Below are 144179 nucleotides of genomic sequence, written 5' to 3' on the forward strand. Positions count from 1 at the left end.
AGAATACTTATCATAACTCGAGGGATCACTCACACTACAAGTTCCCTAGGTTCATCTCAGCCCTCCTTGAATCAAGTACGAATCCTCTGCTTTCAGTAGTACGGGCCCATACTACCTTCCACATCTATCCACACTTTCCTCAAGAATCATCTTGACTCCACCAAGTCCCTTTCACTACTACTGCTTTTTGCGCTAATCTCATCCTAGGCTTGCCCAAGAGTAATCTTCGACCCACTCTCTGCCATCAGCTACATAAGAAGTACCTGTTGCCTTTCCTTAACTAGCTCGCAAAAACCATTATATATTACTAAGACCAGATAATTCTTCGAATGAGATGTCTCTCCCTACAACGGTTAGACTCAGAATAGAGTTGCGCAATAAGGGTAATCCAAACCTTCTGAAATTATTTAGTCCTAGCCGCCCCTGGAATAAGAAAACTAGTGCTAAGTTTCAGATCAGTGAATAAACTGAAATGAAAGAAGAGACCTTTCTCACCGTAATATGTAACTTAGCATATTCGTTTACTAGTTAGGTAAAGATGACTAGAACTCCTAAAAGCACAAAGCAAGTAGCATTCGAGCATTGAGTAACCAAAACAAGCATATCCTAATCAGGCCATCATATCACTGACTAATTAGTACTATCATGCAGTTCAATAAGCTCATACAATAGGCATACTAGGCATCCTGCCATCCTTCCTAGATCTTAGCCATGATCTAGCATGCAGTTCACATTTTCACAATTCATATCATAACATAAACGTGTATGGGTAATCTAGGAGGACTTACGTGAGCTTGGATGATTGCATGCACCACACCCTTTTCTCTTTTAAAAATCTTTTTTTTATAAAAATGATTTTGTTTTGAAAACTTCCATACCAAGTCCTTAGTTTGAGTTCAGACACACCCGAGAGTATGGCCGAATCCCTCTAACCAAGGATCTAATACCAACTTGAAACATCCCGAAATTCATGACTAAAAATTTCATTTTTAAATCATAAATAAACTATAGTAATTAAAATCATCTCATCAAAACATAAGTCATAGTATCTTAAAACATCGTCAACAATATATCCATATCAAAACATATGTCAAATATATCAGAATAAACTGTTGGATTAGGTGTCTATGCTCATAACTATACTTGGTATGTACTTGACCCAATAGTAGCATGGTCCTTTTGGGTTGCATTCACCAGAGCAATTTGATAGAATGGATATTTGAGAAAAAGGTTATTTGTGATTTATTAATATATTATAAGAATAATATATTAATTGAGAAATCATAGTATTTAATTGTTATTGGTCAATAATTAATTTAGTGATCAAAAGAGACTGATTAAATTAACGGGGACTGATTAAGTAAATCAGTAATACATATAGTTTGGGGCTAATGATCCATGTTGATTAGGATGGACTAATATTATGTGGGAGTCCATGAAGAGTTAGTCCAAAGGACTTATCATATGGATTATTTTACTAAAGGCCCAAGGAAGTGAATTAGGGTTTACAAGTGAAACCCTAGGAATTCCACACTATAAATGTAACCCCTAGCATCACCAAAAAGTACCCAAAGAGTTCCTAGATGAACCTTAGCCATTTTGGTGCTTCCTAGCCTCACTATCATTATTCTCCATTTGTTTTTGGTGTCTTGTGACTCCATTAGAGGCATCACATTTGAGGTGCTAAGCTCTTGAAAGGTTAAGCTCTATAAGCTACAACAAAGAGGTAATCATCTTACTTGTTTTTATGTTTCAAATATCAATGTTGTATGCTAGTTAGGCTTCATGTTTTGGAAAATGAAAATTGCATGTATAACTAGAGAAAACTTAGATCCAAATCATTAGGATTGTATGTGCACCATAAGGATGTTATAGTGCTCAAAACCCTTCATAAACATCCCAGGCTAACATCATGGTGTGTGCATTACAGTCATCCCGAGCTCTTCCCTTTGCTACTAGAAGTACCTGAAACCAAAACTAAAAACTGTAAGCACGTAGCTTAGTGGATTTCCCCCCAAACTACCACATACCATACACATAACATGCAACTAGGTTATATGGACCCCACCCACACTCAAGGAGATTCGGGCCCCACCCACACTCGGATGACGGGCCCTGCCCACACTTAGTGAGATACGGGCCCCAACCACACTCAACTAACTAGGAGATACGGGGCCCGCCCACACTCGGTTAACTAGGAGATACGAGCCTTGCCCACACCCATCTAATAGTAAGATTTGGGCCCCGCCCATGCACAACTAACTAAGAGCCACATACAAGTATCACACAGACAACAAGTATAATCAAAACCTACCATTCCATATCCATACTCAAATATTGCTAAGATACGGACCTTGCCCACACTTAGCTACTAATCAATACACATACTATACACGGACCAACATTGGTGCCTTCGACCCATTCAATCCAAGAGGAAACTCTCCTCAAATGTCGGATGATATTTGAAATGTCTCTGCCCCGAAATCAACTCTACTTACTCACTGAACCAAAACAATCCCTTAGCTGCCATTTCATACTCATAACTCTTTATGGTCAACCATGGTCAAATCAAGTCTAGGTTAAAGTCAAAGTCAATGCTCCGAGTTGACTCAACTTGTTAAGTTTACCCTTGAACTCTCCGAGTCCCCATGAATCACAAAATTGTGAAATCGTGATCTAACTCGTTGAGTTTTTCTCCAACTCGTCGAGTTCTTCCTTTTAACAGAATCAGGATACTTCAACCCAACTCGTCGATTTCCTCTATGAACTTGTCGAGTTCTTCAGTCTGCTAGCCCTTCTTAATGCATTAAGCCCTTGTTCTTTAGATCTACACTTTATACTCCATATCTAGATTGGAAATGCTTCTAGAATGGTAAAGTTTCCAACTTTACCCATTAATACCTTTCCTAAATGGATTAAGCTCAAACCCTAACACAAAAGGCCAAATTCTTAATCCAAACACCACCAATACTACAAGATAGACCATGAGGTCATAGATCTGGACTCTAGGGTGTAACAGCCCAGAATTCCAGGTATCTTTATTGTTTATTTATTTTGTGTTTTGAGAGGGGACTCGGCGAGTTGGAGCTCAGACTCGCCGAGTAGGGTCGCGATTCTGGACACGGGATTCGTCTGGACTCGGCGAGTCCAGGATATGGACTCGGTGAGTCTGCGCTGTTTAATGAAACCCTAATTTTCCCGGCCCTAAGCCCTATTTAAAGGACCTTATGGCCCTCATTTGCGGCCACCTTGAACCCTAAGAGCCCCCATACGACTGTGAGCCCTTGTGAGTGTATTTGGAGGCCATTTGTTCACCATTTTGTGTGATATTGCAAGAAAGGAGGGAGAGGATCAAACTTGAGGAGTTGGGGAGCTCGGATCTGTTGCTAATTCATCAAGGGAGTCTTCTTGAGGTAACTTTCAGAGCCAAACTTCGTGTTTTGTGTTGATGTGTCAAATCTAGGGTTTCTTCTTGCTTTTCTTGGCTTAAATTGGAAGTATGAAAGGTTCCATGGAGATATGGAACCTAGATTTGGGCCTTAGCAGGTCCAGGAGACCCCATACGACTAGCTTTATGTCCATCCTTTTGAGTTAGAAGCTAAGGTGGTCATATTAGAGGTTGTTTCCCCAAAATAAGCCTTGCACGCATTGCATGGCAACCAAGACTGAGACTTTACGTGACAAATAAGCTTGGGAAGGCCAGATCTATGAATGGATGGAACGGATCTGACCGCAAAAGCCAGTTTTAGCTGGTGCATGGCATGGACTCGCCGAGTCTGATGAACAGACTCGACGAGTCACTTGAAGATTGTCCTTGAGGACACCCAGTGTGTAGTCCTGACCGAGTTATGGTTGACTCAGTGAGTCAGGACGAGTTAGAGAGGGTCGACAGGCGGACTGAGTCGAGCTGGGACTCGCCGAGTTGTTCTTGAGACTCGGCGAGTTGAGTCGGGGTGGCCCCACGACTCTCCCAGGTGGAACTCGTCGAGTCAGGAGAAGCACTCGACGAGTAAGAAGGGAATCCTAGGGAGTTGACGAATACGTCTAGACTCGCCGAGTTGCCCTTGTGCACTCGCCGAGTCCGGTCAAGTTGACCGTTGACCGTTGACCAGAGTTGACCTATGTTTGACTTCTTAGGGATAGTCAAACTTAGAAGATAAAAGTATTGACAAAAGATGTATGATGTTATAGGGAGATTGTAGCTCGGCGGATCGAGAACGAGTGACTTCGGGATTTGCTAGTTTTCGATATTCACGAGGTGAGTCTTCCCACTATACTGTACCCGGAAGGGTTTGACTGTGTGACCGGAAGGTCGGTTATGATATGTGATATATGTGCTATATGTGATAAGTTAATTGTTATACGTGCTATGTATGTTATGTGGGCCGGAAGGCATTATGTTATGGGCCGGAAGGCGTGTAATGTGGACTGTAAGGTTGGCGTGGGTAGGACCGGAAGGTTTACCCAGCAGGGACGGAAGTCCCCTGAGACACATGGACCGGAAGGTCAGGGCCTGGAAAGGCGTATGTCCATAAGTTGTATTTTGGGGAACTCACTAAGCAATTATGCTTACAGTTGTTGTGTATGTGTTTCAGGTACTAGCGAGGACCGTGGGAAGGCGCCGGCGTGATCTGTACACACTGATAGATGTTTTGTGATCTTGGGATTCACATGATTTGTATTCTGTTATGACACATGGAATGTTTATGCCTTGTTTTGAATGTAAACACTTTATTTTGAAATGAAAAAAAAAAGTTGTTTGAAATTTACGTTGTTACAAATTGGTATCAGAGCCTTGGTTTGAGGGATTCGGGTGCACCTTCGGGCGTAACTGAACTCAAACCGAGGATTTGAGGAAAACTTTTAAAATAAAGGCATAAACTTTTATAAATGATTTTGTGGTAAGCAAGAATGAAGCAGTGTGTACGATCAGTCAGCGCCCGAACGGTAAAGATCCCCAAAATATCTTACAATGTTATGTTAAGAGATGTGATATTATATGAATTGTTATGCATGCTAGAAGACTAGGTATTCATGATAGGACTAGAGTGGCCTGATTTGTGATGCCTTAGTCTAGGAAAGTTTTCCGATATGAGATGCTTTGATAGCGTGCGGGTAGATAGTGCATAACAAAAGTAGATTACTCACCATCCGGGGTTTGGGGAGGAAGACTTGGGATGAATGATGATGCGGTGTGGTCGGTAGTATTGGGCCCATACTACCGAAGACACCGGGTCAGAGGGAAACCCAAGTAAGAATCCCTAGATGTCGGAGATTGAGTAGGGTTGCGTTATCGAGTGCGATTATACTCGATGGAGTCTCTGATAGTTTTATGTTGTATTTCAGAGACATCATGGTTGGACCACGTCACAGACCGAGTACGAGCGGTGTGAGTGACGAGGAGATTCGTCAGATGATTCATGAGGAGGTGGCTGCAGCGATCCGGGCTGAGATTCCGGAGATGTTTGGGTCTATTAAGACCACCTTGATGGAGACTTTTGATGAGCGGTACGCCGCATTGACTGAGGCTGCAGCCGCTGCAGCTACTGCAGCTGTGGTGTGACATCCCCAAAATCACGGCCAGAAAAGACCGGTTTGTTTATGCTTTGTTTAAAAATCAGAGTTACATTTTAAATGAAAGTGTTGCGGAATTTGTCCCAAAACAAGATATGATAAAGATTTATCAAAAGCATTTCCATAGAAATGTATTTCATTAAAAGACTTGGGATGTCATGTTCGTACAGATCAAAAGCATAAACAGTACAATATAAGCCTTACTACATTATTTCATATCTACAGGCCTATATCCGTAATCCCTCGTCCAAAACATCATATCTATGCTCATGCGCCACTACCTGTAATACATAAAACTGAGTGGGTCAGGCTTGGGAGCCTGGTGAGCACATAGGGTTTTCAACCCACAATAAATAAGTTTATTAATTTCATCAATCAACAATAACCCAATTACCCGTTCCCGTTATCCTCACTTTACGTCCCTAAACACCTATCATAAGGGACCTAGCCTAAGGATCATCATCGGGACGGACACTACTGCTAAGGGGATTCCTCAGCAATAAATGTCCTAAAGGCAACCATGTGGGGGATGGAGTACACCGGTGAACACATCGTTCACAAACACCTACAGGTTGCGAGCCTGCTAGTGTTCCACTGGACTGTCTAGAAGAGTCCGTGGTCGTCATCCATACTCCGCTAGATGACATAAACAACAACATCAACATCGAGGCCTCTCATCATTTTATCACACATCAGCTATTATATCTACCCATGTTTTACCCCAACATTTTTGTAGATATAAAATACATATACAGTTTAAATCATTGAAAACATGTATAACAATGTTCATCCAGCATAGATAGCAAGTATTCAGATAATATGCACACATAGCACGTAATTTATATAAAATACTTCATATCTATGTGTAAGCTGAAAGTAACTATGCACTCACCTGGTTAGGTGGTGACTCAGCACTCGGACAGCGCTTCGATACTCTCAAAACGATATTCCTTCGATAAAACCTAGTATCAATACCACTAGGGTTTAGTTTAACGATAACCGCGACAAATTAATTAGTCCGAGTATTATTAAGCGTTAATAATACTTGATATAACTCATAATAATAGCCCAAATAATTATTTTAAGGACCTAATAACATTCCTATAATTATTTGAAAGCTATATTAAAAATTGCGTAAGCGTAGCACACTTACAGCGAATTTTATCGAGAACCGGGACTTGATTGGAGCAACGTTTCGAAACCGAAAAACTCCTTTTTCTCGGGACTCCGGGAGCCTCGGGGCTTCCCTAGGGTGCTAAGGGGCTTAACTAGGGTTTAGAGGTGTTTTGGGGTTGTAGAGAGAGAAAGAAGTTAGAGAGAGAAGTGAAAAAGGTGTGAGAAATGAAGGAAAATCGGCCCCTTTTTATAGCCCTGCGAGGCCTCGGTACGCTGGGCGTACCTCGGACCTACGCGGGGCGTAGTCATCGGATAGGAGCGCCACCTCGGACCAGTTGGATAGCACTCCGGAAGAGATAAGGGCGAGGGTACGCGGGGCGTACTGGCTTCGGACGCGGAGCATACAGCGAGGGCAGGTGTCATCATCCGAAGCGCGTTCCTTCATCAGCGATGGGCGGCCCAGATGCAGCCACGTCATCGGCCTCGCAACAGACTTCGCATTTTCACACTTCAACTTTAAAAATTCGTAACTTTCGCGTACGACCTCCGTTTTCGACGTTCTTTATATCCACGCGAAGGTGGGAACGTACTCTACAACTTTCGTTTAGACTCTGTCGGCTAATTTTGGCTCGATTTTAAATTTTATATTATTAACGGGCCGGGACACGATTGGTCCGTTAAATCCTCATAACTTCTTCATCCGACATCCGTTTTCACCCATCTTTTTCTCGTTACGCTACCCTTAACGAGATCTTCGATTCTCGTTCAGGTCGTGTCGGCTAAAAACCGCTCGATCTAATATTCGAATTTCGGGCTGTACACTGCTATTCCGAAACTTCGAAAAATCATAACTTCTTCATACGAAGTCAGATTTGGGCGTTCTTTTTATCGATGTTCTTAGTTTAACATATTCTACGACTTTCGTTTAGATTGCTAAGGCTAAATCTTGCTCTATCGTAAATTCACTATTTACGCTTCCCGGTGCCGTGCCGGTTTTACCGTAAAACTTCGACGGGTCATAACTTCTTCGTTATAACTCGGATTTCGGCATTCTTTATATGTACGGAAACCTTGAGACATATTCTACAACTTTATGTAGAGATATTGGGATTATCTTATACTTTAATTTTGACGCTTATTTTTATTATTTATTAATTATACATTTATAATTAAATTATAAGCACATAAATACACATAATTCACATAATACTCAAATATTTCATCTTTATTACTTCAATAAGAGTTACAAGAGTTGACCTAGACTATTACATTGACAAAAATGCTTAGCCCTGAAACCCGGGCGTTACATGTGGCCACTGCCAGGCCACAGGGGGGTGACTCGTTGTTGTTTCGGGAGTTCAGCAACACGAAGCCACCTAAGTTTGATGGGACGCAGGATCCGATTGCTGTGATGAGGTGGATCGCTGATATTGAGGGGTGCTTCTACACTTGTTCTTGTCCGGAGCATCTGAGGGTACGGTTCGCTTTGAACCAGCTCCGTCTGGGAGCGAAGGATTGGTGGAAGTTCGTGACGACGAACTTCACTTTGGCAGAGATTTCAGCAGTGACATGGGAGAGGTTTACCTCTATGTTCAGAGACGAGTACGTTCCCCCGGTGGAGAGGGAACGATTGGTTCAGGAGTTCTTGACCCTCAAGCAGGGTACTGATTCGGTTACGGTGATCACGCGGAAGTTTCATGAGAGGGTGATGTTCTGCCCCGAGCTGGTGTCCACAGAGCAGGCTCGGATGAGTCGGTACTTGGGTGTTTTGAGGAGGGATATCCGGGAGTTTGTGTCAAACTCCACCTATCATACCTTTGCTAAGCTTCAGGCGAATGCCAGGAAGCGCGAGATCGAGTTGGAGACCCAGGCCAGGGAGGAGGCCGAGTCTCAGCGGGTGGACCGGCAGCCGACTCAGTCTCAGCCGGCAGCCAAGCGGACTAAGTCCGCCGATTCGAGGACGGGAGGTCCGAAGGGCCGCACTTGCGGAAAGTGCGGCAAGGGTCATGAGGGGACATGTCGATCTGGTGCTTGCTACAAGTGTGGCAAGGAGGGGCACATCGCCAGGGATTGCCCCAAGGGGTTTATGGTTTGCTTTCATTGCAACCAGACAGGCCATCGGAAGGCCGAGTGCCCTCAGCTTCTTCAGGGATCTGCACCTGCTGCCAAGGCTGCTGAGACTCAACCGGTGAAGGTCGAGGCCCCGAGGGCTCGTGGGAGAGCCTTTCAGCTGACTGCGGAGGAGGTCCGCGCTGCGCCCGATGTTGTGGCAGGTATGCTTTATTTCATGTATTTATTTTGATGTTGAGATGTTATGCTTATGTTATGTTATGCGTAGGTACTTTCCTTGTGAACTCTGTGCCTGCTTTAGTGCTATTTAACTCGGGTGCGAGTCGGTCTTTTGTATCTTTGGCCTTTAGTCAGCATATCAGCGTTGGTCGTGAGCCGTTGAGTCGGCCTCTGAGAGTTTCTATAGCTGACGAGAGGGTGATTTGTGCCACGGAGGTTCTCCGGGGATGTGTGTTAGAGATTTACGGGGTCGAGTTTCCGATTGATCTGATTCCTATTGCGATGGGTGATGTCTGTGTCATCGTGGGCATGGACTGGTTGAGCCGATTCGGCGCCGTCATCGACTGTGAGCGTCAGCTGGTGACTATACAAGACCCTAGTGGGGGAGTTCTTTAGGTGTACGGCGAGGGTACCCGTTCAGGATCAGCTTTTTGTTCGGCCGCTAGGGCGAGGCAGTGTTTACAGCAGGGCTGTAAGGGTTTTGTGGCGTATGTGATGGATACGCGGGAGGCTTCCGAGAGACCGAGATCAGTTGAGGAGGTTCCAGTGGTGCGTGAGTTTCTAGATGTTTTTCCCGAGGAGCTGTCGGGAGTACCTCCTGTGAGGCAAGTGGAGTTTGGCATTGATCTGGTTTCGGGGGCCGTGCCTATCGCTAAGGTGCCTTATCGTCTTGCACCTCCAGAGATGCAAGAGTTGTCCTCGCAGCTTCAAGAGTTGCTGGGAAAGGGATTCATTCGGCCGAGCAGCTCGCCGTGGGGAGCACCTATTCTGTTCGTCAAGAAGAAGGATGGTTCACACCGGATGTGCATTGATTGCCGGGAGTTGAACAAGTTGACGGTCAAGAACCGTTACCCGTTACCGAGGATCGACGATTTATTCGATCAGTTGCAGGGAGCATCTTGGTTTTCCAAGATCGATCTGAGGTCGGGATATCATCAGGTGAGAGTACGGGATGAGGACGTCCAGAAGACAGCGTTTAGGACGCGATATGGGCATTATGAGTTTGTGGTGATGCCTTTTGGGCTCACCAATGCCCCAGCTGTGTTCATGGATCTCATGAACAGGGTATGCAGGCCGATGCTGGATCGGTCGGTGATTGTATTCATCGATGATATTCTGGTGTATTCGAGATCTAGAGAGCAGCATGAGGAGCATTTGAGGGAGGTCCTTGGGGTGTTGAGATCGGAGAAGCTTTATGCAAAGTTCTCCAAGTGTGATTTCTGGTTGCGGGAGCTCCAGTTCCTAGGACACCTCGTTAACCAGGAAGGGATTCTAGTCGATCCGGCCAAGGTTGAGGCGGTGATGAGTTGGGAAGTGCCGAAGTCACCATCTGAGATCAGGAGTTTCCTCGGGTTGGCAGGGTATTATCGGAGATTTATCAAGGATTTCTCCAAGATCGCAGTGCCGCTCACCCGATTGACCCGGAAGGGTGTTGCATTCTCATGGGGTCCCGAGCAGCAGACCTCCTTTGAGATACTTCGCCAAAGGTTGTGCGAAGCCCCGGTATTAGCTCTCCCGGAAGGGATGGAAGATTTTGTAGTATATTGTGATGCATCGATTTTGGGGCTGGGTGCGGTGTTGATGCAGAGGGGTCATGTGATAGCATATGCATCGAGGCAGCTGAAGCCTCATGAGACGAGATATCCCACGCATGATTTAGAGTTGGGGGCAGTAGTGTTCGCTCTCAAGATTTGGCGTCACTACTTGTATGGGGTTCCATGTACGATATACACAGACCATAAGAGTTTGAAGTACTTGATGGATCAGCCCAACCTAAATATGCGTCAGAGGAGGTGGTTGGATGTGGTCAAGGATTATGATTGTGAGATCCTGTACCACCCAGGCAAGGCTAATGTGGTAGCCGATGCGTTGAGCCGCAGGGCGGAGAGTACTCCACTGCGAGATGTATGTTTGAGATTGACCGTGATAGCTCCAGTGCTGGATGCCATTCGTGGGGCACAGGCCGAGGCTGTGCGACCAGAGATGCAGAAGAGAGAGCGGGTCGTCGGTTTGGTTTCAGAGTTCGTTACGGATGGACGAGGGCTTATGACTTTCCAGGGTCGAATTTGGGTGCCGTTTGTGGGCGATACGCGTACTACTTTGATGGGAGAGGCTCATCGTTCGAAATTTTCAATCCATCCGGGGGCCACGAAGATGTATTTGGATTTGAGGAAAGAGTATTGGTGGCCCTGTATGAAGAGGGACGTAGCCTGGTTTGTTGAGAGGTGTTTGACCTGCCGCAGGGTTAAGGCCGAGCACCAGAGACCGCATGGCAAGTTGCAGCCATTGGAGGTTCCCGAATGGAAGTGGGAACAGATCACTATGGATTTCATCACCAAATTGCCGAGGACTGCCAAAGGAGTTGATGCAATTTGGGTGATTGTGGATAGGTTGACGAAGAGCACTCACTTCCTTGCCACCAGCGAGAGCTCTTCAGCGGAGAAGTTGGCAGAGTTATATGTGAGGGAAGTGGTATCTCGGCATGGGGTGCCGATCTCGATTGTTTCAGACCGTGATGTGCGCTTCACTTCCAGATTCTGGAAGAAATTTCATGAGGAATTGGGTACTAGATTGCATTTTAGTACCGCATATCATCCCCAGACAGACGGCCAGAGCGAGCGGACGATTCAGACGCTGGAAGACATGCTTCGAGCGTGTGTGTTAGATTTCGGGGGTAGCTGGGATGCGTATTTACCCTTGGCAGAGTTTTCCTACAACAACAGCCATCATTCGAGCATTGGTATGCCACCCTTTGAGCTGTTGTATGGTAGGAGGTGTCGGACCCCCATTTGCTGGGGAGAGGTTGGGCAGAGAGTGATGGGCAGTACAGAGATCGTGCTTCAGACGACAGAGCAGATTCAGCAGGTCAGACAGAGGTTGTTGACCGCCCAGAGCCGACAGAAGAGTTATGCAGACAGACGCCGGTCCGAGCTTGAGTTTCAGGTCGGCGACTTCGTTCTCCTGAAGGTCTCTCCTTGGAAAGGAGTGATTCGATTCAGGAAGAGGGGCAAGTTGGGGCCCTGGTATATTGGGCCATTTCGTGTGATTGCAAGGGTAGGCCGGGTAGCCTATCGTTTGGAGTTGCCAGCAGAGTTGGGGCAGATCCACGACACTTTTCACGTGTCGCAATTGAGGAAGTGTTTAGCCGATGAGTCGACAGTGGTTCCATTAGAGGATATTCAGGTGGATGCGAGTCTGAATTATGCTGAGAGGCCTGTGGCCATCAGGGATCGGAAGATCAAGGTTCTGAGGAACAAGGAGGTACCTCTGGTGTTGGTTCAGTGGCAACACCGGAAGGGATCGGAGATGACCTGGGAGCCGGAGCGCGAGATGCGGGAGCAGCATCCGGAGCTATTTTCAGAGCGAGACTTCGAGGGCGAAGTCTAGTTCTAGTGGGGGAGAATTGTAACAGCCCGGAATTCCAGGTATCTTTATTGTTTATTTATTTTGTGTTTTGAGAGGGGACTCGGCGAGTTGGAGCTCAGACTCGCCGAGTAGGGTCGCGATTCTGGACACGGGATTCGTCTGGACTCGGCGAGTCCAGGATATGGACTCGGCGAGTCTGCGCTGTTTAATGAAACCCTAATTTTCCCGGTCCTAAGCCCTATTTAAAGGACCTTATGGCCCTCATTTGCGGCCACCTTGAACCCTAAGAGCCCCCATACGACTGTGAGCCCTTGTGAGTGTATTTGGAGGCCATTTGTTCACCATTTTGTGTGATATTGCAAGAAAGGAGGGAGAAGATCAAACTTGAGGAGGTGGGGAGCTCGGATCTGTTGCTAATTCATCAAGGGAGTCTTCTTGAGGTAACTTTCAGAGCCAAACTTCGTGTTTTGTGTTGATGTGTCAAATCTAGGGTTTCTTCTTGCTTTTCTTGGCTTAAATTGGAAGTATGAAAGGTTCCATGGAGATATGGAACCTAGATCTGGGCCTTAGCAGGTCCAGGAGACCCCATACGACTAGCTTTATGTCCATCCTTTTGAGTTAGAAGCTAAGGTGGTCATATTAGAGGTTGTTTCCCCAAAATAAGCCTTGCACGCATTGCATGGCAACCAAGACTGAGACTTTACGTGACAAATAAGCTTGGGAAGGCCAGATCTATGAATGGATGGAACGGATCTGACCGCAAAAGCTAGTTTTAGCTGGTGCATGGCATGGACTCGCCGAGTCTGATGAACAGACTCGACGAGTCACTTGAAGATTGTCCTTGAGGACACCCAGTGTGTAGTCCTGACCGAGTTATGGTTGACTCAGTGAGTCAGGACGAGTTAGAGAGGGTCGACAGGCGGACTGAGTCGAGCTGGGACTCGCCGAGTTGTTCTTGAGACTCGGCGAGTTGAGTCGGGGTGGCCCCACGACTCTCCCAGGTGGAACTCGTCGAGTCAGGAGAAGCACTCGACGAGTAAGAAGGGAATCCTAGGGAGTTGACGAATACGTCTAGACTCGCCGAGTTGCCCTTGTGCACTCGCCGAGTCCGGTCAAGTTGACCGTTGACCGTTGACCAGAGTTGACCTATGTTTGACTTCTTAGGGATAGTCAAACTTAGAAGATAAAAGTATTGACAAAAGATGTATGATGTTATAGGGAGATTGTAGCTCGGCGGATCGAGAACGAGTGACTTCGGGATTTGCTAGTTTTCGATATTCACGAGGTGAGTCTTCCCACTATACTGTACCCGGAAGGGTTTGACTGTGTGACCGGAAGGTCGGTTATGATATGTGATATATGTGCTATATGTGATAAGTTAATTGTTATACGTGTTATGTATGTTATGTGGGCCGGAAGGCATTATGTTATGGGCCGGAAGGCGTGTAATGTGGACTGTAAGGTTGGCGTGGGTAGGACCGGAAGGTTTACCCAGCAGGGACGGAAGTCCCCTGAGACACATGGACCGGAAGGTCAGGGCCTGGAAAGGCGTATGTGCGTAAGTTGTATTTTGGGGAACTCACTAAGCAATTATGCTTACAGTTGTTGTGTATGTGTTTCAGGTACTAGCGAGGACCGTGGGAAGGCGCCGGCGTGATCTGTACACACTGATAGATGTTTTGTGATCTTGGGATTCACATGATTTGTATTCTGTTATGACACATGGAATGTTTATGCCTTGTTTTGAATGTAAACACTTTATTTTGAAATGAAAAAAAAAAAGTTGTTTGAAATTTACGTTGTTACAAATTGGTATCAGAGCCTTGGTTTGAGGGATTCGGGTGCACCTTCGGGGGTAACTGAACTCAAACCGAGGATTTGAGGAAAAATTTTAAAATAAAGGCATAAACTTTTATAAATGATTTTATAAATGATTTTGGTATCAGAGCCCTAGTCCATTATCTTCACGTATCCTCTTCTTTTAATCCCACATAGCCATTCTCGTAATATCTGCCATCTCTTCAACCTCATTTTTATATCTTCATCTAAACTTTCTAAGGTGGATGTTTATGGATCGTATCTAATTCCCTTTTTATCAGGCGTCCTATACAAACTTTCAAGTCCTTTTTCCAACTGAAAAGTTATTGTTGACTCGTTGACTTTCTTGTTCTTCTTTTTGTGAAAAGTTGATTATGGATCTCGAAATGGTGAAACTATTAGAGTTTTAGATCCTCAGATCCTATGAACCATTCTGCTGACACCACAAACTCGAACAAATCGATGATCTTCCAAGTATAATGCCTAGCTCTCCCCCACTTAGGGTTAGAATTACCACCCACTGGTGTTGCAACCAAACCATATCTCAAATCGGCTCAACCAGGTAAAAGCTATACCTTACTCTTGGAATATATAACACATGCAAAATGATCTTCCAGATAAGGACTAAGAAAACCCTAAGAGATTCTGAACCCAAGATGAAGACCTCAGAAAATTCCAATCATAACCACTTCTAACATTAAGAACCCTACACAGATGCACAAGCAATAATTCTGTCAGTCCATTTATAACATCATTTTTCTATCCAGAAACAAATATATTACCACTTACCTCGTCTATAATTCCCCACCCATCAATCTGGTACCTGACCTGCCTATATCCATAGAAAACAAACCCTTGATTTCATATCAAGGCAACCAATCCCCAAAAATCCTCTTGTGGATTTCCACAATACCATATTGCCGCCGAAAAAAATTGCAACCATATAGCCTTGTGCTAGGTCTACACTCCAACTCTGAAGATCACATGGATGCTCTCTCTTCCCTCTAAACACAGAAATCTAGAAGAACATAACCCCCGTCATAGCTAGTGACATTCCTATCCATTTTTCAACCAATCAACATCTGGCTGCAATCCTCAAGCCGATCATAACAATCGCTTTCATCTTGAGTCTCACGACTCAACTGGCATTACCTCGAGAAAGGCCTTCGAGGCCTCAAAATTAGCTAAATTACCTGTGTCTACACCATTCAAACCCAAAACGACATGGATACTAAGGCCCAAACAATCACCATGTACATCCTCATGCCTGAACAACCATAACCAAAAGATCGACAAAACATTTCCATGAATCATGGTATCAAATCATGATATCTTCCCCGAACAGCTCATTAGAATCGCTAAAATTTTCCTTGATTCGAGTACGGATCTTGTGCTTATAGTAGTACAGACCCAATACTACCTTCCACACATATCCATACTTTTCTCAAAGAATCATCCTTATTCCTCTAAGTCACCTACTCATAATAATACTCCCAATACCCACTGAACAACGTAGTAACCATACTAAAGAATTTCCCACACACTCCTAAGATCCCCACCTCACACTGCAATCAGCTTCTTAAGAACCCCTGTTAATGTCATCTTCATGAATATAATTACATGAAGCAAAGCTTAAATAATCTTTCGACTAAAAGACTCAACCCTAAAACGGTTAGACTCAGACGAGAGTTGCGCAATAGAACCAAATCCTTCACTCTAAGATTATTTAACCTTTTTAGCATGTAATTTAACATATTTATTAAATAGTCAAATCACGTCAATATGAGACCTACAAATCACAAAGCAAGCAACATTCAAGCAGTAAAACCAAATGACTATAAGATATCATAAAAATCAGGAAGACCTTCATACACAATTTTTAACCATTAGCCCCAAACATCTTGGATACACATACATCCTGCATATACTTTCTCAAAAGTGGATAATCATTCCTCATGCTAGCCTGCTATAAAATGTACTCACTCATGAAACTTTCACTAACCCAACAACCACTCGTGCATGCTAATCATACATAACGTTGGATCCCATAGATAATCGAATACTTGATTCTACCCTAATCCCTTTATCAAACAAGAACACGAAACAAGCCTAAATCAAACATTCTTGGGCTATAAAATCTTAGTTATGTACAACTATGATGCACACACTAAGCAACTACAATAATGATGTCAATTTCATCTAGCATACAAGAAATTCTCCTAGGCTATCAAGCATCATACATCAGGCAATTCTAGCATGCAATTATTGAAGATCCTTTAACGTACTATTAGCATGCAATTCTATCATAATCATCATAAGCAAATAACAGTGTGGGTATCTTGGGGTACACGTTCTTGCTCCGGCTGATCGTACATATTTTATCTTTCTTTTTTTACCTTTGTGAACAATTTGGAAAAACAATTTTGAAAACTTTTACATACCCTTAGCTTGAGATGGGATTCACATGAATGCTCATCTAATTCACTCAAACCAGGGCTCTGATACCAACTTGTAACATCCCAAAATCACAGTAAAATTTTTCATTTTTGAATTATGAGAAATCATCGTTTTCAAACAAATCCCATATCAAAACCAAGTATCAACTACAAATATCCCAAGATCATTGTATCACAAAATTTTCTAGAAACATGTTATCGAAGGATGTGAGTACAAGATTTAATGCGCAAGGACAAGGTTTGAAAACTCAAACCTTGAGTTAGTCTAAAGACTGATGTATGCTCTAAATTGAAGTTCCAGTCAAGTTTGGTAAGACCAGTCGAGACTGAAGATAAAATTCAACAAAGTACACAAGTGTTTAATGAAAGAACTTTGAGTATGATAAATGTAAAGACAATAAATGAAAAAGAAGAATGTTTGAATATTCTTGACTTGAGAGATAAAAGAGTTAATGTGAAAATATGCTATATTTGGAAGAACAATCCATAATATTCTTGTCACTAAATCACTCCTTAAATAGTCAAGGAGGAACAACGTACAAACCGAGAAACATACAAAGGACTGGATAATCACACTACTTCTGACATTTTGATTATCCAAATAAACTAAAGAGACTTAGTCCTATGAAATGATACATCAAAGAAAAAGACAAGAATAATAAATTTTAAACAGATACACAATCTCGGATTCATGCACCACAGAAAAGTTTCACTTCGGACTCTATCTAATCTCGTACCATAAACTCATCTCGGACCACTCCACATTTGAGTCACCAAACTGTCTTCGGATCTACGTTAAGTTGTGATTGCTAGAGGTTCACTTTCAGGTTCTAACAATCCCTCCTCAGTGAACTTAGCAATCTAGTCAGTTCAGTTTGCTTCTTCCTTGATAAACACATATGCCATGTACAACCAATCTCTGACTTCAAGATACCACTTGAGTTGGATTATAAACTTGTTCTTCACGTGTTCAGGGGCATCTGACTTTGCAGCATGATTGATGAACATCCAAAGAGCTTTGGAGGGAACCAAATGCTTGTCTAAGACTCGTAAAAAGTCTTTATAGTTTGTCTTCTTTTGCATATAGATGAATCCTAGCACCGATTCATCGATTGGCCCTTCATCCAATATTTCTTCTTCTGGAAGCTTGAAGTAGATCTTTGCCAAGAACTTTTCAGTTCCGAAAAAATGAGCCAATTCAAAATCACATCGACAAAGCTCAACTACATAATCTTTGAGAAAACTCAAAACAATGTGGTAGGCTCTAATGCTAAGTTTGTCATGCATGCTGATGGCTTCGGAAGTGTGTTGCGATTGTCAGTATGTCATTAGGACTGATGTTTGGGAATTCGGCATCGGTGATGGTGAGTTGAGTTGATTTGTTTCGGACAATGTAGTATCGGTACAACATATAATTCAAGTTGAAATTTCTCAGTATTTATCTTTCGAACCCAGAGATCTTGGCGATTCTCTTTTGAGACCATACTTCTTTCTGGGGAAGTGTGTTCTTGGAGTAGAAGTTCTTCAATTATTCTCTTTGTGTCTGGATGATCATTTGAGGATCATCCTCTGGGTGGAGAGGAGCAAACTTGATGTACAACTTTCCGTATGGAGAGATGGGTAAGTCAATTTGATCCGAATCTTGGTTTGCCAAATCATAATACATGAATGGAATGATGTCCAAATGTTGTATTATCCCTTCACGACGTAGAGGGGAAAGCCATTTCATTGGATGAGGATTATCTTTTAAGGCATGGATCTGGATGCTTTACTGAGACCAACTATATTTTTGTTTTAGAGTAGGTGCAGAACTGTGAACTTCCGAGATAGGCTTTTTGCCTTTGTCTTGTTGCTTATTGAGAGAAGAGAACACATGTTGCGTATTTTCATCAATGGAAAACTTAGGAGGAGTGGAAATCAGGGGCTCGTCCGGAATATCATCAGGCTTCTGAAGAGGCGAGGGAATCGGAGGCAGCATCAATATAGTGGCTCGGAAGGCATCAACTGTTTTCTTAGTTTTTGCCTTTTCTACTTCACGACGTCGTTGCAGTACATCAACTAGGGATGATGGCCATGATACTACAAACCATATCCATTGCTCTTCCTCGGAAAGAATTTTGGCCATAAACTTTCGGGGAGCTTGAATTCCTATTATTGCATTGGTAATTGTCATCTTCATCATCATCATCATCATCATCACTTGAAAGAGAATTGGAGGGAATGATCTGAACTGAGTCATCATCAAATTCTTATTCATCTCGGAGTTTGAATTATGAGACTGACTTCCATGGAATGGATTAAGTTCTCCTAATAGGCCTTTCTCCCCCTCTTGCGTCGGATGACCCAGCAACCGAGGCAAGCATTATAGATTCCTTGAGCTCCGGGAAGCGTTGAGCGAGAATGGAGAGCATTTCATCAAATTTTTGGTTCGGAACATCCGCAATGTTCCAGCATGCTCTATGGATTTTGATTAGAACTTTTTGCATAATCAAATTCATCTCATCATTCTTCTTAATCTCCTTCTCTATTCTTTGAATCTGCTTCTCGTGACGAACATGGGTTTGTTTGATCAATTCATTTGTAGCACTGATCATGTCGTCGTGAACCTTCAACATTGTTGTGATGGTGTCGAGGTAGTGGTCAAGACTGGCGTTATACTTATATTCAAAATCCTCGATTGTATGCTTGAGTTAGAGGGAAATCAGTCGGTCCAATTGGACTTTACGCTCTTTTACCGAGGGACCAACTTTCTTGACTTCGGAAAGGGAGAGAAAAATGGCATCCAGTTTGGATTCAAGACCAGAGACCTTGGCATCAACTTTAGCGTCAAGACCAGCTACGGAGGTTTCAATTGATTCAATCTTCTTAATAGTTACAGAGACATTGTCTCGGAATTCTAACAAGTCAAAGGGATCATCATAATTTCCAGTTGATGATCCCATGTCCGAGGTGGAGTTCCGAGATTTGGCTTGATCGTCTTATTGGTTCAATGTCGTTTTCGAAGGGCCAGGATGTGTTGCAGTTATTGTTTGATCATGTTTGGGATGAGTCGATTCAGTTTGTCCCCCAAGGTGAAGGTGAGCTTTATCATCATTTTATTTCTTCATTAACAGGCCTGATGGAAATGAGGAGAGGCCGAAACCAAAATCAAACCTGGAAGGTGATGGTTTCTGCAAAAGATGAAATGATGAGAGCAGTGGAGGTACAACAATCGGGGCACTATCGTCATCAAACATAAAATTGTCTGATCTTTCTTCATCTGGATCTTGATGGAAGGCATCATTGTATGGAGGTTTGGGAGGATCATCCGAGATGGGATTGTCTTGTTGAGTTTCTCCTGAAGCAAACTCCAGACCAATGACATCATATGATGAAGAATCAAATGGAAGGTTGCTCTGGATTGCTCTATTCCTCATCGAGATAATAGTAACTTCAACTTGTGACCTCGTAAGCTCAGGATGCCTCGTATGTGTCCTGCTAACATAATATGACCAGAGAGGATCATTAGCACCTGGTCGTCCTAGACCTTTACCAGGTATCAGACTAGTTGTGACATTCGATGTAACATCCTGACTCCCAGGTATAAAATTTAAAGCTTTATTTATTCATGATTTAGACCTACTCGACGAGTTACTGCCTCAACTCCTCATGTAGAGACGGTTATGGCTGTGTGGTTTAAGGAACCTACTCAACGAGTTGGAGAACCCCAACTCAACGAGTAGAGGTTATGCATGAAAACCCAATTTTTTAGGGTTTGTACAACATTTAAAGGACCTAAAGTCCTTCCTTTCAGCCTCCTTATCACCTTTTGATATCCAAAAGCAAGCCCTAATCGATCTAACCCTATTTTGAGTGTGTGTGTGTGTGTGTGAGAGAGAGAGGCTAAAAATGTGTTTATGGTGCATTTCTTGAAGAGGCTTGAAGAGTTAGGAGCCTGGAACGAGAAGGGGCTTGTAGATCCAGTATCTATATCATTTTGGCATTCATTTGAAGGTAAAAAGTCATTACCTTGATCATTCTCTTACTAGATCTATTCATCAAAGAGTTTAGGGCCATTTCTAGTTTATCTTGAAGCATTTTGGAGTTTGAGCATGGTTTGAAGTTGTAACTTCAGATCTGGACTCCTCTAGGCCCTTAGGGACATAAAGCCTCAAGATTTATGAAGCTTTGGCCCTCCTCCATGTCCAAAAACTTTTCCTAAGGCTAGTTATAAGTGTTTTAGCTTCTTAGAGCCTTGCATGCACATAAAGTTAGCAATTTTACGTGGTAACTATACCTTAGGAGGATAGATCTTCAGTTTGGAGCTTTGGGTTCGCTTAAAAGTGTCTGAATGAGAAAAGGACTAAAGAAACTCGATGAGTTGCATGGTTAACTGGATGAGTTGGATGGGGGTTTCCCAATTTCTGAATTTTGCATGAACTCGATGAGTTAGCGATATAACTCGACGGGTTGATTAGGGTTTACCCGTCTTTGGTCACAACATGAACTCGACGAGTTGATTGGAAACTCGGTGAGTTGACTCAAGTTTTCGGTCTTTGAGTTCTGAAGGAACTCAACGAGTCGCTAGATGCACTCGACGAGTTGGGGTTCTCCAAGATGAAGATGAAAATACTTGTACATGATATATGGTATGAGATTTCACAGACTCAGCCTGAATATCAGAGGTAAAAAGAAAGAAAGATCTTAGAGGACATCTTTTAAACAGATTTTTGGAGTTCGAGACGAGAAGGAACTGATCTCGGACAGGGTAAGAGATGGGAACACATTACCAATTTGGAGTGGAATTCGGAGATGAACTTTATAACACAATTTTTTTGAAATAGATTCCAAGATGAGATTTTTCGATGATGGTAGGATGACCCTTCTTCGATTGCTTCCCACACTCACAGGAAGCACAGAGATAGTCTTTTCGAACTTGAAGAGAGGCAACCCTCTGACCATTTCACCAGAAACAAGATCATTCATATATCGAAAGTTCAGATGAGCAAGCCTTTGATGCCATAACCAACTGACATCTGGAACTGCCTTTGAGAGAAGACATAATTAAGGCTTTCAAACGGTCATGTTGATGTCAATAGAATACATGTTCTTGTTTCAGTTTGACTTAATCAGACATTCTTTCTGGTCTTTGGACATGACATAGTTGTGTTTCTTGCAAAATTCAACTCGACGATTTGCATCGGTACTTTGAGCCACACTAATGAGATTGTGCTTCAGATCGGCTACATATGCCACGTTTGATACAGAGAAGTTTCCATTGGTGAGGATTCCATAACCTCATATTTGAGAGTTGGAGTTGTTGTTATATATCACATAGCCAACATTTTGTGAAAGTTTGAGATCTCGTAGAAAGTCTTTCTGCCCCGTTATGTGCATGGAACAAGCACTATCAATATTGATGGGATTTATGTACTCTAACATTCCTATGGTGCACATACAACCCTAATGCTTTGGATCTAAGCTTTCTCTAATTATACATGCAACATTGTTTTTTCCAAAGCATAAAGCCTAAACTAGCATGCAAGGTAACATTTAAATCATAAAAACAATTGCTTGTCTTTAACCTTTAGGAGCCTATCACCTCAAGTTTGATGCCTCAAATGTCTTATAACAAACCAAGAACAAGAGAATAGACTTGAGAGAGAGGCTTGGGAACTCAAAATCGGCTAGCAACTCTTAGTGTGCATGGGGTAACCGATTTTAGGTGTTAGGAGTTTCTTATATAGTCTAGGTTTACATCCATGAAAACCCTAACCCACCATGACCCTTCATATTTCATAGGACCTTTGGGCTAAACCTTTATGGACTTACATATAGGTTTAGTCCAACTCTAATCAACATGGGTCATGAATCCAACTACAAGAATTATTGATTTACTTAATCAGTTCTCGTAACTTTAATTAGTTTTTTTTGGTCACTAAATTAATACCAAATTAATTCTTGATCAATACTAATTAAATAATGAGATTCCTCAATTAATATATTATACTCATAATTTATTAATAAATCACAATAGCCTCTTCTTCAAGTATCCATCCTATCAAATTGTTCCAGAGTTTTACAACCCAAATGGACCATGCTATTATCGGGTCAAGTACATACCAATTATAGTTATGGGCTTATACACCTAATCCAACAAATATACCTTATTGTATTTTGTTTTGAAGCACAGAGTGCCTACAAAAATTAGTGAAGTTTGGAGTTTTTAGGCTCCGAGTTAGGTTTTGGGACTTGGGCACCGGCTTTGGACTTTGGCAGTGACTTTTGAGCAACAGTTTTCTCGGAAGACATGTTCCGAGATCCTTTGGGAAAGAAGAAAAATGATAAGGTCTTTTCGTTAATCCGGAAATCATATTCAACCGTAGGTGGTTTCACTTTTCTCGGACCAACTGTTTTTGTAGGAATCACAGTATTACTTGATGTTGCAAAATCTTTTTTGACACTCTTTACTTTCCACTCAAATTTTTGTTTCGAATTGTTTGGAAAAGTTTGAGAGACATTTTTTTAACCTAACATTCTTTGTTTACTGTTTTTGATGGTGCACTTGGTTTTGAAAGTTGAGGTTTAAAAATTGTACCATCAGATTTAGCAATGAAAACAAAGGAAATAGTCCGATGAGAGTTATTTCTTGTGGGACAAGTATCAAGAGTCTTTTTTGGAATGGGACCGACAACTTTTCTTTAAACAACTTGACTAGGAGGGTTTGTTGGACTTTTGAGGATTTTAACAGGCGCAAATGTTTTATGGTTCCTTGGTTCTGAACTTGCACTCTGAGATACTTTCTTTTTAGAGTTCTCAATGAATTTGGAATTAGGTCTAGACCTAATCTCCTTTTTGAGAGCATTTTTGGCTTCTATCTTAGGATCAACGACATCTTTTCTATTCAATAAAGGTTTCTTCCTGGAGTCAGATGTTGACTTGGAAGTTTAGCCAACGAATGGGTTGTTGAACTTGGGTTTGATTGGTACTAGGGTGGTTTTGGAAATCACTTGAGAGTCCGAATCACATGAATTGGATGAATTGTCACTTATGGTTTCCACATTAACGTCATTATCTAAGGACTCCTAAAAAAGGTTGATTTTTTAGAGTCAGATCCAGTTGTTTCCGGAATAATTTCCTCAACAAGGAAATTTTTAGAGGACTGTGGTTTGGAATGTGAACTACAGTGTTGGGAATGTTGGGAGAAAGTTCTGAGGTTTGATTCAGGTCCAAGGGTATCAGAGGCGGAAGAGGCGTGAAATCAGGACATTTGACAGCTATTAGATGGAACTCAGGAATCAGGGATGACAAACTATCCAAGGTCTCATGAAGGGGTGACAATGGTGAGACAAGGGTCTCCGAATGTTTGTGGTTCAGAATGTCTCCCATAAAAGTTAGATTTTGTAACTCCTTCAAGGGACGAGCAATTGGTTTTGTAAATTCACTTCCGAGACCAGGTGATTTGGACCAAGGATGATGACAATTATGAGTCATCCGTTCATTTTCTTCAAGAATGTCTATGGAATTATGCAAGGCATCTATTTTGGCTTTCAGACATTTGTTATCAGAAATTAAAAGATTTCTTTTAGAATAAGTTATTTCACATTTGTCTTTAAGAATGATACATTAATCTTTTGACATAACAAGTTCATGCTCTAAAGACTCTATTTTAAGCTTCTTATCGTCGAAACCTAATCTAAGACGACTTAATTCACTCTCCATCTTCTCACTGGCTTCGATGGCAGATTCATAGGCTTTGTAAATGGTGTTCACATCTGATTGGATCTGGGTTAGATATGGTTCACAAAGAGATAAATCAAAATTATTATCAGTAATTGTAGGTTTTACATGTTGAACAATGCTTCTTTCGGGTGGTCGTTGGTAGCCATGTAGCAGTAGTTCGGTTTGGCATCATCATCATCATCCTCTGATCCAGATGACCAGTAGCCTTCATTACATTTGATGGTTTTTCTAGCCATAAGACACATGTTTCTTCCAGTACTCACATCATCATCATCTCAAGATAACCAGTATCCTTCCACATCTCTCGATACAGTGATAATGAAAGCCTTCTCACTAGCAGCCATTTCTTGAGCTCGACGTGCATAGTATGCAGAGTCTTTGATCTTTGGTTTTTATGGAGTTTCAGCTAAGCAATCTTTGGCAAAAAGGTTTGCATGACCACACTTGTGACAAACAAATTTTTGGTTTGTGTAACTTCGGAGTCTCATGAGATTCTGAGGAGTGAGCTTGTGTAGGAATTTTTGGCTTGTATGCAGGTGGATTTTCGGAAGGTTTAGGGTATGGTTGGGGATTACTTTGATGAGGATCTTGGAAACGGTTATGGTATGGTTTGTGAGTAGGATTGAAATGACGTTTGTATTTCATGGAGATCAAAGCAAACTCTTGTTGAAAACGTAGTTCAGAGTCCATTGTTTCAGGATCAAGGTCTCCATCAAACTGATAGTTTGAAATATCATGAGCAGGTAAAGTTAGAGGTGAGGGTTGAACTAGTGGGATAGATAGGATAACAGATTTAAAAGGGTCTGAGACAGAGAGGTTCGGAACTTGGCGTTCATAGGAACTAACAAGAGCTAGAAGACCTCCTGATAGTTCTCTTAGGGTTTGTGCAACATTTGATTCATGACCTTGAAGCTCGTCAAACAGTTGGTAGAGATTCACCTTCTTCAGAGATCCATTACTCTGAAGACATGATTTCACATTTCCCCAGCCCTTTCTGAGACTGTTAATGAACTTAAGGTTATATTCGAGCGGAGTTCAGACTATTCCATGAGCTGTCATGTTGCTGGCAACGATTCGGTATCTGTTGGAAGCCGAGGCAACCGATTCACCAGGAGTTGTAGTGAAAGTATCGAACTCGTTTACAATTGAATTTAAACGCTTATCCTTCATATTTCCTGATCCCTCGAATAGGTCTTGAAGTGTGTCCCAAATCTCTTTAGCAGATTTGCACAACTTAATGTGCTCAAAGAGAGAAGTTGGAACACCAAACACCATTTCGGAGAATGCAACTTGATCTACCTGCAGTTTCTCGATGTCATCAATAGTAAGAGGTGCTTGGCGTTGTTCATCTTTTCCCATGAAAGTTGCAACATCATCTCTCACAATTTGTCTTACAGGGACATGTGGATCTTCATATATCTTCACCTTTTTCTTTTCCAAGTAAAAACATTTCCATTATGACTTTCCAGTGATCAAACTCTTCAACAACTAGCAATGGGGCACGAAAAGGGCAACCCACACTATTTGCTATTTGCATTGAATACATTTGTTGAGAATTAGGAGCAACCATTAAATCTTTGATATAAGAGCAGAAGCGGTATATAGAAGAACTTTTATCATGAACATAGAAATGATCGAAATACCAAGGTAATTTCAAATCAACTATAATTTGTTCTTATGGATTCAAAGGACAACCACTCAAGCTCTGATACCAATTGTGAGTACAAGATTTAATGTGCAAGGACAAGGTTTGAGAACTCAAACCTTGAGTTAATCAAAAGATTGATGTCTGCTCTTAATTGAAGTTCCAGTCAAGTCTGGTAAGACCAGTCGAAACTAAAGATAAAATTCAACAAAGTACACAAGTGTTTAATGAAAGAACTTTGAGTATGATAAATGTAAAGACAATAAATGAAGAAGAAGAATGTTTGACTATTCTTGACTTGAGAGATTAGAGAGTTAATGTGAAAATATGCTATCTTTGGAAGAACAATCCATAATATTCTTGTCATTAAATCACTCCTTAAATAGTCAAGGAGGAACAACGTACGAACCGAGAAACATACAATGGACTGGATAATCACACTACTTCTGACATTCTAATTATCCAAATAAACTAAAGAGACTTAGTCCTATGAAATGTTAAACAGATAGACAATCTCGGATTCATGCACCACTAAAAAGTTTCACTTCGGACTCCATCCTAATCTCATACCATAAACTTATCTCGGACCACTCCACATCTCAGACACCAAACTGTCTTCGGATCTACATTAAGTTATGATTGCTAGAGGTTCACTTTCAGGTTCAAACAAAGGATGTGTACGATCATGCCTTTGTTTTTTCCTGATCATTCGAAGTACCTGAAACCATAACAATCAAACTGCAAGCACGAAGCTTAGTGAGTTTCCCCCAAAATACCATCACACGAACATATAAAAACATGCATACTGGGTCCACGGCTAACAGACTAGATTACGCATGAGCCCACAACATGATTCTGGCTTGCCTTCCGGCGTACAGCTCATGTATGGCTTGCTTTCGAGAACACAACATAAGTATGGCTTGCCTTACTGGCCTATAACTTATGTTTGGCTTGCTTTGAGCCCACATCATAAGTTTGGCTTGCATTACTAGCTCACAACTTATGTATGGCTTGCTCCCAGGTTTGTTGGCTTCCGCACAGAGCAGGATTGCCTTAACCCAACCATACTATGTCGATATATACATAACAAATAACATATATCCAACAAACAGATAATCATATAACTAATCAGACAAATACGCAGATCTACATATCACTACCGCATAGCAACATCCTATATACCAGGACATAGATCTAATAGATCACTACAACATAGCAACATCTAGGGATGAGCAACGGGCCAAACCCGGACCAGACCGGCCCGAAGACCGAAAACCCGAAGACCGAAAATCGTGAATTTTCTTACCAGAAAACCGGACCGTTTTTGGATGTACGGGTTCGGGTTCGGTTCGGTCCGGTCTCGGGTACTAAACCGGGTTTCGGGTTTTGGACCGAACTAGGCTTTGAAATTGGTACAATGTGGGACTTTACTTAGATCACGTGCAAATGAGGTGTCTACAAAAAAATACAAACCTTATTAACATTTGGAACAAATAAAAATTACACTATTTAGCACAAAAACTACACTTTTTATAAAAAAATGCATGTTTTAACAAAAAAGAAACAACATTGTTAATTAAAAAAACTGCATTTTAACAACTTTTTTGTGTAAAAAACAACAAAAAACAACATTATTTATAAAAAACTGCATGTTTTTATAAAAAAATTGGCATGTTTTTATAAAAAAATTTTGCATGTTTGAACAAAAAATAGCATGCTAGATACATTTTTTCTTGTAAAGTGATAGGAATAAACGTTGATCAAGATCTATAAATAATGTTACAATAAAAACATCAAGTTTTATACATAATGTTATATATAACATTAACTAATAATTCAATATCCTTATCTATATATTTTAAGGAGAAAAAAAATTTCGGTCCGGTCCGGGTTAAATCCCGTATTCCGGGTACGGTCCGGTCCAAACCCGAAACCCGAAAACCGGCCCATTAATATGTATATCCGGTCCAGTCCCGGTTTTTTTCCGGTCCGGTCCAGTCCAATGGATCATATGCTCATCCCTAGCAACATCCTCTATATCAGGATACATAACCTAGTGGGTCGACATTGGTGCCTTTGATCTACAAGTACAATGAGGAAAAACTCACCTAAATCGAAGAACTCTGAAACACTGTGATACAATCCTTTTTCTGCACTGCTTGCACCGCGAATTCACTAACACCAGAACCAGATAAAATCTTAATCAATAGTCCAAAATCCTCAAGTTTGACCCAAAGTCAAACTTGGTCAAAAAGTCAACGGTTAACAGAAGTCAACAAAAGTCAAAGTCAACAACCCTTAATGTCAACTATCCAGCCTCATGTTGTGACCAAACCTTGGTCATGTCGTGAGAGTCCACTCGATCTGATTCCAAGTCTCGACCCAACCTAGCCAACTCAGTCAAAGAAAATCACTTGAGCTGACCTCACGACGTTAGCATCCTTCTCATGTCGTGAGCTCTAAAGAGCTTAACAGAAAACGGGGTCATTCAACCCTCAAGTTGTGAGCACAATCTGAAGTCAAAATCCACCCATTTAAGTCCTTAATCCATTAATCCTTTCACTCTAACTTTCCAGAAGGTCTTATTTCTCCATAATACACTTAAAATCAATGTTTTATGGGCATGTGTGTCCAATACATGTCTAGATCTCATTTGAGACCAAAATTGAGGAAAAAATCATCCAACTTTCATGCAAAGCTTCAAAACCTAATCATTCACTAGATCTTAACTTCATGACACTCTAAAGACCCTTATGAACCATAAAGTTGCCAACTTTATGGTTTCCTTTCATTCAAACTTGCTCAACCACGGAGAAAACTGGGATAAAACTCAGATCTAGCCACAAACAACATTAAAGGTGGAAGCTTGACACTTAGGTGTTGTTTGTCTTTTCGAAGCGAAAACGATCGAAGTCTACGGACCACATCTACAACTCTTTGCAGTAAAAGAGGTGGACCAAACCGCTACACCCTGTAATAAGAAGTTTGTTTTTTTTTAATCTTTGTAGCTGTTGCAATAAACTGAAATTAACTATACAATAGTTAAAAATAAATCTAAGTAAAAATAATTATTTAGCTTAATCATATGCAAATCAAATATAAAGATCATTGTGATGATATGACTTTTAAAGAGGTTTATATAAAAGATTTAAACATAATATTTGCTAAATAACAATAAATAAAATTGTTAATTTAGCTAAAAACATGTTCATATATGATGTTTACCAAACGGTTGTGAAATTATTTGAAATTATGTAAAATATACTCAAATTGTTTACATATTCTTCAATTATTATTAAAATAATAAACATGTTGAAAAAAAGTTAAAACAAATCTAAGTTGAAATTATGTAAGAGAATGGTTTAGTGTTACGTCACGCAGTACACGAAGTAAGTGAGAAATGGTTTAAAGAGAATGGTTTAGTGTTGCGCCATGCAGCACACGCGCAACAATCTTTAAGTTAAAAGTTTTCCAAAAAACAAACAATTGCGAAAGGTCAAGTGTTGCACGTGTGTTGTGCAGCGCAACAAGAAGTGTTTTTTCTGGAAAAAAACACCTTACAAGGGTCCAGAAACAATGTGAGGTGATGATGATGATGGTTCCTTGCAAGCCTCTTCAAAAGTTCACATTCTTCTTCTTCAAACCAAGAAATGCTTCCAAAATGGCCAAGAATCAAGCAAGGGGTGAATGCTAGGGTTTTTTCTGAGGTGAAAGAGGGTTTGGAGGCTGATAATGAACCCTAAAATGGGTTTAGAGGGACTTAAATACGAAAGAAAACGTAAATGATCATGGGCTTGGGATGCATCAGTTCTGACGTTGTGAGCCTCTATGTTTCACGTCGTGAGACTAGTCCCGAACAAAATTTCCATAATGACCCATCTCACGTCGTGACGACCCAAAGGTCACGTCGCGAGGCTCCATTTCTTCCAAAATTTGACCTTTTGACTCTTTGAAACCCTAAATCGATCCATCCTGGAAAACGGGCGTTACAACTAACACAAAGGTGGAAGCTTTATGGACATGCATAGCAATACATGTCTAGAATCCATTTTAGGTCAAAATTGGCTAAAAATAACCAAAACTCTTGTAAGATCAAGAACCCTTAACCAAAACCAAGATCTACAATATATGTTGCTCATGGGACTTAGGATAGTCATAAAGTTGTCAACTTTATAAGTTCTTTCCTTCTAAATTTTCTCAAGCATGAAAAACATGGGACAATATTCAAGGTCTAACCACTTTAAGCCATAAAGCAAGACACTTGGACACTTACAAAGGTCCAGAGATGCCCAAAAAAGTTCTTCACTTCAGCCAAGAAACATCACAATCCTTTCCAATGCTTCTTCTTTCTTCACAAGCACCCAAGGTCACCAAAATGGACTCACAACTCTCAAAAAGAAATTAAGGTTAATGTTTATGAAACTTAAGGGTGGTGGAGGCTGATAAGGAATCTTAAAAATGACTTAGTTATTGGTGGAATCCTCTGATGTAGATTCCCAAGTGAGTTGTTTTTTATGATTCTTGTAAGTTGTAACTGACTAATTGTTGATGATTTTGCTGCACTCACACTATAACAAATTAACACTATATACAAAATTTTCTGACTTTTGTTAATTGCTATACACTATGTTCAGTTTTTTGACTTGTTGATGACTTGATTTTACTATTGTTTTTTTATAATCAGTTTTCTGAATATTGTTGGTTTATATCTTTCATTTAGTTCATCCACAACAATCCCCCGTTTCAACATCAAGTAATACGTCTTGTGATTCAGGTAGAAAACACGGAACTCAATATCCTAATAATAGGAACATATATAAACTTACAATTTTTGTGGTAACATATACAAGGGAGGGGTGCCAAACATGTGAAGGAAGAAACAAGGGAATGAATGTATGATGATCTTGATTTGGGTGAAGATGATGATTGTATAGGAAGTTGAAGGTGAAGTATTTAGATCCAACCAAAACAAGCATAAGCATGCATACATCCAAAAAACATCATAAGTCAGAGTCATCGACCACAATCTAAGTCACAGCAAACATCATCCTATCCTAACATTCCTTCATTCACATACATACAAACAAACAAACAAACAGGCCTTAACCTCTATCCACACATGATTAACAACTTACTACTACTACTACTACTGTCTGCCAGAGAGACAGACAGACAAACATTTATTAGCTTAGCTTAGCAGAAAAACATGGAGTTTGCAACAGCCTCCTGAAGTTTTGGCAGCTGAGGAACCGCAACTGCTCCAGCTGATGTCACCCCGGTGCCACCATGGCTAGAGGATGTCTCCGAGTGGTCTTCAAACTTCATGAACTGGGACACCTGAGTCGCTGCCAAATGTGCATAACAAATAGGTGCAACTGCATACAAAGCCAACACCAAATTAATACTACTTACTACAAGGGCTTTTTAGTCATTTGTCAGCTATAGCTTAAACATAAGTTAAGTTGAAATGAACTTACCAACAGATATGGCAGTAGTGCTTCTCTGGTAACTGTAAATAATAATAACATAATTCAAAGTTAAAAAAATAATAAAAATAATTAGATGATTTTTATATGTAAATATGAAATATTAGAGACAAAAGGGACTTACACATAGGAGAGGGAGTGGACAAGCTCCTGAAGATCATCAGCCGAGAACCCGATTTCATCGTACAGAACATGGTAATGAGTGGGCCTGGTTGTCCCCTGTTCAAATATTTTCAAAAACAAAAACATGTAATTTGAATTTGAATTTGACAAAGAAAGAAAAAAAGAAAGTGTTGTTTTGTGTTGTGTGTTGCTTACAATCATGCCAGCATGTGCGCACATGTAGAAGTCATTGTTGCGAGGATGACAGACCTTGTTATCGATCACAGTTCCTGTTATAATAATAATAATAATGGAAACAATGTCATATAACTAAACACAAATAAAAAATCACCTTCTATTTAAGTAACTTACCAGGTTGAACATTATCTGGAGAGCCTTGCTGGAAAAACTTGGTGTGATGATTCTTCTGAGCAATTATCACAAGAAATTTTGGGTTCCACTTGTCATCTAGGAACTTGCAAGCCTACCCACACCATTACCATTACCATATTTAAATCACTTTTTTTGCTTTAACAAAATAAGAAACTATTATATAAGAAAATACAAATACCTCGATAATTTGGTCCAGTTCAATGTTCAACACCTGGTTGAATTGTGACTCGCTCACACCGTCCCTATTATAATATAACAAGTAATAGAATTTTAAGGTTTGAGCTTTTTACAGCAAAATAAAAACATGAGTTCACCTATTTTTTATAAAGAAAATGACATAAATATCTAAAAGTTAAATATACAATTTTAAAAGAATTCACCTGAAAATGATTATCTGATCTGGCTTACGTTTTGCAGAACTCGTATAGAAGTCAAGGAGAAGCTCCCTGCCACAAAAAAAGAAAAGAAAATCTCATCATTTGCTTACAATGTGATGTGAAATCTCAAACATCAAACTCTTTATGTATAATAAAAATAGGAAATAAAAACAAGGAATTGAACCTCATTATGCCTTCATCCTCAGTGTCAGAAACTTTCTTGAACAGGGAATCTATCATCTCCACCTTTGGAGATTGAGTTCTTACAGAAGCTCGATAGCGGGAGATCAAAGGCCAATGTCGGGAGCTAACAACCTGTTATTAAAAAAAAACAAAGAAATGATCTTTTATTAAAACATTCCCATAAATAAAAATATAAAATTGATTTTTAATAAATTTGAGAAAGAAAAATAGTTACAGCAGCAATAGATGGAATATCAGACTGGCCAGGTGACCCATGAGACACATCCATGCCAAGAATGATTGTGGGAGCCTTGGAAACATGTGGAAGGGAAGGAGAATGCTCCACACATAACATTGAGTTAAGACCCCCAAGCTGCATGCACAAATAAACAAAAAATCAAATTTAATCTTTTCTTTTTTGGGCTTAAGAAACAGCAACCTACTTTTATTATGTATATTATAGTATTAAAGCTTCCTACTTCTTTTTATTATTTGAAAAATCTACATGATTATAATACTCAAAGTTTCTTTGGATGATATTGATGTAACAGGAAGAAATCAAAGCAGGATGTTAAGCAAATCAATCAAACTAGAACATTATTTCTTGCATTTTTCCAAGTGGGGTTTTGAATAAGTGAGCTTATAAATTTTGGGCTAAATGCAAGAAATAGCAACATACATTTAACTATTTGTATATTACAGCATCCTACTTTTATTTTCTTTTTATTACCAGCATTGCACTTTCGATATATTTGTTACTTACATTTTTGCTTTTGAAAAAACCACCCAATTATATAGAAGACATTGTACCTTAAATTTGTTTCCTATTTAGGACAATAGGCTTAGAAAAATCTATCTAAATATAGTAGTGAAAACTGAATTGAAATTTGATTGCGTCTTTATAAAAGGAAAGATTTTTCAGTGCTATAATACACAAATCAATTGCTATTTCTAGCATTTGACCTGTTCTTTTTGTATTCACCTTAGCATTGATCTTAAGCAGGACATTTGTGAGGTACTGATCATTGACTCTCATAGGAGCTATGCATTGGGTCACAATACCAAAATCAGCCAGATTCTTCTTCTTCCAAGGACCTACCAATACCAACCAAAATTTCATCAACACATATATATAGATTAAATTTCCAAAAATAAAAGATAAAAGATTAAAGTGGATGGATGAATCACCATAAAGATCAGAGTTCTTTCTTTCAGGTAACAAACAGAGTAGAAACTGAGGGGCACCAGGAAGCTTTGACATTATCATTTCAAACATTTTCTCTACCCTAACAAGAGGTGGGGCCCTCCTGTTTTGTGGGCTCTCCTCAAACGCATCAAAAGGCTCGTCAATTTTCTACACATTGGATTCAACACCAAGTTAGTTACTAGAATACATTTTTAAGCCAACAATAATATAATGAGAACATACGATTCCTTTTAATCCTCCACATTTTATCAGATCTTTCACTAAGCTCTGAATGTTGCAGCGAGCAGAGAAGTTCACAACAGCCCATCTTTCGATTTTCGTGGGCTCCACAAGTTTCTACATCATCATGTCAAAAACATTTCATATTTAATAATGGTTTTATGTAAAAGATTTAAGATAACAATTCGAAAGAATCAAAGAAACATACTTTGTTGTTAAAGTTCCAGCGTCCATTTCGCGGGAAGAAGTCTTCACCATTACCCACTTTCAACTGCATCGTAGTAAAAGCAAAACAAAAATTAAAAAAACTATAATTATAATCCATCAAATCCAAAAAAAATAAAAAAGTACCTTTGGAGCTGCAAGAACACGGCCTTCCACTTGTGTGAAGCTGTTGCTTATTGAAATCCCACATGATTTCAACAAAGGTTCCTCATGATACTTATTGAGTGTTAGTGCCTGAAATACACAAAGTGAAAATTCTGAATCCTGTTTTTAAAAGTAATAAATAAAAACCACCTTCAAGTTTAAAAAGTGTACGTACATCGGTTAAAACCTTCATTCTTTCTTGAGGCTTTTGTCTGGATTTCTCCACCAAAGAGGATCTTTGCATTGTGTTGAGTGCTTTTGTGTAGCGTTGCAGAGAGACCAATGAACACAGCTACAACAAATCAGCACACAGTAAGAAGTAAGAACAACAGTTTCATAGAAAAACCATTATAAAAATGACAACTGTTGTTGTACCTCAAGGGGGAAGAAAGTTGGTCTTTTAGGCTTCCCAACATTCACACATGGAAGTTCACCAGAATACCGCAATTCAATCTTGCGATAATTCACAAAATAGTCATAAACAGTAACTTCCAAAGTCTCGAATTCACCATTCTCATCTTTTGACTTTTGCCTCAACGAAAACCTGAAAAAAAAAGTTCACTAATTTAGCTGATCTCAAGTTTTTTTGAACCTATGAGGATCTGTTTGGTTGGTTGGAATAGAATGACAAAGGAATGAAATTCCAAGATCATGTCGCCAAAACTTTCCATTTATGTAATTGTAATAAAAACCGTATTTTTTTTCTTTGTATTAAAAAAACAATGTCATTAAAATAATATAAATGGAAAGGATCACATTGGTTCAGGAATGATCAACTCCACTCCATTGAGGAAAACAGAAGAGTTATTTTTTTTCATTCCTATGGAATCACCCATTCCATTCCTTCTATGATTCCATTTAACCAAAACATATAACATAAAAAAGAAAACATACAGCTGCTGATTGCAAGGCTTCTCACTCAAACCAGTTATCTTGTACTCAGTATTGGTAGGGCTGGTTTTCACCCTCAGATTCTTCAGTGTACGCTTTGCCTGATTCAAACCACACAAACTTTTAGCAACAATTTACAAACTAGCCCCTCAGGAAATGACAACATGACAGTTTGTTACCTTTGCCCAGTCAACAGAATAGGGATCTTTCACATTTTGATTTGCAATCAGAAAATCAACCACCGGCCCAGGCTGGATGATCATGGTAGTAGACACATCTGATAATCATAAACCATGGTTAACTAACACCTTCACTTCAGGGGTAAAAATGGAAAAGAGTAATGAGATATTTACCGATGTTGAGGGATAGACCACCCTGAGATGTGCGGAAACTGGAATGGAATCCTCTGCATCCAAGAACACCTCCTCCAACATCAGCAAAATTCTTCACATCGTTGTGGAAAAAAGATTGTCGAACAAGCAGACACCCCCTATAGGAAGTAAAAGATAAAGTAAATTAATATCAACAGCATGTTACATTATGAGTAAGAAAAATGCTATTATGGGTAAAAAAGGACGACATGTTGACTAAATTTGTAGCAAAATGTAACCACTATGCCATTTTGGTGTAAAAAGATACATGCATGTTAGTATTATTGGTTAGAGAATAAAGTGCACTGCTGTTATCAAAAAAGAAATGCAATTACATTGCAATCATGGGTAAAAATACATAGCCTTTCTTACTTAAATTAACCAAATGTCAATATATAAGTGACAACTTACTGTTTAGCTGCATGTTGTCTTAAGATGATATCAAGCACCCTCAAGGCTTCCATGGAGTTTTCAGATTCCTGTCCTCTGAGAGCCTGTGCAATTGCCTGCATTGGGATTTTGGCTGCAAAACTCAGCTCCACTTTGAAAGTCTTTGATTGATATGAACGCCTGATTCTCTTCTTGTCATTGTCAGGGCTTCCAGGACTAGCATTTCCATTGTTACTGAATATTATAATATCCATAAGATTTATTTTTAGGTCATATATATAAAACAGATTAGTAATGTAAAACAGTATGCAATACCTACCGGTTTGAAGTGACATTTTCAAGAACAACAGTGAATTCAAGTTTGTTCCTTGGAAGAGCTCCAACAGTAAACAAACTTTTTTCACCATCATAAGCAAACTCCTTTCCTGCTAATTCAGAACCATATGTTTCGTGGACTCTATCAAGCACTTTTCTTCCAATGCCTTTCCCATCTATTGGGCGTCCATCCTCATAAAAAAGTGCGACCTGTTTGGTATAAATTTAAGACTTTTTTAAGTAATTCACCACTTGAAAGAATCTTTAAACCAAGAAAAATGATCTAAAGCTACAAGACTTGTAACAGATATGCAGATTTTGGCTAGGTAAGTTACTCGAAAGTAGTAGTTTTGACTATAGAGTATAGACCAAATGTCTAAAAAAACACAATTGATAAAGTTTAAAATAATGGAAGTTTTAGGTCCAAGTAAAAGTAGTAATTTCAAGTAATAGTCATATGATATATAGATGATCTTAAAAAAACACATTTGTGAAGGAAGGGAAAAATAAATGAGGCCAATTTTGTAAAAGTTTGAACTTTATCGGGTGCCTCATTTTCTTGAATAAAGAAAGTCATTCTTCCTGTATTAATAAGTCGAAAAGAGACACCCATAAAATTCTTTTCAGGTAAATGATGCTAACAAGATATTTGAGAAGAATGGAAAAATAAACAAGGGAAATTTTAAAAAATGTTAGGAACCAAAAGGGAAAGCCTCATTTGCATGACTTTCCTAATTAAGTCATTCTTTTTTTGCATCTAGTCACCAAAACACACATAAGTGTTTTCTGGACATTACAATATTTAAGAAAATATTTCAGAAAGAACGAAAAATAAGTGATGAAAATTATGTATAAAGTTCGGACCTAATGGAGAAAGCTGCCAGTCAAAGAGAAACACAAGGTGCTTCTTTTTGGATAAATTATGTTCAAAATATATTGGAGGAAGAAGAAAAAACTAAAAGAGAGAAATTTTGTAAAATGTTAATGACTAGATGAGAAATGCCTCATTTTCATGTCATTTTTTTTGGTTAAAAGAAAGACAAACTAAAAAATGTTTAACTCCAATTAGTACTTTTATAAAAGTAACAAAAAAAATAACATACACTGTAGTGGAAGAAGTGTCCATCAACATTAGAGACGTTGACTTTGAAATGGTTGGTCAACAGTTGAACCTTGTTGCCTCTGGTGGCCAGACCACGCCTCCCCATGGGCACCCTCATCACCTTCTTTTTCTCAGGCTCCGCTTTTATTGGAACAACATCTTCTGGGACAGGTGGCGGAGGTGGCAAAGCATCACCATTTCCATTTTCTGGATCCATTTTTGGATGCTACAAACAACAGAACAAGTTAGCATCATCATAAAGAATCACTCAAGTAGAGAAACTAGAAACTCAAAACTGAACCAAATCCAAGAAATAGCAACATACTTTCACTTATTTTCTTATTATAGTATCCTACTTGCAATTATTAGTAGTGAAAGATCTACCTAATTGCAATATCTTTGGGGGGGCATATATAAACAATGCATTTTGCTTAATATGGAACAATAAATAGAAGTTGTAAATTGTAAACTTGATTTATCGATATATATGTTAATTTGGACTTTAAGCTACAAAATACAAAATGAAAAAGAGAAGGTCATCAAAGTTCTGATTTCTATAACTGTTTACAGAGATGCTACACCAACACAGTCTAAAGACATCTTAAAATTCTTGAGAATGCAACAAATACAGCAAAATAAAATAAAGCTGATATTTGAAAACCCTTTTCAAAATTAACAACGTAATAGCAAATTAGGCCAGAAAATACTTGATGATTGTACTTAAATAATAACATAAATGATTAGACAAACACTGAACATAAAAGCCATATACTAAAAAATCCTTCCATGATTTTCATATTTCGAGAAAATAAACTGATAACTCTTGTTACTTAAAGAAAATCAAGAGCATAAACACAAATGTACTTCTAATCCACCAAAAATGATATGAACACACATAATACAGAGCCAATATTTCAAAATCCATTTCAAATATCAACAAAATAAGACAAAAAAGTACATAGTACTTTTGTACCACCAATTCCTTCAGAAAGATGAATGTACAAAAAATTATTAAACCATGAATCATGAAACTCCTTTCAAAAAAACAATAAATGACAACAAATAAACCAATCAATTACTTGGAACATCAACAAAATCATGAACAAAAATACAAATGAACTTTTAATTCAGCAAATCTGAAACCCCTTTTGATTATCGACAAATAACAGCAAACTAAACAAACCACTCCTGCTCGTTTTTTATAAAATCACAAATAATTATAAATACACTTTTAGTTCAGCAGATCCTTCAAAAATGGCAAATGTATACACAATATAACAGAGAAATCTGAAAATCCCTTTCACTAATCAAGTATTTGGTACATTTACGAAACCAATACCATAAATATTAATGTATTTCTACTCCATCCAAATCGGAAAAGTAATCTGGAAATTGCAGGGGACTATGACCGAAAACTTCTTTATAAAATCAAAAAATGGAACCATCAAAAGTAAAATCAATAAAATCAAAATTAAACTAACTCAAAAATTTAGTAAAAAAGTGAAAGAGAACCAGACTAGTCAGAAAACACCATGCACGACAGAAACAACGATCAAAAAATCCTTCAAAATAGTAAAGTAATTATACCTGAAACTCAGAGAAAACCCTTGTTTCGAAATCTAGATCAACGGCCTAGAACCTGAAAAACAACAACCAGAGAACAAAATCACAAAGTAAGGACTACTTTGTGACGAAGAACGACGAAATTCACACAAAGAACGACGAAGAAGAAGGGGTAAAAACCCTAAAATGAAAATGAGGACTGATGGAGAGACTGGAGTTGAGGATTTATTGGGGTAGTAAGTTACAGGGAAAAGTGACGTTTGGGCCGACAAATTTTTTTTTTCTTTCCACGCGCTCTGTGGTTGCGTCATGACCTCATGCACCAAAAGCTGGTGTTTAAATCCCACGCGCTTCTCTTTTGAGTGGGCATTACTTCCATCTTTTAATAAGAATAAAACTCTATAAGGACGTGGGGAGTGGGTGCGGTTTCTCCTACGGTTTGCCACCGTGTCAATGGAGAACACCGTTCCTAGTGCGCGGTTTGAATCGTACTCCTCCTTTCACGGTTTTTTAGGGATAATGAATTGATATTGTAAGATATTTTTTGAAATATACATATTTAGTCTTTATTCTTTTTTTTGTAAAATAAACTCTTATATTTTATTAATATGTACACATTAGGTATTTTTCACCGGATTTTACAGGTTTTGCTGACATGGAATGATTTATTTTATAAATAAATAAAAAAAGAATAAGGACTAAATATGTACATTTCAAAAAGTATCTTACCTTATCAAGTCATTTTCCCTTTCTTTTATTTTGTTGAAATGAAATGCTCAGGTGGCATCCACATATCCACAACGAGATTTTTCCAACTTTTATTCATCATGAAAAAGAGGGAGAACCCCGATCTCCGGTGACTCCTTTGTGTGTTCTTACACATCACTGGTAGCAAGGAGGAATGATGGCAAAAACAACAAGGTCGAAGGGGGAGGCAGGAGGAAGTAGAGACGGTAGTTGGCGGCGAGGAGCTGCTCTGGTAGCCCCCTCGTCGATTCTTTCTTCTTTTTCTGGCAACATATCTCAAAGATGGAGGCAAAGAGAGACAGATCGGAGAAACACAACAGGTAAAGGGTATTTGGTTGTTGCTATTCGACCGAAAAGAAGAGAAACGAGAAAGAGAAGGGTCGCCGCCCTTTTCTTGTTGCTGGAGGATCATCCACCTCCGGTGACTAAGCTAATTAATTGTTATTTAGTGCTACTTGTGCTTCCACATCAGCAAAACCTGTAGAATCCGGTGAAAATGACCTAATGTGTACATAATAATGAAGTATAAGGGTTTATTTTACAAAAAAAAAAAAAATAAGGACTAAATGTGTACAATTCAAAAAGTATCTTACCCTATCAAGTCATTTTTCGTAAAAGAAAATCCGTATATGACCGGTATACCGGGTATAGTCGGTCACAAGGATTGCATTGTTACAAAGAATAAAGTATAAGGGTTTATTTTACAAAAAAAATAATAATAAAAAAAAAAGAAAAAAAAAAGAATAAAAACTAAATGTGTACATTTCAAAAAGTATGTTACCTTATCAAGTTATTATCCCCGGTTTTTTATTACCATACTCGTCTCTCTTTATTAAGTTAAATAGGCTGCAAAACACATATATACTCGAAACAAATCCAGGGAGTATTTCTATTTTCTTGTGCTTTGTTTTTTTATTTCTTTTATTTTTAATTTTTTGTTAATTTAAATTATTGTAGTATATTGAACAAAATATGACAAATATTGAGGTCTATGTTTTTTATTAAAAATAAATCTTATCTTCTAATAAAACACTCTTTAAACAGCCACGTGTCAATTTTTCTACATCCTTATATGCCACGTGTCCTTCTTATAAGAAGTCGCTGTTATGTTTTCCCGCTCAAACATTTTAGCCTGCTTTATTTGCCAAATTTTAGTCTCGATTATATTTCCTAATTTTCCTCATCAGTTTCCTTTCTTTCTAATTAATAATGCACCCCATAAAATTAGTAAGAAATTATCATCAACAAATCAAAAACTAAATCGCCAAAAATCAGGAAACAAATCATCTCCAACTTTGAATCGGTTTAACTAGGGCTTTATTCGACTTCATATCTCGTCAGAATTAATCATCGCTTCTTCTCTTCGTTTCTTATCCACCAAGCTCCTCGAATTCATACCCTTTAAAGTAGTTCTCGAAGTACATGGATGAAGATGCGAAGATTATACTATGTCAGATCACACTATTCTGTGTTGGTTCGGTTTTAATTTGAAGGTAAAAACAGTTCTAATACAAATACTATATTGTAATTTCAATTTCATGACTAATTCTATTGAACCCCTTTCATAGTCTTGGTTATTTAACCTCTGTCAATTGTTTATTGATCGCTTTTATTTGCTTTGACATTTTAACAAACAGTTGATATGCAAAAACATTTACTATTAATGTAAACGAAGATGGCAAGTTTAATGAATCACACGCCAATATCCATGTGAAAGATCTGAAGATATATTTAGAGAAAGGAGTTTTGATTCTTTGAAATGTCAGTCAAGATGTATGTAAAGGCGAAATCATGGGAATCATAGGCCTGAGTAACCGTAAGTCCTTGCTGCTAGGAGTACTTTATGGTCTATGAGAATCCACCAACCTTGATGTTGTTGAGCTTCAACTAAAGGTTGTTATGTTGTTTGAGTTTCCAATTCTTTCTGAAGGTAACATTAACCAAATTTTAATCTTCTACTTGCAATAATCCTTGATTTTTTTTTTGAACAGGTACAATTACACATACATTATAATACGAGCAACGGTTAAGCAAGTATACAAGTTTGTCAAGCTCAAGGAGTTGATGACTTATGCTTCAGTCCCTATCAATCCCATTGGTAGTGTCTGTTTTGACTTACGAGGTCAAACCAATTGCAATTTGACTTTTCTTGGTAAATTACAGTAAAACAAATCTCTTTTTTCCTTGAAGAGAAAACGTTATTAAAGTTGTTGATAAAACATTGAATACATGCAATAGGCAGATATATCAGGGATTATATTTAGCCATTGCCAATCATATAGTATATAATTTATTAATCTAGCCTATCATTTCATTCGTCATAAGGTATTGAAATCTTTATATAAGGATTTAAAGTATGTACATTGATTTCATGTTTTCCAGTTTTTCCTCTTATATCTAACTTTTTTTCCAAGTAGTCATTTGTAGTTTGCAGTTGATCTGAAGTGATTTTGAATGAAATGCTATTTGAGTCATATAAGATGTCATGTTATTAAGACTATTTCCCACTTTGTGAAAGTTCAAGAATAGATGAAAACGTCCAACTTACATTAAAATGTAAAATGATTTATTTTTGTTTTGCAAATAATTTTTTTCTTTGCTAGATATCTGAATCATGCCTGATAGAAAAACGACATTATAGGTATGCTCCATTTGAAAACAACCCAACGAAAAGAAAACCGTTCGAGAGAGAGGAAAAAAGGGTACATTTTGTAATAAATTTAGTTATATTTTAAAATTTATTTCTGAATTATTTGTTGTAACTTCCAGTACTATGTGATGGATACTAGGGAATAAAGAACTCCCAATTATGGAAATAAGCATATTGAAATCTGATGTGTTAGAGGTAAGTTTTTATTATTTGTTTTTTTACCTCTTTAACTTTAACCGCATATTAGTCCTTAAAATTGATGACCGTGCAATATAGATGGTAAGGGTGCAAAGAAAACTTATCTGGTGAAACATTTAATCCATATTGTTTCTCTAATTGAAACAAGGTAAATATGATTTTAAATTTTATCTTTAATTTATAAGCAATCAACACTAAAATTACAGTTTTGCTCCTTGGGCTCTATCAAAGGATGGTTGAAATATAAGTTTTATCTCTCTCTCCATATAAAGGGCAGTGGCACTATAGAGGTCTGATACAACAATAAGAAAAAAAATATTATCTAAAAAGGTATATTATAGTTTGGTCCCAGACTTCAGCATTAAAATTACAGTTTCAGCCTATTGACTTTATATACAGTTTCAGTACATTATAGTTATATAATGAGGGTGTTTTGGTCTTTATTTAAGAAGAATGAAATTGAGAAAGACTACATTGTTATGCAGGTGCTAATGATATTTCTATAGTCCTCTTATCAATCGTTGTGTTTTTTTAAGCGGTTTTTGTTTTTTGTGGAAACGATGGATGTGAAAATGGTTCATGTCTTTTTTATTTGTTTAAATGAACATGTGTTGTGCAATTATAATAGTTTGTTTTTTTATCGGAAATATATGTATTTAATGATTCATTATAATTTAATTTTCAGGGTTGTCTATTATTATTATTATTATTATTATTATTATGATTATTATTATTATTATTTTATGAAGATGAACTTTTCTTTTCACTTTGCAAGCTTGCAGATGGTGAGTAACATTGGTGCTTATATTAGAATGTTTTGTAGGAAATTTGTTTATTTTTTACCAAAGATTTCATTATTTGTCACATTTCCATTACGATGCATACTTATAATAATGTTTAAATATATGAAATATCAACATACTTTTTATTTAGTAAATGAGTCGATCTACTTGATAGTTCATTTGATAATATTAGTTGAATAGCTTAATCATTTTGATCACTGGCTACTTGTATTTGATTTTTACAAACATTTTTAAATCTTCCATGTAGTTGGTGAGGAGATGTGTGATAATGCCAATAGCTTGATATTCAACTTTTTTGCAAATATTAGTACGTTGTGTGATTTTCTTGTTTACTGGTTTTTTAGATATTTGTCATTGTATATTTGATTTTTTTTAAATTTATGTTTCAGGGAAGCAACCGACTTCATTTGACATGCTTATGCTAATAAACAAAGATAACTCAGACTTTTCCATTAAGTTTCATCTTTCTACAAATTGCCTCTAATTTATTAATTTCTTATATTTTTTCAAAAATTTTGGTCATTTTAAAAAGAGATAAACATCCTCTACGTGTAAAAAACAAACATGGACTAATTGTGCTTATCAAAATCTATGGTCCTGTTTTTTCAATTTCATCATACGTATGGTCATTATCTAAATTATAGTTTTGAATGCAATACTGGCATTTGATTATTCTTTGTGATGAAAGTAATACACATCATAATCCAAACCTCATCTCAATATTAATTGATTATAGTTTCCTGTTAAATACTCATTCACTGTTTTTCCATTAATTGATTTTTTGGTTTTGATAGTTGATATTTGGCTAATAAATTAAATATTAGAAATTGATGTTTAATAAATTTAGTTAAACTATGTGAATAAACATTGATTTCTCTAATTATACAATATTTCTATTTCATTTTTTGTATACTTTGTTATATTCTTATGAAAATTATGTGAGATTTAGACCTATGCAAGAGTGTTCATGTATATTTCTTATATTATCTAACTTTTTAATTTTAAATAAAAAAACATTATATTAATAATAAATTGTCTATATTAATTTTTTTTCTTCGTTTTTTAGATGTTATATTTCATTGTACAACTTGATCATTTAATCACTAATCTAGATATAAAAAAACATTGCTCATATGTTTAAACCATTTTACAAAATCATATGGTTATAGACAAAACATATAATTATTTTATAAAATAATTGTTTGCATATATATGAGTAATATTAAGTTTTTTTTTTAAGTTTTATATTGTTTTACTTTGTCAACCGTGTAGTACACGAGTTATAACCTAGTTGTTTTATAAATTAAAAAATATATATATGTTTGCCATTGTTTCCACACCACCACTGTAAGTAATAAAGTTTTTTTATTTTTTAAGTTATTTTATTTGTGGTTATTTTATAAGTTATTTTAATCACTTTTTTTATTTTATTATAAGTTTGTAGGAGTTTTTTTAATTTCATGTTATTTTTTTATTTTAAGTAATGCAATGCAATATTTTTTTATTTTGAAGTAATGAAATTTTATGTTTTTTTTATTAAAAATGAAGTCATTTAAATTAAATTCTTAAAAATAGTGTGGCACCACTCCTTGGGTGTGACAATGAACCACACTTTTGTGGTAAAAGCTGACATGACGCTTACGTGACAGTGAAGGGAGTGCGATTTCTGTGGCACCACTCCCTCCAGCCTAAGTATAAGTTATAGTTATCTTGTCACGCGCCCTCTTCGTATAACCTCCATATGTTCTTAAGAATCAACTTCCAAAAGTACGAGATGATTGCATAATTTCTTACATTCTCAGATGAAATTTTACTAATATAAGTGAGATTTATGTGATTGATTTTGATGGGATTTCCATGACTCGATGGGTTGTGGTCTGAGCCTGGTCTCCAATGTCGGTAATCCTCCGGACCATAACAGGAAGTGCGCGGTCTGCTAGCCCTCCATGGCGAAGGTCGTAAAATCCTCGATCCGTCCCGAATGGTGGATGCTCTCTCTGGTGTCGGATCCATCGCTCCAGATCGTATGCCAAGGGGGTGTAGGGTCGTTGTGGGCCATTCGGTGCACTGGTACCCTAGCCATGTAGGGTGGGTTGATGACTTCGGACTTTGCGTCCGAGTCATCCTCCTCCTCTTCTTCATCGTCGTTGACTTCCTCGTCGATATCTTCTTCCTTTGGGTCCTCCATGGGCTCCTCCTCTAGGTCCTCCATGGGCTCCTCCTTTATCCACCTTTTCCCTGATTGGGGAAATAGGGGTCTCCGGGCAAACGATATCCTACCATGTTATCTGTACGAGAATGTAAGTACAAGAGAAGATACGAGAAAATACATGAAAATTCCACACAATGCCAAAATACTCATATAGTATTTTAATTGTTTATGTTTGGTTCCCTAGAACCAGTGGGATTAAGGTTGGTAAGTTTTAGATTTGTCGTCCACCCCAATCACTCCCAAACATATGTTGGTCATATTTCGAATAAATATAGCCGATCAGGCTATATTTATCCCAAATATGATTACATAATTGCCTAGGTTTAACCGTGATGTCCAACTCCTCTAAAGACTTTTATTTGTCTTCTTGTTATAACACTACAAATAGTATGCACATAGGTATGTATATTTGTAGTCAGAGTGTTTTAGTCCCATTTTATTTATAGTTGCATATCTTGTATGGTTAGATATTCTAGTTCACTATAAACAATGCTATGATACCAATTTGTCACACCCCGAACCAGGACGGCGGAAACGTCCGGGGGCGGATGACGTCATTATGTAGTATCATATCAATTGAATATGAATGAAACATAGCAACCAAACACCATACATGTAAGAACAAAAATTCAACCAATTTAAAAACATTATATTTCATTCAAAACCATTAAGTCCATACATCTTGTTTTCAAAATATTTCAAACATCAGAGTATTTCCCATAATCATATCATAAGAACATAAAACATGAGGAGCGGTACGATCACGACTTCGCCTTGACACGATCTCCTGAATCACCTGAAACAATAAACCACAACTGTAAGCCCAGAAACTTAGTGAGTTCCCCCAAAATACCATACACACATAAACATACACATACATCAAAGAACAACATACTATGGGTCCAGTCAACCTTCCGGTTGGAATACCCCTGGCCCTCAACCATCGGGTTGGAATGCCTACATACTACTAGCCCAATCATCCTACCGGGATGGAATACTCTCGGCCCATAACCATCGGGTTGGAATGCCCATACATCTATACGTACAACAATAACTACTATAGGTCCAATCATCTCACAAGATGGAATACCCCAGGCCCCTCAACCATCGGGTTGGAATGCCAACATAATATGAGTCCAATCATCCTACCGGGATGGAATACTCCTGGCCCACAACCATCGGGTTGGAATGGTCCACTCCCTATACATACCGTAACTACTACTACTATGGGTCCAATCATCCCTCAGGATGGAATACCCCAGGCCCCTCAACCATCGGGTTGGAATGCCAACCTACTATGAGTCCAATCATCCTACCGGGATGGAATACTCCTGGCCCACAACCATCGGGTTGGAATGCCCCACACTAGCAAACATGCACACATAACAGGCAAACACATAATACCCTACAGAACCTACATACCAGGGCCCTATCATCCTATCGGGATGGAATACCCCCTGCTACTGCTCAACATACATAACCCGCATGTAACCTCCTACCAGCATACATAAGGCAAGACCAACTACAGGTCTTTAAATAACCACTACCCAACTACCAGGGCGCTGATCCAACAGAACTAGCCATCACTTAACTATCCATTCCTCTAGGATACTAAGCTAACAAGGCATATCCTCATATCATTATCCTATCTACCAGGATACTAGCAAGCATATCATCACATAACATAACAAGCTCTAAACAACAATTCAAAGGGTCGACCTTGGTTCCTTAGACCCTTGAGTATAGTGAGGATAACTCACCTGAAATGAAGAACCGAACCATGGAAGCACACACCCAAAGTACTGCTCTAAACTCCAACACCTATTGCCATCAATGGACCATTGACATGAATAACCAAACACCATAACACCCTTGAAGTTCAAAGTCAAAGTCCAGGCCAAAGTCAAACTTCTTGACTGACCCTACTCGCCGAGTCAACCCGTTGACTCGTCGAGTCCTTATACTCTGAAAACTCTTAAAACACGACTCAACTCGCCGAGTCACCCCAAGACCCGTCGAGTCCAACGATCTCCGAGTCCCATCCTGCTCAACTCACAGAGTCACCCCTCGACTCACTGATTCTAGGCTTTAACCAGAAGAGGTTAGGGTTCTGCGACCAGACTCGCCGAGTCCAAGGCAATCTTCAACAGACTCGCCGAGTTGTTCTTCAACTCGTCGAGTCCATGCACATGTTTATACAACTCGTCGAGTACACCCATGTGACTCGCCGAGTCTCTCCAGTTCTCAACCCATACAGAGGCTTTTCGAGCCATGCAAGGGCTCCAATCCATAGATCCACTCTTTTACAGTCTAACCCTCACATAAAATTGCAAACTTTACGTGAAACCAAGGAGCTATAGGCCCAAAACATTCTAGGGCTAGGGTTTATGACAAAGGGGCTTCACCAAAAACTCTTAGATAGAAGCTTTATGACATTTTGGACCATCCCAAGTCTAGATCTGAAGTAGCAACCTCAGATCTAAGCCTTTAACTCGAAATAGCTCTCAATCATACCAAAAATGCCCCAAATCTCAAATGATAATAGATCTAGATGCCAAAAAGCCCAAGCAACAGATTATTACCTCCAATATAAGCTCCAACTGAAGTAGATCCCAGATCTACAACACTCCTTTACAGCAAGCCTTTTGATCTTCAAGCCCCTTTCCAAGATTTTCTCCTCCAAAGCTCTATTCTCTCTATTAATGGAAGCTCACTCGATTCTAGGGTTTCTGGATCTCCAAAGGGTAGCCAAGAGGCTGAGGGTGGGTTATAATGTGCTTTATATAGGGCACAACCCCCGGGATTAGGGGTTTCTCTCTTCATCATCAACTCGTCGAGTCCAAGCCGCCGACTCGGCGAGTTGGCCACTTAAACTGTGACAGAATCCCGCTCCGACTCGGCGAGTAAGCAGACCTACTCGTTGAGTCCCTTTCCTAAATTTACACTTTTGGCCCTTCATTGAACTTCTGAATTTTGGGGTGTTACAATACATTAAAAGATACCAACATACATTGCTTACATATTGTATTTGTTCACAAATATACACAAAAAGTGACATAAAGTATGAATTTCCAGAATGTAGCAAATATCTGAATTCCAATGTCCAAATACCTGCTCACCGAGTCCCTGAGAATACAAGTAGTTTTGAAAAGTGTCAACATAGAATGTTGGTGAGTTCATAAGCATGTTTGTATGAAAAGTTTTGTAACATCATTGTTTGCAATATTTTGTAAAACTCTAGAAAATCTGATATTTTCTGTGAAAAATGGTTTGTGAGTCTCGTTCTAAAACTGTGAATAATTGCATGCATGTACTTTATTTTCTTTTTATTTGTAGTTGTAAAGTGTAGATACCCTTAAATTTTCATATTTTATGTTGTAAGAAAAATTATAGTCTTAAACCCTAAGACTGGAGTGGTGGTAATCGTGTACTGGAAATAAAGCGTAGTTTTATATTTTATAAAACTAGTGAAGTGTATATTTTTCATAAATCCAAAATAATGTTGTTAATCCCTACGTGAGTCGTTACAGCCATGCTTGATGTGATTGATATGCCTGTCATGATGCTCTTCAGACGTCGATTTCGGGAAGATATTTGTCACCCTAGACTGGCCCCGTCTAGCTGTAGCGAACAACTTAGGTGTGGGGGTATCAACCCCATATAGATCTATACACAATTATCTCGCTCTCCCTCCAGGATACTCTGGTTATAACTACAGGACTTACGGTGTACGCTAAGTAGGTACGGTGAAGGAAAGTGTCTCACTAGAGCATTAACGGATTTACGCGAATTTCGAGTTCCTTTATCGATTAAGGAAATAATGTTTCCTTTGTATATATATGTGACAAATATTGTATGACACGCGATTTGTCAGATTTCATATTATTCAGCTTATAGCTTTACAACTTTCATGACACTCAACTTATTATTCATGTTATAACAGCTTCGTGGTAGGCAAATTATGACAAGCGGTTTAGTGCTTTATGACATACAACTTATTATTTAGGCTGTAACAACTTTTATGATAGACATATTATGACACACAGATCTTTCTGTCATGAATTTTGTTTTGTTTATTATTTCGGTGAGATTATTATAACACTTTTTGCAAATAATCCTTAATTAACATGTCATATTGCATACTTTCTCAAGTTTTTTTTAGCCATCGAACATTAGTGTCGACATAGTTAAAAATATTTTTCCAATAAAATTAATATTAGTAAAATATTAAATTTTGTAGCTTGTTTAATACACCAAAAATTAGTTTGAGAGTCTGTAACACAAAACATTCTAATTTGTTATGCCTCTAGCAAGTCACGATTTTCTACAAAATACATATATGACAATGAAACTTATTATATGCAAATATCTGTGTAAGTATAGTGTTAAATATATATATATATATATATATATATATATATATATATATCCAAAAGTTAACATGTTGAGCACAACACTCATTTTCTTGCCATTTTTTAATGCATAAACCATATCCATAAAAATTTCATACAACACATATGATAATAAACACTTTTCTCATGATTTTTATGAAGATGTATAAGGTAAACTCCATCTTCAAGCAATTACCCAAAGGTTAAGCACATAACACATAGGTCCATGCAATTATCCAACGGTTAACCGAACTTTGACTTGTATCCCCCCCCCCCCCAAAGAGTATGAAAAACACGAAAATAGTGAGGTATGAAGCTCACCTTGGTTGATTTCGGATGGTAGGAAGAAAGGAGAGTGATGAGATTTTCGAGCTTAGCCTTGCACCTCTTGATGATATTCTTGAAATTTCAAGGGTTCTAATAATTTAGCACACAAAAAAAGTGTGTAAATAAGAATTTTAGCTTGGAAAGATGTAAGAATACTTGAGGTTAATATAACGCCCGTAGATCCGGGCTAGTCAATTTAGAGACGACAAACATCAAAAATAACTTTTTTTATGGAAGATTATTTAGAAGGATTAATCTTAACTAAGTTATAGTATATGTTACAAGGATTCCGTACAAATAAAGAACGCCGAAATCCGAGTTATAACGAAGAAGTTATGACCTATCAAAGTTTCGCGAAAGAACCGGCACGACACAGCGCGACGTAAATAGTGAATTTACGTTAGAGCGATATTTAGCCAAAAAAATCTAAATGAAAATTGAAGATATCATCGATAATAGTGCAACTACAGAAAGACATACGAAAACGGACGTCAGACGAAGGAGTTATGAGTTTATAGCGGAGTTTTCCTGTCCCGGCCTGCTAAAAATAATATATAAGTAATATATTTTTAATATATTAAAAATAAAGTCAAAATTAGCCAACGGAATCTAAACGAGAGTTTTAGATCATAATCTCACCTACACGTCGATATAAAGAACGTCGAAAGCGGAGTTCGTATGCGAAAGTTATGAATTTATGAAGTTCGGGGTGCGAAACCCCAAAACTGTCAGATACCACGACGTGGCAAGCAGTGCCACGACGTGGCAAGTCTTCTGACACCTCCTGGAGTCCCCCAGACGCAACTTGCAATGACGCATGCAGTGACGACCAAGCCCACGACGTGGAAAAAGGTGTCACGACGTGGCAAGGGCAAATTTTGCCCTATAAATATATTTGAAGGGCCAGCCGTTTAGGGTTGCTATTTTCTCTCCTCTCACTCCCGTTTTACCTCGGTTTACATGCAAGAAATATCCCGAAGCCCCGGTATCAACCCCGAGACCCAAAGAATGTCCCGAAGCCTGAAGATCCCGAGAAGAAAAAAGTTTCCGAGCCGAAGCTCTGTCCGCGAGAAACCCGGTGTGTGAAGTGATCCCGGTTTCACCGAAGAGTTACTACTCTTAGAGCCGTAGTGTTGTCCGATCATCCTCTAATCAAGTGAGTGTATAGTCCCTTTCATAAACACGAGTATAATACAAGTATTGTTTGAATGTATTAAGTATATGTTTGGGTGAGTGTACAGTTACTTTCTTCTAACACGTAAATATAAAGTATTAGCTATGAAATACGTGTTATGTGTTATGTATTATTTTTCTATTTGAGATGGGCTTGGAATTGATGTTTTTATACGGGTGTTAAATGATTTAAACTGCGTTTGTATCTATATCTACAAAAGTGTTGGGTAGAACATGGGTAGATGGAATAGTTGGTGACGATGCGACTTCGTGCCTATTGAGTAAACCCTGGCGACTATGCAACTTAGTGCCTATCGAGTAAACCTTGGTGACGATGTGACTTCGTGCCTATTAAGTAAACCCTGGCGACTATGCGACTTAGTGCCTATCGTAACCTTGGTGACGATGTGACTTCGTGCCTATTGAGTAAACCCTGGCGACTATGCGACTTAGTGCCTATCGAGTAAACCTTGGTGACGATGTGACTTCATGCCTATTGTATAAACCTTGGTGACTATGGAGTTAACGCCCGTTGACTAAACCTTGGTGACTATGGAGTTAGCGCCTAATAGCTATGGAATTAGTACTTGAGAGATAAATCATTGGTAACTATGGACTTAGTACCTGATAGATAAACTTTGGCAGCAATGGACTTCGTGCGAGTTCCTTAGGTCAATCCTTAGGAATGAGTGAATGAAGGATAGTTGTTTTTACGGTAAAACCTTTAGATTAAAGAAGATAATGGGTATGGGTAGTTGGGTTAATTTTTTGATAATTGAATATAATAATTATATTATTGTGGGTTGAAAACCCTATATGCTCACCAGGCTCCCAAGCCTGACCCACTCAGTTTTCTTTGCATTACAGGTAATGGCACAGGAGTATAAGTTGGTGGACTTGACGAGAGATTTTGGATTATAGATCAGTAGTTATAAATAACTGTTGTAAGGTCTATTTTATACTGTTTATGCTTTTGGTCTGTATCGGAACATGACATCCCAAGATTTTGTTATTTAATGAAAATACATTTCGTTAAGAAATGCTTTGATAAATTTTATTTTATCATATTTTATTTTGGGAACAAATTCTGCAACTCTTTTAATCAAAGGATTACTTTGATTTTATAAAACAAAGCATAAACAAATCGGTCTTTTCTGGCCGTGAAATTGGGGATGTCACAGTTAACAAGAACACTTACCAAGTTTATGAGCTTTTGGAGAAAATCCCTTGAAGAACACATACATACACACGGAAATTTTAAGGGAAAAATGAGAGGATTTGAGAGAGTTTGGAGAGTGATGAATTACAAATGAGTGTGGTGTGTGTGAGGGTGTAGATTCGGCCGAACATAAGAAAGGGAAGGGGAAAAGGGATGGCCTAGAAACATGTTGGGTAATTAGTACAAGCTCGGGCGTATATTGGATAATCACATTGTTGTATGTTAGTTAATTACTTGGAAATTTGTTGGTTAATCATGAAGTGTCACTCCTTAATCCATTTCTTTTTTTCCTTTTTTTTTTGTTAAACCTTAACCGAGCCTTAGGGTTCTCGGTCCAAAATGAAGCCCAAAAGAAATGAGTTTCGATTTTTGGCTTGGCCCAAAAATAGTTTTTGGCCCAATAGGAGTTTTCGGCCCAATAAAAGCCCAAAAATGAGTTTTCGGCCCAAAATGGCCCAAAGAAAAGGTTTTCGGCCCAATAAGATTCAAGGAGAGAGTTTTCAACCCAATAGGGCCCAATGAAGGGTTATCGGCCCAAAGGAAAGTCCAATAGAATTTTTCGGCCCATTAGGGCCCAATAGAGTTTTTGGCCCAAGGGTCTAAAGAAGAGGCTTTCGGCCCAATAAGGCCCAATGAATGGTTTTCGGCCCAATAAGGTGTTGGGCCAATAATCCTTGGACCAAAACCCAAAATGGATTGGACTTAGCTATTGGATCAAGTTTTGGGCTTGTATGAGGCTATTTCCCACTTGAATCATAGTGTATGCACGTATGAACTTAAATAACATTGTAGTTTTGATTTCACTAATTTGACGTTGTAAGTTTACATAGAGGAAATTTTTTTACATGAATCACCATTTTAACCCAAAATTTACTGGTTGTGACATGTTGGATAATGTGGCACAACTTAAATAGTATGTGACGTGTACATATAGGCTAGGGGACGCGTAACCAGACGTCAGATAAAAATGTCACATGTTGAAGTTGGTTATTTCTTCTCATTATCATCTTGAGAGACGGAGAAAAAGGAGGGGGGTTTTAGGGTTTGAGCCAAAACTAAAGCTTTAAGCAAGGAAGATCAAGGATAAGTTTCTACTAGTTATAATCAATGTATCATCTTCTTCCTCTGTTAAGCTTATGTGTTCATAGTTGGTGAGATTTGAAGAATTGTTAGAACTTTGTTCAAATTCTTAGAATTCATAGTATAATATTGTTATGAGTGTCACAATCATGATTCAAAACTTTGGTTGATGATTACATGGATAAATCCTTGAATTTAACATTGAGGATCACAAATCGTAAATTATGAAAGTAAAGGAAACTTGAATAAGTAATGTACTAATGAATTAAGGCGTATAAATGAGATATTTGTGAAGCTTAATTGATTTTGAGACAACAAAAAATTGAAACATGAAATTTTATATAATCAAGTGAATGATCATTTTGGATATGGATTTAGAATAAGATCTTTTATGGAATAGGTTATGTTTATACAAGCTAATGTGTTACTTTATTTGGTTTTGGCAAGGATATTTGGTCAAGAAGCACCAAGTGAAAGACAATTATGATAGTTAGTTTTCACTTACTGGCAAGGTGAGTACATATGACTTTCTCCTAATGAGATATGTGGCTTAATTGTGAGTTTTTACTCTATTAGCTATCTGAAAATAATATTTTGATAACGTTGAGTGAATTATAAAATATAAAGGCATAATCTAAGTCTTAAGTACTTAATGTTTTTTATGTGGTTTTAGTATAATGGTTTTGATCAAATAAAACCTTTGAAATAGTAGGTATTACTTAAAATAGTTTTAAAAGGGAAAATTAGTGGTTGAGGAGTAAATGAACCCTTTTCAAAATAGTAGGTTAAAGTTTTGAATATAATGTAATTTTGAATAAATGAACTCTTTGTAAGAGTATGTATTTATGTATATGTTATTTTGAAAGATAAAGGTGTGATATAAGCTTATGTTAAAGATTTTAATTTAATTTTGATAATGTTCTGGTAGGATAAATTGTTTATACTGTGCAAATTGTTAGTTTATTAACATAACATAACACGTGTATGTGATTGGATCTCCAAAACAAAGGTGGTAATCATGCATACATGGAATATGTTGCATATTATAAAGTCGTGTTCGGAAAATTATGTTTAACACCTAGTTTCGGGGTATTTTTAATTTTGGTATAACAAGCTATAATTTGATCGAGTAAAGGTTTTGGGCTTCAATAGAATATAATTTAGACCTTATTTGATATTGATAATGTTGGTTAAGTGGTTAAATCTCTCGAATTGTGGTTTTAAGCAAAACAGTAAAATGGGAAAGGTGATACTTCGAGCATGTTACATGAATTAGTGTAATTAGTTCGGTATGTTTTAAGTAAAAAATAAGCAGATATGATTATGAGACTTTCCGTTACCTTCACTTACATATAAGTATCATTGAATATGGAGCTAGAATGAAAAAATTATGATCGTTTGAAGTTTAAGAAAAAAACTAGGAAATCGGGGAATTATCCGAGAAGCGTGGGGTGCTCCCAACCCAGTGGGTTGTGTGTTTTTAGGGTTTTTAGGGTAGTTAAAGGCCATTTACCCTTATGGTTTGTCATTTATCAGCATCCATCACCTATAGGACGATCCCGAGTGAACCCTAACTCTCTTTCTCCCGTTTCGAGCTTGAAGCAACTTTTGGAGGCTTATTTCTCATTCTTGGTGTGAAGCTTGAAGATCAAAGTTGTTGCAAGGTGGTTTGGTGAAGGGCTCAATGTTGGATCTAATAAGGATACTTTATTTATGGGCCATTGTGAGTAAAAAGCTTCCACATTTACTTATAGTTTGATAGATCTAGCTATTTGTCCATTCTTATGCTTTTAATCCCATTTTGGCGGTAAACTTCGATTTTGCGATAATTCACAAAATAGTCATAAACAGTAACTTCCAAAGTCTCAAATTCACCATTCTCATCTTTTGACTTTTGCCTCAGGGAAAACCTGAAAAAAAAATTCACTAATTTAGTTGATCTCAAGTTCTTTTGCATCTATGAGGATCTGTTTGGTTGGTTGGAATAGAATGACAAAGGAATGAACATTCCAAGAACATGTCGCCAAAACTTTCCATTTATGTAATTTTAATAAAAACCATATTTTTTTTTCTTTGTTTGAAAAAAAAACAATGTCATTAAAATAACATAGATGGAAAGGATCACATTGGTTTAGGAATAGTCAACTCAACTCCACTGAGGAAAACAACAGGGTTTTTTTTTCATTCCTATGTAATCACCCATTCCATTCCTTCTATGATTCCATCATACCAAAACATACAACATAAAAAAGAAAACATACAACTGCTAATTGTAAGGCTTCTCACTCAAACTAGTTATCTTGTACTCAGTATTGGTAGGGCTGGTTTTCACCCTCATATTCTTCAGTGTACACTTTGCCTGATTTGACACCTCACAAACTTTTAGCAACAATTTACAAATTATCCCCTCATGAAATGACAACATGACAATTTCTTACCTTTTCCCAGTCAACAAAATAGGGATCTTTCACATTTTGATTTGCAATTAGAAAATCAACCATCGGCCAAGGCTGGATGATCATGGTAGCAGACACATCTGATAATCATAAACCATGGTTAACTCATATTTCATAACACCTTTACTTCAGGGGTAAAAATGGAAAAGATTAATGAGATATTTACCGATGTTGAGGGATAGACCACCCTGAGATGTGTGGAAACTAGAATGGAATCCTCTGCATCCAAGAACACGTCCTCCAACATCAACAAAATTCTTCACATCGTTGTGGAAAAAAGATTGTCGAGCAAGCAGACACCCTCTATAGGTAAAAGATAAAGTAAATTAATATAAACAACATGTTACATTATGGGTAACAAAACATAAGAAAAATGCTATTATGGGTAGAAAGGAAGACATGTTGACTAAATTTGTAGCAAAATGTATCCACTACGCCACTTTGGTGTAAAAAGATACATGCATGTTAGTATTATTGGTTAAAAAATAAAGTGCACTGTTGTTATCAATAGAGAAATGCAATTACATTGCAATCATGGGTAAAAATTCATTTTGTTACTCAACCTTTCTTACTTAAATTAACCAAATGTCAATATATAAGTGACAACTTATTGTTTAGTTGCATGTTGTCGTAAGATGATATCAAGCACCCTCAAGGCTTCCATGGAGTTTTCAGATTCGTGTCCTCTTAGAGCATGTGCAATTGACTGCAGTGGGATTTTGGCTACAAACTCAACTCCACTTTGAAAGTCTTTGATTGATATGAACACCTGATTCTCTTCTTGTCATTGTCAGGGCTTCCAGGGCTTGCATTTCCATTGTTACTGAATATTATCATATTCATAAGTTTTTTAAGTCATATATATATATATATATATATATATATATATATAACAGATTAGTCATGTAAAACAGTATGCAATACCTACCGATTAGAAGTGGCGTTTTCAAGAACAACAGTGAATTCAAGTTTGTTCCTTGGAAGGGCTCCAACAGTAAATAAACTTTTTTCACCATCATGGGCAAATTCTTTTCCAGCCAATTCAGAACCATAGGTTTCATGGACCATATCAAGCACTTTTCTTCCTATGCCTTTTCCATTTATTGGGCAACCATCTTCATAAAAAAGTGCAACTTGTTTGGTTGAAATTCAAGACTTGTGAGAAGCCTGCTAATTGAAAGAATCTTTAAAACAAGAAAAGGGCATATATTTTTTTACTATTTATTAAATGTGTAAAATGGACCTTGATAATATTTAAAGTAATGAAAGTTTGTGGTCCAAGTAAAATTAGTAATTTCAAGTAATAACCATGATAGATAAATGGTCTTTAAGAACATTTGTGAAAGAAGGGAAAAATAAATGACGACGACTTTGTAAAAGTTTGGAGTTTATCATTCTTTCTGTATTAAGCCTAAAAGATATTTGAGAATAATGAAATAATAAATGAGGGAAATTTTAGAAAATGTTAGGAACCAAAATGGGAAAGCCTCATGTGCATGACTTTCCTAATTAAGTCATTCTTTTTGCATCAATTCAAAAGGAAACATACATAAACATCGAGTGTTCTCTGGACATACAATATTTAAGAAATATTTCAGAAAGTAGGGAAAAATAAGTGAGGAAAGTTTTGTAAAAAGTTAGGACCTAATGGAGAAAACTGCCAGTCGTAGAGAAACACAAAGTGCTTTCTGGATAAATCATGTTTAAAATATATTAGAGAAAGAAGGAAAAACTAAAAGATGGCAAATTTGTAAAAGTTAATGACTTAATGGGAAATGTGTCACTTTCATGACATTTTTATCAAGTTCTTTTTCAGTTAAAAGAAAGATGGCGAATTTGAGCTTTCGTTCCTTACTTTTTTTTGTTCTTATGGAATGTTCATATTATTTTAATTTCTATAGTGATTGGTCTCTATGCATATAAAACCAATGTAGCGAAAATCAAAAGTTGCAAAAAATACTATTAAAACAAACAACAAAGCCGAGGGACTAAACTTGCCATTCCCTCAAACAATAGTGGCAAAATTCAGAAAAGAAAAAAGTTAATGTTCTTTTTTGTTTCCACTTTTAATATATATATATATATATATATATATATATATATATATATATATATATATATATATATATTGTTTTTTTTTTCAAAAAATATAAAAAATATATGAAAATTGATAATAATCTTAATAAATGGTCCATGTGATTTTCTAGAATCTGAGCTTTAGTTCCTTACTTTTTTTGTTCTTATGGAAGGTTCGTATTATTTCAATTTCTATATTTTAATTTCTATAGTGATTGATTTCTATGCATATAAAAAACAATTATACAAGTTTATTTTATTTTACCTTTTTCTTTCTGATTACTTTAGGATTTATATCAATACTTGTATTATTATTAAATGAAAAAAGGCTTTCATCATTACCACCATTATGCACCACTATCTACTAGTCTACCACCATCACCACCACAAATTTCATTCAATTATGTTTCTTATAAATTTCTTTAGATTTTAATTCATTTTACTGATTCCATTTTGTTCACTCAACATTTCATTATATAACACAACTTCAAGAGGTTGAAGAGTGGATGGTACATTAGTAGCAACCCAACTCCATGATATCTATGCTGGATGAACAATTTATACATGTTTTAATTGGACTGAATGCAAGAGATAGCTAACATACTTTAAATTATTATTATTGCAGCATTATACATTGAAAGATCCACCTAATTGCAGTAACTTTAAAAGGGGAGACTAAATAATGCATATTGCTTAATACAAAATGAAGAGTATAAACACGAATGTATTTCTAATCCACAAAAAATGACATGCATGCACATAATTAAAGCCAAAATAAGAAAAACCCTTTCAAAATATCAACAAAATATGGCAAAAAGGTACATCGTACTTTCGTACCATCAACTCCTTCTGAAAAGATGAAGGTACACAAAAATATAAACCACGAATCAGGAAACTCCTTTCAAAAATCAACAAATGACAACAAATAAGGCAATCAACTACTTGGAAAATCAAGAAAATCTAGAAATTGCAGAGGCTTAAGACCGAAAACTACTTTATCAACCCAAAAAATGGAACCATGGAAACTAAAACCAGAAAAATCAAAATTAAAATAACTGATAAATTTAGTAAAAGAGAAAGATAACCGGTCTAGTCAGAGAAAACACTCATGCAAGAGTAAAATAAGTGGAAATTTTGAAGAGTAAAACTATAAAAAAAATCCTCCAAAATAATAAAGTAATTATACCTAAACTCGGAGAGAACCCCTGTTTTGAAATATAGATAACCAACCTAAAACCTGAAAACCAGAAAACAAAATCACAAAGTAGTATAAAATGATCCAAAAACCCCAAGAAATTACGAAACCCCCAAAAAACAAGCCACATTTTACAGATCTTAATTAAACGTTTTAGTATAAAACCTACATTAGAAAATATACTCGGAACACCGCTTCATGAAAGAGTAAAATAAGTTGAAATTTTCATAAGAAAAAACTGAAAAACTTTTCTAAAAATTTCTCTCGAAATGCCCAAAAAACACATAACATTTCACACTTTACAAGGTTTGAATTCAACCCCAAAACAAGACACTTAACAAAATTCAAAAACATCCTCGAGAAGAAGATAATAGAGTAAACATTCACAAAATATGAAGAAAAACATGTTTTCTTTTTGTAAAAATTAGCTAAATAAATCCTAGAAAATACCAACATTGCACGAATTTCAAAGATTTGGCCAGAAAGCCTAGAGAAGAAACACCTGACGCAGAAAATCAAGGTAAATTTTGAAGAAAAAGACGAAAATAGCAAGAATTTCAATTTATCTCACCAAATTATCCAATAACGATGATGAAGCAGGAGTAGAAACCCTAAAATGAAAATAAGGAACTAGTGGGGAGAGTGAAGTTGAGGGTTATTAGGGTAGTAAATTACAACGGGAACGGTGACCTTTCCAACAATTTTTTTTCTTCCCATGCGCGTCCATGTGGTTGTGTCATAATCTCTGAATAAGCATGCACCAAAAATAAGTGTTTATATCCCACATGCTCCTATTCTCAGTGCGTCAGTCACTACGTCCACTTCTTATAACCCCAAACAGTTTAAGATGGGTTAAACTCAAGATTTTTAATTTTTTATATTTCTTTCTGCTAATCTTAATTTAATAAAAAAATTATTAAAATGGTTTTTTTAGACTTTAGATTAGATGAAAAAATAAGCTTTAATGAAAATTTAGTTTTTAACTATAATAATAGTAAACTAGAAATGTAACCCCCGCTACGTGGGGGTCAGAAGGATTCGTTGTTGTTTCCAAAACGATGTGTACATAGCTTTATATGTTTAAGTTTGTATTGTTTTGTTTTTTCAATGGATAAATATATGAAGAGAGAACTTAATATGGATAAAAGGATATTCATTCATCGGTGGATGATTTTACAAAACAGTAGAACTGATGATTACATAACATTGGATTACAAAACGGTAGGAGTGATATTAGATGCTGACAGAGGCAAATCCCCATGGCTGTTATGGTGTTGGGTGGTCTTCAATGATTTTCTTTCATATCCCCATCACTGTTGTCATGTTCTCCTGCATCATCTAGAACATGTCGAGGATTAGGATCATGTCCTTGTCGAGATCACTGATAAGGGTCTCAGTGATTAGGGATGGCAATGGGTACGGGTATATCGGGTTTCGTTTTCCCCATCCCCATACCCGAATCCCCATCCCCATCCCCATCCCCATCCCCATACCCGACCCCATCCCCATCGGGGATTAAAAATCTATCCCCATCCCCATCCCCAATGGGTAATCGGGGATTTTTCCCCGTTACAAAGTTTTGAACTTTTATGAAAAATAACTTATAATTATATATTAACCAACAAAACAAAAACTAACAGAACTAATATAAAACACTATAATCACTGAATGTCTTCAAACATGAACAATAACATTGAAGGTTACAAATTAAATCATTCTTTGCAAAAAAGACATAAAAAAGTCTTCCCAAAACTGTACGTTTGATTGTTAGAAAACCTTATTTTGTCTAATGAACATTTGCTTATGAATTATTAAAAATAAAAACATAATATATATATATATATATATATATATATATATATATATATATATATATATATATATATATATATATATATATATATATATATATATATATCGGGTACCCATCGGGACCGGTTTCGGGTACGGGTATGGGTACCCGACATGTAAAACCATCCCCATCCCCATCCCCGCTTTTTATATTCGGGTAATACCCATCCCCGTCCCCATCCCCGGTCAACTCGGGGATTTACCCGGTCAACTCGGGTTAGGGTTTCGGGTACCCGTTGGGTACGGGTTTTTTTTCCATCTCTATCAGTGATTATAACGTGCCTGTATGGTAGTTCGACCGGAGCTTTCTGTAGGAGATTCTGCCTCGATCTGTTAATGTTGTTGTAGGTGTTTTGTACTTCGCCCAAGGATTGCTTCATGGTTTCGAGTTGGTGGAGCAGTTTGTGCATGATGGTGTCCATGTTGTGTGTTTGGTATTTGGTAGTATGGTCAGTGGGTTTGTAGTATGGTTATATAGGGGATGGTTGTGGTTGTTGGATGGTATTAATTATGGTCAATTAAATGTTCTTCTGGGAAGCCATAGATATAAGGTGGCTGTGACGTTTTTTCTACTTGTTTTGGTAGATATAATTCCTAGGTATGGATCCGGTAATTAATTCAAGATGCACTGTGTGGTGGTTGTTTATGACTTGGGTCAAAATATATGGGAAAATCTTATGTTTTTAAATACGCAAACAGTAGAATATTGTCACACCCTGCAACCGTGATGGCGCTATCGTTCCGGGGTGGAGGACGTCATGCGTAGTATCACAACAATTGTATCATAGCAAGCATAGTAAACACAACCAGACATTGAATACATATATGAACAGTTTTACATTGTTTAATACATAGTTTTGTTCATATCAAAAGTAAATTAGTAAAGACGCGACTCTAATGCTCCGACTTCTCTGAACTCCTGGAAGTACCTGTCTACTAATTCCCTGAGAATACAAGCAGTTTTGAAGAATATCAGCATAAAGCTGGTGAGTTCAAAAGCATTTAGTTTTAGTGAGAAAATGTTCTTTGAATCCATTTGAAAAGTGTTCTTCAAGAAAATCATGTATTTTCTTATGAAAAGCGGTCTTGAAAGAGTGTCTATTAGTAGAAAATAAACCATCAGTTTTAGAAAAACATGTTATCCGTCCTAGAGGTAGAGATGCCAGTTTAGAAGTCCTTGATTTCTAACAGCATATATAAAAGTAGTTTTATTACTTAAAATAAAACAAATGAAGAAGAGAGTCCGTAAACAAAGTTAGTTTATACTTATTTTGTGAGTCGTATAACCATACTTGATATGACCGAGAGACCTTTATAACGTTCTTTAGACGTTAAGCTAAATGACATTTGTTCACCACAGGCGTGCCCACCTAACTGTAGCTAGAAGTTATGGTGTGGGATTGTCAGCCCCGAATAGATCTATTCACAAATCTCATGCTCTCCTTCCAGGAGACTCTGATTATACTAAAAGGATTTATCACTATACACCTAAGGGTACAATATTGAAGTAGCGCCTCACAATTCTGTATAATCTAGTTTACCAACGAGAAATCAACATAAAACGATATTTATCCTTGAATAAATGTACTTTATACTTCTGAGAAAACATATAACATAAACTAAATCTGCCATAGTTTATATATATTCTTTTATGAAATCTGATTAAGTAGAGACTGCCTAGAGGGTCATCCCAAACTATACCCATTATAGTTTATTAGAGTTGATATGGAAAATGCTTTGTAAAAACCTTTCTGAAAGCTATGAAGTTGTATTTCCGAAATAGAAGTTTCCCTTATGATCAACATATTACAAAAAGAGATAAAATATATGAATATGTTATTAATCGTTGAAATCGTTGGACTGCATTAATAAGTTTAAAACTTTAACAAAATACTTAGCGTTTGGCTTGTATTCCCCCTGAAAACATTAAAAACACGGAAAATGTAGGGGTATGAACTCACCTCGGGTGATTTGATTGAAGGATCGGCACGAAAAGTTGGGTGTTCAAGTGAAGCCCTGAACACGATTTAATCCTAATTAACATGCAGTGATACATAAAGGAGTCAAATGAAGGTATTTCACCACTAAATGTGATGGAGAACCACTCTAGGAACTTGGGACTACTTGCACTAAGTGTTAGGACCTTAAAGGATTGTGTTAGGTGAGTGTATGGCCACCTTTAAGGTGTGTGCGACCAGGTTGTGTATGCGGTTGCACACAGGAGTGTGCGGCTGCACACGGGAGTGTGCGGCCGTACACTCTTCGGTTATGCTCCAAAAGTCAATTTTCAAGTGTTTCAAGGCTCAAACCAAGTCCAACTAAGAGATAGAGGGCCAAAACTCTCACTTTGGAGGGTTTTTGAGGTGTGTATGGCCACCTTATGAAGGTGTGCGGCCGTACACCTTCAAGTGATGAAGAACACGAAGAACATGAAGAGTTTCAGGCTTAGATTTAGGTGTTTTACCTGTATAACAAGCTAAATGATGGAATTCTTCACGTTTTTTAGGCCCTTAGAGTATTCTTGGATGAAGTTTTTAGAGAGAGAAAGTAGAGTACAGCCAGATGAAAGGAATGAGTGAAGGGGTCACCCTATATAAATAGGGATGAGTGTGCGGCTGGAGGATGGGTGTGCGGCCACTCACTCGTGTGTGCGGCCATACACTCGGGTGTGCGGCCACACACTCATGTGTGCGGCCATACACTCGGGTGTGCGGCCACACACTCGGGTGTGCAGCCACACACTCGGGTGTGCGGCCACACACTCCTTTTGATAGAGTGTTTGGCCTATTTGCAACCCTAAATCTTATACCAGCCCATCCCTAATTCAAACTTTGGTTGTACTCAAGGCTTTAAATGCTTAAATGAGCCCTTAATCAGTGCTAGGAGTTAACAGAAATGAGTTTAACTTAGACTAACTGACTAGATGTACAGGGTAGAAGTTTTCGGGATGTCACAAATATCATTGGTTTCAATAGAATATTCATAATTTTGTTTCACGAACATTATATAATAATGTTGATATTTGCATATAGTATTTTTGGTTTCACTGGAAAAAACTTCCTTTTTTATGTCTTTTTTTTTAAATCTATCGTGATAAGAGCTGAATTTTAGGATATATGGGGTTTATTTTTTTTCACAGTTTGTTAAAGTAAATAAGAGGACAATACCGTAATAATGTTGATTTTTGGTTTGCAAATATAATTGGTGGTTCGGGTGATGGGTAGTATGTATAATTTTGTTTAAGAGGTACCTTGGTTGATACAGTTAAAGAAGTTGTTATATAGATTACGTTTATCTAGTTATATGGTTGTTTGCGTATGTAAGTTGGGAGGCCTATTTTGGACTTAAACAATCATCGATTGATATGTATATTGTGTGTATTTTCTTTATGTGGTCGTCTATGAAATAGGGAAGAACGGGATTCATGCAAAGGGAAGTTGTTTGCTATGGTTTTTGACCCAAACAAATGGTGGATTTTGCGGTGCTTGTGTATTACGTTTGCTACAAAAGATAAAGATATTGCCCCAAACAAAAGATTGATTTTATGGTGGTTGTCCATGATGCCTGCTATTTTGCAGTCCGCTTTGGAGTTGTTGTTGGTGCCGGTTCTTTCATATATCAATTGGAAGTTGTTAGTATCTATTTGGATATTTTATTTTTGGATTTTATCTTGTCATTTGTGTTTTTACCTGTGGGAGCATAGGTGAGAGCACGTGCAACGTGTTGAATGGGTGTGGATGATTCCGGGGGTCCGTCATTTGGCCGGATTCTTGTCATCCGTGGTTGAGGTGGCGTTCTTGGGATAGGTGTTTCCCGCATGGTTGATGGGTTCTCGATGTCTATTATTATGAAGCGCACGTTGTCGGGAGTGGATGTCCTAAGCGTTTGGATTGACATCGTTTTTGTTTATTCTTTGTGATCAGTGATGATTGAGGGCAGATTGTTTCTGTTTATTGGTGGGTTGTCAGATATAAACTTTTCAAGCGACGACTTTAACAACTTCCGACATGATGTCTCAGATATAACTGCGGATATGGTGTCTGTATTGTCGGTGATGGTCACTGTGAATTTGTATCTATAGAAAGAAAAAGTTTGTAAGGACGTTAGTTAAAGAGTAATAACCTTTTGTTAATTGAAACGTTGCTTACATGTATGTCGGCTTTTCAATCAATGCGTGTGCGCTGCAGTACCACTTTTCACATCTTCTGAGGATGGGATCCTTGCAAGTTGGACATGTAGTTTGGTACCAAGTGTTTTGAAAGTGAAAATCCTTGATTAAAGCCCGTACAATGAATATTTTATCCTATAGATGTAAATGAGTTGTTTGTGGGTGTGTGAAAGGGATCGTATCTGTAAATAGCGATATTATTAGTATGACGTTAACAGTAGATCAGATATGTTTTTGACCTTCATGTTGTATAAGGTGGATGGTGTTCCTGATAGTGTCGGTACTGGTCTCGAAGGTCTTGTGAATCTGAAGCCATGTTGTTGTTAGCATAGGGTGTTTACCATATGGAATATAGGATTTTTTTTTCCTATTTTATATGACTTACAGGTTGATGAGAGATGTTGTTTCCGGTATCTTTGGGTTGACATAGATATGTGTAGCATGTGATGAGCCATGGCGTAATGCTCCTATAGAAAAGTGATTTGGAGAATAAAATGGTCACAACAAATGATGTTATATGAGATATATAAATCGAGTTGGTGATAGAGAATATATATATATATATATATATATATATTGAGTTATCTAGAAGAAGGTACCATTAGATATTGATGGTTTTAGGTTTGTCACTGTAACAACTGTTGTCGTAGGCGGTAGTTGTAATGAGGCACGGTTGAATTTATGTGGATTAGTTATACATTCTTTCCATAGATTGATTGCAAGTTCACAACCACTAACGAATTTGGAATTGTTGTTGGTGTTAGATAGCTATCATAAAATTGATAAGTGTAGTGTGTTGGTTACCATGTATACCTTTTCGTCAGTTAGTATAAGTAAGACAAAGGATTCCCCATTTGCTTTGGTGCAATCCCTGATCTTTGATAAAACATCAATGTAGTCTGTTTAGAAGTAAATGTAACCGTGTAAGAGACAGGTATGTAATCAGATGGGCTGGTGTGATGGCTACCTGGATAATATGGTGGTGTTTCTTCAAGCTCTACCAGACATGACTTTGCTACGAAGCGAAACCAGGTTTTTGTATGGTCATTGTGTCCGGAATTGGTTGTATAACAGACATGAGGCCAACATTAATATAAAAGTAGTTCTCTAGGAATTTTTTATATTTGTCTAATTGAGGGCAACTATAATATGATATGTCGTAGCACTCTAGAACATTGAGAACAGATTCAATGTAGTTCTGATTTGTTCGCTGGCCAAGAATTTGTATGGTACCTGCCTGTGAAAACGGATTTTTATAATATTGCATTAGTGGTGTATGTGAGTAATTATGGTAATAGGCTTGCGTTACATGGGCTTTTATTTTGAAACATATATATTTGTAATTTACATCCTGTTGTATACTAAATACAAATGTACCATTTCTTAATCATATCTTTTTTTAAATAACAAAATATTAAATACAAGTAAACCATTTTTTGAGCGTGTGTGATTTTTTAAATAACAAATCTGGTATTTTTATAAACATTAAAGAATTATAATTACTAATTTTGTTTCAACAATCATCATTTGTGGAAAATATAAAATATAGAAACTCCGTTTATTGTATTTATTTTTGGTAATAACTTACAAATCTGTCGACAGCTAGGTACCAGGTCTCATATTGTCAGACATCATGTTTCCATTTACGTAGTATACTAACCTGTAGGGGGCCTCCAATACCATCAACTTTCAGTTCGGAGATGGTTGTCATGACCTGGTTGTGTATTCTAATACAAAGAAATATGTGGAGATAAGTGGTTTATTCGGATGAAAAATGTAATATTCTAAAAACATGTAAAATATGGTGGAACAGTGAACAGTAAAAAATGAAAATGAAAGAACAATAATGGTGATAAAAGGTATGACAGGTAGTCATACTATAGACCTCGGTTGAAGTAAGTTTTTGCAGTAAATCTTAATTTGAAGACAACATTTTTGGTTTCATTGTGTTCCATTGTGTCAGTGTTGTTTATTAGTATTTTTATGGAATCTGGTGATGTTGCTCGGGATAGGGCTACATAAAGTTGTCTGTGCGCAAAGACGGGCAGTGACAAATAGATCCCAATTCTACATAGCGATTGTCCTTGACTCTTGTTGATGGTCATTGCATAGCAAACTTTTACTGGAAACTGTTTTCGCGAAAAGATGAATGGCAAATCTGATGACTTATGTATGAATTTTTATGTGTGGTACATATGTACGCTTTCCAATGGAAGTCCCAGTTATGATGGTTGCTTCAACAACGTTTGGTAACAATTGCGAGACAATCAGTCGGGTACCGTTACATAAACCTTCTCTCTGATTTATGTTTCTTAACAGCATTATTGGACAGTGTAGCTTAAGTGCAAGCTCGTGTGGCGGTATTCCTGGAAAGGTTAGTTGGTTTAGGTATTCAATTGGATACAGTCCTTCCAAATATTATGTGTGCTTTCCATTAGGCTGCATCATGTCCGTGTTGTTGTAAGTCCTGCCAACAGTTGTTACCATTTTTAAAATGTGAGAATTTATCTCATCGGCTGAATCATTTGTGTGACAAACTATTGCTCTCGCTGAAAGTTGTGTGGCAGTCGGTTCGTTGAGTGTACCGTCCCCATAAACAAAATCTATTAAGGTTTGTAGGGAGTTAGCGGCAACTGATATTAGGAGTGAAGACGGAATTCGAACCCAACTTGAGTCCTGTGGGTCATCTTTGTCTGGTACACCTATGGCTCCATTTCCAATAGCTAGCAACCATGTGGCAAAGGCCGATACGGACATTGAGTCGTAGGTCATTGTGACAGACGACTCCAGTCTCATGTTCGTATGTAAAATATAAATTGTGAAGTATGGCCATAGGTATGAACTCGGTAAAGTTAGTGCAATTACTTCCGAGCGTGTACTCTTTGGTAGAATTGGAAGGGTTTGGCGGAAGTCACCACTAAGAAACATCGATATGCCTCCAAATGGTTGTTGATCACAGTCTAGCACATCTCTGAGTAAGCGGTCCAAAAATTCAAAGCACCTTCTGTCACTCATTGGCGCTGCATCCCAAATGATGAGTGTTGTACGCTGCATAAGATCTCCAAGGAAGGCGCATTTTTTTTTATATCGCATGATTTTTTGTCTGTTAAATCAATAGGTATCTTGAATCTTGAATGTGCAGTTGTCCCAGAAGGCAACAAAAGCGATGCAATTCTAGAAGCAGCAACAACTAGAACGATTTTTCCTATGGACCTGAAATAGGAGATAATAGTCATCCATAAGAATGTTTTGTCGTTTCCCCTGTGTCCATAAACAAATATTAGTTTTTGTTTTCTTGTTTTCTATGGAACTAACTACTTTGTTGTACACCAATCGTTGGTCGCTGTTTAGCTTTGGTAGTAGGTTATTGTGCTGCTTCAACAAGTCTTCCTTGTTGTAGCTCATCTCTCTAAAAGGAGTCGATTTCGTAAAATACCACTCACATCCACTGAGGGAACTGGAAGGCCGAAGTCTGCCATTGATTTAGATGGGACAGTGGAACAGAGTGTGTCATCTAAATCGTGGAGCAGTTGTTGTTCGATTATGTCAGCAACTGAACTAACGGTCTTATTTGGCATTTGGGTCGTCAAGGTATGTAAGTAGTCATCTTTCATCCTATCGCATGCGGTTTCCAACAACAAACGTGGATTGCTGACTTCACATAAAAGCAGTAGGTGGAAAAAAAGTGATTGTAACTGTGATGCATTTGCCCACACTAAAGCTTCTATGAAACATGTCAACCATTAAATATCATCACCTTTCAATCCAAGTGCATTGCAGGCGGCCCTGAATGTTGGGTAAACGGTACCAACTACAGTACGCAGGTCCTAAAATGATGTACATCCCTTTTGGTGGCAGAGTAGCATCCATAAGTAGAATAATTCACCGGACGTAGGATGTACAAATACAAGTCGGCCTACCATTTTTGATGACTCATGAACCCTTCGACCCCATGACTTAGATGTCTTATCCCATTTGTAATGTTTTAGATATTCTAGATATGTCAGATCATGACCTTCTGTGTCCTTTGAATTGCTTTCAAACCACCCAAGTAGGGTAGTTATGTTGGAATACGGATTAGATAGTACTTCAGGTATGGAGCTGTTTCCGTTGAACACCAACTGTTGCATGTTTTCTTCATGCACGGTTAGAACCGAAATAGGTGGGTGGCGATGGTGAATATGGAAGTCAAAAATCTGCCATGCTGCCTTGTGTGGGCATATATAGCGCCCATCCAAAAAAATTTGGACCTCATTTATAGGACGTGCATCTTCATTTTGCAAGCCATTATGACCAACAGTGGACGTTGCAGCAGATGATTCATCGGGAGATTCCACCTTTTGGACAGTGTATCTTACACGGTCTGCTCATTTGGAAATATATTTAAAAATATACTTAATCATCATACTCCCGCCACAATACTCAACGTTGATATGTGCATGGAATCGCTAACAAAGTCTTTTGTTATACGGTAAAACATATCCATTGTTTATAACCTGTCCATATTGAGTAGTATGGTGCGCAGTTGAGGTACGTCTGTAACGTACATATCCGTCCGTGTCGAAAAATGTAGCATGAAGAAAGGGCTTAGGGAAATGTTTACTGCATTTACCGTCTTTCATACATGGAGCTTTTTGGTTGAGCGTTCCACAGGGGCCATGGATCATGCAGGTTGTTATCGTCTCGTACAACTCTGGCTCATTAATTGGATCCGACAGCTCGACTGTATTATACGTATCAACATCGGCCGCATTTTTTATTCGGTCTGAACTCCTTACCCAGAGTAAGGTATGTCAATGGGGAAGACCTCTCTTCTGGAATTGGATAGTGTACAAATCTACAATAATGAAGAATTGCAACATATTAACACTTACCATATTTTTTCGTCTAACTAATACTATAACCATAAATTCATGTTCATATTGTAACGTAACGAAACGAACACATACCATATTGAATGGAATATGGATGAAAAAACAGTAACAAAAAAAACATTAAAAACTACACCTATTCCGACCTGGTATCATATCCAATGTGGGTCAGTTACATTTGTTAATAGAATTGAGAAAGAAAACCCAAAATTTGGTACAAAAAAATGTTAACAATTTGTCAATAACATTCATACACAAATAACAAAAACATATAAAAGATAGGGGTATATTATGAAGGGTGTAATTTCATACTGTACATCAACCATTGTTTAAATAATAATAGGGTCACTATTTAATCATGTAACGAAAAACATATAATCAGATAAAAAAAACTTAAAAAAAATTAAGAAAAAGACTGCTGAAAGTTAGTAGGTACCAATAAAGGGCCATGGTTTATGAGAGGCAAATTCCATTTGTACGAAATGATAACAAAATAACAAAAGAACAATAAGAAACATATGTAGGTAGGCGTACAAAAAGCAACATATGTACACAGGGGAACCTTGAATTCGATAGTATACAAATCTACATAATGAAGAATTGCAACATATTAACACTTACCATACTTTTTCGTCTAACTAAAAACTACACCTATTCCGATCTGGTATCATATCTAATATGGGTCAGTTACATTTGTTAATAGAGTTGAGAAAGAAAACCCAAAAATAGGTACAAAAAAACATGTTAACAATTTGTCAATAACATTTAAACGCAAATCACAGAAACATATAAAAGATAGGGGTATATTATGAAGGATGTAATTCATATTGTACATCAACCATTTTTTAAATAATAATAGGTAACCATTTAATCATGTAATGAAAAACATATAGTCAGAGAAAAAAAACTTTAAAAAATTAAGAAAAAACTGGTGAAAGTTAGTAGGTACCAATAAAGGGCCATGGTTTATGACAGGAAAATTCCATTTGTAGGAAATGATAACAAAATAACAAAAGAACAATAAGAAACATATGTAGGCAGGAGTACAAACATCAACATATGTACACAGGGGAAGCCTGGTGTACAAACAGCAACATATGTACACATGGGAAGCTTTGGGAACAATCATCGGTGTGATTGATGTTTGCAAATACATATAAAGTGTAACATACGAAGACAATTCCTAAAAATAAACTCCATATAGAAAATGGGAGTATATTAACAAATTACGAAAATCCAATTGTAACTTTTGTAGTAGTTCCATATGGTAAAACGGCCGAAACGTGATATTATAAAAAATGATATAGGCTTACATATGAACAGAACACATATTTGTAAACATGTATTATTTAAAAGTCAAGCAACAAGATATCAAGATGATTGTTAAGGGACAAATTCTTAGAAACAAACCCACATAACGTATAAAAGACAGGGGTATATTATGAAAAAGACTGATAAAGACAATTCCTAAAAATCTATTTGTAGGAAATGATAACAAAAATCTATTTATAGGAAATGATAACAAAATAACAAATCAACAATAAGAAACATATGCAGCCAGGGGTAGAAACGGAAACATATGTACTCAATCATTAGTATGATTGATGTTTGCAGATACATATAAAGTGTAACATATGAAGACGATTCGTAAAAATCAACTCGTTATAGAAGATCGGAGTATATTAACAAATAATGAAAATCCAATTAGAATTACTGTTGAGAAATAAAAGAATGATGCATGACCCAGATGACAGATTAGAAGCACGTTTTTAGTAAGAAATCGGACTTGTAACTTTTGCAGCAGGTCTATATGATAAAAGGGCTAAAACGTGATATTGTAAGAAAAAATGATATAGACTTACATATGAATTGAAGACACATTTGTAAACATGTATTATTTCCTTCAAGTGAGTAAAATATATGTTATATAACATTCATAGTAGAACAAAGAAAAACAAATAGACATAACATGATATGTAAAATACAGGGAAAGGGACGCCAAATGGAAAACATACATGCTTCAACCCCGCCAAACGTTTTGTATTCTTTAAGAAACCGAATAAACTCATGAACTTTGATGTTGAAGACCCTAGCAATGATATCTGCTCTATTATTGAGATCTGTTTGCTAATTTGTATCCATATAACGGGTGATCTCCGGCCACTTAACGTTACATGTAAATGTGATAAAGTATTGTGGGTTGCCATACACCCTACATATGGAAACCGCATCTAGATAATGACTGTACATGAACCGGGGACCGTCAGTAAATGACGCATGCAAGAAAACACGTTTCCCAACTACACCTACCTCCCTATATCCCTTTAAAATGCATCGTAGAGGTTGCTAACATAATCGGACCGAAGATTGGACTGATGCTTTACGATGTAATCCAAACGACTTTCTTCTATACATGTATATGCATAAACCAAATACTGTTGGAAGAGCCGAGATGAGTTTATTATGGCTGACCAAATATGTTGACGGGCATGGATATGATAGGCATAATACATATTTACAGTGATATTTTGAGCGGTTGCCCCCTTCTTATTACCAATCTTTAACTGGAGTGACCAACATTCCTCACCATATGGAAACATAAGTGGGTACTGTCAAGGCATATAGCTTGGATGCAGCTTACTGATACGTTGTGGCCGACCGGATTGCGAGTGGACAATGATGTCATATGTTGTACATGTTGTGTCATTGCCACTTACTATACAATCCAAAGAACCAGGCGACGACAAATCATACCTATGGTCCTGAACAACGTTAAACAGTCGCACCGCATACGACTATAAATTAGTTTCTTTAGTTATCTGTTTTTCACTCTTGAAGGTCCGCACATATTCGTTATTAGCTCCCAAAAACTCAACCAGAAAGTTGACATTATTAGAATCCAAACTCCCCTTTTTCGGACCACAAAAAGCCCTCAATCTATTTTGTACTTCATTCTCGATATCAAACAGGTAAAGTTGTAGAAACCTTGGACCTTTTGCAGGATCCGGAGAAAGGGACCCAATCTTCCGACTGATCTGACACAATATTTTAAAAACATAAGGACCATGGCTATCATTCACATCCTTATCCACATTTGCCCCAAAAGAAGTCATGGAAAACATACTATTATAAGCCCTAATATCCTTTAAGAAATTCTGACTTCGATACAGGGCAACAAATCAAGCAGGAAACCTAGACGGGTATGGAAGTACAACACTTCCAGCCCTACAACAATGAGTATAGATCGGATGAGAAACTGTAGATAGATGAAGGGCTCTCTCAAGTACCAGAAAAAAGCACCGCAGAACTCACAAACCCAGGTACAGTCACCACAGTCGACATACAGGGAAGAACAAAGAGTCCATCCAAATGCCTACATTTCTGCCGGCCACCAACAGAGACAGCAGAGGAGGATGAAGCACCGGGGTCAGTTGTCCACTTAAGCGGAACAACCATGACATAATATACGCACCACACAACGGCAACAAAGGAACCAAAAATACGACAACAGAAGAAAGAAAATAAGAATAACAAAGGAAAATTTCCTGGGACAGAAAAAGGGAACAACGCGGAGAAACAGAAGGAGACAATGGACGATAACGGAAGCCAAAAGAAAAAGATAGAAAGAACCGCAAGCAAAAAGTAAAAGCGCAGGTAGCACACACATGGGATGCATCCAGATTTGCCACGAAAAAGGAACCCCATTAAAAAAACATTATATAACAGGGTAACCAATGTAACAAAGAATGAAAAAGAGAGTAATGAACTGCCACATAAACAAAAAGACGGGGACCTAAAGGGAATGTAAGTTAAGGGACGAAATATAGACAAATGTGGGCGACATTTACTGTAACATCCGAATTTCTAGGTATCATAATTTAAGTATTTATTTTCGAGTTAAGAAGAGGGACTCGAAGAGGTGACGCCTAAACTCGTCGAGTAGGAACGCGACTGATGACTCGGATTAATGAATGGACTTGACGAGTCGGCAAGACGACTCGACGAGTCTGCGCTATGCACAGGAACCCTAAATCTTTGGGCTTGTGCCCTATTTAAGGGTCCTTATGGCCTTCATTGGCAGCCACCTTCACCCTTGAGAGATCCCTACCAATCAGAGATCATAGAGTGAGAGAAGAGCCATCTTGAGCTTTTGTAACAACCATAAAATTTGAGCCAAATTTTAAAACATTTTATCTCATTCAAAACCATTAAGTTCATACATTTGTTTTCAAAATAGTTCAAACATTAGAGTATCTCCCAGAACCATATCACATAAATCATAAACATGAGGAGCGGTACGATCACACCTTCGCCTTGCCACGATCTCCTGAAGTACCTGAAACAATACACTGAACTGTAAGCCTAAAAGCTTAGTGAGTTACCCCCAAAATACCAACCATACATAAACATACTCGTAACATATCGCAAATAGAACAACCATGCACATCGGGTCTACTGTGTGACTGGTCTGCACGCACCGGGCCTTCAGTCCACCTGGTCCACCCTCCGGGTCTAGCCATGTACATCGAGTCTACAGTATGACTGGTCCGCCCACACCGGGCCTTCAGTCGGCCTGGTCCACTCTCCGAGCCTCGGCACGTCTGGTCCGCCCTCTTGGGGGCTTCAGCCTATCCAGACCGCTCGCTGGGCCTTCAGATCATCTAGCTCGCCCTGGGTATGTTGGCCTACAACACAAAGCAGGACCCGCCTCAACCCAATCCCCGTCAATCAACCATGTGCACATAAAACAATTAATCACATAACAAATCCTTAACCAGACAAACAGTCTAACAGATCACATAGCATATCAACATCCTAACCAGGATTCCGACCTAACCGGTCACTTGCATAACAATACCCTATATATTGGGTACCGACCTTATCCAGGTCACTAATATAGCATTACCCTGAATACCGAGTACCGAACTTATCCATGTCACTAATATAGCACCATCCTAAATACCAGGATGCAGATCTAGCAAAGCAATAACATAATAAACAATACCCGAATTTCCATCCGATAAAGGGCCATCCTTGGTGTCGTAGACCCTGTTGATATAGTGAGGATAACTCACCTGTAATTGCCAACTGGAACGATAAGACCAAGCTGCTCCGACCACCGACATGATCTTCACCACAGAACACTACCAAAGAACCAATTCCATAAATACCCAAAATTACCAAAATACCCTTGGAAGTCAGACTGGTCAACTCTTGGTCAAAGTCAAAATCCTTAGTCAAAGTCAACCTTCCTAGTTGATTCTACTCGCCGAGTCTACCCGTCGACTCGCCGAGTTCCCATTCCTAGAAATTTCTCATAATACAACTTAACTCGCCGAGTCTCCCCAAGACTCGCCGAGTCCAACGATCTCTAAGTCCCATCCAGTCGGATTAAGTGAGTCTGTCACTCACTAAGTCGCCGACAGACTTACTTAATCCAAGGCTTTAACCAAAAGAGGTTGGGGTTCTGCGACCCGACACGCCGAGTCCAAGAACAGACTCACCGAGTCCAAGGCAATCTTTAAAAAAACTCGCCGAGTCCATGCATATGTGCATACAACTTGTCGAGTACACCCATGTGACTCGCCGAGTCTCTCTAGTTCTGAATCCATTCAGAAGCTTTTCGAGCCATGCAGGGGCTCCAATCCATATATCCACCCTTCTACAATCTAACCCTCACATAAAGTTGCAAACTTTACGTGAAACCAAGGAGATATAGGCCCAAAACACACTAGGGCTTGGGTTTTAGACAAAGGGGCTTCACCAACAACTCAAAGACTGAAGCTTTATGACATTCTAGGCCATCATGAGTCTAGATTTGGAGTAGCAACCCCAGATCTAACTCCAAATCCGAGATTGGTCTCAAAACAAGCTAAAGAACTCCCAAACCAACCACCAAGGATGAACCATGAAGGAAATAGCTTAAGATAAGGGCTTCCTTACCTCAGAGATGTGCCCAAATCTGATGTAGATCCCAGATCTATACAATCCCCTTGATGCTAGCTTCCAATTTCTCAAGCTCCTTCCAACAATTTCCTCTTCCAAGCACCAATCTCCTCAACAATGAAGCCCTACACGAAATTAGGGTTTTCTGGAACTCTTTGGGGAAATAAGAGGCTGGGAGAAGGACATTACTGTTGGATTAGTGTCTAAGGCTGTAACTATACTTGGTAAGTACTTGACCCGATTGTGCATGGTCCTTTTCGGTTGCCTTCACCATACCAACTTGATAGGGTGATTTAGAGATAAGAGATATTATTATTAATATATTATAATAATAATATGTTACAAGAATAATAATATTATTTGATTAATGTAAGTCATAAATTAATTAGGAATTAATTTGGTGACTTAAAGAGATTAATTGAATAAAGGGGTATAAACTGTCAAATGTGTGAAAGTTGTATTTTGAGCTAATAACCCTTATGGATATAGGGTTGGACGATTTTAGGGATATGGATCACCTAGAAATCGTCCAAGGCCTTATCTAGGAAGGGATTTGGATTGCTTTGAGGCTAATTTATCCAATTAGGGTTTTAGGGTGAAACCCTAAGAGCTTATAGTATAAATAGACCCATAGGGTTGAGGAAATCGGCCACCCTTGTGATTGGAGTAACCCTAGAGCCGATTTCCCTCTTCCTCATCTCTCTCAAATCATCTTCTTGCTAGTTGGTGTTTGTAAGCCATTAGAGGAGTGACATTTGTGACTCTAAGCTCCAAGAAGAAGAAAGTTTTCAAGCAAGTAACTCAAGGTATCATTCTAGATCTGTTTTCATATGTTTTAATTGTTAGTCTACATTAGATCTAGCCATGAAAGTCTTGGATATGTTGCATGTTCAATTAGTGAAACCTAGATCCAAACTATAGGGTTGTATGTGCACATAGGTAAAGTTCTTATGTCCAAAACCCATCAGTGGTATCAGAGACATGATTGGTTTCAATTGAATGTGATGCTTAACTGTTTTGCTTGCTAAAAATCGTTTTTCTTGCCCTCTGTCGACCCAACTCGGCGAGTCAGTGTTTGGACTTGGCGAGTTGGCCTTACTCGGCGAGTCCAAAGCTTGACTCGGCGAGTCCGAGCGTCAGACAGAGGATAATTCGGGATTTTGTTGCTGTTTTGTCCTGGATTGATACCTAAATCATTTTATCATGTAAAAATCCGAATTTTAACTTAATTAATTGATTATCCTTGACATAAATATAGATAATTTCAAATCTTTTAAATATTGATTATTTATATGATAAATATTGGACTATTTAAGATTATTTGGTAATTATCTAATGACTAAAATTGGATTAGGTAAAATATAGATAATTATGAAATTAATTGTTTAATTTGAATTATTTGTCATTTGATCCCTATTGTTTTGAAAAGTTCAATTTCTATCCCGAAGTTTTGAAACTTGAATTTTGTGATTAATAGTTTAATTTAGAAGAATTTAAATTTCAACCCCTAGAGTTTTACAAGTTTAAAATTCAACCATATACTATTATATTATTAAAAGCTTAATAAATATATAAGTAAAATTAAAACGCTAGTCTTACCGTTAGTAGGCCTCATTCACGAAGCCGGTCTATAAGGTGGGTATAAGGTTGCTGCCTATAAAGTGGCGCTTAATGGGTGTACACTCACACCCACTGCTTGCTTGACCGGTGGAGGGTCGTTAGCCGAACGGGTAGGATAGGGCAACTCTCTCTCCTCATTAATAAGTATGATGAAACTATAAAGTAACTAAACTATTTTATAAAATTCCCAATCTTAGTTACTTTAGGAAAAGTGAATTGATGCAATCCCATGAAATTGCACTTTGCACCCTTGCTAAGAATTTAGTGGAGCGCGTGTGGTTTACCGGCACACTAATTGGTTCTAAGCAAAGGTGGCAAAGGGTGATTCATTGTTTATCATAGTTCGATGGAGCGTGTGTGGTTTACCGACACATCGAATAGATGATTGTAACAATGAAGGCACCATGTAGATTTGCATGGTAATTCACACCCGCTTTGTGATCCTCGGTATCCCAGTCACAAACTAGAGGGGCATATCAAGATTTAAACATGCCATTGAAGAGTTCAATGAATCTCTAAAATCTAGGAATTCTTAATAAAACTTAAGGTTATGTTTTCGTGGTGAAGAATTAGTGAATCGTCATTCACTTACCTCCAAATTATTTGCATGATTGGATTACGGCATCCCTTTTTCTAATATGTAAATAATGTTGTTGGGTCCTAGCCCTAATTTTTCATTTTGGGTGTTTAATTAGGGATCCAAATTCTAATCAAACTTTGTCCTTTCTATTTGTAGATGTCAAACGCAAACAAACTCATTCACGTTAATGAGTCTTTGCCAAAAGGTGACATTCGATGGTACGAACTTTAGCGAATGGATAAGATACATTCGCACCATTGCGTGCTACGAGGATAAAGAGTATGTCCTCGACGAAAAGCTCGAGAAGGTCAACCCGGAAATCGCTACTCCCGAAGAGATGGCTGTCTTTGAGACACACAAACGTGATGCAATGAAAGTCCATTGCATCATGATAGCCACCATGAACCAAGAATTCCAAAAGTCCTATGAGGACATGTATCCATATGAAATGCATCAAGACTTGATGGAGAGGTACCACCAAAGCGCGAGGCATGAGCGCTACGAGATCATCACTAACATAATCACCGCTAAGATGGGAAATGGAGAATCGTTGACTGTGCACTTGCAAAAGATGCAACGATATGTTGATCGTCTTCGCAAGTTAAATGTTAACTTTAGGGAGGATTTGGCCATCGACATTGTTCTTCATTCCTTGCCTTCATGTTACAACCAATTTAGGATGACCTACCACATGAACAAGGAAGAGGTCACCATAAGCAAACTCCAAGGACTCCTAAGGACTGCTGAGAGCAACCTAAAGGACAAGTCTGTTGCACCAACTCCCGCACCAACCAATGCTCTTGTTTTGGCTATAGGGCAGGGAAGGGGCAAGAAGAGGAAGGCTCCGTCAAAGAGCCACCACAAGGGAAAGTCCCAAGATGGTTCCTCTTGTAGTGGGACCAAAGTTGATCCCACTAAGCCCAACCCTAACCCGAAGGAGGCAGAGTGCCATCATTGCCACAAGACAGGGCATTGGAAGAGAAGCTGCCCAGAATATCTGCAAGCCATCAATGATGGAAAGATCAAGCCATCGTTTGCAGGTATATACACAATTAAATCTAGTAATTCATCTCACACTATTTCTTGGGTTCTTGACACAGGATGTGGTTACCACATTTGTTCTGACTTGCAGGGACTAAGAAGAGATAAAGATGTGGAGCAAGGAAGAATAAATCTAATCATGGGAAACAGAAGATCGTCACCTGTCACCAAGATTGGAGTGTATTCTTTAGTGCTTAGTAATGGATTAGGTCTAAATTTAAATAATTGTTGTTACTCGCCAGATATGGCAAGAAACATCATTTCATTTCATGGTTTGTTTAGACAAGGATTTAGATATTCGTTTAATAATATGAATGGTTCTATTTATGCTTATCTAAATGGTGTTTTATACTTTGAAGCAATGCCTTGTAATGGAATTTATGAAACTGTTATGGTTGTAGATAACCTAGGAAATGATGTGTTGTGTGTAGATTCTTCCAATAGTATGGATAAAGCATCTTTGTGGCATTGTCGTCTTGGACATGTCAACAAGAAGCGCATAGCCCAACTCCAAAAGGATGGAGTGTTGGAGTCATTCGACCTTAGGGAAGATGACACGTGCGAATCTTGTTTACTTGGTAAGATGACCAAGTCACCCTTCACTGGCACTTGTGAGAGGGGTGAGGGTTTATTGGATCTCATACATACCGATGTATGTGGTCCCTTTAGATCCACCACAAAGGATGGAAACCGCTTCTACGTGATTTTCACGTATGATTATAGTAGATATGTGTATATTTACTTAATCAAGCACAAGTTTGAAACGTTTGAAAAGTTCAAAGAATTCAAGAATGAAGTGGAGAATCAATTGGGCAGGAAAATCAAGATGCTTCGATCCGATCGAGGAGGAGAGTACCTAAGTCTTGAATTCCACGACTATCTCAAGGAATGTGGAATAGTTTCGCAATTGACGCCACCTAGGACGCCGCAGTTAAATGGTGTGGCAGAAAGGCGCAATCGAACCTTGTTGGACATGGTTCGTTCTATGATGAGTCGTGCTTCACAACCTATATCATTTTGGGGGTATGCCTTAGAGACTGCCTCCCATATCCTTAACCAAGTCCCTACAAAGAAGGTTTCCAAAATACCTCACGAGATGTGGACGGGGAAAGCTCCCTCGTTGGCACATATCAAGGTTTGGGGTTGTGAAGTTTTCGTAAGACGAGAAACTCATGAAAAGCTCGAACCTCGTAGTGAGCGATGTTTTTTCATCAGCTACCCGCAAAAATCCTTTGGATATCTCTTCTATAGACCAAGTGACAATGTGGTCTTCGTTGCGAGGAGAGGGGTTTTCCGAGAGAGAGAGAGAGAGAGAGAGAGAGAACTCATAAGCCAAGGAGACAGTGGGAGGCAGATCGATCTTGAAGAGATTCAAGAGTCGAGCGATGAAGGAACCTCTACCGCTGGCGCTCAACCCGAGGAGGAAACTCCGGTTGAACCAATTGATGAGTCATTACCTCTTAGACGTTCCGAAAGAGTTAGAGTTCAACCCCAGTTGTATGGTTTTCATATTACTACTGAAGGGGACACATATATTAGTAATAGTACACTAATAAATCTAGATGAAGCTAATTGCTATAAGGAAACCATGGCAAGCCCGGAGTCTGCAAAATGGAAAGAGGCAATGTACAACGAGATTTAGTCCATGTATGGCAACCAATTTTGGAATTTGGTTGACAATGTGCCCGGACGTAAGACGGTTGGGTGCAAATGGATCTTCAAGAAGAAGACCGACATGGATGGGAATGTGCACACGTACAAGGCGCGATTGGTTGCGAAGGGCTTTACTCAAACTCCCGGAGTTGACTATGATGAGACCTTCTCACCAGTTGCGAAGATAAAATCTATTAGGGTGATGCTAGCTATTGCCGCATTTCATGATTATGAGATATGGAAAATGGATGTCAAGACCGCTTTCCTTAATGGGAAGCTGGCTGAGGATGTTTACTTGGCTCAACCAGAAGGTTTTGTTGATCCGAAGCATCCAAATAGAGTGTGCAAACTTGAGAAGTCCATTGATGGACTTAAGCAAGCGTCTCGTAGATGGAATCTTTGCTTTGATGAAAAAGTTAAAGAGTTTGGATTTGTACGAAGCGAAGATGAATCATGTGTGTATGTCAAAGCCAGTGGGAGCATAGTTAGCTTTCTCGTTTTGTATGTCGATGACATACTGCTCATAGGAAACGATGTCCCGACTTTGCAGGAGGTAAAGTCCTGGCTCGGGAAGTGCTTCGCTATGAAGGACCTCGGAGAGGCTTCCTATATTTTGGGAATAAGGATAATGAGAGAAAGAAGTAAGAGACTAATAGGACTTAGTCAGAACACTTACTTAGATAAGGTACTAAAACGTTTTAGTATGGAAAACTCAAAGAAGGGAGAACTACCGATACAGAGTAATACCAAGTTGAGTAAGACTCAAAGTCCGAGTACCGAAGCCGAGATAGCTGAGATGAGCCGAGTACCTTACGATTCCATAGTTGGCTCGATCATGTATGCTATGACTTGTACTCGACCTGATGTGGCCTTTGCTTTGAGCATGGTCAGTAGATATCAAAGGGAATCCTGGTAGAGCACGTTGGATTGCGGTCAAGAACATCCTTAAGTACCTTCGGAGGACCAAGGAATGGTTTCTAGTCCTCGGAGGGAGTGATGAATTGAAGGTGCGAGGGTATAGTGACGCCAGTTTCCAGACCGACAGCGACAACTACCGTTCGCAGTCGGGATGGGTCTTTACCCTTAATGGAGGAGCAGTAACTTGGAAAAGTTCCAAACAGGAAACAGTAGCTGATTCAACGAGCGAATCAGAGTACATTGCAGCGAGCGAAGCGTCAAAGGAGGCAATATGGTTGAATAACTTCATTGGCGATCTTGGAGTTGTGCCTTCCATAAAGGAGCCCATGGAAATTTTCTGTGATAATGAAGGAGCGGTTGCCTTGACCAAGGAACCGAGGGATCATGGTAGATCTCGGCATATCGACAGAAAATATCACTTTATTAGGCATCGAGTAGAAGAAGGACACCTCGTGGTTAAGAGGATATCATCAGAAGATAACCCAACAGATCCGCTTACGAAGGGACTGAGCAGGGTTAAGCACTTGCAGCATGCTAGGAGTATTGGGCTGAAGGATGATATTAGTTTAGATTAGATAGTATTAGAAACGTGTAATAGATAAATGTAATTGACATTTGATGATTAAATAAAGGAGTATTATTTATAAGTAATGTTACTGTCTTATGTTAATTGTTTAGCTACTGTTTCATTTTGCATGTTTTGACTTCCAGAATAATTGAGTTTATTAAGAATAATAGAATTATTCAAACTGTGCACAATCGTTGATATGTTGGAAGTAGGTATGAATGAAGATTGTCATGAATTGGTGTGTAGATTATCTAAATGGTATTAGACATAGCAAAGGTTTGCTGCAACGTTCATGAGTGCTTATGAACAAGTTTTGAGCATTGGAATAAACTCGCGCTTGCTAGAATCATTTTCGAGTGATCGCAAGATGATAATATTATATGGTGTTAAAACCTAGATATATGGTTTATTATTTACTAATTGGTTGTACATTGATAATGCGAAACCGCATCAGTAAATTGATGTCATAAAACGCATTGTTGTGTATAGTTGGTTAGTCGATAAGTAAATGCATATAAGTCGAAGTTTATCTGTTACTTTTATTCTAAGAGGGTAAAAGCGATATCACGGACGCTCGATGATTTGATTTGACTTATGTGTCGGGCCCGGTCAGGACTGAATTGATGTGTTTAATTAAGTTCTATGTCAAATAAATCTGTGATCGAGAAAATAGTTGCTGGACAATGAGTATGACACGATATCAAAATAGAGGACTGTACGATCCCTTATCTAAAGGACATGTTACTGATATGATTTGAGTTAACAAGGTCTTTGAGAGCTACGATTGCTAATCGGGTTGTGTTTGCGTTTATAGTTACTAGACTTATCCAAGTGGGAGACTGTTGGATTAGTGTCTAAGGCTGTAACTATACTTGGTAAGTACTTGACCCGATTGTGCATGGTCCTTTTCGGTTGCCTTCACCATACCAACTTGATAGGGTGATTTAGAGATAAGAGATATTATTATTAATATATTATAATAATAATATGTTACAAGAATAATAATATTATTTGATTAATGTAAGTCATAAATTAATTAGGAATTAATTTGGTGACTTAAAGAGATTAATTGAATAAAGGGGTATAAACTGTCAAATGTGTGAAAGTTGTATTTTGAGCTAATAACCCTTATGGATACAGGGTTGGACGATTTTAGGGATATGGATCACCTAGAAATCGTACAAGGCCTTATCTAGGAAGGGATTTGGATTGCTTTGAGGCTAATTTATCCAATTAGGGTTTTAGGGTGAAACCCTAAGAGCTTATAGTATAAATAGACCCATAGGGTTGAGGAAATCGGCCACCCTTGTGATTGGAGTAACCCTAGAGCCGATTTCCCTCTTCCTCATCTCTCTCAAATCATCTTCTTGCTAGTTGGTGTTTGTAAGCCATTAGAGGAGTGACATTTGTGACTCTAAGCTCCAAGAAGAAGAAAGTTTTCAAGCAAGTAACTCAAGGTATCATTCTAGATTTGTTTTCATATGTTTTAATTGTTAGTCTACATTAGATATAGCCATGAAAGTCTTGGATATGTTGCATGTTTAATTAGTGAAACCTAGATCCAAGCTATAGGGTTGTATGTGCACATAGGTAAAGTTCTTATGTCCAAAACCCATCAATTACGTCCTTTAAATAGGGTGCAAGCTCTAAGATTAGGGTTTGCTCATTCCATCACCAAATCGTCGAGTCCTGATACCGACTCGGCGAGTTGGTTACTTAATTTGCGATCCGAACCCGCTCCAACTCAGCGAGTAAGCGTACCTACTCGTCGAGTCCCTTCCTTTATTTACACTTAGCACCCTTCACTTCTTATTCCGAACTTGGGATGTTACAATTCTCCCCCACTTAAATTAGGATTCGTCCTCGAAGCCTGCAGCAACACAAACTTCCGGATGATACTCCCACAATGCATCCACTGATTTTAACCGACCTAGATTCCTTCAAACACTTCTATCGAATCCTTAAAGTTCATCTCTTCCCTTGCAGGGTCCTGATAGTTGCTTCAAGCCGGCCACTGGCTTCCTTTCTCTGATAACAACACTCATCGACTAAATGCCGCCAGAAGACATTACCTTACTCCCGACTTACGCATTCATTCGCCACCTGCGAAAACTGGATACCATTCTAAACCACCGGGTATTGACCCAGTATTAGCTCACTATCTTTTGCCCAATTGGCGCTACCTTTTTCAACTTGCACCGATGGAAACTCATCCCATTTCCTCCCTAGATCAAATCCCTTATCGTGCTGACATGATGAAACCTTTCACAACTTCCGAGTAACCTTCTCGAACACCCAGCTATAAAGTTCATACACATCGTACCTGGCTCAAACAGCCTCGGGATGGAAAACCAGGCATGCCTACGATGGTCCAACCATCCCTAAGATGGAACACCACTACATCCAGAGCTCATGACCATAACCATACTCGGAACCAAGGACCCTGTCCTTGCGCCCCCCCTCAAACCCTTCGATTCGATACAACGGAGTGCAACCCTATCACGACCTATAGGTCCTTGACCTCCGAATGTAATATCCTTATACAGTCCTCAGCACCGGTCCAGACTACTCCCGTGTCTGTTAATCTGTTGTCTCATCTTCATCTGTCCTAATCTCCAATCTGGAACCAGTAACCTCCTCCTTTCCCAAGGAGACTGAAAACATGCTTGTGCATCATTCAACGTTGCCACCACCTCAACGAGCAGCCAACCCGTAGGTGCTTCCATATATCCGGTACAATCCCAGTGCTTACTACCAATAACTGAAGCACTCCGGTCATCCATTTACTCCATTTCCTCCCTTTCGGAGGACCCACACTTCTTCCGGAGCTACATACTTTTCCCTTCCAGGAAATCCACTCAACAAACCTTAACGCACCTATAAGTGCCACTAAACCAAACTCCACTCTATACTAACCATGTAAAGCAACTGTTGTTCTCGAACTCCCATATACGATGAATCCGATCACATAACTAACTAGGCCCACACATGGCCTCAAACCAAATCCATCACCATGATCAATACACGGGGCCATACCATATCGATTACCATTTCATGGCGACATAATCACTCATTCTCTTCATACCGATCCACTAACACATACAGAGTCTTCAACATGACTGGACCGCCTTTCCAGGCCTTAGCTTATCTGGACCACTCTTAGAACCTTCAGCATGTCTGGACCACCCTCTTGGGCCTTCAACCTGTTTGTACCGTTCCCTGAGCCTTCGGCCTGACTGGTACGCCCTTCAGCCTTCAGTCTATCCGGGCCGCTCGAAATTGCCGTACATCGCCCTGAACCATTCTTCCCAGGAATCTCTCCCATGCAGTCTGTTCTAGCCCTCTTGGGGTTCTGAACTCTAGTTCCGTTCCCATAATCATTTCCTTGGCCTAACCCAGGCCTCACATTGACCAACGACCTTTTCTGAAACCATGGTCTGTTCCCTGCCCGACTTGACTATCACTTGCTCCAATCATGCCACACTCTCGGCTAACAACATTAATAAATCCACACAGCTAACCAAACCTGGATGCTTGCTGTTTCACCAGAGAATTTTCCAATTCTCCCCACTTAGTGTACCCGCTACTAACTTCCGCTGACAAACTGGCATAACACAATCGACCTTACTTGATAAAGTTTCCCCCTCTTCTCCAGGAACAAAACCCTCCGGAATGAGCAACCTCCACAGGTCACTCCCCCGACATCGCAAATCCTGAACTCCAAGGAAGTTCGAATCTCAACTGAACACCTCTCGCAACGCAGTTGCTATTCCAAGCAACGAGATCATATAGCTTATATTTCGACCAAGAATCCTCCTGAACGCTAACCAACTACAACCCCTAACTACTAATATCCCCAACCATACTATGAAGCATACGAAAAGAAGCGAACAGATTTACAATACCACATAATCAGCAAATAACAAGATATCAAAATGGAAACATACATGCAGCTACATCCGACCCGGACCTGACATCCTCTGCTGTAAGCTGGAAAGCGCGTCCCTGAGCCCTCGGAGGCTCCACTCCACCCTGAACTCCACCCATAATCCTCAAAGGGGCCGGTGTTGGAGCCTGCACCGGTTTAGCAACAAGCTGTGGACAGTTGACCCTCAAGTGTCCAACCTGATGACAATGATAATCAATCCTCATATCCTAAGCCAGGACCGACTGACGGCAATCCCTCGCATAATGCCCCTCTGTCCCATACTTGCGACACGCACCACCGGACCTACAAACTCCGGCATGACCCTTCCCATACTTCTCACAAGTGCGGCTGCTCTGACCTCTGATGTGCACAAAAGTACCCACTAATTTTAATATTTATAACCTAACAAACTTAGACTATCTATGCACTTATAGGCAGTGTACCTAGTCAGATTACAGTATAGCTTAGGTAAGTCGGGTGCCGATCACAGGGAACGGTGGATTAATTTAATATATTTGGTTATAGGTTACAGGTCACACGAAAATAATAAAGAGAATGGTTTAATAAATCTCAAACTAACAATTAACAACTTTCGATAAACTAATTGGAAAGCACATCTCTTTAGGTACTTTGGTTTAGATAAATTACACCTTAAAAAACATAAACAATTGCATACACAAATTCATTTATTCATGTTCACCGATTCCTAAAATGATTAGATTCGCGTTCACTATAACTAATCCTTTAGCAAACAAATCAATTTAAACAGTGATCAATTGATTAAACTAACATGCTTCCTATTTTTCAGTTCGTATCAAGCAAGACTTGTAAATATAGTTAATCGAATTACTAAACAGTGATCTGATACCACTATGGAGCTCTTTTGGAATTCTTCACTTCTTTGACATTTGATCTTTAATTTCTTTGAATTCACCACCTTTATTTGATTTGATTTCAGGTATCTTCAACTTTATGAAATTTCTTGGAATTTTGATCTTTTGATCTTCACTTTATTTGCTCCAAAATTCTTCACACTTTACTCGTAATTCTCTCTTGTTTTTTTTTACATGTACCTCACTTTTTTTTTTCACTCAAAACCTACATGCTTAAGCAGATGCGCTCAACCTCAACCTTTATTGGTTAATGATAATAATTTTCCTGGATACATTTCAGGTTTAGGCTGCTAAACATATTGCATCCTTCAAACCAAGCGGGGTTATGTTTTTGTTCCATGATTTCACTAAAATAAGGGAGGCCACAAATGCACTATAACATATATTGGCTCAACTAAACATTTGAGTTCTCATCGGATTACCTCATACAATATTAGCACAAATTAAATTATCACTAGATTTTTCTAAATTAAACTATTATTTCAAGTTTTTAAAATTTTAAATTTCCTAAATCTAGCAATTTCCTAACTATTATTTTATTTTTTTTATTTTAATTTTAATTTACTTTTACCGACCCCCTACCCCACACTTATTTCATACAATGCCCTCATTGTATGCTAAAACGAATTAAGAACATAAAAAGGGAGAAAAGGGAACAAAATCCCCTGGGTAGTTGTGGCGAGATCGAATGGGGCTGCTACAAGTTGCTTCAAATATTGCTGAAGGACTGAAAACTGGAACTGCTGCTTCTGAATTTGCCGAAAAATAAAATCAAGACTGCCGACTCCAAAAATGTGGTGCACAAGATTGCAAACAAATGCAATGTGTAATAACCATGACGTGGGAAAGTGTCGACCACATCGTCTCGTCAAGAATGACATCTCTTCTCGCGCGATGAAAAAAAACCCCCCACAACATAGGAAAGTTTCAACCATATCATGGCAGCCGGGATGATACGTCTTCCTCGCGTCGAAATAAAACTCTATGGTGTGGAAACAGCTCATCCATATCATAAGAGTCAAAATATCGTACAAATGCCAATCTTCTAAACAATCGCTCACGAAATAAATATGCACCCCACACTTATGACAAATTGTGGGTCTTGACTATAATCTTCGAACTCTCACACAGCTCTCTCTAGCAACAATCAGACCTAGCTACTGAACTTACTGCCAACTTTCTAAGGGCGAAAATTCTGCATAAATCTAAACAACCAAATAGCATCAACATGGAAAACAAAAGTAAAACAAACTAAATTAAAGTTTAATTACATACCAAATAAAAATACTAAACTAAACTAAAAATAACACAAAAAAAATAAATAAAAAGGATCACTCATCATCTCCATCATCATGCGGTTGTGTCCCAGAAGTACCAGCCCCATCATATCGTGACTGGAATGGCGGAGGGTAGGGAACCGAGTACTAAAACCCCTGGTGGGCAAATAATGCATTCAACGCATCCCCATACCACTGTTGTTGCGTGTCCACATGTGTAACATACTCGCTAAGGTTCTGGACCCTCATGTCAAGACGGTCAATGCCCTGAGCTTGGTAGCGCATATCAATCTCCGGCTCAGGTCCCTGCTGTGCTCCCCGAGGAGCAGGTCTACGCCGCTGGACCCGTCTCGGCTGTGGCTCAACGGCACCCTCCTCATCCGCCACATCATCTGCTCGTACCCTCAAGACACCATCTCCACCCCGCTCCAATACACGCATCGACTCCAACAGCTGAAGGCTCATCGGCCTCATATCGTGGAACACCATCGATCTCGTGATCTCATGCGTCAGCAACTGATATGATCGAGCTAAACGCGTGATAAAATGCCCTCCGCAAATCGGGCTATCCTCCCGAAGTCCCCTGGCCCTCCGTCCCAAATATGTAGCTAAAGCAACTGGAAGGTTCAGGTGCCTCCCTGGAGTAACAAGTGCCCATAGGAAATACAAGTCTGTCGAAGGCACTCTATCACTGTTCTTGTGATGCGTGAGAGTCATGGAAATCAACCGGTGCAACAATCTGTAGGTAGTAAACCGTATCATCCTACCCCGTGCAGTAGATGGCGTATAAACTCCTCCCGTGATCTCGGCCCAAAAAGTGTTCTCGTTATAGTCGTCTGGCCGCTCCGTAAGACAATCAGCAAGGAATGCCGGGAAGTGGACACTCCTCGTCTCATCCGCTGTGTATATACCCACTCGAGTCGCAAGCTCTATCACGCTGCATTCCCGGCTCACTCCCCCAGTCTGAAGGCAAAAGCTGTCTTGTCATCGGGTGCCTTCCTAGGATCATAGGAAACTGTAGCGTAGAACTCCAGCAAAAATTCCCGATAAACAGGCTCCTGGATCCTGAACAAACGTGCCCATCCTTGACACACAAACAAATCCACACCACTCGCGTCAGAGTGTGTGTATTGCAAAAATTCCTGGATCAGTGCAGCTAGTCCAGTCCGGGTCGCCAAGTCCCAGTCAAATGAGGGTGCTATGTCGATCTCCTTGGTGAGCAACAAACTCAAACTGTTGACATATCGTGCCCGGGTTGCATCGTTCAGCGTTTGCGGAAATTGTAAGAAACGATGATCGGTCACATCCTCGGGTGGGTTAGTCTGTTGAGTTCTTCGGGCCATAATCTGCACAAATAAACACAAAAACAAACAAAATATAGCAGCATTAACAAATTTTTAAACCAAAAAAAATTGGAGCTGGACATGGTCTGTACGCTGGGCGTACGTCCAGGTTCACGAGTCTGTGTCCTGGTTCCCTTGCTTGTGCTAAAGTCATAACCCATATCTCAATTTTTCAAATTAACCAATCTGTAAGCAATAAACACAGTAGGCAAACATATGGGGCATATCAAGGTTCGTGGTCCAAAGGCAGTAGAAAAAAAATCGGGAACTCCTTTAAGAATCAATCCCCTATAATTTCGTTATCTATTCCAAGTTAGAAAACCCTTAATAGGGAAACTACATAGAACAGTCAATCGAAGTTTACAGGACGTACGCTTGGCGTACGTCCCTGAGCTTCAATCGATGGGTGTGGAACGGGATTAAGACCAAATTAGGTCCTAGGGTTTAGTTAATTGATAGAAATCGGTCTATTCAAGTGGTAATCAGAACATATCTTTGCGAAATCGGCCCTAATTCAAGAACCCTATAAACCCTAGATTTCTAACAAAGGCATTTTTGCAGCTTATTCCATCGATTGCAACACAAATTCATAAAATTGAGTAATTGAAAAACTTACTTGTGTGTCGAATTTGACAAGAAAAGAAGCAAAATCGAAATTCTTGGAGAGAGTTTGTCGTCACAGTTGTGTGCGAAGGAGGGAATGGTTGAAAGAATAACAAATAAGTCAAAGGGTCAAGAGATATACCTGGTCGCTGATTTACGTTGGGCGTAAAACAATGTTACACTGGGCGTAACCCCAACTCCATGAAAAGGCCTTCCGCGATCAGTTGTTAATTACGCTTGGCGTAATCAAACTTACGCTGGGCGTAATTTTAAATGAAAATTTTCCTTTTTATTAATTGAACTTCCTTTCTTTTAACTAATTAATTTAGGGACTTATTATTAATTATTATTATTTTTTTAATTACTTCAGCAACTGATGACTTCACGATGAGTGATAAAAAAAACTGAGACGTCATAATCACTTATCTTTGTCAAGATTAAACAACAACAGTTGATCAAAAACCCTTGCATGCAAGAATTGGTTTGCGAAAACACCCACTTTCGGGACCCGTTAGAATATTTCCTTTGTTTTCCTTGCACCTTTAACTAAAAGCGGAACAATAAGTGACCTAACTAGTCAAGAACAGCAAGAGCTCGGTCTTCCACTTAACCACCACAATACGCCTTGCTATACTATGCCTCATGGATTGAGTTGGGCAAATCAACAAAGAAGTAGGCTAAGCAGGTCAAGAATTCCCTAATCGCTTTCATTCTCGAAACCCATGCAAAAAGTAAAGTCAAGCAATGTGTACAATCCCAAATTCCTGCAAATAACAACAAGAACCTTCCCGACAAGTGAAATGATATCAACGAAAATCAAACTAAAATAAAAACTAACTAAAAACAAATAACGAATAATCAAATAAACTAAATTAATGACAAGCCGTTCCCCGGCAACGGCGCCAAAAACTTGATGTGCACAAAAGTACCCACTAATTTTAATATTTATAACCTAACAAACTTAGACTATCTATGCACTTATAGGCAGTGTACCTAGTCAGATTATAGTATAGCTTAGGTAAGTCGGGTGCCGATCACAGGGAACGGTGGATTAATTTAATATATTTGGTTATAGGTTACAGGTCACACGAAAATAATAAAGAGAATGGTTTAATAAATCTCAAACTAACAATTAACAACTTTCGATAAACTAACAGGAAAACACATCTCTTCAGGTACTTTGGTTTAGATAAATTACACCTTAAAAAACATAAACAATTGCATACACAAATTCATTTATTCATGTTCACCGATTCCTTTCGCGTTCACTATAACTAATCCTTTAGCAAACAAGTCAATTTAAACAGTGATCAATTGATTAAACTAACATGCTTCCTATTGTTCAGTTCGTATCAAGCAAGACTTGTAAGTATAGTTAATCGAATTACTAATTCAATTTAACCTCTTGTTGATGGTCATCAAATAAGGCTCACACATTAACTTACTTATTCCCAAGTTAATCCTAGTTTCACATTCATTATTCCTAGACTTATAATCTCGATGGTCATCAAAAATCATAAGAGACAAGCAATCAAGCAGGTGTTCACACAACTCAATTCACTTAACAATTAACAGAAAATAATCATCATTAACACATAAGGATCTTTTAACAAGCTTGGCAAGATAAATTAAACATAAATAAACAATTCAATATAGCAATTAGTCTAATAATCAAAGCTTCATTCAATCATAAACACAAAATAAAAGGTTTTTTACACCCAAATCAGAAAATAAATACAGAATAGTAACTCAATGGAATTCTAAACATGGTCACGTTAACAACCCATATGATTACCGACACGTATCTGCTCTCCAATCCTTCCGATCTCTGCTCCCGTTAGTTTAACGGCCTTTCGGCCGCCTTCTAGACCCTCAAAACGGCTTAACAGAAGTTTAATATCGACTAAATTAAATTGGTAGTCGAATCCCCCTTCCTGGTTAGCTGAAAATCGACTTTTATAACCTTTGTGGCTGACTTACGTACGCTGGGCGTAAGTCGGATTACGCTGGGCGTACTAAGGATTACTACGCGATTGAACTTATCCGAGGCCAGCCATTACGCGGGGCGTACCTTTAAGTTACGCTGGGCGTAATTCAATTTGGTCGTTACACGGGGCGTAATTGCTATTTACGCGGGGCGTAATTGGTCTAGTCCAGCATTTTTAATTTCTTTTAGCTTCTAAGCCCGGTTTCCGCTTCAGTCTTTTCTTTTGTGCTTTATCGACAACGAATAGCTGCAAAACATAATTCAAAGCATTATGAGTACTTTTTAGTTCTAAAAGATAATAAATAAGGCCAAAATATTAAGATAAAGTGCATACAAATATATATAAAAATACACATATCACCTCCAACCCTAGAGTCAACGGTTTTGGACCGTTTCGGCGCCGGTTGCGACTGCACCGGGGTCTGCCTCTGCTCTCGCAACTGCAACTCCATCTCTAACTCCCACTGCCTGGCGGCCTCCTGCAACTCTAACATGGTATCACATCTCTGCGTGGACACAAATTGTCTGATGTCCCTCTTGAGCATACTCAGATATCAGGACATCTGAGCCTGCTCCGAAGCAAACTCTGGGCAAAACATCATCCTCTAAGTGAACATCCGGGTGATCTCTGTCACCGACTCTGAATCCTGCTTCAGCTCTAGGAACTCCTGGGCCAACCTCTCTCTCTCAACCCATGGAACATAACGAGTGCTGAACATCTCCCGGAACTGATCCCAAGTAACCGCAGCCCACTGTGCATCAGAATAAGATCCCGTAGTCAACCTCCACCAATCCTTCGCCCCGAGCCTCAAAAGTTTCAGAGCACACCTCACCCTCTGATCCGCAGGGCATGAACACGTGAAGAAACAACCCTCCATGTCTGACAACCATCTCATAGCAACGATCGGATCCTGAACTCCATCGAAAGCAGGGGCTTCATATTATCGAAGTCCCGATACTGAAAACCTCAACCGGTTCCTCCCCATGCCGTTGATACAGCCGTTGTAGCTGCCACGGTAGCTGCCTCCGCAAGAGCTGCATAGCGCTTATCAAAGTACTCAACCATGGCAGTCTTGATCAACCCAAACAACTCCGACAACTCAGCCCGGAACATAGCAACAACCTCATCATGCAGGATCTCACGAATCCTGGCATCCAACTCATCCGTACTCATTTGACCAATGACCTCGGGTAGTACTGGTCAATCCTGACCACCCTCTCTTGATCCCAATCCCGATCCTGAACCAGATCCTGCCCTGAGAAGTCTCGTAATCACCATACTAAAAATACGCCACAAGAATATTAGGCATTCCTCATAATAATCCCGAGAACTAGCTCCCAACAAAACCCTAGGGGTTGTGACTTCCTTGATACGCGTATGGGTCTTGTGCTTTCAGTAGTACGGGCCCATACTAGCTCCCACGCCTACCCATATTTGTATCAAGTATCACCACAACACCCTAACAATAACATATACATAACGAACACTCGATCCCCACTCCTAGAGGGGCACCACTATCCAATAACCGACCTACCGGTCTCACGTAACCCTCCCATCCATGAAACTTCCACCAACCCTGCAGCACTAGTGTATACTAGTCATACATAAGGCTGGACCCTATAGACTTTCAAATATCTAATCCTACCCTAAGCCCCTAATAATACAAGAACAAAACATAAGGCCAAATCAAATATTCTCAGGCTATAAGATCTTAATTATGTATAACCATGATGCATACGCTAAATAACTACAATAATGATGTCAATTTCATACGAAGGAAACCCTAGGCTAGCAGGCATCATATAATAAGGCAATTCTATCATGCAATTCCTGAAGATCCCTAGCCTAGTACTAGCATGCTGTTATAACATATCACATAATCAACTAACTTGTATGGTATTTTGGGGTCTACTTACTGGCTCTGGCTGATCGTACCCTCTGCATCCTCCTTACATATTTCGGAAAACCTTTTGAAAACCATATTGAAAATCCCTTCTTGGCTTGAGAATGGATTCACACGAATGTTCCTCCAATTCACTCAAACCAAGGCTCTAATACCAACTTTTAACGACCATAAAATTTGAGCCAAATTTTAAAACATTTTATCTCATTCAAAACCATTAAGTTCATACATTTGTTTTCAAAATAGTTCAAACATTAGAGTAACTCCCAGAACCATATCACATAAATCATAAACATGAGGAGCAGTACGATCACGCCTTCGCCTTGCCACGATCTCCTGAAGTACCTGAAACAATACACTGAACTATAAGCCCGAAAGCTTAGTGAGTTACCCCCAAAATACCAACCACACATAAACATACTCGTAACATATCGCAAATAGAACAACCATGCACATCGGGTCTACTGTGTGACTGGTCCGCCCACACCGGGCCTTCAGTCCACCTGGTCCACCATCCGGGTCTAGCCATGTACGTCGAGTCTACAGTATGACTGGTCCGCCCACACCGGGCCTTCAGTCGGCCTGGTCCACTCTCTGAGCCTCGGCACGTCTGGTCCGCCCTCTTGGGGCCTTCAGCCTATCCGGACCGCTCGCTGGGCCTTCAGATCATCTGGCTCGCCCAGGGTATGTTGGCCTACAGCAAAAAGCAGAACCCGCCTCAACCCAACCCCCATCAATCAACCATGTGCACATAAAACAATTAATCACATAACAAATCCTTAACCAGACAAACAGTCTAATAGATCACATAGCATATCAACATCCTAACCAGGATTCCGACCTAACCGATCACTAGTATAACATTACCCTATATACCGAGTACCGACCTTATCCAGGTCACTAATATAGCATTACCCTGAATACCAGGTACCGACCTTATTCGTGTCACTAATATAGCACCATCCTAAATACCAGGATGCAGATCTAGCAAAGCAATAACATAACAAACAATACCCGAATTTCCAGATGATAAAAGGTCGGCCTTGGTGATATAGACCTTGTTGATATAGTGAGGATAACTCACCTACAATTTCCGACTGTGTCACACCCCGAAACCGATGGCAGAAACGTTCCGGGGCGGAGGACGTCATGTAGTATCGCAACCAACGTACATAGTAAAGCATAGTAAACACAACCATTACATTACATAGAAGTATTACATTTGTTTGAAATCATAGTGTTACAAGTGTTATACATATATATCATATGAACAAAAGTTAAGACGAGTCTGATAAAACGCTCTGTCTTCTCCAAAAGATCGCGGGTACCTGTCTAATGTGGACCTAAGAATACAAGCAGTTTGAAAATCAGCATAAAGCTGGTGAGTTCATAAGCGGTTTGTTTCTGAAAATGAACAAGTTTCCTTTGGTTTTCTGTAAAAGTCGTTATCCAAGAAAATCCCATATTTTCTTGTAAGTAAAGTTTGTTTATCCATTTGTTACATAGTTCGGTTAAGAACAGTTTGTTATCTGGTTACTACACGATCTAGTTATAAACGAGTTCTGTTATCCCAGAAAAAACCCTTATTTTCCTTGAAAGTTTGTGGTTGGTTATCGGTCCTGAATGTAATGTACAAGTATCTACCATACTTAATGTGTTTGTGTGAAATTTCCTGAAAGTCTGTTATCCTTGAAAAGTACATTAGTCTTAACACGTATATAAAACTAATAAGTAAGTATAAAAGTTTTCATAATCTTGATTGTGAGTTCCACAACCATACTACAGACTAGATAAGGCTCGGAATAGGGCCAGTATCCTTTTATGACTTTTGTCACCCTTGAACCTTTCGGTTCGGCTGTAGCTAGCAGCCAGGTGCGGGGTAGTCAATCCCGTATAAATCTATACACTCAAGTCACGTTCTCCCTCTAGGAGATTCTGGTTACAGGGGTAGTCCTCCACTTTCGTATCTAGGGGAAGTGTTACAAAGGACGTGTCTCCAATCTTAAGATTAATGAATTTTAAAAGTTGTCCTATACTCTCGAATCTAGGGGGAGTATTACCAAGAACATTTAAAAGTAAATAAAACGGAAAACTTTGTTTATTAGTCCTTCACTCTCGTATCTAGGGGGAGTGTTATCAAGGACACATCTAAAATTCTGAATTTAATGCTTTTAACAATAATGATGATGGAAAATCATTTGTGAAAATAAAATATAACATTTTATAACGGAATTCACAAACGGTTCGAAAACTATCTCTGCAAGTTAAAACAGTTGGTTAATACGCATTTCAGTGTTAAAAGCATACGAAATATGAAACATTTCAAATGAAATAATAAGTTTGAGTACAAGATTTCCTTGTACTTTGGCTTGTATTACCCCCCTGAAAACATTGAAAAACACGGAAAAAGGTGTAGGGGTATGAACTCACCAATCGAGGAATGTGTCGGTTTGGATGCTAAACGTCAGTTCGAGGCTTTAAACGCACGAGGTTCCTATGTAATATGAAGAGATACACATTTGTATCTAATTAGACCCTGAACCACTAATCAAATATGAATATACACTTCGAGACGCGAAAACACTTCATTACAAGTGTTTGGAGTGACCCGGGTAGCATCTAAGGGTGTGTATGACTTGGATATGGAGTTTGCTCTTCAAGAGTAAACTACTTATGGAGTTTTCGGCCCAAATGACCAACTCCCCATGAGTTTACGGCCGTAAACTCATGATGGGGGTGTTCTTGGGTGCTAAATGGTCTTACAACTCTTGTGGGGTAATGCTAGTCTTGGTTTTAAGGCATTGGAATGGAATTTGAACAACATAAGGACCATTTGAGGAGTTTACGGCAGTAAACTCTTATGTACCCAACCTTAATGTGTTTTGGTGGTCCTAGGTCAATCACAAGTGTTTCTAGTCCAAAGTACAAGCTAAAGGATGAAGTTAAGGCACCATTTAACCAAGTTATAGGAGTTTACGGCCCAAGAACCTTTCCTTGGGGGGTTTACGGCCGTGGACTCCTAAGGGAGTGGTTTCTTGCATGTTTAAGGTCTCTAACACATTTGTGGATGGTTCTAGACATTATTCCAAGGCTTAGGAGGTGTTTAAGGGGCATCTTCACCCTTAAAGGGGTTTACGGCCTATGAAATGGTGTTTACGGTCCAAGCATCTGCTTGGGCCGTAAACTCATGTTTACCCCTTAAATGATGAGTTTTTGGTGCTCCAAGTCCGGTCTTGTAAGCCCCAAAGTCATATCTAAGCTCTAAAGGTGGTTTGGAAGGGTTTTAAGGCTTAAAAACCCAATTTATATGTGTTGGTGGCCTAAGGCTGTTCCAAGGCCGTAAACACATGTTTATGGTCCTATTTCATGGTTTAGACACGAATTTGAAGGCTAAAGATGTTAATCTATGAGTTAGGATAGTTACCTTATCGATTTGGAGCTTGAATTGAGTGATTTTGGGACCTAGAACTTGGATTTGAGGAGAGAGAGTAGAGAGAGGTTGAAAAAGCTTCAAATGAAGTTCTTTGAACTTTATATATGGTTTAAGTTTGGGACACGGTGGAATTCTACCCGATACTGACGTTAAACGAGGCTTTTGGTCGTACCCGATTTAATTGTTGTAACCCGACGTGGTCGTAACTAAAATTTTTCCAAATAATAATTTGGGACATTTTCAAGTGTTTCTAATGGGTTCGGATACTTACGAGATCATAATAAAAGTCTTAAATTAAATGACTTAATCCAAAAATGTAATCGGAACAATTTGCTAAAGACGAGTTTTATGGACGGAAACGAGTTACGGCGATGAATCAAACTTCGGGTTGTCACATTATCCCCCCATTTGAGGGAATTTCGTCCTGAAATTCAAACTTTAGATACAACTCATGGATTCGAAGAGAAATACAGATACTTCTGCTTTATCGAATTTTCGCGCTCTCAAGTGAATTCGGGTCCTCGCATGACATTCCAGCGAACCTTCGCTATTGGGATACGACTTGGTTTCGTACGTTTAATCTCTCGATCTATGATTTCAATTGGTTCCTCTAAGAGGTTCAGAATTTCGTTGGTTTCGGTCTTGTCAAAGGGATTACTAGGGTTTCATCGGAGAGGCACTACTTAAGAATGGTGGCGTGAAATACCGGATGGATGCTGCTAAGTTCTGAAGGTAGTCGGAGTTTGTAGGCTACGGGGTCGATCCTAACGAGGATTTTGAAAGGTCCTATGTATCCCGGGTTAAGTTTTTACGCGCTATCCAAAGCGTATCATGCCTTTCCAGGGTAAAATTTTCAACAGGACACGGTCTCCAACAAAAGAGTACACCTTTCTGTGTCGGAGTGGTTAGGGGTTTGCCGATCTTGGAAAAGTTTTGAGTGAATCTACGATAGTAGTCGACGAGACCCAAGAATTGACAGATTTCTGTGGGTGTCTTCGATGCCGACTATTTCTCCATCGCCTGGATTTTGGACGGGTCCACGTGTATGCCTTCCTTGCTTACCATGTGACCAGGGAAAGTCGTTAGACCGAAGGGCATCACCACGATCTCGTAGTGATCATATCGAGTCCTGAATGCCGTCTTGGAAACATCATTCTCGTGAACTCGTATCTGATGGTACTCTGACCTGAGGTCTATCTTCGCGAAGTATTTGGCTCCCTGAAGTTGATCGGAAAGGTCGTCTATTCAAGGAAGAGGATATCGGTTCTTGATGGTCAAATTGTTCAACTCACGGTAGTCGATACACATTCGAAAGGAACAAACAATACCGGGGCTCCTCAAGGTGAGGAACTCGGTCTGATGAACCCTTTGTGGAGTAGCTCATTAAGCTGACTGGGTAACTCCTGCATTTCTGCTGGAGCTAAGTGATATGGGGACTTGGCTACGGGGGAGGGGTAGCTTTAGGGATTAGGTCGAAAGGCATCGGTAAAATTGCAGACTTCGGGGATGCTCTCGAGGTCTTTAACTTCCTGTTTCTCGTTTACCACATGGGCTAGGAATGCATGACACTCCTTTCGCAGAAGCTTTTGGTCTTTGATGTATGAAATGAGGCGAAGGTTGGAATTAAGTTTATCGCCGTAGATTATGAGAGTCTGACCAGAGAGGAGATTAAGACGGAATGCTTTTTCGTAACATGGATATCTGCATGATTGGGACTTAACCAATCCATGCCAATAATAACATCAAAGTTCTTTGTTGAAAAACCGGCATAAGATCGATGGGAAAAGAATGATCACAGAGGGAAAGGGTACAACCAATGAATATATCGCTAATGTCCTCTTTCTCATTGTTAGTCATCTCGACGGTAGACATTTCGGTTACTAATGAATTAAGATGATGTTCGAATGAATAGATAATAGATTCTCTTTCAACAATATAATCGAAAAGGATTGCAAGTATAAGGTCTGTCGAGGAGGAATATACTTGTGGCAATGGTGGGATCGGCGGCTGCCTCATTCTGTCTAATAGCTAGGACTCTTCTAGTGTTGTTAGTTGTTGCTGTCTTGGGGCAGTTTCGCTTGAAATGCCCGACTTTGCCACAAACGTATCAGGCCGGACTGATTACCGCTCCGGAAGCTTGATTGGTTGATTGGGTTGGTGTCTTACAATTTTTCGCAGTGTGACCCTTTTTGCCACAACTATTACAAAACACCTCTCGACATGGGCTGGAAGTGAGGTGATGATAGTTGCACTTGTTACACATAGGGAGGGTACCAACATACCTACTGGTAGGTGTTTGAGCTGTGGATCCGACGGCAGAGACAACAGCAGGAGCGGTAACAACACGGACTGCCACTGTTTGCAGCTTCTTCGAGGACTCCTGCGAAGGCTGACTTTTCTTCTTCTTCCAAAATTTTCTTTTCTCACCACTCCTCTCTGTCGGCTCAGGAGTGGTGGCTGATTCCTCTAGGTCATCGCTATGGTCGATCAGGGTTTGCGCTAGGCATTTGGCGCTGTCGTAGGTGTCTGACTTTGCAGCCAAGACATTACCCTTGGTTGGCTGGGTCAACCCCCCATATAAATCTCTTAATCTTTTTACTCTCCGGGGTAACCATTCCCAGACAGAGTAGCGCCAAGTCATCAAATCTGGAAGTGTAAGCGGCGATATCGGAACCCTTCATCTTCAGGTTCCAGAGTTCATGCTCTGGCTTCTGCATTTCGCCCCGAGGGCAGTACTCTGCAAGCAGAAGTTCCTTCATGGCCTCCCAACCCATGTCATTGGCTACAGGTAGGGTTAGGGATTTGACTCAGCCGTTCCACCAAGTCAGGGCTTTATCGGTGAACGTGCAGGCAGCGAACTTCACCTTATCCGATTCAGAGCAGGCACAGATTTCGAAAATAGATTCGATTTTCTCGAACCATCGGGTTAGGGCAATGACACCTCCAGTGCCATCGAAAGATGTGGGTTTCGCGTTCATAAAGTCTTTGTAGGAACACTCCTTCCGGTGTCCTTGACTACCTTCCTGGTTTTGAGATTAGGTACCACCTCCTGGACCACCGGGGCCGCCGGGGTTCATTTGAGACATGGCGGCTACCACTGCGGCAGTAACAGCTGCCTGAAACATTACGGGATCAAACTGAGGAGGAGGTGGTGGCGGAGGGTTGTTGTTATTTGAGTTGGGTCTCTTTCTTGGAGGCATCTTGATCTAAAAAGAACAGGAAAGAGAGGATGGTAAGTCCTTTGAATTGAATCAAGAGATATGATACAAGGGATATCTCATTATGACAGATATAGAATTCTATTAAGCGATAAAGCAGGAAAGAGTTATCAAAGCAGATAAACTATCACTAAAGGAATGATTGAGGAGCAACGCTGGAATGAGGATTTCTATGACAAAGTTGGCTCTAGAAAATACTCCCATAGTATTTTATGTTCTGCTGCGACGACGACTCGTTGTTTGGGTATTGGGTAAGTTTTAGGCATGCTGAACACCACAATCACTCCCAAGCACATGTTGGCCGTGTCTTGAATGAATATAGTTGATCATGCTATATTGACCCTAGACACGACTACATAACTGCCCAGGTTTAACCGCAGCGTACAACACCCATTTACTTATGTTTTATTCTATTCAAGGTTACATATTACGGCGCTTAGGTATACTTGTATACTTTTGAAAATACTTATATTTTAAAGTATACTTTTAGTTGAGAGCACTTAGGCCCCTTAGTGTTTATAGTCTTATACCATGTAAGGTTTGGTATACTAGTTCACTATAAACAAGGGCTCTTATACCAATCTGTCACACCCCGAAACCGATGGCGGAAACGTTCTGGGGCGGAGGACGTCATGTAGTATCGCAACCAATGTACATAGTAAGCATAGTAAAAACAACCATTACATTACATAGAAGTATTACATTTGTTTGAAATCAAAGTGTTACAAGTGTTATACATATATATCATATGAACAAAAGATAAGACGAGTCTGATAAAACGCTCCGTCTTCTCCAAAAGATTGCAGGTACTTGTCTAATGTGGACCTGAGAATACAAGCAGTTTGAAAATCAACATAAAGCTGGTGAGTTCATAAGCGGTTTGTTTCTGAAAATGAACAAGTTTCCTTTGGTTTTCTGTAAAAGTCGTTATCCAAGAAAATCCCATATTTTCTTGTAAGTAAAGTTTGTTTATCCATTTGTTACACAGTTCGGTTAAGAACAGTTTGTTATCTGGTTACTACACGATCTAGTTATAAACGAGTTTTGTTATCCCAGGAAAAACCCTTATTTTCCTTAAAAGTTTGTGGTTGGTTATCGGTCCTGAATGTAATGTACAAGTATCTACCATACTTAATGTGTTTGTGTGAAATATCCTGAAAGTCTGTTATCCTTGAAAAGTACATTATTCTTAACACGTATATAAAACTAATAAGTAAGTAGAAAAGTTTTCATAATCTTGATTGCGAGTTCCACAACCATACTACAGACTAGATAAGGCTCGGAATGGGGCCAGTATCCTTTTATGACTTTTGTCACCCTTGAACCTTTCGGTTCAGCTGTAGCTAGCAGCCAGGTGCGATGTAGTCAATCCTGTATAGATCTATACAATCAAGTCATGTTCTCCCTCTAGGAGATTCTGGTTACAGGGGTAGTCCTCCACTTTCGTATCTAGGGGAAGTGTTACAAAGGACGTGTCTCCAATCTTAAGATTAATGAATTTTAAAACTCTTGAATCTAGGGGGAGTATTACCAAGAACATTTAAAAGTAAATAAAACGGAAAACTTTGTTTATTAGTCCTTCACTCTCGTATCTAGGGGGAGTGTTATCAAGGACGCGTCTAAAGTTATAAATTTAATGCTTTTAACAATAATGTTGATGGAAAATCATTTGTGAAAATAAAATATAACATTTTATAACGGAATTCACAAATGGTTCGAAAACTATCTCTGCAAGTTAAAACGGTTGGTTAATACGAATTTCAGTGTTAAAAGCATACGAAATATGAAACATTTCAAATGAAATAATAATTTTGAGTACATGACTTCCTTGTACTTTTGCTTGTATTCCCCCTGAAAACATTGAAAAACACGGAAAATGGTGTAGGGGTATGAACTCACCAATCGAGGAATGTGTCGGTTTGGATGCTAAACGTCAGTTCGGGGCTTTAAACGCGCGAGGTTCCTATGTAATATGAATAGATACACATTTGTATCTAATTAGACCCTGAACCACTAATCAAATATGAATATACACTTCGAGACGCGAAAACACTTCATTACAAGTGTTTGGAGTGACCCGAGTAGCATCTAAGGGTGTGTATGACTTGGATATGGAGTTTGCTCTTCAAGAGTAAACTACTTATGGAGTTTTCGGCCCAAATGACCAACTCCCCATGAATTTACGACCGTAAACTCATGGTGGGGGTGTTCTTGGGTGCTAAATGGTCTTACAACTCTTGTGGGGTAATGCTAGTCTTGGTTTTAAGGCATTGGAATGGAATTTGAACAACATAAGGACCATTTGAGGAGTTTACGGTAGTAAACTCTTATGTACCCAACCTTAATGTGTTTTGGTGGTCCTAGGTCAATCACAAGTGTTTATAGTCCAAAGTACAAGCTAAAGGATGAAGTTAAGGCACCATTTAACCAAGTTATAGGAGTTTACGGCCCAAGAACCTTTCCTTGGGGGGTTTACGGCCGTGGACTCCTAAGGGAGTGGTTTCTTGCATGTTTAAGGTCTCTAACACATTTGTGGATGGTTCTAGACATTATTCCAAGGCTTAGGAGGTGTTTAAGGGGCATCTTAACACCCTTAAAGGGGTTTACGGCCTATGAAATGGTGTTTACGGTCCAAGCATGTGCTTGGTCTGTAAACTCATGTTTACCCCTTAAATGATGAGTTTTTGGTGTTCCAAGTCCGGTCTTGTAAGCCCCAAAGTCATATCTAAGCTCTAAAGGTGGTTTGGAAGGGTTTTAAGGCTCAAAAACCCCATTTATATGTGTTTGCGGCCTAAGGCTGTTCCAAGGCCGTAAACACATGTTTATGGTCCTATTTCATGGTTTAGACATGAATTTGAAGGCTAAAGATGTTAATCTATGAGTTAGGATAGTTACCTTATCGATTTGGAGCTTGAATTGAGTGTTTTTGGGACCTAGAACTTGGATTTGAGGAGAGAGGGTAGAGAGAGGTTGAAAAAGCTTCAAATGAAGTTCTTTGAACTTTATATATTGTTTAAGTTTGGGACACGGTGGAATTCTACCCGATACTGACGTTAAACGAGGCTTTTGGTCGTACCCGATTTAATTGTTGTAACCCGACGTGGTCGTAACTAAAAATTTTCCAAATAATAATTTGGGGCATTTTCAAGTGTTTCTAATGGGTTCGGATACTTACGAGGTCATAATAAAAGTCTTAAATTAAATGACGTAATCCAAAAATGTAATCGGAACAATTTGCTAAAGACGAGTTTTATGGACGGAAACGAGTTACGGCGATGAATCAAACTTCGGGTTGTCACAAACTGGAACGATAAGAACAAGCTGCTCCGACCACCGACACGATCTTCACCACAAAACAATACCAAAGAACCAATTCCATAAATACCCAAAATTACCAAAATACCCTAGGAATTCAAACTGGTCTACTCTTGGTCAAAGTCAAAATCCTTAGTTAAAGTCAACCATCCTGGTTGATTCTACTCGCCGAGTCTACCCGTTGAGTTGCCGAGTTCCCATTCCCAGAAAACTCTCATAATATAACTTAAGTCGCCGAGTCCAACGATCTCTGAGTCCCATCCTGTCGGACTCACTGAGTCGCCGACCGACTCACTTAACCAAGGCTTTAACCAAAAGAGGTTGGGGTTCTGTGACCCGACTCGCCGAGTCCAAGGCAATCTTTAAAAAACTCGTCGAGTTGTTCTTCCAACTCGTCGATTCCATGCATATGTTCATACAACTCGTCGAGTACACCCATGTGACTCGCCGAGTCTCTCCAGTTCTCAATCCATTCAGAAGCTTTTCGAGCCATGCAGGGGCTCCAATCCATAGATCCAACCTTCTACAATCTAACCCTCACATAAAGTTGCAAACTTTACGTGAAACCAAGGAGATATAGGCCCAAAACACACTAGGGCTTGGGTTTTAGACAAAGGGGCTTCACCAACAACTCAAAGACTGAAGCTTTATGACATTCTAGGCCATCATGAGTATAGATCTGGAGTAGCAACCCCAGATCTAACACCAAATCCGAGATAGGTCTCAAAACAAGCTAAAGAACTCCAAAACCACAAAGGAAATAGCTTAAGATAAGGGCTTCCTTACCTCAGATATGTGCCCAAATCTGATGTAGATCCCAGATCTATACAATCCCCTTGATGCTAGCTTCCAATTTCTCAAGGTCCTTCCAACACTTTCCTCTTCCAAGCCCCAATCTCCTCAACAATGAAGCCCCCACACGAAATTAGGGTTTTCTGGAACTCTTTGGGGAAATAAGAGGCTGGGAGATGTAATGGGTTTTGAGCATCTAACACTCCTATGGTGTACATGCAACCCTAGAAACCTTGGATCTATGTTTGAGTAAGATACATGCAAATAATTATTTTTCCAAGGTTATTATCCTATCTAGCATGGCATGGGGAACTTGAATCAAATAAAGCTGGTAGAATTACTTACCTTGTAGTTGTAGTTGATTGCTTGGAGTTTTAAAGCCTAGCACCAATAGTGTGGATGCCTCAAATGGAAATCACAAATCACCACAAACTTGGAACTTTGAGAGAATAGTAATCACCTTTCTTGAAATCGACCCTCTTTCTTTACTCACCACAACTAGTGTCATTTCAAGAACCAAAGCCTCCTTTATATAGTGTAGTGGATTAGGGTTACATCCATGTAAACCCTAATACCCATGTCTTTTCATTTCCATGAGATCCATGGGTTAAAGCTCCATGGAGTATCCATGGTCTTTCCATGCAAGCCTAGCCCATTCCAAATAAGCATTAGCCCACACTATATAAATACAAGAGCCCATATCTAATTAGTAATACTTTTGATCTCTAAATTAATTCTAGATTAATTATAGATCAATACTAATTAAATAATATGATTTTAGATTAATATATTAGAACTTATAATATATTAATAAATCATAACTTATACTATTCTCAAAAGATTATCCATAAATTGTTCGGGTGAAGTGCAACCCAAATGGACCATGTCGGGTCGGTTCAAGTACATACCAAATATAGTTATGGACTTAGACACTATATCCAACAGTCTCCCACTTGGATAAGTCTAATAAATATAGTTGCACGTATGACTTCAGGAACCGATCAACAATCGTAGCTCTTTAAACTCTGTTGAACTATGAAGCGCCATTTTAGATAAGTGATCATATAATCCTCTGTTCTAGATATCAGCCGGACAAATACATGGAACATGGTCTTGCTTATTGTCCAACATTTGTTTCCCGATTTCCGATTTGTTTGACATAGAACTTAACTGAACACATCAATTTAGTTCTGACCGGGCCCGGTACATAGGTCAAAACAAAATCATCGAGGGGCCCATATATCGCTTCTAATCTTAGAAGGAACATATAAACTTGGACTCATATGCTTGCTCTACTACTTGTTGAATTACACACACAGGTACGTTTTATAACATCGAGTTACCAATGCGTTTTCGTATAATCAATGCATAACCAACTCATAGGCAACAAATCATATCTCTAGGTTTGAAGACTTATATGATATTACCGTCTCACGATCACTTGAGATAAATTCCATGAAGTGATACAAGTGAGCGTGGGTTGAATCCAATACTTAGAACTTATGAGCACTCATGAGTGTTGTAGCCCCACTTTGTCTAACATCTTAGACTTCTACAAGCTAACCCATGACAGTCTTTATTCATATCTACTTCCAACATATGACCGACTATGGAGAGTTTGAATAATATGATATAAACCATAACATAATTATTCTGGAAGTCAAAACATGCAAAAAGAAATAATAGTAAACGATTGACAAGTGATAGCAACGCTTTAATCATAAATAACAACTTTTATTTATGATCAAATGTCAATTACATTTTACAAATTTCAAGATTATCTAACTACTAAAACTAATATCATCCTTCAGCCCTATGCTCCGAGCATGCTGGAGATGCTTAGCCCGAGTCAGTCCCTTCGTGAGGGGATCTGCTGGGTTCTCATCCGATGATACCCTCTTTGTCACGAGGATTCCTTCTTCTATTCGATGTCTGATGAAGTGATATTTTCTATCAATCCCATGATCTCTTGGATCCTTGGCTAAGGCAACCGCACTATTGCTGTCATAGAAAATCTCCATTGGCTCCTTTATAGCTGGTACAACTCCAAGGTCTCCAATGAAGTTCTTTAGCCATATAGCCTCCTTTGCTGCCTCGCTTGCTGCTATATACTCTGATTCACAAGTGGAATCAGCCACTGTCTGCTACTTGGAACTTTTCCAAGTAATTGCCCCTCCGTTTAGGGTAAAGACCCAGCCCGACTGAGAGCGGAAATTATCCCTGTCAGTCTGGAAGCTAGCATCACTGAGCCCTACAACTCTCAAGTCATCACTCCCACCAAGGGTAAGGACCCAGTCCTTAGTCCTCCGTAGGTACTTGGGGATATTCTTTACCGCAGTCCAGTGTGCCTTGCCAGGGTTCCCCTGATACCTGATAACCATGCTCAAAGCAAAGGCTACATCAGGTCGAGTACATGTCATAGCATACATGATCAATCCTACAGCTGAAGCATAAGGTATTCGACTCATTTCCGCTATCTCGGCCTCAGTACTAGGGCTTTGTGTCTTACTCAATCTGGCGTTACTCTGGATGGGTAACTCTCCTTTCTTGGAGTTATGCATGTTGAACCTTTTCAACAATTTGTCCACATAGGTGCTTTGAGTAAGTCCAATTAGTCTTTTACTCTTGTTTCTCAAAATCCTTATCCCTAGGATATAGGCAGCTTCATGAAGGTCCTTCATAGCGAAACACTTCCCAAGCCAGGACTTTACTTCCTGCAGGGTTCGGATGTCATTTCATATGAGTAGTATGTCATCCACATACAGTACCAAAAAGCTTACTATACTCCCACTAGCCTTGATATAGACACATGATTCATCTTCACTCCTTGAAAAGCGAAATTCTTTGACTTTCTCATCAAAGCAAAGATTCCATCTGCGAGGTGCCTTTTTCAATCCATAAATGGATTTCTCGAGCTTACACACTCTATTGGGGTACTCTTTACTGACAAAACCCTCTGGCTGAACCATGTAAACATCTTCAACCAACTTTCCATTAAGGAAAGCGGATTTGACATCCATTTGCCATATTTCATAGTCATGAAATGTAGCAATGGCTAACAGAGCCCTAATAGACTTAATCTTGGCCACTGGTGAAAAGGTCTCATCATAATCAACTCCCGGAGTTTGAGAATAACCCTTTGCAACCAATCATGCCTTATAAGTGTGTACATTACCATCCATGTCGGTCTTCTTCTTGAAGATCCATTTGCACCCAGCTATCTTATGATCAGGTACATTGTCAACCAAGTTCCAAACTTGATTGTCATACATGGACTGTATCTCGCTATCCATAGCCTCTTTCCAATTACCAGCCTCAGGGCATGCCGTGGCTTCCATGTAGCTGTTAGGCTCATCCAGATTTATCAGTGTGTTATCACTGATAAGTGTCTCACCTTCTGCAGTAATACGAAAACCATAATAATGCTCAGGTGCATTCCTAACTCTGGTGGAACGCCTCAGAGGTATAGATTCTTCAGTCGGCTCAACAAGAGTTTCCTCCTCAGGTTGAGGGCTAGGGTTTGAGGTTCCTTCACCACTTGACTCTTGAATTTCCTCATGGTCAATTTGCCTCCCACTGTCTCCTTGGCTCATGAATTCTCTCTCTCAGAATAATCCTCTTCTTGCTACAAAGACCACATTATCACTGGGTTTGTAGAAGATGTAGCCAAAGGATTTTTGTTGATTGCCGATGAAAATACACCTTTTGCTTTGGGTTTCAAGCTTATCGTGAGTCTCGCGTCTCACGAAAGCCTCGTAACCCCAAATCTTGATGTGGTCTAGATTGGGAATTTTTCCAGTCCACACCTCGTGAGGTGTTTTGGCAACCTGTTTTGTAGGGACTAGATTAAGGATATGGGCGGCAGTCTCTAAGGCATACCCCCAAAATGAGATTGGTAGCGAAGCTCGACTAATCATGGAATGAACCATGTCCAAAAAGGTCCGATTGCACCTCTCAGTTACACCATTCAACTGTGGTGTCCTAGGAGGTGTCAATTGTGAGACAATCCCTCATTCCTTAAGATATTCAAGGAACTCAATACTAAGATACTCACCGCCACGATCGGATTGAAGCATCTTAACATTCCTGCCCAACTGATTCTCCACTTCTTGCTTAAACTCTTTGAATTTCTCAAAGGTTTCTGACTTATGATTGATTAGGTAGACATATCCATATCTACTAAAATCATCAGTAAAAGTCACATAGAAGCGATAAGCATCTCTTGTGGTGGTTCTGAAGGGTCCACACACATCCGTGTGTATGAGGTCCAACAAACCTTCACCCCTAGCACAAGTGCCAGTAAAAGGTGACTTTGTCATTTTACCTAGCAAACAAGATTCACAACTATCATCTGACTTTAGGTCATATGACTCCAAGACTCCATCCTTTTGGAGTTGGCCTATGCGTTTCTTGCTTACATGTCCAAGACGACAATGCCATAAAGATGCTTTATCTAAGCTAGTGGAAGAGTCAATACACAATACATTATTTCCTAGATTATCTACAACAGATACAGTTCCATACACTCCATCACAAGGTAATGCTTTAAAATAAAGAACATTATTAAAGAAAGCATCAATACTACCATTATTATTATCAAAATAAAAGGTAAAACCTTGTTTATACAATGCATGAAAGGAAATAACATTTCTTGCCATTTCTGACGAATAATAACATTTATTCAAATCTAATGTAAACCCACTATTTAGAACTAAGGAATAAACTCCTATCTTGGTGAAAGGTGAAGCTTTCCTGTTTCCCATGATCAAGTTTATCTTTCCCTGCTCCACATTCTCACTTCTTCTTAGTCCCTGCAAATCACAACATATGTGAATACCACAACCAGTATCAAGGACCCAAGACTTAGAATGAGGCGAGTTATTAGACAATATAGTGTATATACCTGCATGGTTGGGTTTTACTTTCCCATCCTTCAAATCTTGCTGGTACTTTGGGCAATTTCGCTTCCAGTGCAACTTTTCATGACAATAGAAGCATTCAGCCTCATTAGGGTTAGCAGAAGGAGTGACAAAACCTTTCTTGGTTTTGCTTGAAGAGGAGCCTTCAAGGGTCTTACCCTTGGTACCTTTAGAAGGGTTCTTTCTCTTCTTCCCTTTGCCATGCCCGATTGCCAAGACATTGGCCACAGTTGGAGTAGGAGTAGGAGTAGTAACAACCGGATTACCCTTTAGACCACCTTCGGCGGTCTTTAAGAGTCCTTGAAGTTTGCTGAGGGTGACTTCTTCCTTGTTCATGTGATATGTCATGCGGAATTGTGATGGGATTTGTACAAACAATCCTATGTGTGCATGCAACCCTAGAATTGGATCTATGTTTTCACTATTAGATACACAACATTATGAACACATAAAGAAACCCTAATTCTAGCATATAAGTAATCATATTAACATAAGAATAGGTTTATAATATTACCTTGATTGTTATGTAGCAATAACAATCCCAAATCTCCTTGTATTGACTTTGGAAGGCTTAGAGTCACAAGTGTCACTCCTCTAATGGTTCACAAACACCAAGAGCAAATGGAGAAGCAAGAGAGAGAGGGAAGAGGTATAAAATTCGTTTCTAGGAACCCTAGACAAGGCATTGATGAATTCTTATGGCCTTAGGGTTATTTATATAGGTGTAGAGATTAGGTTTCAGTCCTTATCCTTATCTAGTTGCTTGCCCACCAAGCAACCATAAGATAAGCCTTGAAAACCCTTATCTTTTATCCTTTGGATGATTTCAAGGATCCTTATCTCCTTGAATTCGTTCAACCCATATTTATTATAACCATTACCATATTTTGTAACTATCACATAATTACAATTCAGCCCCTCTAGTTTAATTAATTACGTTTGATCACAAAATTAATTCTTAATTAATTATTGACCAATATTAATTAAACAAATATGATTTCTCCTTTAATATATTATTCTTATAACATATTAATAAATCATAATAACCTCTCTCTTTATTTATTTCTCCAATCAAGTTGCTTTGGTGAAGGCAACCCAAAAGGACCATGCATCATCGGGTCAAGTACATACCAAAATAGTTATGGACTTAGACACTAATCCAACAGTCTCCCACTTGGATAAGTCTAATAACTATTATGCGTATGACTTCAGATCCTGATCTGCAATCGTAGCTTTCCAAAGCCGCTGTCAACTCTGATCCTATAAGATACGCGTGTCCTTAGATAAGGGATCATATATTCCTCCATTCTAGATATCATATGAGATATGATTTCAAATCATTCTCTTTGTACTATATCTCGATTTCTGATTTATGACGACTGACTAATTGAACAAATCAAATTAGCCCTAGCCCGGCCAAGCATTTACGTTTGTCATCACAAAATCATCAAGGGGCCCAAAGATATCGCTTTTATCCTTCTTTGGATAAAAGGAATGGATAAACTTTGATACAATGCTCGCTTGCACTCACTCACCAAATCACACACAACAATATGTTTTATAACACCAAGTTACTAGTGCGTTTACATATTATCAATGTGCAACCGATTCGCAAGATACAACTCACACATCTCGGTTTCAAGAATATAAGATGTTATCGTCTCACCAATCACTCATGATACAATTCATGGAGTGATCCAAGTGAGCGTGGGTTTAATCCAATGCTCAAATTCATATTCATAAGCACTCATGAACGTTGCAACAAACATTTGCTTATGTCTAATGCTCTTTAGACAATCCACACACCAATTCACGACAGTCTTCATTCATATCTACTTCCAACATATGGATGACTATGGCTCGTTCGAATAATTCAATTATTCTTAATAAACTCAATTATTCTGGAAGTCAAAACATGCAAATGTGAAACACAAGAATAATACTAATCCCATATGGCCTTAAACCTTTGAGTATAAATAAAACACCTTTTATTTATCACCATATTGATTACTCATTATTTGTCGTTTCAGGTAATCAACTTCTTACTTGAATTACAACACTTGTCCCATGCTCCTAGCATGCACACAATGTTTACCTATGGTTCTTACTTTGTGAAATAGATCACATTGAACACATTTCCAATCATTCTCATTTCACAACTCCAAATCCTTTTCATAAGTGATAGAATATCAAATTCTTGCTACTTATAGAATATGCTAGATTCTAACATTCTATGCAACTTATACTTTCGTAATGTCACTGCACAAAATTCACAAAGACTATTGCCAATGATATTACAAAGTCTTTTATCGGAAATTGTTACAAGACAATTCCTTAGATATGATATCTCTCACTCAAAGTACATTCCTTTGAACATCCTTTTACATAAAAGTTTCTAATCTAGTCATAGATTATCAATATTCAATTCCCAATGTGGATACATTTCCATATTTTCCATATGACAACTTATTCTTAATAGAATCTTATCTATTCCTAATAATGTCGATATGGTCCATCCAATATGAAAACATTTCCATATCTTCCAATACTATACTTCCAACTACTCACAAGCAACCAATCCTCGTCGAACTTGGATTGTCCTTTGATAGTTGTTTAATTATTTTAGTCTAAACCGATTCTAGTCCTTTTTCCCTCTAAATGCGCTAGACATTTGGAAAATTTTAGAATGGTCAAACATTAAAGCATTTGAAATCGATCCTATACTCGAAGCGTATGGGACACGACGCATAATGTTTTATTTGCTATGTTCTCAAAATTCGAATTGTGAAGAGGAATGCCGTAATCATAATCGAAAATTTAATAACACACTATTTACCTTTGACTAAATTTATTAACATTTCTCAACCTAACCCTTTAGATTTGAAATGAAGCATAATATTCTCTCCCTTAATTATAGCAAAACAACATTACAACCCTTACGACTTTGCAAGGTATAACTCTTGTTTTCTATAATTAATATTGCCAACTTGCAATAGGTGCCTTAATAATCATATAATCATAACTTTTATGCTCCCACTATCATGATGATTATTATAAACATAACACTTATGCTCCCACTAGCTTCGACATGTATTCAGAAAAAGCTTAACTTTCAGAAAAACAATGCTTATTGAATTTCTTAAGTTCATGTTTCTCATACTTAGTGCTTTGATAATCTTTTATCAAGGCTTCTTGAACTTATACACCTTTGCCTTCGATAGTTCATATGTGTGTCTAAACACTTAAGACTAATTGCCAAACCTCACAATTCAAATTATGGAAAGGGATACCGTAGCCGTAATCGAATTCGAGAATGCAATTTTACAATCACTATCTTCTTAAATCTTTCTTAGTGAAAGCATTTCCTCACAATCATTTTCATGAAGGAGGAAGTCTTATGACACTTAGATTTAAACGGTGTATTTGTTCCTATCCATGTGAATTTGTTAAAAACAAAGTTTACGACAAATTCAAACTAATATGGTTCGAACTTTCTTAATCTCGATTTCTTGCCTTATGGTAGCACAGCTGCCCACCATGTCTTCCAAGTCGTTAAGCAGCTCACCTTTTCTTATCAGTGTACTTTCCATTGATCAAGGTCCTTGCCTTTTATGCATTCAAATGAGAACTCATAGGATTCACATGCATAATTAACTCGATTGGATTGGCACAGAAACAAAATAATGTCAACACGATAGGTTGTAAACCTCAACTTGTGTGCTAGTGATGATCGATAAGGTTTATTTGATTTGTTCTTGAAACCTTTCAAGACCATTAAGACTCCCACTGACTCCTTGACATATAATATTCTCTTGTCAACAACCATTTCTTGACAAACAAGTATTCAAGAGTTAGTGTAGCTTTTATCAAACACTTCATAAATTGGTCCTAGTTGGTCTTTGTCTTATCCAAGACATCACAACTTTCCACATTTGATGAATGTTATAAACCTTCTTAATACTTATCACTCAATTTCACAATCTTAACTCTAAGACTTGTTTTTGGAACGAAGTATGATTGACTTCTTGATTTAACCATTTCTTCAATTCTTGATTCCTCTTCTTAGACATACAATTGTACTAAGACTCACTTAGAGGATCAATTGAGATATGGTTCTTAATCATTAAGACCCATCATAAAGCATAAAAGGGACTCTCTGTTCTTCTTAGAAAGGAGAAACTTTTATCTTTCTGCCTACTTGATTCTTCTTATTCGTTCTACTATTGATTTAAACTTTTTCTCAATCAATCTAGAATTACACTTAATCTTGTAAATATAATTACATTTACTCTTATGGTGGACTTGATCAACACGCAACTTTGTGTGCTCGATCTCCTAGTCCTTTACTTGACACTTTGTCAATGAATTAGTCTAATTTCCAAATGTGAAATTTCTCATTCATCGTGCAACCAAGTTGCATGATTCCAAGTTTCTGTCCAATTGAAACTTGGGCGATGAGAAACTCTCCCTATTTGGTAAATTCTCAACTTTCCATAAATAACATAATAAGAACCAAATCCATTATTGCTAATAATAGAAACATCCAAACATCATTTTTTCATATACGCCATTGCAAGGATAAATAAATAATATAAAATCAAAATTTATTTTATTGCGGAAAATTTTTTGTCCTTACAATGCAATTCATTGAAAAACTATGCTAATACATCTTTCTTAGCAATCTAATTCTAACTCTAAGTAGTAGCTCAAGAATCTAATCTTCGAGAAATGCGATCGAAATCCATTCCTTCACGGTTAGATTTTGCTCACTTCTTCCCTTAAGCTTCCTTTCTTTTCTTCGATCCTACAAAACATCAATTGTAATCTTATCACATTATGTATTAAGAATCTAGAATAGAAGCTTAAAAGAGTTAGTCAATGGATTTTACCTAAAGCAAAGCCATACGTTTTGACTCTCCCATCTCTTATATCTCTTAGGTAAATAGGGTAGCTTCGTCTCCAATGCCCTTTCTCTTGGCAATAACAACAAATTGACTCTTTTGGAACATGACATGGAACTACTTCAGACATTGCCTTTCTCTTATGATCAAACTTTTCGATCATAGCATGTCTTTCGTTGCCATTATCTATATCCATAGAGGTCTTGAAGGCAGATTCACCAATCAACTTTGCTTTTCTATTGCGCCAAACCATTGCTGATTCAGCAGCAATAAGCATATATGTGAGATCTATAAGGGTCACGTCGTGGTTCATCATATAGTACTCTCTTACGAACTCACTATACGAGTTAGGAAGTGACTGAAGAACCCAATCAACAGCCATTTCCTCACAGACAACGGATCCCAACATTCTTAACCTATCAATGTGTGACTTCATCCCTAGGACGTGTGCACACACCGACTTTCCTTCTTTATGTTTACTTGCCAAAAGGGCTTGAGTGATCTTGTTCTTTTCAAGCCTTTGAACTTGTGGGTTAGGGAGAATAATTGGAGGAGGTGGAGGAAGTGAAGCATGATTTCTTGTTCTTCGATCGAATCGTGGAATATCATCTTCATTTGGAATGCTTGTTCCACGGGATTTGAGAAGACCATAGTTGTCAAACTTTGACATCTACAAAACGGGAGAAAACGAATTCAAGTTAGTTGATTGATTGAGTCCTTAGTAAATCACCCAAATGAGATACTAAGGCTAGGACCCAACACAATATTCTACAACTTGGGAGAGGGATGCCGTAACCCAAATTGCAGAACATTTGAAGGTAAGTGAATGACGATTCACTAATTTCCACCATGAAAAACGAAAAAGAAATTTAAGTTTTAAATCTATGAAAACTCCTATATCCTTTGAGATTCATTGAACTTTCAATGGCATGTTTAAATCTCGATATGCCCCTCTTGTTTGTGACTGGGATGCCGAGGATCACAAAGCGGGTGTGAATAACCATGCAAACTTACATGGTGCCCTCACATGTTACAGTCACCTATTCGATGTGCCGGTAAACCACACACGCTCCACCGAACTATGACAAACATTGAGTCACCCTTTGCTACCTTCACTTAGAACCATTTAGTGTGCCGGTAAACCACACACGCTCCACTAACGTCTTCGCAAGGGTACAAAGTGTAATTTCATGGAATTGCATCAATTCACTTTTGCCTAAGTAACTAAGATTGGGAATTTTATGAAAACATTTAGTTACTTTAATAATTCATTATACTTATAATGGAAGGTTTCGTCCTATCCTACCCATTCGGCTAACGACCCTCCACTAGTCAAGAGTGCGGTGGGTAAGAGTGGATACCCATTCAATCGCCATTTTATAGGCAATTTCCTTAAACACCCCTTATAGACCAGCTTCGTGAATGAGGCCTACTAATGGTAAGACTGACTTTTACTCATTCATATATATAATGTTAGACTTTTAATGTTATATATAGTATAGGGTGTGTTTTACACTTTAAAATACTAGGTGGTCAAATATAACAATTATATTTTTAATTGTAAACCAAAACTTTTATGGATTTATTAAACTTCTTTTAATTATACACCTTAATTAATTAATAAAACCATAAGGGTGTAATTTGAACCTTTTCAAAAAAATACTAGGGTTTTAGAATTTAACATCCTAATTAAATTTTTAATCAACTTTTAAATTCCAAAACTTGAGGGCAAGTTTTGAAACTTTTCAAAACAATTTAGTTTTAATCTCTCTTAAAATTTTCGAATTTATGCCATATAAATTAATATTTTAAATATTAAAACTCTTGATTTAATAATTATATTGAATTAGACTATTAATTTAATTATTAAATCATAAGGGATTATCTAAATCATGAGGATAATTACCATTTATACATTTAAGATATCCTAATCCCTTAATTATCTCTCTAGATTTCGAAATTATGGTTAGGATAATGCAAAATTTATAATTACCATATATAACAACTAGAGGATAATTACAAGATATGGGATAATCCAAATCCCTAAAATTTAGGATCTTATCTTGGGGAGGAGGCTAATTTCGAAAATCATGGGGTTTTTCAAACCCTAGATTTCGAAATCTTGAAGCTTAAGTAAAGGATTTGAAACCCTTTCAAATTTTTGCAAATTAGGGTATAGAAACCCTAATCTCGAAATTTCTAGCCTCCTAGGGTTTATTGGCTATAAACCCTAATATGTCAAGTCCATACAATTGTATAATACTAATTGAAAACAAGTTAACCAAAGGCTCTGATACCACTGATGGGATTTGTACAAACAATCCTATGTGTGCCTGCAACCTTAGAATTGGATCTATGTTTTCACTATTAGATACACAACATTATGAACACATAAAGAAACCCTAATTCTAGCATATAAGTAATCATATTAACATAAGAATAGGTTTATAATATTACCTTGATTATTATGTAGCAATAACAATCCCAAATCTCCTTGTATTGACTTTGGAAGGCTTAGAGTCACAAGTGTCACTCCTCTAATGGTTCACAAACACCAAGAGCAAATGGAGAAGCAAGAGAGAGGGAAGAGGTATAAAATTCGTTTCTAGGAACCCTAGACAAGGCATTGACGAATTCTTATGGCCTTAGGGTTATTTATATAGGTGTAGAGATTAGGTTTCAGTCCTTATCCTTATCTAGTTGCTTGCCCACCAAGCAACCATAAGATAAGCCTTGAAAACCCTTATCTTTTATCCTTTGGATGATTTCAAGGATCCTTATCTCCTTGAATTCGTTCAACCCATATTTATTATAACCATTACCATATTTTGTAACTATCATATAATTACAATTCAACCCCTCTAGTTTAATTAATTACATTTGATCACAAAATTAATTCTTAATTAATTATTGACCAATATTAATTAAAAAAAAATGATTTCTCCTTTAATATATTATTCTTATAACATATTAATAAATCATAATAACCTCTCTCTTTATTTATTTCTCCAATCAAGTTGCTTTGGTGAAGGCAACCCAAAAGGACCATGCACCATCGAGTCAAGTACATACCAAAATAGTTATGGACTTAGACACTAATCCAACAAATCGATCATAACACGATGGCAAGGAGTGCAAAATCATGTCTGTTGCTAACTCCCCGGGGAAGTTCACATTCAGCTTCAGTAAACAGTCCACATACCTTTGCATTTTCTGCATGTGGCCCGTGATGGGTTCACCATCCTTCATTCGGGTTGTTATCATGGAGGAGATTATTTCATATCTCTCTTGACGAGCACTTTGATGGTAGCGGTCCATCAAGTCCTGGTGCATCTCAAAAGGATAATAGTCCTCATAGGACTTTTGGAGCTCGGCTGTCATGGTGGCCATCATGATGCATGCCACTTTTGTAGCATCTCTTTCATATACCTCGTATTCAGCAAGCTCTTCAGGAGTAGCAGCTGGCTTGGGTACCTTCAGCTCCTTGTCGAGAACATATTCTTTGTTCTCATATCGAGTGACCATCCTGATGTTTCTGATCCAATCTGTAAAGTTGGATCCATCATAGATGACTCTCCCACAAAGATGCATGAGAAAGAAGGAGCTAGTAGGGTTTGAGCCAGAAGCATTGTTATTAGAAGACATACGAAAAGAAGAGGGAATATATTAGATTAGATTTAGAGATAGTCCTTAATAAAACACCCAAATGTAATATTAAGGCTAGGACCCAACACAATATTTTATAACTTAGAAGAGGGATGTCGTAATCTAAGCTATAAGATATTTGAAGGTAGGTGAATGACGATTAACCAATTTCCACCATGAAAAACAAAATATTTAATTAGGTTTTAATTGGTTTAGAAACTCCTAGATTCTTTGAGATTCGTTGAAGTTTCTTCAATGGCATGTTTCAATCTCGAGTGTGTCCTTCAAGTTTTGTGACGGGGATGCCGAGGATCACAAAACAAGGTGTGAAGTAACCATGCAAATTACTTGGTACCCTTATTGTATTACCCCTCAATCGATGTGTCGGTTAACCACACATGCTCCATCGATACTATGATAAACATTAAGTCACCCTTTACCTACCTTGTTAAGTTTAAGTTAGTGTGCCGGTTAACCACACACGCTCCACTAACGACTTAAACAAAGTGCAAAGTGTAATTTCGTGGATTAGCACCTTATTCGCATTTTCCTAAAATAATTAAGATTGGGAATTTAATAAGGTTTAGTTACTTTAGTATTATCATTATACTTTTAATGAGACTTTATAAGTCCTTGTCCTACCTGTTCGGCTAACGACCCTCAACTGATCAAGGAAGCGGTGGGTGAGAGTGGACACCCATTAAGTTACTGTTAGAACAATGTTCTATCAGGATCGTATGATTCTAAGCAAAATATAAATAAGAACGTAATGAAGAACACAAGTATTGCACTGAATATGTCGAATGATTAATGCAAAGATACCCCAGAAGAGCTCGATAAAGAACTTCAATCTGCAGAGGTATTATAGGGTTACAAGAAACAACGTAATCGACTATTCTATCTCATACGCATACATGCATGCATATATTTATATTAAAACCCTAACAACTTATCTAGATAAAAGGAAACTATTCTAGATAACTACGGATGGACAAGCCCAATCCGATTACAAAACCAAAAGGCCCAAAACGCAACACTAAAATACTTAACAATCTCCCCCTTTGCGTCCTTGGAGCAGAAACTTCATCCCTTTTTCACAACAGAGGACTTTTTCACGGTTTCAAATATCCTCGGTATAATGGCCAGAATGTGATGTGTAAACGTTATATACCACCGAAGCATATCTGTGAAGTTCTTTTTATCCGTTGCTGAGTTCTCCTTGCATCGATGAATGATATTGATTATATGCTCCAGACACTCTATTGAAAACAGATGCTTGTCAACCAATGCAAACAGAAACTTGAACCTTTCACCCTTCGTGAACATGACAGTCAAATTTGTTGAATCAATCTGCCCCAATTTCATCTGATCCACATCACCAGGCTTAGACGTTGGCTTGACTGATGGTTTCTTGTTCATCACCTTTGTTATCTCCTGATCCATAGTAGCAAGCTCATGGACATAGGAGGCCAACATTCTTTTTAGATGTTTTAGAATCGGCTCATACTCCCTTTGATTTGAGAGCAGAATGTTGTATAGCAGAATCCAATCATGTGGATTAAGGTTGGGAAGATCTGCCAGAGAAATAAAGTATTCCGTATTTGCTGTACCACGGTTGATCTTGAAGTTTACATTCACAAATCTCCCAGCAGGTGACGGTTTCAGTACCTTGACTTTAGTAATTTTCTGTGCACTCCAAGTCAAGTACTGTGGTTGACCATTCTTCAAATAAAAATCTACTAACTCTCTGTCAACCTTCGGATTCGGATGAGGAACCTCAGCAGTGACATCAAAACAATGAAAGGTAAATGCTTTTCTTGTGATTGGCATGTCGAACTGCGAGTCTTTTGAATTGTCACAATCAAACGAAGCAATCGGTTCCAACCAATACATAGAAGGAAACTCAATCGCATGATTGATGAGTGTATCTCTGTCCCATTCTGGAAACAGAGTCTTCTTGCATTGCAAGACATCCTCCTCTTCCTTATTCTTTGCCTCTTGTGCCACCTTCATCGTTTCATCAAGCTCTTTGTCCCTCTTCTTTCTTCTAAGTGCTTCAGCAATAGTCTCTTTAGTATCACTATCACTATCGGCTTGAACTTGCTTTCCAAAAACCGAAGCTAAATTATACTTCAGTTCTGTTTTGTGTTTCAGATCTACACTCTCTTCTCCCCCTTGTTTCGGAAGAAAGACCTTCTCGAGACACCCTTCATCTCACTAATAATTGTAATTGCAGGAAGGAGTTTGGACTGGAGATGCTTCCGGATGGTCAAGGTCAAGAAGGGATCATGAGCTTCAAGAAGAGTAGTCAAGATAGTCATCACATCACCAGCACAACTTTGATAAACTGCCCTTTGAGTCTTTAATAGAGAGATCTCTTTTTCTGCCTGGGCCAGTTGAACTTTCTAGAGATCAATTGTAGCTTGGTGTTTCATCAGGTCCTCCTTCAACGTACTTTCTGCAGAAAGAGAAGCAAAACGAGAATCCAGAGATTGGAGAAAAGAGGTGGATTCTGTTTTGAGATCAGTACGAAAGGCTTCAAATTTTGTGGTTTCATCCTTAAGAGTTTTAGAGAAGGAGTCCACCGAAGCTTGATATTTGGCCACATTTGTGTCAGTATGAGCTTTCAGAGAATCAAGGAAAAGTTGAGTTGTGTGAACAACCTCAGTAACCTCCTTTGTGGCCTTTGAACAAGAAGTAGCTGACTTATCAACTGCTTCTGTGGATTTCTCAATAGCATCGGTGTATTGCTGAATGGAAGTCTCCAAGAAGGCTTTTAAAACAACACTGCCATAAGCTTTGCTATCAGCAAGCAGTCGATCCAACTTTTCATTAATGTCCTGTATATGTTGACTGGTGACAGGAGCATCAAGATCATTATCTGTTGGAATTCTATAAGGACTGTAATACAACGAGTCATAGTTCTCATCATCTCCACCGAGAGTAGCACCAGAGGTAGATGATGGGGTTAGGGATGGTGGTATGTTGATAACATGAGTATCAATCACAGTAGTAGCCCCTGTATCAGATACATTGACTTCCACTGGGATTTTGGGAATGGTGGTAGTGATGGATTCAGTTATAAGAGGAGTTGAGATAGGTATAGTTGAGACAGGAACAAAGGTAATGATGGTTGAAGGGGGTAGAGAAGTTGGTTCGTTAAGAATGGGTGATATATCGGTGGGAGCAGAAAGTGGAGCTTTCTGTTTTGGTGATGTAGGTGGAGTGGGAATTTTAGAAGTTTTGGGAGAGGCTGGTGGAGTTGGGATTTTGGTACTTTTAGGAGATGTAGGTGGGGTTGGAGATCTTCGAGGTGTGGGCTCTCTGGTTGAAACCTGAGGATTCTCTGGTTCTGCTTCTTGATCTTCAACCGTATCAGATCCAGGAGAAAGATTCCCCTTGGGTATGTTAGCCATCTTCTTTATTTTCTTCGGTTTTGGTTGAGAAGAATTCCCTTCACCAGACTTTCGCTTTGAAGATTTTGGACTACCCTCCTTAGTTTCCTCTTTCTCTTTCTTTATTACTTGTTTGCCTCTGTTAGCAGGCTGATCCAAGGCATCCAGTGCAACTTGTTGTTCTTCAGACAGAACCCGTGGACCAAGAGGAGAGCGTTTACGGTATTCGGCCATCACATTGCTTTGTGCCGAAACACACCTGTACATGGATTTCGGAATCAATCCATAGTGATGAAACTTACTTGGATCGGATAAGATGATCTTCTTTGTATGGAATGAGGCAATAGAGGCAAGAAGAGCATCCTTCATGACAGTTATCTCCAAAGAATCCATGGCCTTCTTTGTAATCAGGGTCCAGAAATGACCACAAGAGATCTCTGAATGACGTGTGGTTGTGTTTAAACTCTGCACTACTTGGGACCAGATTATAGTGCCATAATCTAGGTTGATCCCGTTGTATAAACCATAAAGAATGGTAAGAAAACCTTTGCTTGTTGTGTGTGAACCACCACATCTTTCCGCCAAACCCTTGATTAGCAATGTCAGCAACCCATTCCATTGCGATGGCAAACACGATTTCTTGACCTTTGCAATCGTTGTAAGCACATGTGTATATCCCATCTCATACATCATCGTGAATAGTTGTGTTGTAGTGATGAAATCAGGCGAGATGATCGAAGAATCAACTGCAAGCCCCAAAATGGAACAAAACTTCGCCATAGAGATCGAGGATTTCTTGTCGTGAATGGTGAAGTAGATGCGATCTTTATTCTTGTCATAAGTCGCCGATGAGTAGACTTGAGTTAGCAGCGACATTGGAACCGCTTCAACCTGGGTTAGGGCCAATAACAGGGGGGAATACTTTAGACATTCCACAACATGTAGCATATATAAGTCATATAGGAATGGAGTCATTTTGATAACCATGTTTTGGTTGGGTTTGATTGCAAGCAAGGAGGATGTTGCAGTTTGATCATGTGCAGAAGATGAAGTCGCCATCGATAAACGAAGAAGAAGATGAACAATGTGAAGGTGGAGGAATGAGATAATTCATGATTGGTAAATGACAAACGAAACGATCTCCCCTATTTATATTGTTGCCTGGAGAGAGAAAAACGTGATGATGAGGTTGCTAAAGCGTCGCCTGAAAAAGCGCGATGTGACAGTGTGGTTAATCCCATGAAAACGTCAGCACGCGTGGGTTTTGAAATGTACGTGCTGAAATCTTATCTTCATACCGTTTGAAATTCCATATATCCCCTTGTTTGGTTGCAACTGATAACCAAAACTTATACCAAACAACAATAAGAATGTTGGAAAATATTAATTTTCGTGCATAAGAGTGTGAAAGATAAAGAAATAAAGCAAGTGTGTATTTGACGTGAGTGATGTCTTTTTAGAAGACAGAAAGCAGATGATCCCAGGCAAGAATCACTTCCTTCAAAGTCAAGAGAGACTTGAAGTGCTTGTGTGGTTTCCCTAAAAATACGATCAACTGTTTGTTAATAAACATTGAAAGGCTTCTTTTGATCATAGGTATTGGGTGGCTGGCCTCCAACCAAACATCGAGTTTTAACATAAAACCGATTGTTGGTAGAGGTACCTGTGAGACCGATGTGATCTGTTGAACAGGTAGGTGGGATTTATTGAGTGACTTATAGGAAGCAGAAATCTCAAAAAAAAAAAAATTAAACTGGACCTCTTTGGGAAGAAATGTCTTGGCTGTAGACAATTTCATAAAAGATCACGCAAAATAAAAAGAGATTTACTTAGGTAACCAGTAAATGCTTGAGTATATCACTCACCGTCAATTCATTTTTGGTGTCGGGTTTTGGGTTTCACTTAGAACGTGGTAATCGTATCCAAGATCATAAACACAGATGTTGTGTAACCATAAACCTCAGTGGTAAAGACCGAGAGTCTCAAGGGTTACGTTAGTGAACCGAAGGTAGATGGAGAATATGAGGAGGTGGTTTAGGAACCGAATGTATGTTCTGCTAGATAAGCGTGACAAAGCAGAGAAACTCTTAACTCATATGAGAAGAGTAAGGTAGCTCTAGACCGAGTGAGGTAAAATAGCCTGATTTGGAAGAAACGATGGGTATCGATCGAATCATTAAGGCTTACTCAAGATCATAGAGGCTTAAGACAACATGCAGCAGCATGCTTCTAGGGACACTTAACTAGGTTGTAGGAAAGTTAAAACATACCTGCTTTAGAGCTATCGACGATTATACTTGTGTTTACCTATGAATGACAGACACCAAACAAAACAAACAAGCAATTGAAACAAATAAAAAGATAAAATATTTTTGAATTAGTGAAATTTTTCTGAAAAAGAATAAAAACATAAAGATAAAATATTTTTGGATTTTTGAAATTTTCTGAAAAAGAATAAAAACAGAAAGATAAAATATTTTTGGATTTTTGAAATTTTTCTGAAAAAGAATAAAAACAGAAAGACTTACAAAATATACAACCGAAACCTTATCGTATTAACGAGAGAAGCAAAATAGATCGATCATGTAGTTTTCCTCTGTTCCGGAGAATTACGGAGCCGAAATAGACAGAGCGGTCTGTCCATGTCGGTTCCCCCAAAAATATAGAGCAGAGATAGACCGAGCGCTCTGTCTATTTCGGTTGTCTTAATTTTAATGAGATATTTGAGGATTCGGTACCGACTCTCCTTCCATCATACCCAAACCTTGTAAGATTTTATTGAAGGTTGTTTCTGGTAAGGCTTTAGTAAAGATGTCTGCCAGTTGATCAGCAGAGCGAACAAAATGTACTTCTACGTTCCCGTCTTCTACATGATCCTTGATGAAATGATACCTGAGTGCAATGTGCTTGGTTTTCGAATGTTGCACTGGATTATGACAAATCCGGATTGCACTCTCAGAGCCACAATAGAGAGGGATCTTTTTCATACTCAGCCCATAATCTCTTAACTGACTTTGAATCCAAACAACCTGAGAGGTACATGATGCGGCAACAATGTATTCTGCTTCTGCTATGGATAAAGAAACACAGGTTTGTTTCTTTGATTGCCAACTGACAATTTTTCCATCAAGGAATTGACATCCTCCGGTAGTGCTTTTCCTGTCCAGTCCACATCCTCCAAGATCAGCATCTAAAAAGGCTTGTATGAAGAATCCAGATCTTGCAGGATACCAGAAACCGAGAGATGAAGTGTTCTTCAGATATCGAAAATTATTCTTCACAGCAAGCATGTGGTGTTCTCTTAGATTAGCTTGAAACCTGGCACAATAACAAATAGAAAACATGATATCTGGTCTACTCGCTGTTAGATACATAAGGGATCCTATCATTTGTCGATAAAGAGTTATGTCCACAGCCGGTTTCTCCAGGGATGGAGTTAGCTTGGTGCCAAATGCCATAGGAACCTTTACTTTTGAATCACCCTTCATTCCAAATTTAGTCAGCAGATTTTTGGTGTATGCTTCCTGGTTTATAAAGATACCTTCTGGTCCCTGTCTAATATTCAAACCGAGGAAAAAGTTAATTGGACCCATTGTGCTCATTTCAAATTTAGTCTCCATCAACGTTCTGAATTCAGCGGTTAAGCTAGGATTCGTGGAACCGAAGATGATATCATCGACATAAATCTGAACAATCATCAAATGTTCGCCTTCCTTCTTTCGAAAGAAGGTTGGGTCAACCGAACCTTGTTTAAACTTTGACATTTTTAGAAAGCGAGTAAGCGTTTCATACCAGGCTCTTGGTGCTTGCTTTAGCCCATAGACAACTTTATCCAGCACATAGCAATGATCCGGGTACTTTTCATTCACAAAACCAGGTGGTTGCTCAACATAGACCGTTTCTTCTAGTTCTCCATTCAAGAATGCACATTTGACATCCATTTGGAAAACTTCGAAGTTCTTGTGAGCGGCATATGCTAGAAAAATTCGAACAGAATCTAACCTTGCCACAAGAGCAAAAGTTTCTTCATAATCAATCCCTTCTTCTTGACAATAGCCTTTTACAACCAACCGAGCCTTGTTACGAATGACATTCCCTTCTTTGTCCAGCTTATTCCTAAACACCCATTTCAAGCCGACAACAGAGGCATCTTTCGGAGTAGGAATCAATCTCCAAACTCTGATTCGTTCGAATTCATTGAGCTCATCCTGCATTGCTTGAACCCAATCAGAATGATCAAGTGCGACATTTACGGTTTTCGGCTCTATTTTGGAGATAAACGAATTAAACATACAAAATTCTACTTTAGAGAATAATGTTGTTTGTTTCGCCTTCAGCTGAGATCTAGTAAGAACACTTTCAGAGGATTCACCAATAATTTGCTCTTTGGGATGGTCTTTTGTCCATTTTGTTAGCGGAGGATAGAGTGGATCATATTTTGGATTTAGTTCTGCTTCAACTTCAACTTCAACATCTGACTGATCCCTTTCTCCTTCGTCAGTAGAATTATCACTTGTTTTCTCCTTCTCCCCCTCGACTGGCGAAGTGAAGTCTTTGTTTTCAGCAGAATCGGCAGTGGGTATCTCCCCCTCGATTGGACTATGACCTGTTGATTTCGGTTCAGTTGTTTGAGTATCTGTTGAACTAGTAGATATTGGGGCGGAATTGGGATTCTCCCCCTCAACAGGAACTTCAGATGGTTTGAAAGTGGTAGAGTTCTCCCCCTGGAACATTGAATCGGTGTTTGAGGTACTGGGTGATGGTTTAGGAGTAGGTGTTTCGTTTTCCATTGATTTGGCAGCTTCATCTATGACTTTCTTCAGATTATCTACTTTGTTGTCTGCTGCTGTTGCCTCCGAATGTATTGCTTTTTCTGGTTCATCAAATAACCGAATGTATTCATCAAACAGGTTGGATATTGGAACCAAGACCTGTCCAGATTCCGGAAAGATGTCTCCTGAAGCGTCTTCTATTCTTTGAACTTTCTTCATGTAATTGTCATCAAAGGTGACATAATAAGTTTCTTCTATTCTTTTAGAACGCTTATTCAGCACCTGGTATGCTTTCGATGACAGAGAGTAACCCAGAAAGATCCCCTCATCGGCTTTAACATCAAACTTATTTCAGTTTTCTTTAGAATTAAAGATAAAGCACCTGGAACCGAAAATGTGGTAAAATTTGACGTTTGGTTTCCGATTGTTTAAGATCTCATAAGGAGTTATCGAGAATCTCTTGTTGAGCAGGGACCGATTCTGAGTATAACAGGCAGCAGCAATGGCATCAGCCCAAAAGTATAAAGGTAGAGAGGCATAACTGAGCATGGTTCTTGCCGCTTCACACAATGATCGGTTTCGTCTTTCAACAATCCCATTTTGCTGTGGTGTATAAGGGGCCGAAAAATTGTGTGTTATCCCCTTATCAGCCAGAAAGTCTTCGAAATCCTTGTTTTTGAATTCCAACCCATTGTCACTTCTTATGTTTCTCACTGTATTCTTTAATTGAACTTCCACTTGCTTGATGAACATCTTTAGCTTGGGAGTTGCATCTGATTTCTGTTTAAGAAAGAAAACCCACGTGAAGCATGAAAAATCATCTATAATAACCAGAATATACTTACTTCCACCGATACTCTCTATAGCAGAAGGTCCACACAAGTCAATATGTAACAGTTCAAGTGCTTCCACTATCTTAGTATTAATGCGTGTAGGGTGGCTTTTTCTGCTCTGCTTACCCATCTCACATGCTGCACACAAATGCTCCTTTTCAAACTTGAGAAGAGGAAGACCTCGAACGTGATCACCAATCACTAATTTGTTGATATCTCTGAAGTTCAGGTGAGATAGATGTCGATGCCAAAGCCAACTTTCATCAGTGTTTTCCTTTGATAGCAGACAGATAGTTGATGTCCCCCGAATAGGATTAAGATTCAGAGGATACATTTCTCCTTTTCGTACAGATTTCAGCAGAACTTTCTTGGTTTGTTTTTCTATTATCTCAGATCCTTCATCATCAAATGATACCTTCAAGCCTGTGCCCACAACTAATTGTGATACACTGATGAGGTTGTGCTGCAATCCTTCTACATAAGCCACCTTTCTGATGGAGAAGTCTCCATTAGTTATCATCCCATATCCTTTGATTGTTCCATAGGAATTGTTTCCAAACTTCACCGATCCACCATCCTTTAGAGACCGAAATTCCCTTAATTCCTCCTTTCTCCCTGTCATGTGACGCGAGCAGCCACTGTTTATATACCATTCGTCGTCAAACTGCTCGTCACTGATTACCTGCAAATTTAAGCAGATTTAGGAACCCAAAGTTTCTTGGGTCCTGGTGAGTTTTTCACAGAGAAAGGAATAACAATAGAAGCATCAACTAAATAAGTTCGTTTAACAAGAGTCGTTTGATCTTTTCTTTTGATGGTAAACACCTTGATTTTTGTTTTATCTTCTTTAAATCTTAATGTATCTTTTGGTGTTTATTTAGATGGTTTAGTGTTTTTCGTTGAATTCCTAGGTTTAGTGAAGGATTTCTTATTTTCATTCTCAGAGTCTGATAACAGCTTTCCTTTTCCTTTGATGTCCTTTAAGGAATTTGTTTCATCTTGGGATCTGGAGGATCCATGTCTAGAATTGGGATCGAAACTGGTTTTAGGACCGAATTTGGATCGAGAGTTGAATTTGGGTTTAGGACCGAACTTGGGTCGAGGACCGAAACTGGGTTGAGAACCAAAACTGGGTTGATGACCGAAACTTGACTTTCGGTTTTGGGATTTGGAATAATAGGAATTTGGACTAAAATTTTCCTTTGACTTTTCCTTTCCTTTATCCATGGATTCTTTCCTAGAAGGCTCATAGTTAGGATTTTGAGAGTTCCAATGCTTTTTCCGTTCATTCAGATTCGAGGCATAACTTTTATTTCTGAGTCTTTTCTGTTCAGCTAGCTCCTTCTGAGATTTGTGAACATTGAAGTTTTCCTGTGGTTTCTCCTTCCAGGTTGCATTTGTCTTATCTTCCATTTTGGTTTCGGTACTTTCCTTAGTTTGAACTTCCGGTGCTTCCTGTCTCTTGAGCGGATCTTTCGGTTCTTTCCTCTCGATTGGAACATCAGGTTCAACTGACGGTTCTTCAGGAACATCTTTAGTTCCGCTTGTGCTAGGAATATCGAAACCGGAAGGTTTATTGATGGGTTCTGGTATGTATCGTCCTTTGACTCTCCATGTGGTTTTCTCAGACAATCCCACGGTTTCATCTGCATTATCAATGGGAGCAGACCATAAATAGTCTTCACATCCCTCAGCGTTATCCTCGTCAACTATTATTTTTAATTATGCTGTTTGTCTTTGAGTGACTCCAGTCACAGCATAAACCTGATTTGGCATGGTCTGTACCTTTTGATAGACCAATGCTTTTTCTTTGAGTTTCGGTTTCTGTTCCTTTGACAGTCGAGCAAACTCAACCGAATTTTTTGAAATAAGAGGTTTTTCGCTCTGGGTTTCATTTTTCACAAACTTAGAACAATCAACAACGTCCTCTACTGAGATTTCACTCATTTCACTCTCCTCATCAAATTCAGATGAATAATCTAAGTTTATTTTATTATTTTTAACAATTTTGGCATTTGACTCATCGAATGTTCGTATAGTTTCGGTTTTAATCTTTAACCTGTCATTTTCCTCTAAGATATCTTTTAACATACTTTTATGTTCCTTAGAATCGATGAAAGTTTCAATCTTATCTAAACCTAGCCTATACGACATGGATGTTTCTTCAGAGGATACTTCTGATTCACACTCTGCTATAACCTCATCTTCCTTAAATTCAAGGAAGGGCAAAATCATTTTATGTATTTTCTTTCCAATTTCACAATTTAGATGTAATTGAACAATATTAGTATAAAGACGCTTAGCAATTAAACAGAAAACATTTCTTTGTTTTAACAATTTTAAATTGTCTCTTTGCAAATAAATACTCTCATCCTTAGCCCTAACTAACTCTGCTTCCTTCTGCTCAATCCAGATCCTCCTCTCCTCACTTTTTGAAGACGCCCTGTCGAGTTGGTCAGTTAGGTTAGAGTTTGCTAAGCGGGTTTGCATGAGGCTACTACTTAGGTTATAAAATTTAGAGTTTAGTTCATTTAATTCTTCTAGATATTCATTTTTGGGAATTTTAAGAGATTCGAGGATAGAATATACCTTTTTGATCAATCGATCGCAGTCGTTGATCTTCTCACTCACCGGCTTGGCTGCAAAACACTTGTTTTCTGTCAGGTTCGGTTCTGTGTCTGCACTTTCGGTTGATGGACCATTAGTGACGATAAAGCATTTTCCACCAGAACCTTCATTCTTTGCCACAAGCGCCTTTCCATGAGTGGGTCTTCTAACCTCTTCGTCTTCAGAGTCTGTTGACCAGACTTCTACACCACTGAGCTCATCTTCCCCTGCATTTTCTTGTACAATTAGTGCATTCATCGAGCTATTGGAAGCCTTTTTCTTCTTGACTTCGTCTAGTTTACGCATGTAATACGCTTCATCATCTTCACCCTCTCTCTTCTCAGCCATCTTTCTTAACATGCAATCTTTGGCAAAGTGGTTCTTGCCGTGACAATAGTTGCAGTCGTATCCAGAGTCTCCTGCAAGCTTGTTTTCCTTTTTCTCTTCCACCTTTTGAGAAGAGACTTTCGGTTCATCTTTTGTTTTCTCAGAACTATAACTTCCTTGCCAATTTCGGTTCTTATTGGTGGGAAATTTTCTTCTTGCGAATTTCTTTGGATTTGTTATCATTAAAGCATACTCCTCACTTGTAAGATCACATTCTGACATGTCTGACTCTTCTTCTTCCTCAACAGTACTTTTTCCTTTAGAGACAAGAGCCAGCAATCCCATGCCAGAGACCACTTTCACTTCCTTAGTTACAACACTTTCATGTGACTTTAGTATCCCAACTAGTTTCGCCAGTGAGTAGGATTTGAACTGTTCATGCGCCTTCACAATGGAAACCACAGCCATCCATTCTGGTCTGAGCCCGTTCATGAATGTAACTTTCTGCTCGATCAGCTTCCTCTCAATTCCATGCTTGATCATCTTACTTAAGAGATGATTGAACCGATCAAAGGTCTGAATGAGCTTCTCTTCAGGTTTCTGTTCAAAAACTCCAAATTCTGACAACAACAGAGTTTAAATGGAGTGTTCCAGATCTTCATCAATTGAGTAAAGTTCCTTCGACCTATCCCAGATCTCCTTAGCAGTTGTGCATGAGCCTACAAACCGAAAAGTGTCAGACTATAAGGCGAATCTTATCATTCGCATGGCTTTAACATTACATAGGATCTTGTCCTTCTCATCTTGTGGCATCTTCTGAACATCTGTCACCAACTTGTTGTAATCCTTCTGTGTCTTAACGATCGTGTTTGTTTCTGAATGCACAAACGGTCCAAGAATGATAGCTTCCCAGATGAGATAGCCATTATCTTCAGATCCAATCACGTAATCTTCAAAGTGATGAGTCCATACTTCGTAGTCTTGAGTGTAGAGTATGAGAACTCTAGTTGTAGATCCGATGCTGTTTGAGATGTTAATTGGGTTTGTATGCGTATCGTCGTGAGACATGGTGAGCTGCTAGAATCTTACCTGTAAACTTGAGATTAGGGTTTTATCAAAAACTGAGTAGTCGTCGTTAAGAAGACGACGACTTCGATAAAAGTGGAAACCCTAAAGATTTGTGAATACAGAAGTAAAGTGTATTGATCACACAATCTCCTGCTCTGATACCAATTGTTAGAATAATGTTCTATCAGGATCGTATGATTCTAAGCAAAATATAAATAAGAACGTAATGAAGAACACAAGTATTGCAATGAATATGTCGAATGATTAATGCAAAGATACCCCAGAAGAGCTCGATAAAGAACTTCAATCTGCAGAGGTATTATAGGGTTACAAGAAACAACGTAATCGACTATTCTATCTTATACGCATACATGCATGCATATATTTATATTAAAACCCTAACAACTTATCTAGATAAAAGGAAACTATTCTAGATAACTACGGATGGACAAGCCCAATCCGATTACAAAACCAAAAGGGCCAAGACGCAACACTAAAATACTTAACAGTTACCATTTTATAGGCAACAACCTTATACCCCCTTATAGACCGGCTTCATGAATGAGGCGTACTAGCGGTAAGACGACTTGACCTTATATATATATATATATATATATATATATATATATATATATATATATATATTATTAACTTATAATATTATAAAGTATAAGGGTTGAATTTTAACTTTTAAAATTCTAAGGGTTGGAACTAAAGTTTTAATCATGGCTTTACTTGTTCCAAAACTTGAGGGAAAGTTTTGTAAAATTTCAAAACTTTTCATTTCTTATAACTTATGAATTTAATTGAGTATTAAAATGAAGACTCTTCATTTTTCTAACTCTTGTGTTCTTTTAATGTTTTTTATTAAAGTGTGACCTTTGGTTTTCCATAACTTGAGGACAAGTTATGGACTCCATTATAACACATAATGACCATGAATTAAACTACCAAGTAGGTTACAAACAATTCCTATGATCATCTAATCTTCATAAGTTCAAGAACATGAATATGAACATTTCAAGAATCATAATTTACTCATAAAACTTGTAATTTTTTGATAATAGCCATTGTAAATGGATTAGCATAAACATTACACCATCTAAAACAAGTTTTGTGACACCAAAACAGTTTAGGGTAATGTTTCTAGTCCATTTCCAGCAGCAAAACTCAAAAAATTGGACACTGCAGCCTCTACTCGTCGAGTGCATGAACAGACTCGACGAGTAGCATGCATTTCTTCATGGACTGGTCGAGTCCCCCCATGGACTCGGCGAGTTCATACGATAGTGAACAAAAAAATTTGATTTTAAGCTATTTGCATCAAGTATCAAGTAAACAAGCCTAGGCTCTGATACCACTGATGGGTTTTGAGCATTCTAATACTCCTATGGTGTACATGCAACCCTAGAAACCTTGGATCTATGTTTGACTAAGATACATGCAAATAATTATTTTTCCAAGGTTCTTATTCTATCTAGCATGGCATAGGGAACTTGAATCAAATAAAGCTAGTAGAATTAATTACCTTATAGTTGTAGTTGATTGCTTTGAGTTTTAGAGCCTAGCACCAATAGAGTGGATGCCTCAAATGGAAATCACAAATCACCACAAACTTGGAACTTTTAGAGAATAGTAATCACCTTTCTTGAAATCAACCCTCTTGCTTTACTCACCACAACTAGTGTCATTTCAAGAACCAAAGCCTCCTTTATATAGTGTGGTGGATTAAGGTTACATCCATGTAAACCTTAATACCAATGTCTTTTCATTTCCATGAGATCCATGGGTTAAAGCTCCATGGAGTATCCATGGACTTTCCATGCAAGCGTAGCCCATTCCAAATAAGCATTAGCCCATACTATATAAATACAAGAGCCCATATCTAATTAGTAATACTTTTGATATCTAAATTAATTCTAGATTAGTTATAGATCAATACTAATTAAATAATATGATTTTATATTAATATATTAGAACTTATAATATATTAATAAATCATCACTTATACTATTCTTAAAAGATTATCCGTAAATTGTTCGGGTGAAGTGCAACCCAAATGGACCATGCCGGGTCGGGTCAAGTACATACCAAATATAGTTATGGACTTAGACACTATATCCAACAAGAAGGACATTACGCCTTGAGTGGCGTATGTGCGTATGTGGTATTTTGGGGAACTCACTAAGTATTTATGCTTACCATGTTGTGTTATATGTGTTTTAGGTACCAGCAACGATCGCGGGAAGGTGCCAGCATGATCCGTACACCCTGATACAGATTTATGTGTTTGATATTATGGGACATGTTTTCTGAGATAACATTTGATACAATGAATTTTGAAATTGTTTTATGAAATTTATTATGTTCGGAAATGAAAAATTGTTTTGAAAATTTACGTTGTTACAAGTTGGTATTAGAGCCTTGGTTTGAGGGATTCGGATGCACCTTCGGGCGTATCTGAACTCAAACAGAGGATTTGAGAAATTTTTTTCATAAAAGAAACAATTTACTAAGAAGAGTAAAAGAATTTGAGAAAAAGCAAAAAGGAGCAGTGTGTACGATTAGCCAGTGCCCGAACGGTGATTTCCCAAAATACCCTTACATTATGTGTTATGAGATATTATGTGCTACGCATGCTGGATTAGGCTAGGTAAATCATATCTTAGGACTAGGGTGGCCTGATATGTGATGCCTTAGGCTAGGAGTTTATGTTGTTGTGAGTTGCTTAGAGTGCATGTATGTAGCAGAGAGTATCTTGTGAGAAGGACTTGGTGTGGATACGGATGCAGTGTGGAAGGTAGTATTGGGTTTGTACTACTAAAAGCACCGGATCGATAAACATCCCAATTAAGAATCCTTAGGGTGCCAAGGAACAAGTAGGAACGGTTGATCGAGTGTGAGCAATCTCGGTCGAGTCTCTAATTATTTTATGTCGTATTTCAGAGACATCATGATGGGGACGCGCGACAACCCCAGAGGCAGTGGTACCAGTGGTACTAGTGACGAGGAGATCCGTAGGATGACTCACGAGGAGGTGGCAGCGACCATTCGGGCTGAGATACCAGAGATGTTTGGGTCTATCAAGACCACATTGATTGAGACATTTGACGAGCGATACGTTGCTCTAACCGAGGCTACTGCTGCTGTAGCCACCACAGCTGTTGCCGCTGCTAGGCCGCAGGGGGGTGACTCGTTGCTGTACCGAGAGTTCAGCAACACGAAGCCACCAGAGTTTGATGGGACACAAGATCTGATAGTCGTGATAAGGTGGAGCTCTGACGTTGAGGGATTTTTCTACACTTGTTCCTGTCCGGAACATTTGCGAGCACGATTCGCGCTGAACCAGCTTCACTTGGGAGCGAAGAATTAGTGGAAGTTTGTGACGGTGGATAATATTCCTGTGAGAGGTTCACCACCATGTTCAGGGACGAGTATGTTCCCCCGGTGGAGAGGGAACGGTTGGTGCAGGAGTTCTTGTCCCTCAAGCAGGGGACAGAGTCCATGACTGTGATTACGTGGATGTTTTACGAGAGGGTGTTGTTTTGCCCTGAGCACGTGTCCTCTGAGCATGCACACATGAGTCGATACCTGAGCATACTGAGGAGGGACATTCGGGAGTTCGTGGCGAACTCTTTATACCAAACATTTGCCGAGCTCCAGGCAAATGCTCGGAAGAGGGAGATCGAGCTGGAGACTCATGCAAGAGAGGAGGCTGAGTCTCAGAAGAAGGACAGGCGGCCGGTACAGTCTCAGCCGGCATCCAAGCGGGCTAAGCCCACCGATATGAGATCTGGAGGCCAGAAGGGTTGCACTTGTGGGAAGTGCGACAAGGGACATGATGGAGTGTGTCGAGAAGATGCTTGCTACTAGTGTGGCAAGGAGGGGCATATAGCCAAGGACTGCCCCAAGGGATTTATGGTTTGCTTTCATTGCAACCAGATGGGCCATTAGAAGGCCGAGTGCCCGCAGCTGTTACAAGGATCAACCCAGGGATCTGCCCCTGCTGCTGCACGAGTTACTGAGGGTTGGCCAGTGAAGGCCGAGGCACCGAAGGCTCGCGGGAGAGCCTTTCAGTTGATAGCGGAGGAGGTCCGCGCAGCGCCCGATGTCGTGGCTGGTATATATTCTTTCATTTATTAATGTTGAGTTTGAGATATTGTGCTTATATTATGGTATGCGTAGGTACTTTTCTTGTGAATTCTGTGCCTGCTTTGGTGCTTTTTGACTCGGTTGCGAGTCAATGTTTCGTGTCTGTAGCGTTTAGTCAGCACATCAGTATCCGACGAGAAGCGTTGACTTGACCTCTACGAGTTTCCATAGCCGACGAGCGAGCGGTGTATGCTACTGATGTGATTCGAGGATGTGTACTCGAGATCTTCGGTGTTGAGTTCCCGAAAGATCTGGTCCCGATTATGATGGGGGACGTTTGCGTCATTGTGGGCATGGATTGGCTGAGCCGATTTGGGGCTGTCATAGATTGCGAGCATCAGATGGTGACGATATGAGACCCTAGTGGGGGAGTGCTGACAGTATATGGCGAGGGCACCCGATGTGGGTCAGCATTTTGCTCGGCTGCCAGAGCGAGACAGAGTCTACAGCAAGGCTGCAGCGGGTTTGTAGCCTATGTGATGGATACACGAGTGGCCGTAGAGAGGCCGAGTTCGGTCGGTGAGGTGCCGATAGAGCGGGAGTTCTCGGAAGTTTTCCCCAAGGAGTTGCCGGGGGTGCCTCCCGAGAGGCAGGTGGAGTTTTGCATCGATTTGGTTCCGGGAGCGGCGCCCATTGCCAACGCACCCTATCGCCTTGCGCCGCCAGAGATACAAGAGTTGTCCTCGCAGCTTCTGGAGCTGCTGGGGAAGGGGTTTATTCGACCGAGTAGCACGCCGTGGGGAGCGCTGATCCTTTTTGTCAAGTAAAAGGATGGTTCACACCGGATGTGCATTGATTACCGGGAGTTGAACAAGTTGATGGTCAACAACCGTTATCCATTACCGAGGATTGATGATCTGTTCGATCAGCTGCAGATAGCATCTTGGCTTTCCAAGATAGACCTGAGGTCTGGATATCATCAGATGAGAGTGCGGGATGAGGATATCCAGAAGACGGCGTTTAGGACTCGTTATAGGCATTATGAGTTCGTGGTGATGCCTTTTGGGCTCACCAATGCACTGTTGGATTTTGAACATTCTAACACTCCTAAGTATAAATGCAACCTAAATACCTTGGATCTATGTTTTCTCTATTATACATGCAAATATGAACTTCCAAGGTATTATCCTAATCTAGCATACAAAACAATGAATATAACAAGATAGAATACATACCTCTTTGATGTAGAAAGTCTTCATGAGGCTTGAGTGCCTATTGCCCCAAGTGTGACACCTCAAATGGTTCACACAACACCAAATACACTTGGAATAACTTGAGAGAAACTTGGACACTCCTTGAAATCGTCTAGCCCTCACACTCACACATAGTGCACGATTTCTTGAGCCATGGGATTCTTTTATATGGTGGCTATTAGGGTTACACCATGTAACTCATGACTTTACCCATTCCTTATGCTCCATGGATTTTAACCTCCATGGAGCATCCATGGGTCACCCCATGGACTTAGTCCAACATAAGGAATCTTGGATCACAAGCCCACATATATGAGAATGAATGATTTACACAATCAACCCATATATTTAATTAGTCTCCTTTTGATCACTTAATTAATTCCAAATTAATTCTTGATCAATACTAATTAAATAACCTTATTAATATATTAGAACTTATAAATTATTAACAAACCTTAAGTGTTATTTCTCTCATTTTAGTCTATCCAAATGCATGATGCCATGCAACCCAAATGGACCATGCCGGGTCGGGTCAAGTCTTACCAATTATAGTTATGGACTTAAACACTAATCCAACATGCACCAGCAGTGTTCATGGATCTCATGAATAGAGTATGTAGACCAATGTTGGATCGATCGGTGATTGTGTTCATCGACGACATTCTAGTGTATTAGAGATGTAGAGAGCAACATGAGGAGCATCTGAGGGAGATCCTCAGAGTATTGAGATCGGAGAGTCTGGTTACGAGAGATCCAGTTCTTGGGACACCTCGTTAACCATAATGGGATAATGGTCGATCCGGAAAAGATTGAGGCTGTTATGAGATAGGAGGTGCCGAGATCCCCCACCGAGATCAGGAGTTTTCTGGGTTGGCTGGCTACTATCGGAGATTTATCAAGGATTTCTCCAAGATTTTCATTATCCTCACCAGATTGACCCGGAAGGGCGTTGCTTTTACTTGGGGTCCCGAGCAGTAGACCTCGTTTGAGACTCTTCGCCAGAGGCTGTGCGAAGCCCTGTTGTTAGCCCTTCCAGAGGGAATGGAGGATTTTGTGGTGTCCTGTGACGCATCGATGTCAGGGTTGGGTGCAGTGCTTATGCAGAGAGGGCATGTGATAGCATACGCATCGAGGCAACTGAAGCCTCATGGGGCAAGGTATCCCACCCATGATTTGGAGTTGGGGGAAGTGGTGTTCGCCCTCAAGATATGGTGCCATTATTTGTATGGGGTTCGGTGTACCATATACACGGACCACAAGAGTTTGAAGTATCTGATGGATCAGCCCAACCTAAACATGCGCTAGAGGAGATGGTTGGATGTGGTAAAGGATTATGATTGTGAGATCCTGTACCACCCGGGCAAGGCTAACGTCTAGCCGATGCTCTGAGCCGCAGGGTGGAGAGTACCCCGATTCGAGATATATGCATGAGGCGGTGAGGCCGGAGAACCGCAAGAGAGAGCGAGTGATTGGGCAGGTATTTGAGTTTGTTACCAATAAACGAGGGCTTATGACCTTTCATGGTCGGATTTGGGTACCATTTATGGGCGGGGCACGTAGCATATTGATGGAGGAGGCGCACAGATCGTGGTTCTCGATCCATCCCGGGGCCACTAAGATGTATTTGGATCTAAAGAGAGATTATTGGTGGCCTTGTATGAAGAGGGATGTTGCGTGGGTTGTAGAAAGGTGCTTGACCTATCGCCGGGTTAAGGCCGAGCACCAGCGTCTGCATGGCAAGTTGCAGCCATTCTAGGTTCCCCAGTGGAAGTGGGAACATATTTCTATGGATTTCATCACCAAATTGCCAAGGACCGCGAGGGGTGTTGATGCAATTTGGGTGATTGTGGATCGGCTGAAGAAGAGTGCTCACTTCCTTGCTATCAGTGAGAGCTCTTCTACTGAGAGGCTGGCAGAGTTATATGTGAGTGAGGTGGTGTCGCGACATGGGGTGCCGATCTCGATTTCTGTCGAACCGAGATGTACGTTTCACTTCCAGGTTCTGGAAGAAGTTTCATGAGGAGTTGGGCACAAGATTGCACTTCAGTACTGCATACCACCCACATACGGATGGACAGAGCGAGCAGACGATTCAGACGCTCGAGGACAAGCTTCGAGCATGTGTTATGGACTTCGGTGGAAGTTGGGACACATAACTACCTTTGGCTGAGTTTTCTTACAACGACAACCACCATTCGAGTATTTGTATGCCTCCCTTTGAGCTGTTGTATGGGAGGAGGTGTAGGACCCCTATCTGTTGGGGCGAGGTGGGGCAACGAGTGATGGATAGCACTGAGATAGTGCTTTAGACGACTGAGCAGATACAACAGGTCAAGTAGAGGTTGCTGACAGCCCACAGTCGCCAGAAGAGTTATGCGGATAGGCGACGATCCGAGCTCGAGTTCCAGGTTGGAGACTTCGTACTCTTGAAGGTATCTCCTTGGAAAGGGGTGATCTGATTCAGGAAGAGGGGTAAGCTGGGGCCCTGGTACATTGGTCCTTTTAGGGTGACCACGAGAGTGGGCAAGGTAGCATATCGTTTGGAGCTACCTGCGGAGTTGTGTCAGATACATGATACCTTCCACGTATGTCAGTTGAGGAAGTGTTTAGCCGATGAGACAACAGTAGTACCACTAGAGGATATTAAGGTGGATGCGAGCCTGAATTATGTAGAGAGGCCGATTGCGATATTGGATCAGAAGATCAAGGTTCTGAGGAACAAAGAGGTGCTCCTGGTGTAGGTCCAGTGGCAACATCGGAGAGGGTCCGAGCTGACTTGGGAGCCGGAGGCGGAGATGCGGGAGCAGCATCCAGAGCTATTTGTAGAGTGAGACTTCGAGGGCGAAGTCTGATTCTAGTGGGGGAGAATTGTAACACCCGGATTTCCAGGTATCATAATTTAAGTATTTATTTTTGAGTTAAGAAAAGGGACTTGACGAGTTGACGCCTAAACTCGTCGAGTAGAAACGCGACTGATGACTCGGATTAATGAATGGACTCGACGAGTCGGCAAGACGACTCGGCGAGTCCATGTTGTGGGCAGAAACCCTAAATCTTTGGGCATGTGCCCTATTTAAGGGTCCTTATGGCCTTCATTGGCGGCCACATTCACCCTTGAGAGATCCCTACGAACCAGAGAGCATAGAGAGTGAGAGAAGAGCCATATTGAGCTTTATTGGTGTGATTTAGCAAAGGAAAATAAGGGTTTCAGCAAGAAGGACCAAAGGAGGTTGTCATTCTGAGATTTTGGAGCAAGGAGCTTCACTTTGAGGTAACAAATCGGCCCTCTCTTTCTGTATGGTGTAGATTGCATGAATCTAGGGTTTCTTGACCCTTGTCTTCAAAGGATTTTGGAGTATATGAAGTCCCAATGTCGAATAAGCATTAGATCTGGACCTTAAGAGGTCCAGAGAGTCCCAACCTTCCAGCTTTATGTAGTCCCTTTGGAGTTGTGGACCTTGGTTGCCATTTTAGGAGCTATTTCATCAAATAAGGACATATGAGTGTTGCATGAGCTTAAAGTTTGAACCTTTACGTAATTTTTGGGTGTTAGGAGGTCAGATCTATAAATTAGAGAAGCAGATCTAACCTCAGAAGGTCATTTGAGTGTTGCCATTGAGGGAACTCACCGAGTTCATAAGAGGACTTGACGGGTTGAGTCGGGTTGCCTCGCGATTCGTGACCAGTGGTAACCCGTCGAGTGAAAGGCTAACTCGACGAGTCGAGTGAGGCCTTAGGACGATTCTGAGAACACACATGGACTCGCTGAGTCACCCGAGTGCACTCGACGAGTCTGGTCAAAGTTTGACCGTTGACTAGAGTTGACTTCAGCTGACCTTAGGGTTTTGGTCAAGCTGATTCAAGAAAGGTCAGGGAAGGGTAGAATGGTCTTCTACCCATTTTTTTAGAGATGAGGACAAGTGAAAGTATTGATTAGATGTGTTATCATTTTGATAGGAGGAGGCTAGGTCGGGTTATCGAGCACGAGAGGTTATCCGACATCATACGAGGTGAGTCTTCTCACTATACTTTACCTAGAGTGGTAATTATGTGTGACCGTAAGGTCTTATGTGCTATGATGAGTATGTGATGTATGTTGTTATGTGATATGTATGTCTTATGCTACGTTATGAGTATTATGATACGGATCGGAAGGTCAACAGTGTATGGGCCGGAAGTTCAAGATGATACGGACCGGAAGGTCAGAGAAGTGGGACCGGAAGGTCTACCAGGATTATGGAACGGAAATCCCCTGAGACACATTGACCGGAAGGTCTTGTAGAGTTATAGCCCTGAGTGGCGTATGTGCGTATGTGGTATTTTGGGGAACTCACTAAGCATTTATGCTTACCGTGTTGTGTGATATGTGTTTCAGGTACCAGCGAGGATTGCGGGAAGGCGCCGACATGATCCGTACACACTCATAGAGATTTACGTGTTTGATATTATGGGACATGTTTTCTGAGATAACATTTGAAACAATGAGTTTTGAAATTGTTTTATGAAATTTATTATGTTCGGAAATGAAAAATTGTTTTAAAAATTTACGTTGTTACATTTACTGTTCCTTTTTCCGCAGAATTTTAATATATAATAATAATAATAATAATAATAATAATAATAATAATAGCTATAGCTTGTTTGTTAAAAAATAGTTTATAAGTTATATTTAGATTATTTTTGAGCAAAAGTCATTATAAAGATAATTTAATAAAAACTAACTTATAAATTAATTTATAAACTAAAATTAATATTTTTATAAATTTATCAAACATTAAATCACAATAAAATAACTTATAAGTTAGTTTATTTTTATCAAATTACACATTTAAACTATTGGACTATCCTCCTTAGACTACTCTGATTCCTGAGAAATCATTTGGCCAAAATATATTAAAATAATGAAAAAATTCTTAAACCCCACCACCATGTTTGGTACACCCATAACAAGTTGGACATTTATTTTTAATTAATTAACCCATGTGTCCTATCAAAAATGAAAGTTGAAATTTTATTAGGGAAAAATCAATTATACAAAATAATTAGATTTGTTTTCTTTTTTCAAATAATACAAAAAAATATATGAAAATTGATAATAATGTTCATAAATGGTCCATGTGATTTTCTAGAATTTGAGCTTTAGTTCCTTACTTTTTTTGTTTTTATGGATTGTTCCTATTATTTTAATTTCTATAGTGATTGGTCTCTCTGCATATAAAACCAATGTAGCGAAAATCAAAAGTTGCAAAAATTACTATTAAAACAAACAACAAAGCTAAGGGACTAAACTTACCATTCCCTCAAACAATAGTGACAAAATTCAGAAAAACAAAAAGTTAATTCTCCTTTTTGTTTCCACTTTTAATATATATATATATATATATATATATATATATATATATATATATATATATATATATATATATATATATTGTTTTCTTTCTTCAAAAAATATAAAAAGTATATGAAAATTGATAATAATCTTCATAAATGGTCCATGTGATTTTCTAGAATCTGAACTTTAGCTTCTTACTTTTTTTGTTCTTATGAAAGGTTCATGTTATTTCAATTTCTATAGTAATTGGTCTTTATGCATATAAAAAACAATTATATATTTTTATTTTATTTTACCTTTTTCTTCCTGATTAACTTAAAATTTATATCAATACTTGTATTATTATTAAATGAAAAAAATCCTTCCATTATTACCACCATTATGCACCACTATCTACTAGTCTACCACCATCACCACCACGAATTCCATTCAATTATGTTTCTTATAAATTTCTTTAGATTTCAATTCATTTTACTGATTCCATTTCGTTCATTCAACATTTCATTATATAACACAACTTCAAGAGGTTGAAGAATGGATAGTACATTGGTAGCAACCCAACTCCACGATGGATACATGACATAACTATGGCAAAACAAATGCAAAAAACTCCTCTTATTTCCTAATTATAGAAAAAATCTCTAAAACAATAAGAAATCCTCAAGAATTGAATTATTATGTTATCTTTCTCGTGTCATGTCCATCAAGAAGAAAAACATCATTTTTTTCTTGAACACAATCTACAACTGGTCATCTGTAAGAAATCCCCTAAAATCAATTTATATTTGTGTGTTTCTCCTAACATCCACTATCCAACAAAAATGCCTCGTTTTTCTTTACAAAATCGAAATTTTTTTATGTTAGCTCATGTCCACAAAAATTGATTCACGGTGGTAACAAAATTGAGATTGTTGTGGGCAATGGCGGGAGGCGTCGATAGTGATATACGACTCTTGGTATTGAATATGAGAGAAATGATAACATAAATAGAATCTCGAAGATGCGTGGAATAAAATGATCATGTCTTACCTGTAGCCGATGCACAATTTGAAGATAAATATAAGCACATATCCATTTGTTCTAATCTTGAGTTATTTAAAAATTGATATTGTCGGCGACAATTTCTAACAAGAAAGGCAGATTAAATAGATGAATATGGGAAGAGATATAGTAGTGGAAAGAGGATGATTGGAATCTAGAAGGGTTAATGGAAGAAGTAAATGAGATGAAGACGAACCAAGATGAATGACATAACGGTAAGAGAGAACGATATAGGGTAGTGGCAAAATCGTTGAAGAGATAGTGGTTGATGGGGCGTTAGGGCTATAAGAAGAAAAATGAGGGTAGAGAGGAAGAAGACGGTGGCTAAATAAATGTGAGGTGGGATTGTTATTTTTTTATTTCTTGTTTTTAAAAATGTTTTAATCAAATAAAATATAACAAAAAATAAAAATGGCATATAAGTTTTTTTATGTGGGCAAGGGACTAACCACGATAAAAATTAAGACCACATGGACCATCCATAAGACCAAAAAAATTTGATTAAAGCCCACATTTTAGGAAACCACAGGAAACGTCATATGTTATGTTGCATTCCGAGAGTCAAGGTTAGTATGTATCTGGTTGAGTCAGTTTAAGGCTC

General features: G+C 38.7%; 2 protein-coding genes and 1 pseudogene across 3 annotated transcripts; all 3 read right to left on the reverse strand.

Annotated features, from left to right (window-relative positions):
- Positions 1-30938: 30938 nt before the first annotated feature.
- LOC145093795 (protein argonaute 4-like) lies at positions 30939-39118 on the reverse strand. Of its 2 annotated transcripts, XM_079032035.1 has the most exons (23): positions 38979-39118; positions 37393-37617; positions 36294-36499; positions 35996-36208; positions 35567-35703; positions 35393-35490; positions 35217-35314; positions 34698-34866; positions 34498-34614; positions 34305-34412; positions 34162-34224; positions 33957-34070; positions 33716-33881; positions 33510-33622; positions 32763-32900; positions 32529-32659; positions 32348-32413; positions 32146-32209; positions 31947-32058; positions 31791-31864; positions 31597-31691; positions 31464-31495; positions 30939-31361 (listed from the first exon to the last, which is right to left on the reverse strand). In XM_079032035.1, exons 2-23 carry the CDS (start codon positions 37606-37608, stop codon positions 31180-31182), a joined length of 2712 nt encoding a protein of 903 aa, XP_078888161.1. In that variant the 5' UTR covers positions 37609-37617; positions 38979-39118; the 3' UTR covers positions 30939-31179. The 2 variants fall into 2 exon arrangements, with proteins under 2 accessions (XP_078888161.1, XP_078888160.1); XM_079032034.1 differs by having other exon boundaries at positions 31597-31864.
- A 17044-nt stretch (positions 39119-56162) lies between these two features.
- Positions 56163-65151, reverse strand: LOC145096128 (protein argonaute 4-like; annotated as a pseudogene).
- A 58330-nt stretch (positions 65152-123481) lies between these two features.
- LOC145096129 (uncharacterized) lies at positions 123482-127241 on the reverse strand. The gene is made up of 4 exons (XM_079033898.1): positions 126623-127241; positions 126342-126514; positions 124521-124557; positions 123482-123585 (listed from the first exon to the last, which is right to left on the reverse strand). The coding sequence occupies exons 1-4, from the start codon at positions 127239-127241 to the stop codon at positions 123482-123484; spliced, it is 933 nt and encodes a 310-aa protein (XP_078890024.1).
- Between the last annotated feature and the right edge of the window lie 16938 nt (positions 127242-144179).

The sequence above is a fragment of the Lactuca serriola genome, chromosome 3 (assembly GCF_051521515.1).
Source record: "Lactuca serriola cultivar US96UC23 chromosome 3, Lser_US96UC23_V15, whole genome shotgun sequence".
Taxonomy (NCBI): Eukaryota; Viridiplantae; Streptophyta; class Magnoliopsida; order Asterales; family Asteraceae; genus Lactuca; species Lactuca serriola.

Excerpts from the sequence above, each read along its gene's own strand:
- LOC145093795 (XM_079032034.1), bottom strand. The coding sequence starts at position 37,608 with ATGGATCCAGAAAATGGAAATGGTGATGCTTTGCCACCTCCGCCACCT. Across the intron at positions 34,867-35,216 it reads AAGCCTTGCAATCAGCAGCT|GTTTTCGTTGAGGCAAAAGT; the intron begins GTATGTTTTCTT and ends TTTTTTTTTCAG. Across the intron at positions 32,059-32,145 it reads AACTGGACCAAATTATCGAG|GCTTGCAAGTTCCTAGATGA; the intron begins GTATTTGTATTT and ends TGGTGTGGGTAG.
- LOC145096129 (XM_079033898.1), bottom strand. The coding sequence starts at position 127,241 with ATGAAGAAAGTTCAAAGAATAGAAGACGCTTCAGGAGACATCTTTCCG. Across the intron at positions 126,515-126,622 it reads TCCCAAAGAGCAAATTATTG|AGCCGAAAACCGTAAATGTC; the intron begins GTGAATCCTCTG and ends TCTCCAAAATAG. Across the intron at positions 123,586-124,520 it reads CGTCGATAGCTCTAAAGCAG|TTGCAACCAAACAAGGGGAT; the intron begins GTATGTTTTAAC and ends TTTGGTTATCAG.